This window comes from Molossus molossus, unplaced genomic scaffold (genome assembly GCF_014108415.1).
Source record: "Molossus molossus isolate mMolMol1 unplaced genomic scaffold, mMolMol1.p scaffold_m16_p_3, whole genome shotgun sequence".
In the NCBI taxonomy this organism is placed as follows: domain Eukaryota; kingdom Metazoa; phylum Chordata; class Mammalia; order Chiroptera; family Molossidae; genus Molossus; species Molossus molossus.
This window is the reverse complement of record NW_023425366.1, coordinates 129,176,030-129,301,460: the sequence shown is the minus strand read 5'-3', so window position 1 is coordinate 129,301,460 and position 125,431 is coordinate 129,176,030. Positions and strand designations below refer to the sequence as shown.

General features: G+C 48.3%; 1 protein-coding gene across 1 annotated transcript; it reads left to right on the top strand.

Annotated features, from left to right (window-relative positions):
* Positions 1 to 19,526: 19,526 nt before the first annotated feature.
* OTOA (otoancorin) lies at positions 19,527 to 99,842 on the top strand. Its single transcript, XM_036279772.1, has 28 exons — positions 19,527 to 19,617; positions 20,018 to 20,046; positions 20,136 to 20,166; positions 20,280 to 20,307; positions 21,793 to 21,880; positions 23,283 to 23,414; positions 32,837 to 33,072; positions 37,039 to 37,142; positions 40,738 to 40,838; positions 55,299 to 55,438; positions 57,440 to 57,563; positions 58,811 to 59,026; positions 61,358 to 61,525; positions 62,184 to 62,324; positions 63,305 to 63,363; positions 63,507 to 63,624; positions 65,793 to 65,866; positions 72,044 to 72,179; positions 74,571 to 74,761; positions 76,806 to 76,899; positions 77,424 to 77,553; positions 81,552 to 81,739; positions 83,281 to 83,436; positions 92,118 to 92,260; positions 92,474 to 92,610; positions 93,089 to 93,186; positions 96,314 to 96,509; positions 99,772 to 99,842. Exons 1-28 carry the CDS (start codon positions 19,527 to 19,529, stop codon positions 99,840 to 99,842), a joined length of 3,420 nt encoding a protein of 1,139 aa, XP_036135665.1.
* The last annotated feature ends 25,589 nt before the right edge of the window (positions 99,843 to 125,431 follow it).

Below are 125,431 nucleotides of genomic sequence, written 5' to 3'. Positions count from 1 at the left end.
GGGAAATTGGACAGATGTGTGCAAAAAAATGAAACTAGATCACCTTCTTTACACCAAACACAAGAATAAAATAAAAATGGATCAAAGACTTAAATGTTAGACTCAAAACCATAAAAATCCTAGAAGAAAACATAGGCAGTAAAACCTTGGACATTTCTCATAGTAATGTTTTTCTGTGGCTCTCCTTTAATCCCCCAGTTGTAGGACTTCCATTCAGCTCGATTTCAAGTGGTTCTGAGTGACAGCTGTTCTAGGGTTAGTTTTATTTTTTATTTTTTTATCCTCACCTGAGGACATTTTCTTTTTTCTTTTTTATTTCTTTCTTTCTTTTTTTTTTTTTTTTTTACCTTCGTGGTATGTATTTTATTTTATTTTATTTTATTTTATTTTATTTTATTTTATTTTATTTTTGTTACAGATGTTTCTCCTTTTTTACCACATTGACACCCTCCTCCCCATCCTCCCCACCACGTCCCCGGCTTTGTTGTCCATGTCCATCAGTTATGCACACCTGCATATAAGTTCTGTGGTTTATCTCTTCCCTCACCCCACCACCCTCTCTTCTGAGGGTTGTCAGTCTATACCCTACTTTCATGTTTCTGGTACTACCCTATTCCTCAGACTGTTATGTTCATTATATTCCACAAATAAGTGAGATCATGTGGTATTTGTCTTTTTCTGCTTGGCTTATTTCACTTAGGGTAATACTTTCCAGGTCCCTCCATGTCGTCTCAAAGGATAAGAGATCTTTCTTTTTTACCGCTGCATAGTACTCCACTGTGTATATGTACCACAGCTTTTTTATCCCCTCTACTACTGATGGATACTTGGGCTGTTTTCAGATCTTAGCTATTGTAAATAGTGCTGCTATGAACATGGGGGTACATATATTCTCTCTGATTGGTGTTTCAGGTTTCTTAGGGTATATTCCTAGAAGTGTGATCACTGGGTCAAATGGCAGTTCAATTTTTAATTTTTTGAGGTAACACCATATTGTCTTTCATAGTGGCGGCATCAGTCTGCATTCCCACCAGCAGTGTACTGAGTCCCCTTTTCTCCACACCCTTGCCAACACTTGTTTGATGATTTGTTGATGGTGACCATTCTGACAGGTGTGAGGTGATACCTCATTGTTGTTTTAATTTGCATCTCTCTGATGATTAGTGATGTTGAGCATTTCGTCATATGTCTCTTGGCCATTTGTATGTCCTGTTTGGAGAGGTGTCCATTCAGCTCCTCTGCCCATTTTTTAATTGGGTTCTTTGTCTTCCTTTTGTTGAGTTGTATGAGTACTCTATATATTTTGGAAATTAACCCCTTATCTGATACATCATTGACAATGATGTTCTCCCATACAGTGGGTTCCCTTTCCATTTTGATGATTGTTTCTTTTGCTGCGCAGAAGCTTTGAGTTTGATGTAGTCCCATGTGTTCATTTTTTCCTTTGTTTCTGTTGCCTTAGGTGATGTATCAGTGAACATTCTGCTGCGTATGATGTTCAAAATTTTGTTGCCTACATTTTCTTCTAGAATTGTTATGGATTCACGGGTCACATTTAAGTCTTTTATCCATTTTGAATTTATTTTTGTGTATGGTGTAAGTTGATGGTCTAGTTTCATTTTTTTTTTTTTGCATGTAGCTGCCTAATTTTTCCAACATCATTTATTAAAGAGGCTGTCTTTACTCCATTGTATGCTCTTGACTCCTTTGTCACATATTAATTGAGCATAGTGTCTTGGGTCCATTTCTGGGCTCTCTATTCTGTTCCACTGGTCTATATACCTGTTCTTGTGCCAGTACCAGGCTGTTTTGGTTACAGTCACTTTGTAGTATAACCTGCTATCTGGTATTGTGATCCCACCTACTTGGTCCTTCTTTTTCAAGTTTGCTGTGGCTATTCAGGGTCTTTTTTGGTTCCGTATGAATTTTTGAAGTATTTGTTCTAGTTCTGTGAAATATGTCGTTGGTATTTTGATGGGGATTGCCCCGAATCTGTAGATGGCTTTGGGTAATATGGACATTTTAATGATGTTAATTCTTCCTATCCATGAACAAGGTGTGTGCTTCCACTTTTTTATATCTTCCTCTATTTCTTTTTTCAACGTCCTGTAGTTTTCTGCAAATAGGTCCTTTACTTCTTTGGTTAAGCTTATTCCTAGGTATCTTAATTTTTTTTGCCGCAACAGTAAATGGGATTTTTTTTTAGTTTCTCTTTCGGTGAGTTCATCATTGGTGTATAAGAATGCCGTTGATTTCTTGACATTAATTTTGTATCCGCTACTTTGCCAAATTCATTTATTAAGTCTAGTAGATGGAGTCTTTAGGGTTTTCTATGTATAATATCATGTCATCTGCAAATAATGACAGTTTCACTTCCTCCTTTCCAACTTGAATCCCTTTTATTTTTTCCTCATGTCTGATTGCTGTGGCTAAGACTTCCAGTACTATGTTAAATAAGAGTGGTGAAAGTGGGCATCCTTGCCTTGTTCCTGTTCTTAAGGGAAATGCTTTTAGTTTCTGCCCATTGAGTATGATGTTGGCTGTAGGTCTTTCATATATGGCCTTTATTATGTCGAGATATGATCCCTCTATTCCCACATTGCTGAGCATTTTTATCAGAGATGGATGCTGGATTTTGTCGAATGCTTTTTCAGCATCTATTGATATGATCATATGGTTTTTATTCTTCATCTTCTTTATATGGTGTATCATATTTATTGATTTGCGAATATTGTACCAGCCTTGCATCCCTGGGATGAATCCCACTTGGTCATGGTGAATAATTTTTTTGATGTATTGCTGGATCCAATTTGCTGGTATTTTGTTAGGATTTTGGCATTTATGTTCATTAGGGATATTGGTCTGTATTTTTCTTTCTTTGTAGTGTCTTTTTCTGGTTTTGGAATTAGAATTATGCAGGCATCATAAAATGAGTTTGGAAGTTTTCCTTCTCCTTGAATTTTTTGAAGTACTAGTTTGAATAGAATGGGTGTTAGTTCTTTCTTGAATGTGCAGTAAAACTCCTCCGTGAGGCCATCCGGGCATGGGCTTTTGTTTGCTTGGAGAGTCTTGATTACATCTTTAATTTCCTTAGTTGTTATTGGTCTGTTCAAGTTTTCTATCTCTTCCAGGTCCAGTTTTGGGAGACTGTGTGTTTCTAGAAATTTGTCCATTTCGCTTAGATTGTCGAATTTGTTGCCATATAATTGTTCACAGTAGTTGTTAAGGATCTTTTGTATTTCTGTGGTGTCAGTTGTTACTTCTCCTTTTTCATTTCTGATTTTGTGCATTTGGGTTCTCTCTCTTTGTTTCTTGGCGAGTCTAGCTAAGGGTCCATCAATCTTGTTTATCATTTCGAAAAACCAACTCTTTGTTTCATTGATCTTTTGAATTGTTTTTTGGTCTCTGTGTCATTTATTTCTGCTTTGATCTTTACTATTTTCTTCCTTCTACTTGCTCTGGGGTTTTCTTTTTGTTTGCTTTCTAGTTCTTTAAGTTGTAAGGTTAGACAGTCAATTAGAAGTTTTTCTTGTTTCTTGAGGTAGGCCTGTAGTGCTATGAACTTCCCTCTCAGAACTGCTTTTGCTGCATCCCATAGATTTTGTGCTGTTGTGTGTTTGTTTTCATTGCTTTCCAGGAAGTTTTTAATTTCTTCCTTGATTTCCTTGGTAACCCATTCATTGTTTAATAACATGCTATTTAACCTCCACGTATTCAAATGTCTTTGCATGTTCTTGTTGCAATTGATTTCTAGTTTCACGCCATTGTGATCTGAGAAGATGTTTGATATGATTTCAATCTTCTTGAACTTGTAGAGATTTAGTTTGTGTCCTATCATGTGGTCTATTTTTGAGAATGTCCCATGTGCACTTGAGAAGAATGTGAATTCTGTAGTTTTGGGGTGTAATTCTCTGTATATATCTATTAAATCCATTTGGTCTAGTGCTTCATTTAGAGTCTCTGTTTTCTTGCTAATTTTTTGTCTAGAGGATCTATCCAGTGATGTCAGTGTGGTGTTGAAGTTTTCTGCTATGACTGTATTGCTGTTGATTTCTCCTTTGTAGTGCTCCAGAAGATTTTTAATATATGTTGGTGCTCCTATATTGGGTGCATATATGTTTATCAAGGTTATATCTTCCTGTTGGATAGATCCTTTCAATATTATGTAGTGGCCTTCTTTGTCTCTAGTTATGGCCTTCATTTTGAAATCTATTTTATCAGATATGAGTATTGCTACCCCAGCTTTTTTTTGCTTTCCATTTGCTTGGAAAAATTTTTTCCCATCCCTTCACTTTCAACCTGTGTGAGTCTTTTGTTGTGATGTGGATCTCTTGTAAACAACATATAGATGAGTCATGCTTTCTTATCCAATCAGCTACTCTGTGTCTTTTTATCAGAGCATTCAGTCCATTTACATTTAAAGTGATTATTGATATGTACTTGTTTATTGCCATTTATGTTTAGTGTGGTTATATTTTTCTTCCTATTTCCTCTACTAATTACAGCAGTCCTTTTAACATTTCTTGCAGTGATGGTTTGGTGCTAATGTATTCCCTTAGCCTTTTTTTTGTCTGGGAAGCTCTTTATTTGACCTTCTATGTTGAATGACAGCCTTGCTGGGTAGAGTAGTCTTGGATTCAGATCCTTGTTTTTCATGACCTTGATTACTTCATGCCATTCCCTTCTGGCTTGTAGTTTTTCTGTGGAGAAGTCAGCTGAGAGCCTTATGGGTGTTCCTTTGTAGGTAACCTGTTGCTTATCTTTTGCTTCTTTTAGGATTCTCTCTTTGTCTTTAATTTTTGGCAGTTTTATTACTATGTGTCTTGGTGTGGGCCTGTTTGGGTTCTTCTTACTGGGGTCTCTGTGCTTCTTGAACTTGAATGCCTTCTTCCTTCACCAAATTAGGGAAGTTTTCTGTCACTATTTCTTTGAATATATTCTCTAACCCTTGCTCATTTTCTTCTCCTTCGGGGACTCCTAAGATGTGAATATTATTACGTTTCCGGTTGTGCCACAGTTCTCTTACGCTGTCTTCCTGTTTTTTAATCGTTTTTTTTTTTTTCCTTTTGGTTTTCTGATTGGTTGGTTTTTTCTACCCTGTCTTCTAATTCACTGATCCAGTCCTCAGCTTCTTCTACTCTGCTGTTTAGACATTCCAATGTGTTTTTTATTTCTGATATGTCATTCTTAATTTCTCTTGGTGGTTTTTAATTTCTAATTTGTTGATTTTCAACATCTCTATGTCCTTACACATGCTGTTGAGCTTCCTCAATATCATGGCCTTGAATTCTAGCTCTGGTAACTTGCTTAACTGCTCCACATTTATTTTTGGTAGAGGTCTCTTTTTCTTTCATTTGGCTTTTGTTTCTGTGTTTCACCATTTTGGTTATCACAGTGGGCTTTGAAGCCTGCCAAATTTTCCCTGTGTGTGTTGGTGTTTTGCTGTTTGTGGCTCCCTCTCCTGGGTTTGGATGAGTGATGGAGGACCCACGTTAAACACCACTGTGAAGTCTTACTTTCCTGGTTAGAGTTGCTAGAGCAGGAATGGTACTGTTATCCTCTAACTTTTTGCCTGGAGGCTAACAGTCCAGGTTACTTGAAGAGTTTTGGGTTGTTAGTTGATTGAAAAACTCCCTGAGGTGCTCAGCATAAGGGGATTTCCCGAGGGTGGGGCAGATGCTGGTTGCTAGTGAACCTTGATTTGCATTTCAGTGGCCCATATGGTGGGGTTGAATCTCCGAGGGAGGGGCTGCTGCCTCTCCCCAGAGCCCTGGGAAGGAGCAATATGGCCATCATCCTGTGTGGCTGCAACTCAGCAAAAGCTCTGAGTGACCTCCAAATCCTGAGCGTCCCCACACAGTTCCAGTCCAGTCTGCCCTCCCTGTGCCGGAGCCCAATGTGAGTGGCTGTGGCTATTTTAGCATCTTTCTCGGCTCTGCGCTGTGGAGCCGCTTGGGATTTCAACCCAAGGGTGCTGCTCCCAACTAAGGTCACTGCTGTCTGTGGGCTCCCAGCCCCCCTCTTGTGCCTCTGCAATCCTACCAGGATCGAGTCAGTGACCCTGGTTATATGATCCTCACAAGCTACTTTTCGGTTGCTTTTTCCCATTGATTTGTCTTTATTTTAGTTGTAATTCTAGTTTGGTCCTGGGAGATGGTCTGTGTAGCTTCCATTCACTTCGCCGCCATTTAGGAATTCCCATTTTTCCATTTTTTGTTCAGATAGAGTGGGAGGGAGAGAGGGAGGGAGAGAGAGAGATGGGCGGGGGGAGAAACATCGATGTAAAAGGGACATATTGAGTGGCCGCGTCCTGCATGACCCCAACTAGAGGGCCAGGGACAAACTGCAACCGAGTTACGTGCCCTTAGCGGGAACCAAACCCAGGCCTCTGGTTTGCAGGCCGACGCTCCAACCACTGAGCCAAACTGGCCAGGGCTGTACTTTTTGACATGGTTATGGGAGGAGGCTAGTACTGTGTTTACCTATGCCGCCATCTTGACTGGAAGTTTTTTTTCCTTTTTATGGTTTAAAAATATTTCACTGTATGTAGAAACCACATTTTGTTTATCCATTCATTGGTCAATGGACACCTGGGTCATTTCCACTGTTCAGTTATTGTGAATAATGCTGCTATGAACAAGGCTGTACAAATATTTGTTTGAGTTGCTGCTTTCACTTCTTTGGGGTATTTTCCCAGAAGTGGAATGCTGGGTCACATGGTAATTCTATGTTTAATTTTCCGAGGACCCTCCATACTGTTTTCCATAGCGGCTGCACCATTCCATGTTCCCACCAGCTGTGCACGGGGTTCCAATTCTCCACATCCTCACCTACACTTGCTTTTTTTTTCTTTCTTTATAATAGCCATCCTAATAGGTATGAGGTGGTATCTTACTGTGGGTTTTTTTTTTTTTTTTCATTTTTTTCATTGCATTCCCTAATATTTGTTTTTATAGTACAACTTTACAGAATTGGGTTTCATTTACTAGTAATTTAGCTTGCTTTCTATATTGATAATCACTGAACTGGAGTCAGTGTTCACTGATACCAAATACATTTTTTTTTTTTAGCTATAAAACTTTATACTTTTGGAGAATTAGGAGAATAGTATTACATAACTAGAACTTAAGATTTCCCTCTGGATTTTAGAGTCATTATGCTGTATTCCTGTGGATTAAATACAAGGCCATTTAAAAATTACTTTTAATATATGTAAAATAAAAAATAAACATCCCCAATAAATGTTGAGTTGCTGCTTTCACTTCTTTGGGGTATTTTCCCAGAAGTGGAATGCTGGGTCACATGGTAATTCTATGTTTAATTTTCCGAGGACCCTCCAAACATCCCCAATAAATGAACATGTAAAATTGGCATGTCTTATACACCTGCATTTCTTAAGTTCTGGAAAATAATTAAAAACAGATAGAATGCCCAGATGCTGTTTTCTTATATCCTTTTCAGGAGTCAATACAGAATAGTGGCTTTAAATGCCTTGGACCCCACAGCACTTTTCAAGGGGCAGAGTTGAGGTGGTTAAGCACACGTCAGAGTCCTCTGTACTCAGCAGGACAGAACAGGCCTCCTGTCTTGGATTTACCACCTGTTTTCATTATTTATAATTGATAAGGTGGCTATGATTGATCATAAAGCCCTACTAGGTGATGCATTATATATAAGTACAGGTTTGTTATAGAAAAAGTAGAGAATACAAATGAAGAGAAGAAAATACTAATAAACTACCTATCCCATAGCCCTGACAGCACCACTATTAACATTTTGACATATGCCCATCTACTCTTTCTATTCATGTATGTACTCACACATACAAATCTGCAAACTTTTTTTTAAATCTTCACCTGAGGATATATATTTTTTTCCATTTATACCTTCAGAGAGAGTGGGAGGGAGAGAGAGAAGAGAAATAAACATCATGTGAGAGAGACACATGGATTGGTTGCCTCCCGCAGACCCCCACCAGTGCTGGGGACCAATGGCAACTGAAGTACATGCCCTTTACTGGAATCAAACCTGCGACTCTTTGGTTCTTGGGCCGATGCTCTAACTGCTGAGCCAAACTGGCCGGGGCTAAATTTGCAAACTTTTAAAATTAAAAAAGAAAAGATACTTTTATTCTTCCAAGATGAATCATGTGAAATTCATAGACAAATGTTTTCTAAATCAAAAATTGACAAAGGTTGGAAGACATTTCCCATCATTTAGGGCTTGAGAATAAACCTCTTGTTAAAAGGATTAAATCAACATCCCGGGGATAATTGGTGTTTTTTGAGGATGCTATTTATAAATAATACAAATAACCACCAGATGGGCAACAGGACAGTACAGTTGGCCATTTCTGAAGAGAATGTGTAATTTTGCCACTGATAAAATGTCAACGTTAGTAAATTCAGTGTTACTAAAAAATTTTCAGGTATTGAGAAGTGTCATTAAGTGTGAAGGATTGCAAAGGGACTGCCACAGTTCACAGTGCCATTTTCATTAGAAAAGGTGGAAAATAGTTATGCCTAATTCCACCATGCAAACCTAATATTTCTATGAATTTTCTTTTTTTTTATTTTTATTTTTTTTATAAAAGTGCATTCACATGTAGTAATATTTGGCTTTTTGCATATAAAATCATTCTCTGTGGTACTATTGCTTGGTCTTTGTTAGTGCCCATTTTAATAGGTGTATAACCCATAGGGTTGATGTGTTATAGTCTATGCATCCATTTCCTTATGGTGAACACTTAATTTGGGTCTCTTTCCACCACTACTTTTTTTTGGTTTTGTTTATATACTATGTAGCACTGCTGCAGTAAATATTTTGGTGCACAAAACATTTTTACTTCTGAGGAGTTTATTTTTTCTTTCAGATAATTCGGTCACATTTACTGACCAAGGGGTCTGAGCATCTTTATAGTTCTTATTACTAAAAAATCATTTTAGTATGAAAAATTCCAAGCACATAAAAAAGAAGAAAGGTCTTAACACCTTCCTCACACCCTGCAGCAATTAAACACTTGGCCAATCTTGTTTCACCCACACGCCTGCCATTCCTGGTCCCCATAATTTCCAAGCAAATCCCTGCATCATATTCCAATTTTGTGAACATAGATCTTTAAAAGATAAAGACTCTTTAAAAAGAGAGCCACATTGCACCTGTCACACCTAAAAAACCTGACCACGATGTAGCTAGCGACCACACTGTTCCGTTGTCGTGTAAGCTTTACCAGTAGTCTGAGTCCGGGTCCAAGCGGAGACCCAGCCGGCAGTGGGCGGCTGTCCGCAGAGCTGACGCTCCTTCCCCGCTGCCAGCGCGGAGAGCGGAGAGCCGGGCGCACGGCCGTCTGCGTCCCACCCGCTCCGGGCCTGGAGAGGGAGCCCCGGGCTAGGCCTGGGACCCCGCAGCGACCGGCGCCTGGGTTTCCACCTGCGCCGCTTCAGGAGGAGGTGGCTTTGGGCAGCCGTGCGCAGCCCCGCCCCGCCCCGCCCCTTGCCGCCCCGCCCCGCCCCTTGCCGCCCCGCCCCGCCCCGCACCTCTCCGCGCCTCTCCAGCAGGACTCAGAGCAGCGGAGCGGGCACCGCAGGTGAGGTGCGCGCAGCGGTCCTAGAGGAAGACACCGGGGCGGGGGGAGCACGGTTGGCAAGCTCAGGGAGCAGGGGACACGGGCTGGGGGTTCGCCGCAGGGCCTCTCCAGGGAAGGGGCACAAAACACGTGTGGGGCGGCAGATGACAGGGGGTGGGCAAAGGGCGGGCACAGCGACTTTAAGGGGTCCCGAGTAAGGGGCGTCCATGGGGGATGCGTGTGTGGGTGAGAGAGATGAAACTTCAGCAAAGGGATGCGAACTCATTAATCATAAGAACAACAATGACGACAGCTTTGGAATAGTAATGTAAGCAGCAAAACAGTAATAACAGTGGCCACTGGTCATTGGGTTGGTATGTGTGCCAGTGCTGGGCTTGGTTCTGACATATGTTACTATTTTACCTCAGAGCTCTGTGAGCAAGAAATGGGAAAATGCACGTAAAGCAAATGTGTTGGACACTTTTATGAACTTTAAACATGTTTGCATAGTCTTTGTGAGAGAGTTACTATTGCCATCACCATTGTGCAGAGGCAGGAACGAAAGCCCAGAGAGGTTAAGGAATTCGCCCAACAGCACACAGCTAGTAAAGGATGGCCCGAGTTACAGCCACCTGAAGCCTTAGGTTCAGGGCTGCTGAGCAGAGAGGCCTGAGAGCAAAGCTGGTAAATCCTTTAGCTCCGGGTTTTGGGTCTGGCCCTGACACTTTATAGCTGTGTGACCTGGGGCAGGCCCCTTGGCCTCTTAGAATCAGTTTCCTCATTTGTGAAATAGGTAATAGTTGCCTCAGATTCCGCAAGGATGAAGTGAGAAGGCAGTCGAGGACATGCGGTGCGTTCTGTCTCCAGTGGTTGCTGGGTTCTGATTACCAGGGAGTCAGGCAGCCTGCACCGGGACCCCCTCTGCCACTGGCATGCTGTGTGATCTCTGCATGTCTGAACTCTGCTCAGACTGACCCTCAGGACTGTAGAAAGTGTCGCGGGAGGCAGGGCCTGGCACAGGGAAGATGCTCAGTGAGACCGCTTCTCTCTCCTTTCGTTATGGAATCCCCAGCTCTCCAGTTTGTTCTCCGGAGACTAAGAGAGGAAGAGGAATGGCTGTCCTGAGTCTTACCTTCAGGGCCAGGGCTGGGACAGGAGCTCAGGCTCCATACCTCTAGTTCATTCCCTGGGGTTCTACACCCCTGTGAGCCTGGCCTTCCAACACCAAGGTTTGAAATGAAATCCAAATCCAGGTCGATCAGCCCGGTACCCTACAAGCCAGACAAGGTAGTGCATTTTGCATTATAGTAAGGAAAATGGTATCTTGGGGGGAGGGGGGGCTGGAAAAGCTCCAAGTTGGTATCTGCAGGCCCATATGTAAGTGTCCACGGAACAGACCTTAAATGGAGCTGCTTTGAAGACGGTCGAACTCCTTGTCATTGTGAATGTTGATTTGCATCTGGAATGGGATGCCCAGCAGTGGAGGAACCTCCCAGTATCTTTGCAAGTTTCATAGAAAATGAAATGTTCTCATCCAGAGGGTGAGCAACTTGTCCTTGTTCCCCTGTGACACTCCCCGGAAACTGGATGGTTGGTCTCCCTGCTCATCCAAATGAGCGTAGTTTCTCAGGAAACTGTTCATTTAAGGTTTGTGGTTATTTTTGTGCTTTCATTGTAGGTTCAAAGGTGGTCCTTGCTTGCCTGATTTCCACCTGCTATCTGCAGGGGTGGGGGGACTGTTTTGGTGGCGAAGGGGTGGGGCTGATAGAGAAAGCTATGGACTCCCTAGTCACCACTGCCCTGCTCAGGCCTTTCAGTCCTTTTGGCCAACCTCCTAAAAGAGAGTGACCCGAAGGACTTTTAATTCAAACCATTGGGTTGGGGTTCCGTTGGAATGGGCGTCTGTGTCAGTAATTACAAACTTCTCCGTGGGGTTAATGGGAGGCTGTAACCAGAAGCACAAGGCGCTTCATTGTCTGGGAAACTGGAGTACTGACTGAGGCCGGTGCCCCAGGGCAGCTGACCGAAGGACCAGGAGAAAACAGGGTCCAAGGCTCTCCAGAGCCAAAAAGACCTAAACCCAGTAAGAGTTTGTAAGAGATTGGAAAGACCGTCCTGGGGGCAGGGTTGGTGGGTCAAGATGCATCTGCAAAGTGCTTTGAAATCCAGTTTGGAAGGCGCAGCTTTTGGTGTCTGGAGATTTCAAAAATTTTATTTTGTTTTTGTCCTGGGCAGTAAAATGAGCATTACTGTTTCCAAAGCTGGTTGTGGAAGCCCCTTGGGGGATAAAAAATCTATTTGCATAACAGGCTAGACAATACCTCGGAAATCTGTAGGAAAGAATGCTTGGGCACCTCTGAAATAAGTTGGAAAGACATGGTCGTGCATTATGTTCCTGTTAAGAGGGAGTATCTAGCCCGGCCGGTGTGGCTCAGTGGCTGAGCGTCGTCCCATGCATAAAGAGGTCACCAGTTTGATTCACAGTCAGGGCACATGCCTGGTTGCTGGCTTGATCCCCAGTGGGGGACGTGCAGGAGGCAGCCGATCCATGTTTCTATCTGTCTCTCCCTCTCCCTTCCTCCCTCTCTAAGAAAATCAGTAAAACATATTTGTAAAAAGGAAAAGAGGGGGTATCTGTATTTGGGGTGTGGAGTTAGGAGCAGTTCTGGGGTGGTCCTCCCTCTCCAAACTTGACCAAAACAAAGCATCCCTGGTCGGTTTGGCTCAGAGGTTGGAGCGTCGACCTACGGACCAGAGAGTCCCAGGTTTGGTTCCTGTTAGGGGCACAAACCAAAAAACAAAGCAGTCTTTTTTTTGGTTAATCCTCACCCAGGGATATTTTTCCATTAATTTTTAGAGAGGAGGGAGGGAGGGGGAGAGACAAAGAGAGAGGGAAATCAATGTGGGAGAGACACATCGATTAGTTACTTCCTGCGTGACCCCCCTGACTGGGGCTGGGAATCAAAACTGCAACCCCAGGTACATACCCTTGATTGGAAATCGAACCCATGACCCTTCAGTCTGTGAGCCAATGTTCTAACCTCTGAGCAACACTGGCCAGGGCTGTTTTGCTTTTGCTTTTCAAAAATTGATGATGTAGCCCAGGTGTGGTTCAGTGGCTGGGCATCGACCCATGCACCAGGAGGTCACCAGTCCAGTTCCTGGTCAGGGCATGTGCCCATGTTGTGGGCCAGATCCCCAATGGGAGGCATGCAGGAGGTGGCCAGTCGATGTTCTCTCTCATTCGTGTTTCTATCTCTCTCTCCCTCTCCCTTCCTCTCTCTCTAAAATCAATAAAAAACCAAACAAAATCAACAATGTAGAAAATTTCAAACACATACAAAAGTGGACACAAGAATATAACGAACCTCATGTATCCATCACCCAGCTTCCATTGTCCATCCATAGCCAACATTTCCCACCTGACCAGTCTCCCACCTATCTCCTCCCTCTTGTATTATTTTGAAACCATCTCAAACATCACATTTCTTTTGTAAATATGTAAGTATGTAGCTCTAAAAGGGAGATGGCAAAGTTTTCAGTAAGCAAAGACTAAGTATTTTTAGCTCTGTGGACCGGCGGTCTCTGTCCCGACTTCTCAGCTCCGCTTATGTAGTGTGAAAACAGCCCTAGACAATATTGAAAAGAATGAGCATGGCTGTGTGCCAATAAAACTTTATTAATGGACATAAAATTACATAAAATTTTCGTGTCTCAAGAAATATTGTTCTTTAGATTTTTTTAAACCATTTTTAGCTTATGAGCCTCACAAAACCAGGGAGCTCATTGAATTTGCTCTTGAGTTATAGTTTGCTGACCCCTGTTGGAGAGGTCATCAAGAGCACAGGACCACAGGTTGACCCGGGAGCTGGCCGTGGGCCATCAGGGGCTCCTCACCCCTCCCCTGTCCTTGGAATGTAGTTCTGCCCACTGGTCCCTGTTTTCAGGGATGCAGCCTGGAGACAGCAATGTGCTGTTGGGACCGTCTGGACTGAACATGTCACTGAAACCTGTTAAGGCCACTGTATAAACGTTTCAGATTCTTGTGGGCAGAGACCGACTCATTCACAGCCGCCAAGACAAGCCTGGTAAGGAGGTTCTCTTGTTTATAAAACTGCCACCCACCAGCCTGGAGTGACCTGTCTGTCTCTCTTTGCCCTCTGAGGCGTGTGGGGCCAGCTTGCAAACCGACAAACTGGTTTGCCAAAAAGGCCAGCTCCTTTAACAGAGACGGACTCCTTTAAAAATAAAACCTCAATTCTGTTAACAAACTTAAAAATATTTACAATAATTCTTTAAAAATCTTTACACATTCAGTCAGGGCTCACATTCCTCAGCTGTCTCCTACTTTTTGTTTTTATGGTTTGCTTTAATCGGGTCCAAATAAAGTCTCTAAGAGCTGCTCTATCTGAGGTCTTTGTTTTAAAGTTCATAGCTCCTTCCTCTCTCTGGATCTCTCTCTCTCTCTGTAATATATTTGCGGGAGAAACTGGGTAGTTTGTTCTGGGGAATCGCCCACTCTTGGTTTTGCTGGTTGTACCTGGGTTACCCAACATCTTAGCAAAGGAAATGCTCTGGTCTCCGTCCTTGAAACTTACCTCGTTTCTCCTTAAGCACATTTTCTTGGCAATCTCATCAGCGTTGTGGGTTTAAATATACGCTGAATGCTTTGAATGGCTAGCTCCACGCCGTGGCTCTCCCCGACTGCAGGACCAGAGACCAGACGCCCACTGCTGTCTCCATTCGAATATGTAGGAGGCATCTCAGCTTCAGCGTGTCCACTTCCAGTGTGTTGGCTGTACCTTCAAAATACCTCCAGCGTCCACCCATTTCTCGCCACCCTCACACCATCTCTGACTAAATCATTCCATCTCTCACAGTTGTCCCTACTTCGACCATTGCTCCCTCCATGCTAGTCTCAATGCAGCATCAGTGTTATTGATACAGGTTTAAAAAGTCAGGCTGGCCCTAGCCAGTTTGGCTCAGCGGTTAGAGCATCGACCTGCGGTCCAGAGAGACCTGGGTTCGGTTCCCGCTAAGGGCACGTACCTTGGTTGCAGTTTGTCCCCGGCCCTGGTTGGGTTGTACGGGTGGCAGCCACTCGATGTGTCCCTTTCACGTCTACATTTCTCTTTCTCTCTCTTCACATCATTGGCAATGATGTTCTCCCATACAGTGGGTTGCCTTTCCATTTTGATGGTTGTTTCTTTTGCTGTGCAGAAGCTTTTTAGTTTGATTTAATCCCATGTGTTCATTTTGTCCTTTGTTTCTGTTGCCTTAGGTGATGTATCAGTGAAAATTCTACTGCGTATGATGTCCGAAATTTTGTTGCTTACATTTTCTTCTAGAATTTTTATGGATTCATGGGTCACATTTAAGTCTTTTATCCATTTTGAGTTTATTTTTGTGTATGGTGTAAGTTGATGGTCTAGTGTCATTTTTTTGCATTTAGCTGTACAATTTTCCCAACACCATTTATTAAAGAGGCTGTCTTTACTCCACTGTATGCTCTTGCCACCTTTGTGAAATTTTATTTGAGCATATTGCCTTGGGTCCATTTTTGGGTTCTCTATTCTGTTCCACTGGTCTATATGCCTGTTCTTGTGCCAGTACCAGGCTGTTTTGATTACAGTTGCTCTGTAGTATAACCTGATATCTGGTATTGTGATCCCACCTGCTTCGTCCTTGTTTTTCAAGATTGCTGTGGCTATTCGGTGTCTTTTTTGGTTCCATATGAACCAAAGTATGTTTTTTCTGCTTGGGATTTGTTTAGCTTCTTGGACTTGTGGATTTATAGTTTTATAAAACTTGAAAAGATTTTGGCCATTGTTTCTTTAAATATTTGTTCTGGTACCCTCTTCTTTCCTGGGACTCTAATTACATACATTTTAGATGTTTTATATTGTCCTAGAGCTCTCTTAAAAACTTTTTGGTCTTTTTTTCACCTGTGTTATAGTTTGGATATTCCTAGTGCTATGATTTCAAGTTCACCAATCTTTTCTTCTGCAGTGTCTAATCTGCTGTAAATCCCTCCCAGTGTATATTTTATTTCAGGTATTGTATTTTTTATTTCTAGAAATTCCATTTGAGTTTTTTTATATTCCATGTTTCTTTCTTTTTTTTTTTTTAAGAGAAGAAAATAGGCTGATATTTTATTTTTATTTTTTTTATTATTATTATTATTTTTTATCCTCACCCGAGGACATTTTTCCATTTTTTGTTCAGGTAGAGTGGGAGGGAGAGAGAGGAACAGAGAGAGAGAGAGAAACATCGATGTGAAGGGACACATCGAGTGGTTGCCACCCGCACAACCGACCAGGGCCGGGGACAAACTGCAACCAAGGTACATGCCCTTAGTGGAACCGAACCCGGGTCTCTCCGGACCACAGGCCGACACTCTAACCGCTGAGCCAAACCGGCCAGGGCTCCATGTTTCTTTTTAACATGTATATACTTTTCTCTACCTTATTGAACCTACAGAGTATATTTATTTTTATTATAAAAAAAAAAATTTTTTTTTTGCCTTTATTGATTTTAGAGAGAGAGGAAGTGAGAGGGAGAGAGAGATGGAACATCAATGAGAGAGAACATCGACCGAATGCCCCCCATTGGGGACCGGACCCACAACCTGGGCATGTGTCCTGACTGGGAATCGGACCGGTGACCTCTTGGTGCATGGGTTAATGCTCAACCACTGAGCCACACTGGTCAGACCAGAGTATATTTATAATAGCCATCCTTATCTGCTAATTTGATCTATCATTTCTGGATCTGTTTCTGTTGATTGGGTTTTTTCTGTGATAATGATCCATATTCTTCTGCTTCTTTGCCTGGTAATTTTTGATTGGATGCTGAACATTTTGGATACTTACATTGCTGGTTACTAGCTTTTCTAATATTTCTTTAAATATTGTTTGGATCTTTTTCTGACAGGTAATCCAGTCAATTGGAATCAGTTTGATCCTTTCAAGGCTTGCTTTCCTTAACACCCCACATATTTGGAGATTTTTTTTTTTTTCTTTTTTTTTTTTTTTATCCTCACCCGAGGATATTTTTCCATTTTTTGTACAGATAGAGTGGGAGGGAGAGAGAGGAAGGGAGAGAGAGAGAGAAACATCGACGTGAAGGGACACATCGAGTGGCTGCCACCCGCACGACCAACCAGGGCCGGGGACAAACTGCAACCGAAGTACGTGCCCTAAGCGGGAACCGAACCCGGGTCTCTCCAGACCGCAGGCCGACGCTCTAACCGCTGAGCCAAACCGGCCAGGGCTGGAGATTTTTTTTTTACTCTAGCTGGTAGGAATTATTCTCTACCCTGTGTGAGCTTGAAGGATTGTTCTGCTTACTAATTGTTTTTTTTTTTTTTCTCTTATATTCTCAGGTGGTTTCTTACATGTATAGGCATAGAAGACATATTCAGCCAAAGACTTGAGGGACCCTTCTGCAAATCTTCAGAACTTCCTCTCTCTGCAATTCTTTTCTCTCCAACTGTCTCCTCAGCTCAGTGAGACCCATAGGCTCTGTTGGGACTCTCCCTCCTTGTGCTGAGGTCAGGAGACCCCAAATAGTGAGCTCGAGAACTTACAGAGCTCAGATGGTTTATGCATAAAGACAAAACTGCTAAGTACAGAAAGACCCAGTTCCCCACCTCTTTCTTTGTTCTCTTTCCTGTAATCTTCACCTGTGTGTCTCCTTTACCACGTGCACAGAACACTTCACTTCTGGTCACCAAATGTGTGAAGGTTTTCCCCATACCAAGCAACTCTGTGATGGCAGCTGGGTGTCCCCCAGTTTAACTAAATCCTGACGCAGTCTATCTGGAGATTATGTCAGACCCCATAGGCTAAGGGCCGAGCTCCACAAAACCTCTTTTACCCATTTCAGATGCAAATTGCAAGTGGTAGGTCCCCAGATTACCCACAGCTTATGTCTGATTTGGTTGCAGATTGGAGGTTCCCACAACTCCCTCCTTATATTTGATTAATTTGCTAGAGCAGCTCTCAGAGCTCAGGGAAATACTTATGTTTACCAGTGTATTAAAGTATATGATAAAGGACACAGATGAACAGCTAGACAAGAAATGCACAGGGCGAGGCCTAGGGGTTCCTGAGTACAAGAACTCTTGCCATGTGGATTTAGGGTGTATCACCCTCCCAATGTGGATGTGTTTGCCAACTGGAAAGCTCTCTGAACCACCTCCTGCTGGGATCTTCCTCATTTGGGCATGGTCAGTTACTAACTTCCATCTCCAGCCCTTCTCTGGGGGGTTGGGGGTGGGGCTGAGCATTCCAAGCTTTTAATCAGGGCTTAGTTTTTCCGGTGATCGGTTTCCATCCGGGAGCCGTCTAGGGTCCCACCTGGAGTTGCCTCATTAGAACAGAAGATGCTCCCAGTGCTCTTGCTACCCAGGGCATTTCAAGGATTTTAGGAGCTCTGTGCAAAAACCAGAAACAGAGATCAATATATATATTTTCTATTATCTCATAGTTTCCCTTCCCGCAGGAATTTCAGTCTTGTGTTACCTGTTGTCCAATGTCTAGAAACTTTTGTTCATATATTTTGATTGGTTTTCTAATTATTATTATTATTATTATTATGTTTTATCCTCACTCGAGGACGTTTTCCTATTTTTTGTTCCGGTAGAGTGGGAGGGAGAGAGAGGAAGAGAGAGAGAGAGAGAGAAACATCGACGTGAAAGGGACACATTGAGTGGCTGCCATCCGCACAACCAACCAGGGCCGGGGACAAACTGCAACCGAGGTACGTGCCCTTAGCGGGAACCCGGTCTCCCTGGACAGCAGGCCAATGCTCTAACTGCTGAGCCAAACTGGCCAGGGCTGGTTTTCTAATTATTTAAAGTGGGAGGTTTTATCTACTGCTGATGACCCCATCATGTCTGGAAGTAAAAGTCCAACTTGTTACTTTTATTTAAAAAATTTTTTTTCTTAAATTGATTTTAGAGAGAGAGGAAGGGAGAGGGAGAGAGAAAGATGGAAATATTGATAAGAAAGAACATCGATTGGCCACCTCCCGCATGCCTCGCACTGGGGATCTGGCCCACAACCTGGGCATGTGCCCTGACTGAGAATCGAACTGGCGACCTCTCGGTGCAGGGTTGACGCTCAGCCACTGAGCCGCACTGGCTGGGCCAACTTGTTCTTTTATTGATGAGTGGAAATTCATTGAATGGGTATGCCACATTTGTTTAATCTTCCACCTGTTGTTGGACATTTGAGTTGTTTCTAGTTTTTGGCTCTTATAAATGAAACGGTGGAAGTCTTTGTTTGAACATATGTTTTAATTTCTTTTGAGTAAATACCTAGGGGTTGAATTCCTGGATCATAGATTATTGTATATTTAAGTTTTAAGACATTGGCAAACAGTTTTCCACAGTGGTGTACCAGTGATACATGTGTAAGAGTTCTTGCTCTATGTTATCGCCACTACTTGGTGTTATCATCTTTTAACCCTTCAGTCATCTAGTGGGTACATAGTGGTATCTCATTGTAGTTAAATCTGCATGTTCCAATAGCGAATGATGTTGATAATCTTTAATGTGCTTATTGGCCATTTGTATTTTTAAAATAAAGATTAAGTTTATATCTTTTCTCCATTTTCCTTCATTGGTTTATCTTGTTGTCACTGAATTGCAAGGTTTCTTTTCATGTTCTGGGTATAAATCCTTTGTCAGGTACACAGAGCCCATGACCCTGAGCACTCCTCTGCTGTGCCGAGGGGGACAGGGGTGAGGGTGACAATGTAAATAGGAGAGAGATGCTGTGTCTTAGACTGGGGTAGGGGTTTCGATGGAGAAAAATTGGTGGAATTTTAAAATTATTTTTTAAAAACTTCAAGGAATTCTGGGTCTATTTATCTTTCCCTTTGTCTTCTGAATCTTCTTAATATATTTAAGATATCAAATCTAAATTATTTCTATGCTTGAATTAATTACAGGAGGATGTCTCAGGAACCTAGGACATACGCTCTTTTCCTTTTCCTTTCTCTGAGCCATGGAGTGGCAAGTCTCCGAGTTCCAAACTCCAGGCAGGGTAAGTCCCAGGGAGGAACAATCTGTCCTGGTTCCCACAGCTTAGGGGGTGGAGTGGCGATGGGTCACTTTAGGTGCGTGATGCTGTAAAGTATCCTGGAGTGTGTGTGTGTGTGTGTGTGTGTGTGTGTGTGAGAGAGAGAGAGAGAGAGAGAGAGAGAGAGAGGGAGAGAGAGAACACATGTCCATGTGTGAGCACGTGTAGGATTTTCAGGGTTATTGTAAAAGGGATTTTTTAACTAAAGTTTTCTCACATGGGGCACATATAGGTGCAGGTATAATTAAACCCACTGTCATTTTCTTCATGACAGACTTTCAGGGGTTCTTTTCCTAACCCACACTCGTATCTCTGAAGGTCACACAACTCAATTCTAGTTATGCATTCATTGGCTTTCTTACAGATTTGCACCCGTTGTTGCAAAAAATGGCAGTGAGTATTCCTTTTTCTTTTAAACCCAAACCTCCTTACTAGAGCTGCCAGCTTTGGGATGTACTTGATGTTATCTCTTTGCCTTTTAGGAAGAAATAATAGATGGAAACTATCTGAATGGTAATGTCCCCACCCTGCCCCCACCTGCTGCTTCTAAGAATTTCACACCGAATGTGACTGATCCCTCTGGAATGATTGCTTTCTAAGCTCTTTTCATTTTATTCCCATTGTAGCATTACTGGATCTCATACAGTTTCAAAGGTAACCTGCCCCAGAGGGGAGGGGATGGGATGGAATCGCTTTTTAAAAATGTTCTTAACAAAAGTCTCTTAGTTATAAAAAGTAATACATACTTATTACCAAAAAAGTGTCAACCAAAGCACAAGCATTTTTTTTAAGTAGACACATTTGTTCCACAAACTTGTGCCCCCCTCTGCTCCAGCATAGGAGCTGACGTTGACTGAGTGCTCCCTACGTGCAGGTGCGGCTCTAAGTGCTCTGTGCGAGGAAACACCTCTAGTCCGCACAGGCATGCCGGAGGCCTGCTGTGAGCCCAGCCCAGCAGCCGGAGCGGTGGCACGGAGGCGGGGGTGGGGGGGTTGTGCACCGGGTCTCACGGCCGAGGTGGAGATGCCCTGTGTGCCCAGCAGCCTGGCTCCCGGCGCACCGTCCTTCCGCTGCGTTGTTACCTGTGCAGATGGCCGGCGTGATACCGACACGAGGCAGAGCTCTGGGAGCTCATGGAAAGACATATGTTAGCAGATAATTTGAATACGACAAGTACTCTGAGAAGAGAGGGAGGCCTTGGGGCCTCATGACAGGGGCACTCAGTTCTGCTAAAGCGAGAGATCCCCTCAGGATAGACCCTCTCCCTAAGATAACACCAACTGATAGTTTTGGATATATTCTTTCAGGCTAAAATATTCATCCATCCATCCATCCATCCATCCATCCATCCATCCATCCATCCATCCATCCATCCATTCATAACAAAAATGGGATTATAAAAGGCCTTCTAGCGGCCTACCGCAGGAGGGCTTCTCTGTCGCCAGTCTGCGGTGTCTGGAAGCAGCCGCCTGGCCCGTGCCGTCGGCGGCGAGTGTATTCCGCGGACCCGACGCGCCCTCCTTGCTGAGCCTGGCACTTGTTGCTGGATGTTTGCGTTGTTCCCGATGTTGGCTATTACGAATGGAACTGCATTTGCTCTGTGTTGAGCGCTGTTTTAAGCACTTTAATGGTGTAAGCAAATTGAATCCTCACCATGGTTAGTTGTATAACATAGAAAGGGAAACTGAGGCACAGGGTAATTCAACAACTTGCCCAAGGCCACACTTGGATGCACAGTGTTCGAGTCCAGGCTTCAAGCCCACGCTATCGTGGTGCTCTTCCAGACCACGCACGCACCTGCCTTCACACTTGGTCAGTGAGGACACCGTTCTGAGTCCATCTGTGTGCGCTGTAGCTGATTTAGGGGGATTGTTATGGGAACTGGAGTATTGCACACAGCTCAGAGATCAATACCTGTCCCTGGGAGAATGGGATCCGAGCGGGTTCCCAGACTTGGAAACTCCCCCTGAGCCCACGCACTGTGCCAGGTCAGCAGGTCTCCTACCTCCACACAGTCCCCAGCACCCGCCCCATCCCACCACCCTCTCGGACTCCCGTCCCCTGGGCACTCAGCTGGTAGGAGAATGCCTCATCATGGGAACTGTCATCATGTCCTTCTCCCATCTGTCCTGACCGAAGCTCCCACGTGTGGACGGCAGACCTGTCCCACAGAGTCCTGGCCTACCTGAATGCACGGAATGTCGCCTTCACCATGCCCAGCCTGCAGGTGTGTACCCGGCCCACCCGCATGTCCCCCTCTCTGCTCAGGGATTGCAAACACAGGCTGATGAGTGGAGAAGTGGGTTAGGGTAGAGCTAGCCCCCACTCACCCAAAGACACATGTTCTGTCCGGTTTTCCTTAAAGCACGATGCAAGTTCTTTGTCTGCCTTTTATTTTTCCACCTTTGAAGGAGACATGGCGTATTAGGGTATAATCTGAGCTGCTGTAGCAAAGAGACCCCAAATTAAAGCACTCAGATAATTTAGTTTATTTCTGTCTCATGTAATAGACCCAGAGAGGATCTACTTCAAAAGACCTTCCAGGGGCCCAGATTCCTTCTCTCATGTCGTCTTCTAGAGGGTTGTTGCCCACAGGCCTAAAACAACACATCTGCTCTCTAGCCCAAGGGGCGTGGGTGGGAAACAGGAAGCGAAGGGTGAGCATCTTCTCTCTCTCTTTTTTTTTTAAAAAAAAAAAAATGTTTTTATTGATTTTTTTGAGAGAGAGAGAGAGAGAGATAGAAACATCAATGTGAGAGAGAGACATCAGTTGGCTGCCTCCTACATGCCCCCATGGAGCCCAAAACCCAGGCATGTGCCCTGATTGGGAGTCAAACTGGGACCTCTCAGTCCTTGGGACGACGCTCAATCCACTGAGCCTCATCAGCCGGGCAATACATTTTTTTAGTATAAATATGTCCTGTGCAGTATTTGGGATATACCTATGCTAAAATATTATTTGTTGCTTATCTGCAATTAAGATTTTAATGGGCATCCTGTATTTTATCCAGCAAACTAGTTAAGTAACTTGTCCAAGGCCACACAGCTAGTAAGTGGCAAGGTGGGGGTTTGCACGTGGGTTGTCTGGTTCTAGAGCCCCCCTTTAACCACGATCTCACGCTGTGCTGCCTTTCTAGAGCAGCTCCATTTAAGGGAGATTTATAAAGTAATTCCCCATATCGCAGAGGAAATCTCTTTTAGGAGAGGCTGCCAGAGGGGATTTGATCGTGCTCCCTGAATTTTTGTCTTGCACTTGTAGCTCGGGGCATGGGAGAGTGCCCACCTGGGGCAAGCTTTCTGGACTAGGAACCTCCATTACCTCCAGGGTCCAGGCCGGCGTTGGAGAGGTCGGCCGGGTGGGTGGGTGGCGAGCTGATTGTCACCAGGTGGGGACGGTGTCCAGCATGGCCACATCTTTGTGTTTTCCAAGAGAAGTTGGAGATCTAAATTTTTGTGAGAAATACCCTCTTTTAAATGTTGGCAGCTAAAGGAAAAGTTCAGAGCCAGCCTGCCCTGGGCCGGCTGCTCGCTGGAGGGCTCTGCAGCGCAGGAGGTGGCCTGCTGGGCTGCTGGCCGTGGTGCTGACCGCTCTGCCCTGTCCTCACCGGCTCTCCCAACCCCTCACCCAGGCAGCTGTGGAAAACCACCTGGAGCAGCTTCTATACCAGCCCCAGAAGCTGCTGGAGGACCTGCGGGAGGCAGACGCTCAGCAGTTCCACACCGCCATGAGGTGCCTCTGGGAGGGCAAGAAGGACCACTTGGTGAGGCTCGAGCATGAGGAGCGGGCAAGTCCAGGGCCCCAGGGCCGGGTGTTGGTTAGAGAGCTGAGCCTGACTCAGGCTCCCTCCTCGCTCCCAGCCCCTCGGGAGCTTTGGACCTAGGTTTTCTCTGAAGTTCAAAGGAAGAGCCTTATGATTCATATTCTTTTTTAAAATATTTTGTTCAGATAGAGTGGGAGGGGGAGAGAGAGAGAAACATCGACGTGAAAGGGACACACCAAGTGGTTGCCACCCACACAACTCAACCAGGGCTGGGGACAAACTGCAACCGAGGTACATGCCCTTAGCGGGAACCGAACCCAGGTCTCTCCGGACCGCAGGACAACACTCTCACTGCTGAGCCAAACAGGCCAGGGCGTGATTCATATTCTTATGGCTACTAAGAAATGAGGGGCACCGAGGGACCCCAGCAGTCTGGCTAATAAACATGCGTGAATAATCGCTATGCACCTGGGACACTGGTTCAGAGATAAGACACTGCCCCTGACCTCAAGGAGGGGAGACAGAAAACAGAAACAGATCATTTCCACAAAACAAACTTGGTGATGGAAGAGCAAAGGAAGGCCTCAGACCCCGAAAGCCCGCGGGGTCTGGGGACAGGAGGTTTTGAGCGTCTTCCTCAGAGACAGGTCCATGTGGAGCAGTGTTCCCAAAAGGAGCCGAACATTTAAACATTTTCATAATCATAGATGTACTGTAATGTCTAAGACTGATAGAATAGACACTCAAACCTGTGAACTTGGTAGTAGAAGTGTAATGTTTCCTTTTGAAATGACGTTTTTAAAAACGTTTGTTAAAAAATATATGAAGCAAATAATGGAAAAGGAGGTGCCAGGCTATGGCAGAAGTGGGGATGGTGGCCCACGGGAGTGACAGTGATGGATGTGTGTTGTGGGTTTACGTTGTCAGATACTATTCTAAGGGAATGGCCGGCAGACGGTGTCTGTGAAGGACAGGCCCGCAGTGTGTCACCGGCCTCCCCTCTGCGTTGTGGCAGGAGCGCAGCCAGGCAGGCAGGTGAAGGAATGGGTGTGGCCCTGTTCCCACAGCACGGCCTCCACTGACCGGCAGGGGCCAGCTTGCTCGTGGGCATGGTCTGCCAATAGTGCCCTGAGGTGCAGCAGCATGGACGCACCGCTTTCTCTGAGGAACTTCTGTAATAAGATAGTAAAAATCTTACCCCTGAAATATTCGGATGAGGACATGGGCTTGGGGAGGTAGGGAGGTAATCTCGGGTCGCACAGCTTGAAAGTGCAAATCTGAGGTTGGAACCTGGCCTCCGGCTCCAGCTGTGAGCCCTTCCGGCATCTGGTGAAAGCCACGGGCTCCCTCTCAGAATATTGTGTTCAAATCTCTAAAATAAATGACATAAAACAATTACAAAGGAAGCCAATTCTATAGCAATACCTTAATCAAAATATATGAAGAAACAAAGTCAGAGTGGAGTGACCCACACACCCAGGACGCGGCGTCGCAGTGGCCCCATCGCTCCTGCAGGTCGGGGTGCTGACGGGTGAGACTTCGCGCGTCAGCAACTGGAAGGCGGTATGAAAGAGCCTGTGACGCCTGCTGATGACAAACCAAAGGTCCTGCTACCACCTTTGTGGCTTGTTGCCTAAGTCTGTCCCTGAACCAATGCTGGTGTCAGTCCTGTGGCCGCGAGGACGAGGGTGCAGTCCCCGGGTTTACAGATGTCCCGATTTCTACCTGCGCGCTCCTGCTGAAGAGCCCAGCGGTGCCCCGGCCACACTGCTGCGCCCGCAGTAAGAGGCAGAGTCCGCAGGAGTGCGGGCGGGCTCGGATGGTCTCAGGCCCCAGCTCCATGTAGGTCAGGTCAGAGCAGGTGGCTACTGCCTCTTATTTTCACCACCTGTGATACTGAGTTAATGACAGCATATAACATTTGTGGAATGTTTACCGAGAACCTTATTTATTATCTAGTTCAAGGTAGATTAGATGTAGGCACCATTAAGGAGGAGAAAACAGATAATAAAAAAATAATACAGCCCTGGCCGGTTTGGCTCAGCGGTTAGAGCGTCGGCCTGCGGTCTGGAGAGACCCGGGTTCTGTTCCCGCTAAGGGCACGTGCCTCGGTTGCAGTTTGTCCCCGGCCCTGGTTGGCAACCATTCGATGTGTCCCTTTCACGTCGATGTTTCTCTCTCTCTCCCTCCCCCGCACTCTGTCTGAACAAAATATCGAAAAATGTCCTTGGGTGAGGATAAAAAAATAAAAAAAAGATAATACAGAAACAATAAGTGGAGGGCCTGGGCTTTGAATCTCAGAATGTCTGACCCTGGACCTATGGTCTTCACCTAGAGGACCGGTGTGGGCATTTATGAGCAGACACACCTTTACTCTGTGCCTGGCACAGCGCCTGGTACGTCGTCAGTGCTCAGTAGTAAATGGTGGCTGACATTTTTGGAGGGTGTGTTGGGTGAAGGACAGAGGGTCCTGTCAGCATTACTGGACTCTGTGGTTCGTAGGATTCACTCACTCATGCAGTCATTCAACAGGTTCTTTCTTTTTATTTATTTTTATTTTAAATGTATTTTTGTTGTTGAAAGTATTACAGATATGCCTCCTTTCCCCCCCAATTGACACCCTCCTCCCTGCTCCCCTCCTTCACCACACTGTTGTTTGTGTCCATGGGTTATGTATACATGCATATAAGTTCTTTGATTTATCTCTTATTACCCCTAAACCCCTGTCCCTCTGAGGTTTGTCAATCTGTACCCTACCTCCCTGTCTTTAGATCGATTTTTTTCATTAGCTTATTTTGTTCATTATATTCCACAAATAAGTGAGATCATGTGATACTTGTCTTTCTCTGACTGGCTTATTTCACTCAGCATAATGCTCTCCAGGTCCCTCCATGTCCTCTCAAAGGGCAAGAGATCTTTCTTTCTTACAGCTGCATAGTACTCCATTGTATAAATGTACCACAGCTTTTTTATCCATTCATCTACTGATGGACACTTGGGCTGTTTCCAGATCTTAGCTATTGTAAATAATGCTGCTATGAACATGAGGGTGCATATATTCTTTCTGATTGATGTTTTAGGCTTCTTAGGATATATTCCTAAAAGTGGTATCACTGGGTCAAATGGCAGTTCCATTTTAAATTTTTCTGAGGAAAACACCATATTGTTTTCCATAGTGGCTGCACCAGTCTGCATTCCCACCAGCAGTGTACTAGAGTCCTCTTTTCTCCACACCCTTGCCATCACTTGTTGTTTGATGATTTGTTGATAGTAGCCATTCCAGCAGATGTAAGGCAAAACCTCATAGTTGTTTTAATTAGCATCTCTCTGATGATCAGTGACATTGAGCATTTTTTCATGTCTCTTGGTCATTTGTACGTCCTCTTTGGAGAATTGTATATTTAGGTCCTCTGTCCATTTTTTAATTGGATTGTTTGTCTCCCTTTTGTCAAGTTGTATGAGTTCTTTATATATTTTGGAAATTAACCTGTTATCTGATGTATCATTGGCAAATATATTCTCCCATATAGTGGTTTCCCTTTTCATTTTCACACTGGTTTCTTTTGCTGCATAGAAGCTTTTTAGTTTTATGTAGTTCCATTTCTTATTTTTCCCTTTGTTTCTCTTGCCCTAGGCAATATATTGATGAAAATTCTGCTACATGTGATGTCTGAGATTTTTTTGCCTACATTTCCTTTTAGGATTTTTATAGTTTCATGTCTAACATTTAAGTCTTTTATCCACTTTGAGTTTATTCTGTCTGTGGTGTAAGTTGGTGGTCTAGTTTCATTTTTTTTTTTGCATGTGCCTGTCCAATTCTTCCAACACCATTTATCAAAGAGACTGTCTTTACTCCATTGTATGCTCTTGGCTCCTTTGTCAAATATTAAAAGAGCATAATGGCTTGGGTTGATTTCTGGATTCTCTGTTCTGTTCCATCCATCTATATGCATGTTCTTGTGCCAGTACCAGGCTGTTTTTATTACAGTGGCTTTGCAGTATAAGCTGATATTCAGTATTATGATCTCTCCAACTTTGTTCTTCTTTCTCAAGATTGCTGTGGCTATTTGGAGGTCTCTTTTTGGTTCCATATAAACTTTTGGAGTATTTGTTCTAGATCTGTAAAATATACCATTGGTATTTTAATAAGAATTGCACTAAATCTATAGATTGTTTTGGGTAGTATGAACATTTTAATGGTCGTGATTCTTCCAATCCATGAACATGGTATATACTTCCACTTTTTTATATCTTCCTCTGTTTCTTTTTTCAATGTCCTGTAGTTTTCTGAGAACAGGTCATTTACCTCCTTAGTTAAGTTTATTCCTAGGTATCTTAATTTTTTTTGTTGTAATGGTAAATGGGATTGTTTTTTTAGTTTCTCTTTCTGAGTATTCATTATTGGTGTCTAAAAATGCCGTTGATTTCTGGATGTTAATTTGTATCCTGCTATTTTGCCAAATTCATTTATTTAGTCTAGAAGTTTTTTGGTGAAGTCTTTAGGGTTTTGTACAATATCATGCCATCTGCAAATATTGACAGTTTTACTTCCTCCTCTCCAATTTGGATGCCTTTTATTTCTTCTTCTTGTCTAATTGATGTGGCTAAGACTTTCTGTGTTGAATAAGAGTGGTGAAAGTGGACATCCCTGTCTTGTTCCTGTTTTTGCCCATTGAATATGATGTTGGCTGTAGGTTTTTCATATATGGCCTTTATTATGTTGAAGTGTGATCCTTCTATTCCCACTTCGCTGAGAGTTTTTTTTTTTTTTTAATCCTCACCTGAGGATATTTTTCCATTTTTTGTACAGATAGAGTGGGAGGGAGAGAGAGGAAGGGAGAGAGAGAGAGAGAAACATCGACGTGAAGGGACACATCGAGTGGCTGCCACCCGCACGACCAACCAGGGCCGGGGACAAACCGCATCCGAAGTACATGCCCTTAGCGGGAACCGAACCTGGGTCTCTCCGGACCGCAGGCTGACGCTCTAACCGCTGAGCCAAACTGGCCAGGGCGAGAGTTTTTTTTTTTTAATCAGAAATGGGTGCTGGATTTTGTCAAATGCTTTTCCAGCATCTATTGATATAATCACATGAATTTTATCTTTTATTTTGTTTATGTAGTGTATCACATTTATTGATTTGCAAATATTGTACCAGCCTTGCATCCCTGGGATAAATCCCATTTGATTGGGGTGAATAATTTTTAAAATATTTTTTTGGATCTCATTTTCTAATACTTTGTTGAGGATTTTGACATCAATGTTCATCAGAGATATTGGCCCATATATTTCTTTCTTTGTAGTGTCTTTATCTGTTTTTGGAATTAGTATTATGCTGGCCTCATAAAAAGAGCTTAGAAGTCTTTCTTCCTCTTGAATTTTTTGGAATAGTTTGAGGAGAACAGATGTTAGTTCTTCTTTGAATATTTGGTAGTACTCCTCTGTGAAGCTGTCCGGATCAGGCTTTTTGTTTGCTGGGGGATTATTATTATTATTATTATTATTATTTTGTTAATCTTCACCTGAGGCTACTTTTCCATTGATTTTCAGATAGATTAGAAGGGAGGGAAGGAGAAAGAGAGGGAGACAGAAAAATTAATGTGAGAGAGATACATAGATTAGTTGCCTCCTGCATGACCCTGACCATGGCTGGGCATCAAACTTGCAACCTAGGTACGTGGCTTTGACTGGGAATTAAACCTGTACACTTTGGTCAGGGGGTTGACTTTCTAACCATTGAGCCAAACTGGCCAGGTAAGCTGCTGGTAGTTTATTGATTACTGCTTCAATTTCCTTAGTTGTTTTGGTCTGTTTAGGTTTTATGACTCTTTCTGGTTGATTTTTGGAAGTCTGTATCATTCTAGGGATTTATTCATTTTGCCTAGGTTGTCCAATTTGTTGGCATATAATTGTTCATAGTATTTTCTTACAATCCTTCATATTTCTGTGATGTCAGTTGTTACTTCACTGCTTTTATTCTTTTATTTTATTTATTTGGGTCCTCTCTCTTTGTTTCTTGATGAGTTTGGCTAAAGGTTTATCAATCTGGTTTATCTTTTCAAAGAACCACCTCTTGGTTTCATTGGTCTTTTGTATTGTTTCTTTAGTCTCTATGTCATATTTTTCCACTCTGTCTTTATTATTTCCTTCCTTCTACTTACTCTGTGTTTTCATTTTTGTTCTCTTTCTAATTCTTCAAGTTGTAGTTTTAGATAGTTTATTAAAAAAATTTTTTTTTTGTTTCTTGAGGTAGGCCTGTAATGCAGTCCCTCCTAGGACTGCTTTCACTGTGTCCCTTAGATTTTGTGTTGGTGTGTATTCATTTTTATTCATTTCCAGGAATTTTTTGATTTCTTCCTTGACCTCTTTGGTAACCCATTCATTGTTTGGTAACATGCTATTTAGCCTCCATATCTTTGAATGTTTTTGACTATTTTTATTGCAATTGATTTCTAGTTTCATGCCACTGTGATCCAAGAAAGTACTTGATATGAATTCAATCTTCTTAAACTCGTAGAGGCTTAGTTTGTGTCCTAACAGGTAGTCTATCTTTGAGAATGTCCCATGTGCACTTGAGTAGAATGTATATTCTGCAGATTTTGGGTGAAATGTTCTGTAAATGTCAATTGAATCCATCTAATCTAGTGTATTGTTTAGGGTCTCAATATTCTTGCTAATTTTTTTGTCTAGAATATCTATCCAGTGATGTCAGCGGGGTGACATCACTGGATAGATAAAATCCCCTACTATGATTGTATTGTTGTCAATCTTTCCTTAAAGTCCTCCAGAAGTTTTAAAATATATCTTAGTGCTCCTATATTGAGTGTATATATGTTTACTAGGGTTATATCCTCTTGTTGGATTGATACCTTTAATATTATGTAGTGACTTTCTTGTTTCTTGTTATGGATTTCATTCTGAAGTCTATTTTATCAGATATCTGTATTGCTACCCCAGCTTTTTTTTTCATCTCCATTTGCATGGAAAACATTTTTTTTCATGCCTTCATTTTCATCCTGTATGATTCTTTTATTCTGAGGTGGTTCTCTTATAGACAGCATATATATGAGTCATTTTTTTTTTTTTTTTAATCCACTCAGCTACCCTATGTCTTTTGATTGGAACATTGAAGCCATTCACATTTAAGGTTATTATTGATAGGAACTTAGTTGTTGCCATTTATATTCTTTATGCCTATGTTCCTCTCTATCTACTTCTTCTTCTTACATCACTCCCTTTAGCATTTCTTGCTGTGCTGGTTTGGGGGTAGTTAACTCCTTTAGCCTTGTTTTTGGTCTGCAATCTCTTTATTTCACCTTCAATTTTGAACAATAGCCTTGCAGGATTGAGTAATCTTGGATTCAGTCCTTTGCATTTCATTACTTTGTATACTTCATGCCACTCTCTTCTGGTCTGCAGTGTTTCTATTGAGAATCAGGTGACAGTTTAATGAGAACTCCCTTGTAGGTAACTTTCTGTCTCTCTCTTGCTGACTTTTAAGATTCTTTCTTAGTCTTTAATGTTTGCCATTTTAATTATGAGGTGTCTAGGTATGGGTCTCTTTGGGTTCATCTTGAGTGGGACACTCTGTGTTTCCTAAACTTGAGTTACTTTTTCCTTCACCAGATTAGGGAAGTTTTCTGCCATTATTTATTCAAACAGGTTCTCTATTCCTTTTTCTGATTCTTCTCCTTCTAGTTCTTGTATGATGCAGATGTTATGTTTCATGTTGTCCCAAAGCTCCCTTAAACTCTCCTCCTGCTTTTTAATTTTTTTTTCTCTAATTGTTCTAGTTGGGTGTTTTGCTCTACTTTGTCTTCTAATTTGCTGATTCGGTCCTCAGTTTCTTTTTTTTTTTTTAATCCTCACCTGAGGACATTTTTCCATATTTTGTTCAGATAGAGTGGGAGGAAGGGAGAGAGAGACACACAGAGAGAGAGAAAGAGAGAGAGAGAGAGGGAGAGAGAGAGAGAGAAACATCGATGTGAAAAGGACACATCGAGTGGCTGCCACCCGCACAACCAACCAGGGCTGGGGACAAACCGCAACCAAGGTACATGCCCTTAGTGGAACCGAACCCGGGTCTCTCTGGACCACAGGCCGATGCTCCAACCGCTGAGCCAAACCAACCAGGGCGGTCCTCAATTTCTTTTAATCTACTGTGTAATCCTTCCAGGTATTCTCCCTGTTTCTTTTAAATTAAAATTTTTTTGTTAATCTTCACCTAAGGATATTTTTCCATTGATTTTATTTTTAGAAAGAATAGAAGGGAGGGAGGGAAGGAGAGAGAGAAACATTGATGTAAGAGAGATACATTGATTAGTTGCCTCCTGCACAACCCCGACCAGGGCTGGGGATCAAACCTGCAACCCAGGTATATGCCCTTGACTGGGAATCAAACCTGCAACCCTTTGGCTCGTTCAACAGCTGAGTCATACTGGCCAGGGTTCAGGGTATTCTTTATTTCAGTTATGTCATTCTTCATTTCAGATTTGTTCTTATTTATTGTTTCTATGTCTGTTTTCATGCTGATAAAATATTTACTAAGTTCATTGTAGTTCTCACTAAGTTGTTTGAGCATCCTTATAACCATTACTTTGAACTCTATCTCTGATTAATTACTTGCCTCCATTTATTTAGCTCTTTTTCTGGATATTCCTCCTGCTTTCATTTGGGGACTGTTTTTTTGTTTCCCCAAAACACATATACAACCACCACAACAAAACCTTTGGATCTGTTATTTGTGGAGCTCACTGGATTTTGTTCCAATGTTGTTGAATCTGGACCTTTGGGTGTTGGACCCTGCCCTCTTGGGCAGTTCTTTGGTGCAGGCCAATGTGAATCACTGTTCCTTCCTGGCCTTGGATATCCTGGCTGGAGCCCTGCAGGATGGGACTCCAAGTAGTCTGGTGGGCAGGGCTTCCCTGGCCCAGAGGCTGGGTCTGATTTGGGGCTTGCCCCTTGATTGTACTTATTCTGGGCTACTTTCCCTCTCCCCACGGATCTTGGTTCTGTGGGGTATTCGGTCTGGTCAGGATGGTTTAAACAGATTTGCATTTGGGGTGGTGCCTGTAGCATATGGGGGTTCAGGCAGTAGCTTCCTCTCCTTCTAATGCCTCAGCTCTGCCTGGGTTGCTGGCACCACCTGGTTGCCACCCTAAACAGGGGAAGATAGAATTTAGAAAAAGAAAAACAAAAACAAAAAAAGGAAACCAAACCCTGCCTGGCTCTTTAATCTTCAGCATGACTGGCTCTTTCTGGGTGGGGGTCTGTCCAGGCTCCCACAAGGCCAGATGTCTGATCCCCAGCGCTGCTGTGCCCAGCCACTGGGTGCTGATTTCCAGCCCAGAGCTGTTCCATGGGTACAGAGACTGCTCTCAAGACTGCTCTCAAGACAACCCTAGTTTCTTGTATTCCTTTAGAAGCTGGAAGACACCGTCATTGACTTGGGAGAGATTCGGAAACAAGCCCTGCAGAGCCCGGGCGTCAACCGCAGCCTGTTTCTCATCACCCTGGAGAGGTGCTTCCAGGTGCTGAGCTCCCTGGAGTGCGTGGAGATCCTGGGCAAGGTGCTGCGGGCGTCCCCTGGCAGCTTCCTCCAGCCCAGCATCGCAGAGAGCCTCCCCCAGGACCTGCGCCAGGACGCCTTCCGGAACCTGTGAGTGCTCCTCCCACCCCCTGGCTCCACCCACCACCCTGGGAGGCTATTGTGAGAATTCAAGGAGGTACCGCATGGCAGGGGGGGGGGGCAAGACATGGGGGTGGGGAGCAAGGCATGGCGGGGTGGGGGAGGCAAGGCATGGCGGGGGTGGGGTGGGAGGAGGTAAGTCATGGGGGGGAGGTAAGGCATGGGGAGGTAAGTCATGGGGGGGAGGTAAGGCATGGGGAGGTAAGTCATGGGGGGGAGGTAAGGCATGGGGGGGTAAGTCATGGGGGGAGGTAAGGCATGGGGAGGTAAGGCATGGGGAGGTAAGGCATGGGGGGGAGGTAAGGCATGGGGAGGTAAGTCATGGGGGGGAGGTAAGGCATGGGGGTGAGGTGAGGCATGGGGGGGTAAGGCATGGCGGGGGGGGAGGTAAGGCATGGGGGGGTAAGGCATGGCGGGGGGGTAAGGCATGGGGGGGAGGTAAGGCATGGGGGGAGGTAAGGCATGGGGGGGAGGTAAGGCATGGGGGGGAGGTAAGGCATGGGGAGGTAAGTCATGGGGGGGAGGTAAGGCATTGGGGGGAGGTAAGGCAAGCGGGGGGAAGTAAGGCATGGGGGGAGGTAAGGCATGGGGGTATAAAGCATGGCATGGGGGGAGGTGAGGCATGGGGGGGAGGTGAGGCATGGGGGGGAGGTGAGGCATGGGGTGAGGTGAGGCATGGGGGGGTAAGTCACGGGGGGGGAGGTAAGGCATGGGGGGGTAAGGCATGGCGGGGGGGGTAAGGCATGGGGGGGGAGGTAAGGCATGGGGGGGGAAGGCAGGTGGGGACAGGTTAATATGTTCGGTCTGGAACAGAAGCCAAAAACCTGTGGTGATCAGAGACGGTTTGATTACTGTCTCCCACATTGTCATTCTGGTGCTATCCTCCCATTTTTGCCACATTTGCACACACCTGTGCTATTATTTACTTCCTGTTTTTCTCGCTAGTGACTCAGTCTTTTTACTTAATATTTATTTAAAAAGCAAATTTGACATCATTACAGTAAATGGGAAATCAGTATTATTCATCTTAAGTAAAAGTGGTCGTAAGAATGAATACCATGATGTGGAAGACAGTGCTGCCGAGTCCCGGCTGGATGTGTGGCTCTCCACGCCGCGGCCTTTCCTCTGGGCGAACCAGCTGCGTGCTGGCGACCCCGGCCGACCACAGCCCCCTCGCCGGGCGGGCGCAGGACCTGCGCTGCAGGCCAGCCCGTGTGTGTGTGTGTGTGTGTGTGTGTGTGGCACCTCGCCCTACATGACACTGCACTGCGGGCTACAGGGCACCAACATTGTGACCACTGCCAGCTCCTCCTGTTACTAATTATGTCACTTTATGGCCCTAAAGATCCTTCTAAATCTAAAAATGATTTGAAGAAGAAAAGACCAATGGCAACCTGGGAGAGTCTATATATACATATGTATCTACATTTTATTTTTGCAGCCAAAGGACTGTCGGGGAAAAAGACAGTACACTGACAATATACTGACCTCATTCTGTCTCCAGGGTGTGCATTGTGTCTGCCAAGACATAACATCGTGTGAAGCCCTTAGCTCTGTAGGCCGGTACACAATCTGTCTTGGTCCAGCATCTCCTGCCCCGGGGGCCAGGCTCTGGGTGGGAGAGGACCTGGAGAGGACACGACGGGGAGAGGGACTTCGTTGGCCACTGCTCATGTTTCCCCTGTTGGAAAACCCACTCAGACTTTCTTTGAAATTCCTGTTTCCAAAAGGGGATTATTGGATCATGTAATTAATAGTTTTACTATAGGGCTAACTTCAGGCACAATTAAATTCAGAAGCTCAAATCTCACAGTCAGGAACATGCGTGGTCTTTTGTCTCAGCTCTGCATGCTCTGGGTCGGCCTGTGACAGGCGGGCTCTCCTGGCTCCCGGCCCAGCACCACGTGCTCGAACGCCTGGTCTGGGGGAGGCGGAGCCTCTTTCCAGCAGGTCCAAGCACAGCCGCAGACCTGATTTTCGTTGGTCCAAACTGGGTCACGTGCCTCCTTGATCCAATCACTGTTGTCAATGGACCTAATATGCCGAATGTCTTAGATGTGGGTGACTGTCCTGCTCATAAAACATGGATGGACCACGAACAGGAGAAATGTTTCTCCAAAAATAATTGAGGTGCTGCTCTGAAAAAGAGACACATGGATGGTTACTACAGACACTTCATGTGGACCCTGGAGAAGAGCGGGAGGTCACCCAGCTTGCAGGCAGAAAGACCTAACATTCCCTGACTCAGTTCTCAGTTCTGAGCGGGAGTCCTGTATATGCCCCCCTTCCACAGAAGGCATCCTAGTTGGCTCTCAACAACCCTTCTTCTACAGATAAAGAATCTGAGGTCTAAAGAGGAGATGGCACCCCAAGGCGGCCCCATGGGGCTTGCCTTCATCTGAGCTCAGCCCAGTTTTCTCCTCCTCCTGCTCTGCCCCACTCTTCCCGCTTCTCTTCGTGAGGGTGGTGTCATTAATCCCTTCCTGTTTTTCAGATGAGGAAACTGAGGCGGGGGGAGATTAAATAACCCGCCCACGGCCAGACGGCTAGGGAATGCCAGAGCCTCCCGAGAAGGAGGCTTACCGCTTCCCAAGAACTGGGTCTGTCCTGCCCTTTCAGCTACTTGGGTCTGGAGAAACAAAACAATAAACAAAAAGAAGTAAATGAAAAGAAAACATGGAAAACATGAAGAGGAATGTAAGGGGCGGTTTGCCTGTTCACCAGAGATGATGGGAGCGTGCAAGGGTAGAGTGTAGGCTGGAAGGGGCTGGCGACTCAGTCACCTGGCGAACGTATGTCCGTGGTGGCGGGCGGGGTGACGGAGGGCTCGCAGCAAGGAGCACAGCTGTTTGCAGGATGCATCGGGGTGATGATCGGCGTCGAGTGCTGTGAAAGGTCACCCTGTCTTTGGACCCGATGAGACCATTGCATATGGCACCGAGGAGGTCACTGGTGACTTCGGTCACAGGAGTGGTGTGGTGGTGAAGAAACCAGATTTCGGTGGCTTAAAAGTGGCCTAGACACTTCACCCTCAGCAGGATGTCTGTAAGCAAAACAGACAACCGCAGGTGTTGCAGAGGATGTGGGGAGATCAGGACCCTCACACCCCGTTGGTGAGAACGTAGGTTGGCGCAGCTACTTTGGACAACATCCAGCAGGTTCTCAGATGCCTAAGTGTAGAGTTGCCACTTAACCCAGCAAGTCCGCTCCTGGGTCTGTATCCAAGAGAAACGAGAGCGTGTGCACACTGAAACTTGTACGTGAATGTTCGCCGCAGCATCGTTCATCATAGGCAAAAGGTAGAAACGCTCAAGTGCCCATCCTCCGATGAATGGATAAACAAAGTGTGGTCCGCCCACACAGTGGAGGAGTATTTGGCCCTGAAAAGGAATGAAGTACTAACATGCTACAAGATGCCCGAACCTGGACATGCCAAATGAAAGAAGCCATTCACAAAGATGACACACGGTCTGATTCGTTGATCTGAAATGCCCAGAAGAGGCAAATGCACAGAGACAGAAAGTGGATGGTGGTTTCTAGGAGCGGGGGTGGCCAAAGGTTGAGGGTGACAGCTGCAGGGGATAGGGTTTCTTTGTGGGGTGCTTACAATCTTCTAAAATTGATTGTGGTAATGGTTGTACAACTCTGTGGATATACTGAAAATCACTGAAGTGTGCGCTGTAAGTGGGACAATTGTATGGTATGTGAATTATAATCTTAATCGAGCTGTTACCAAGGAATGTGACCTCAGGTGAGGAAGGGGACCGATCTCGGGAAGGTGTGTGACTGAGGGCGGAGGAGAGACCGAAGCTCCCTGTAGCAAGGGAGCAGAAGGGCTTCTAACATGAGAACCGGGGGCGTTAGCTCTTTGCACCCTCCTCAGGGCAGCCTGCACCTGCCTGTTCCTTAACTGACACCCGTGTGCGTGTCCTTCAGATCCGCGGTGTTCAAAGACCTGTACGACCAGACGTCGGCGCGCGCCCAGAGAGCCCTGTACGCCTGGATGGCGGGCGTCTTGCAGGAGTCCTCCAACGCCACCGGTGAGCCTGCTTGAGGCGCAGCGCGTCCTAGGGGGCGTCCAGCCCTGCAAACAGGTGCTTCATCTGAAGACGGGAGTCCGATTTCAGTGTCACTTGTGCTTTGTACCTGCCCCTCTCCCAACGTCCCGAAAGGGTGTGGCTTGGTATGAGTGAAGCACCTCCCCACTTCTGCAGTGCGTCCGGTGTCCCACGCGGGGCCTGGTCTCTTAGTGGATGTGATAGTGGTGGCATCCTGGAGTTGAGGACCTTTAGGATACAGTTCTAGGTTCTAAATCTGTGTTAAAATGGTAGAAGATAAGTTTTAAAAAGAAAATCTAGGAAATAAAGCACAGAAATAAAGCGCTTAACTTCCCAACAACCAAAGTAGAACTAGGTGAGGATTCATTTACTTGAGGGATGTTTATTAAAAACAATGTCCCTGGAGGGGAGAGAGTCGCATTCACAGACAGAAAGTACAGTGGTGGTTGTGAGGACTGAGGGGTGGGAGTTCGTGTCTAAGGAGTAGAGTTTCAGTTTTGCAAACAGAAAGTTCTGGAGCCAGTGTGACGATGCTCGCGCACTGTGGATGAGCTGAGCGCCACGCACACTGGGGCGGTTCAGGGGTGGGTGCCGGGGTGTCTGTTACCGCGGCTCAAAGAAGGGCTGTGTAGGTTAGAAATGCGAGCAGTGTTTAGATGGCTGTAGCGTGTTGATGCTTAATGTCACTGATATAAACAGAACGAACTTTTAAAACACTTTTTAGATGCCTACCCTCTGTCAGCCACTTGGGACCCAGGAACACGAGACAGTTTTTGCTCTCATGGAGCTATTGTTTTATTGCAGGAGGGTAGGTGGAGAAAATGCTTAAACAAGTAACAAGAGAGAGAGGCAGAGACAGAGATGGAGACAGAGAGACGGGGACAGAGACGGAGAGAGAAAGAAACGGCTTGGCACAGCTCTGTGCAGAGGCGAGTAAGCACTGTAGACGTTGAGGCCCTGTGGTCGCTGTCTCAGCTGCTCCCCTCTGGTGTCGCAGGAAAGCAGGCACACACAGTAGATGAATAGGCGTGGCCGTGTCCCCGACCAAACCTTGTTTTATGGACAGTGAAATTGGAATTTCATGTAATTTTCACACATCACAAAATATTCTTTTTCTTTAAATTTTTCTTTCAAATATCGGAAAGTGTGAAAACCAAGCTTGCAGGTGGTACAAGAACAGGTGGTGGGTGTAGTTTGCCGGGCCCTGGACTAAGGGGTCAGAGAAGGCCTGACGTTTCAGTCGAGACCAAAATGGGCAGTGGACTCAGGCAGGCCAGGCTCCGGGGGGACACCCGGGCAGAGCGCCCAGCAGGCGCAAAGGCCTGAGGTGGGCATGAGCTCAGCGTGCTGGGGAGGCGTGGAGGAGGTCAGGGAGGTTGGCGTGAGGGGAGGGCCAGTCAGTTCTTTTCCTGGAATTAAGCTCTGAGTTTGTATGTGCGGAGCAGTGACGACATACTGGTCAACGTCTCCAGTGCATACACTGTTCCCACCACCTGACGAGGAGTTACAGCCTCCAGAAACCTGACCTCACACAGTGTCACCCTGAGAAAGACACTGAACCTCCACACTTCCCTGAGTCCTCATGGCCATAATTTATTCAGAGACAGACTTTCCGTCTAAAATCCCTTCAGGGTGTTTTATTATCAAACTAAGGTGAATGAAAATGAATTCTACTTGTTTAAACTTTTTATTTTTCATGAAGTGCCTTGAGGTAACTGGAAATGCTTTGGGTGTTAAAAATATCCCCAGCTTCAGGGTCATTGGTCTGCAGAAATACAGTTTGTGGGTATTAATTCAAAATGAACAACTCCATGTGGTCCTTGGTGAATTTAGTTGTTTTCCCCTCCCAAATTCTCTAGCTTGTTGGGGTCACTCTTATCACCAAGTTCAATGTCCAGAGTCCCCATTTAGGGGCCCTGTGCTCACCCTAAAGCTCCTGTGTATTCCTGTGTGTGGGGGTCACCTGTTGTTCTCGGGACTCGACCCGTGCAGCAGTGACGTCATCATTGCCCATGGCTTCCTGCACAGCTCCTGGTGACTGACTTACTGCACCCTGTAAACGCTCCCCCACTTCCCTGTTTCTCCCCGAAACGCCAAGAGTGCAATGTTGTCGTGTAGAAAGTCTTTTACTGAACGACTGGGCAATGTGGCCAATTCTAGCTCAGGGAAATTTGAAGTTGGATCCTGGACATAGCTGCTCTTTTAAACTAAACAATTTTTTCAACTGCAGTTGACATACAATATTATATTAGTTTCAGGTGTACAGCGTAGTGGTTAGACATTTATATAACTTATTAAGTGATCCCTCTGATAAGTCTAGTATCCACCTGGCATAAATATTACAATATTATTGACGATATTCCTTAGGCTGTACTTTACATCTCTGTGACTACTTTGTAACTTCCCAGTTGTACTTCTTAATCCCTTCACCTTTCTTACCCACTTCCCCCCGACCCGGTCCCATCTGGACCCGTTAGTCAGTTCTCTGTGCCCATGAGTTTGTTTCTGCTTTGTTTGTTCATTTCTTTTGTTTTCTAGGTTCCAGTGTAAGTGAAATCATATGGTATTCATCTTTCTCTGACTAATTTCACTTAGCATAACGCCTTCTAGATCTGTCCATGTTGTTGCAAATGGCAAGATTTTATTCTTTATTATGGCAGAGTAATACTCCATTGTATACATGTACCACTTCTTTATCCATCATCAACTGATGGACACTCTGGCTGCTCCCAAATCTTGGCTATTGTAGATAATGCTGGGGTGCAGATATCTTTTTAAATTAGTGTTTTCATTTCCTTCAGATAAATACCCAGAAGAGGGATTGCTGGATCTTATGGCAGTTCTATTTTTATATTTTTGAAGACCCTCCATACTGTTTTCCATAGTGGCTGCACCAATTTGCATGCCCCTTAGTGCACGAGGGTTCCCTTTTCTACATGATGGTTCTTCAGGTTCCATTGACATCCCACAGACGACAGGGAGAGTCCTCTTGGAATGCAGAGGAGACAGACGCCACTGCTGGCTGGGGAGACGGCAGGCTTTGGAGGCAGAGGGTGGGGTGAAAGGTGTTCTAGCTCACGAGGAGGCCCAGGTGAGTGAAGACTTGGCAAACATTTGGGGTGCCTCCGAGTGGTTCAGTTTCGCTCAAGTATAATCACATGATGAAACCCAGCAAGGGTGATACTGATTGTTATAGCTGCCAATGAAAGAGTCAAATGTATTTGAAGTTGCAAGATTATTTAGTAACTGAGTGAGCTCAAAAGAACATTGTGTTTTGTGGTCTTAAGTCTTAACATATAATATGCATTTCTAAGCTCCCAGGTGATGGTGATGCTGCTGGTCCAGAGACCACACTGTGAGTAGCAGAGCGGCAGGTGGCGGGCGGGCGTCGTGACTCCCACGGCGTGTAGCGTGAATGGGTGGGAGGCGGACCAGGAGTGGCCATCGAGGAAATTAACGAGTTAATAAACGCAGGAAGGAGGTCCTGACATCAAAGATGCTTTTGATGATCACATTCCAGTGCAAAGGCTTTTGTTCATTTATTCGCTTATGTATCCATTTATTTATTTTCTTGCAGATAACTCTGTTTCATGGGTCAGCGCCGAAAACTTATGGATTTTGGGCAGATATATGGTTCACCTATCACTTGAAGAAATTATGAAAATCAGTCCTATGGAAGTAAGTTGGAAAGGTACACTTAAGGTCCCCCTTCTGATTCATCCAGGATAAGGCATATTCCAAGCTTCTCCTGTTCCGCCAGCCAGTCCAGGAAATTGGACTCCTACTTCAACTCAATATACCTGGGCCTCTAAACTCTCGGAATAAGGTCTCAAGCGGCCAGTCATCGGATTGTGTTCTAGTGCAGAAGTACTAAGAAAAGAAAAAGAATTGTGGACAGTGGAGATAGCTCTGATGTGAGCAGATGAGGGTAGAAGGAGAATGTTGGCGATGAACCAAAAATCACTTGAGTATTTTTGTCCTCAAGAAAGGCCCAGGACAATAGCTATGGAGTTCCCAGTCCTTGGAAGCTTGAACCCAAATCAAAAGCAACATGGATTAATAGTGAGGTCTATTTATAGCTACTTTTGTGGACAGCTACTTCAACAGGAATAACGATAGCGTTTTAACTCCCTTCTAAGGTTACTTAACTCATGGTCAACCTGTTTCCCTCCTCCTGATGTTGACCCAGCGACACTAAAGTAAGTCCCTTGGGCACCCTGACTCTGAATGGCAGCCTCCAAAGAACGTGGCCAACACAGAGGCATTCGGGGAGTCGCAGGCTTGTCTCCAGTTTTTATCCCGGTGCCCAGCTGTCACCCGGCCAGTGAGGGAAGTCTCTGCATCAAATGACAGGCTTGTCCAAGGGCTAGCTGACCCAACAGTGTCTAGTCGTTGTGAAATCAGAGGCAACCCTAGCTTCCTCTTCTGACCTCGAAGGCTGGGAATATGTGAATGTCTTTCAGTTGTATAGCCCTCAGTTGTAACATGGGTTAAACCTCCACTTGCCCTCCCGGCGCTGAACGAGTCTCAGGAAGCAGAGGAGGCGGGGCACGGGAGCTCTGAGCTCCAGGGCCTCCTGCAGCGTGTCTTGTTCACCTAGGAGTGTGGACAGGGAAGGGAAAGCAGAACACCAGCTCCCAGGGAGTTTACACGGACCGTGGGCGGGCCGAGAGGGGGAGGCGGCTGCATGAGTCTAAGTTCAGAAAGCAGTGCATCAGATATAGGATGTCAGGGGATACCCTGGGACACAGGCAACAACTGAACAAGAATAGAAAGATGTCAATACACTACTCAGATTCTTTCTTTCTTGTTCATTTTGGAAAAAAAAAAAAAAAATCCTCTCCTGAGGATATGTTTTTCATTAGAGAGAGAGAGACAGAAACATGGACAAAAACACTGATCGTTGCCTACCGTATGCCTCCCACCCAGGGGTCAAACCTGAAACCTGGTTATGTGCCCTGACTGGGAATCAAACCCAAGACCCCTCGGTGCACAGGACAGTGCTCCAACCCACTGAGCCACACCACCAGGGCATTGTTCACTTTTTTTAAGCTTTCTTTCTTTTTTTAAAAAAATTGATTTATTTTTGTTACAGATGTTCCCTCCCCCGAGAAACCCTCCTCCCGATTCCGCCTCCCTCCCCCAAGCATTGTTGTTTATGTCCATGGTTACACATACATGCATATACGTTCTTTGGTTTATCTCACCCCCCCCCCCCCGAGGTTTGTCAATCTGTACCCTACTTCTATGTCTCTGGGTCTATTTTGTTCATGTGCTTTTTTTGTTCATTATATTCCATAAATAAGTGAGATCATGTGGTATTTGTCTTTCTCAGATTGGCTTATTTTGCTTAGCATAATACTCCCAGGTCCCTCCATGTCATCTGAAAGGATGAGAGATCCTTCTTTCTTACAGCTGCATAGTATTCCACTGTATATATGTACCACTGCTTTTTTATCCATTCATCTACTGATGGACACTTGGGCTGTTTCCAGATCTTAGTGATTGTAAATAGTGCTGCTATGAACATAGGGGTATGTATATTCTTTCTGATTAGTGTTTCAGGCTTCTTAGTGTATATTCCTAGAAGTGGGATCACTGGGTCAAATGGCAGTTCAATTTTTAATTTTTTTCTTTATTGATTTTAGAGAGAGAGGAAGGCAGAGGGAGAGACAGAAACATTGATGGGAGAGAACACTGATTGGCCGCCTCCTGCATGCCCTCCAATGGGGATTGGGTCCACAACCTGGGCATGTGCCCCAACCAGGAATCGAACCAGTGACCTCCTGGTGCATGGGTTGACACTCAACCACTGAGCCACACTGGCCAGGCTCAATTTTTAACCTTTTGAGGAGAAACCATAGTATTTTTCATAGTGGCTGTACCAGTCTGCATTCCCACCAGCAGTGTATTAGAGTCCCCTTTTCTCCACACACTCGCCAGCACTTGATGTTTGATGATTTGTTGGTGGCGGCCATTCTGACAGGTGTGAGGTGATACCTCATAGTCGTCTTAATTCGCATCTCTCTGATGATTAGTGATGTTGAGCATATTTTCATATGTCTCTTGGTAATTTGTATGTCCTGTTTGGAGAGGTGTCTACTTAGGTCCTCTGCCCATTTTTAAATTGGGTTCTTTGTCTTTCTTTTGTTGAGTTGTATGAGTACTCTATATTTTTTGGAAATTAACCCCTTATCTGATGTATCGTTGGCAATTATGCTCTCCTATTTAGTGGGCTCCCTTTCCATTTTGATGGTTGTTTCTTTTGCTGTGCAGAAGCTTTGTAGTCCCATGTGTTCATTTTGCCTTTGTTTCTCTTGCCTTAGGTGATGTATCAGTGAAAATTCTGCTGCATATGATGTCTGAAATTTTGTTGCCTACATTTTCTTCTAGGATTTTTATGAATTCCCGAGTCACATTTAAGTCTTTTATCCATTTTGAGTTTATTCTTGTGTAGGGTGTAAGTTGGTGGTCTAGTTTCATTTATTTTTGCATGTAGCTGTCCAGTTTTCCCAGCACCATTTATTAAAGAGACTGTCTTTACTCCATTGTATGCTCTTGCCACCTTTGTCAAATATTAATTGAGTATAATGACTTGGGTCAATTGCTGGGTTCTCTGTTCTGTTCCATTGATCTATATGCCTGTTCTTGTGCCAGTACCAGGCTGTTTTGATTACTGTCGCTTTGTGGTATAACCTGATATCTGGTATTGTGATCCCTCCTACTTTGTCCTTCTTTTTCAAGATTGCTGTGGCTATTCGTGGTCTTTTTTTGGTTCCATATGAACTTTTGAAGTATTTGGTCTAGTTCCATGTAATATGTCGTTGGTATTTTAATGGGGATTGCATTGAATCTATAGATTGCTTTGGGTAGTATGGACATTTTAATGATGTTAATTCTTTCAATCCATGAACAAGGTATATCCTTCCACTTCTTTATATTTTCTTTTATTTCTTTTTTCAATGTCCCGTAGTTTCTGCAAATAAGTCCTTTAATACTTTGGTTAAGTTTATTTCTAGTTACCTTAATTTTTTTGACATGATGGTAAATGGGATTGCTTTTTTAGTTTCTCTTTCTGTGAGTTCATTATTGGTGTATAAGAATGCCATCAATTTCTTGATGTTAATTTTGTATCCTGCTACTTTGCCAAATACGTTTATTAAATCTAGTAGATTTTTGATGGAGTCTTTAGGGTTTTCTATGTACAATATCATGTCATCTGCAAATAGTGACAGTTTCACTTCCTTCTTTTCAATTTGGATCCCTTTTGTTTTTTCTACATGTCTGATTGCTGTGGCTAAGACTTCCAGTATTATGTTAAATAAGAGTGGCAAAAGTGGGCATCCATATCTTGTTCCTGTTCTTAAGGGAAATGCTTTTAGTTTTTGCCCATTGAGTATGATGTTGGCTGTAGGTCTTTCATATATGGCCTTTATTATGTCGAGATATGATCCCTCTATTCCCACATTGCTGAGCATTCTTATCAGAAATGGGTGCTGGATTTCGTAGAATGCTTTTTCAGTGTCTATTGATATGATCATATGGTTTTTATCTTTCATTTTATTTATGTGGTGTATCACATTTATTGATTTGGGAATATTGTATCAGCCTTGCATCCTTGGGATGAATCCCACTTGGTCACGGTAAATAATTTTTTTAAATGTATTGCTGGATCTGATTTGCTAATATTTTGTTAAGCATTTTGGCATCTATGTTCATCAGGGATATTGGCCTGTAGTTTCCTTTCTTTGTAGTGTCTTTATCTGGTTTTGGAATTAGAATTATGCTGGCCTCATAAAATGAGTTTGGAAGTCTTCCTTTTTCAATTTTTTGGAATAGTTTGAGGAGAATGGATGTTAGTTCTTCTTTGAATGTTTGGTAAAAGTCCCCATGAAGCTGCCTGGGCCCGGGCTTTTGTTTGCTGGGAGATTCTTGATTATATCTTCAATTTTCTTAGTTGCTATTGGTCTGTTCAAGTTTTCTATATCTTCCTGGTTCAGTTTTGGGAGACAATGTGTTTCTAGAAATTTGTCTATTTCTCCTAGATTGTCCAATTTGTTGTCTTATAATTGTTCATAGTATTTGTTAATGATCCTTTGTATTTCTGTGGTGGCAGTTGTTTGTTTCTGATTTTATTTGGGTCTGTCTCTCTGTTTCTTGGTGAGTCTAACTAAGGGTCCATCAATCATGTTCATCTTTTCAGACAATCAGCTCTTTGTTTCATTGATCTTTTGAATTGTTTTTTTTTTTTTTTAGTCTCTATGTCGTTTATTTCTGCTCTGATCTTTACCGGTTCTTTCCTTCTACTTGCTCTGGGTTTTTCTTTTTGTTTGCTTTCTAGGTCTTTAAGTTGTGAGGTTAGATAGGCAATTAGAAATTTTTCTTGTTTCTTAAGGTAGGCCTGTAGTACTATGAACTTCCCTCTCAGGACTGCTTTTGCTGTGTCCCATAGATTTTGTGTTGTTGTGTGTTCATTTTCATTGGTTTCCAGGAAGTTTTTAATTTCTTCCTTGATCTCCTTGGTTACCCATTCATTGTTTAATAACGTGCTATTTAGCCCCCCTGTGTTTGAATGTTTTAAAATGTTTTTGTTGTAACTGATTTCTAGTTTCATGCCATTGTGATCTGAAAAGATGCTTGATATGATTTCGATCTTCTTGAACTTGTAGAGACTCAGTTTGTGTCCTCACATGTGGTCTATCTTTGAGAATGTTTTATGTGCACTTGAGAAGAATGTGAATTCTTCAGTTTTGGGGTGTGATTCCCTGTAGATATCTAGTAAATCCATTTGATCTAGTGCATCATTTAGAGACTCTGTATCCTTGTTAATTTTTTGTCTAGAGGATTTATCCAGTGATGTCAGTGGAGTGTTGAAGTCCCCTGCTATTATTGTATTGTTGTCAATTTCTCTTTTGAAGTTCTCCAGAAGTTTTTAAATATATTTTGTTGCTCCTCTATTGGGTGCATATGTGTTTACCAAGGTTATATTATCCTATTGGATAGATCATTTCAATATTATGTAGTGGCCTTCTTTGTCTCTAGTTATGGCCTTCATTTTGAAGTCTATTTTATTGGATATGAGAATAACTACCTCAGCTCTTTTGTCATTTCCATTTGCTTGGACAATTTTTTACCATCCCTTTACTTTCAACCTATGTGAGTTTTTTGTTGTAAGGTGGGTCTCTGATAAACAACATATAGATGAGTCATGCTCTCTTATTCATTCAGCTATTCTGTGTCTTTTGATTGGAACATTTATTTCATTTACATTTAAAGTTATTATTGATATGTACTTATTTATTGCCATTTTTGTTTATTGTGGTTATAGTTTTCTTCCTATTTCTTCTACCAATTACAGCAGTCTTTTTAACATTTCTTGCAGTGCTGGTTTGGTGCTATTATATTCCCTTAGCCTTTCTTAGCCTTTTTTCCCCCCCTGTCTGGCAAGCTCTTTATATCACCTTCTAGTTTGAATGATAGCCTTGCTGGATAGAGTAATCTTGGATTCAGATCTTTGTTTTTCATGACCTTCATTACTTCATGCCATTCCCTTCTGGCTTGAAGTGTTTCTGTTGAGAAGTCAGCTGACAGCGTTATGGGGGTTCCTTTGTAGGTAACCTATTGCTTATCTCTTGCTGCCTTTAGGATTCTTTCTTTGTCTTTAATTTTTGGAATTTTAATTATTATGTGTCTTTTGTGAGCCTGTTTGGGTTCTTTTTACTGGGGCTCTCCATGCTTCTTGTAGTTGTATGCCTTTATTCTTCACTAAGTTAGGGAAGTTTTCTGTCACTATTTCTTGAAATATATTCTGTAATCCTTGCTCATTTTCTTCTTCTTCTGGAACTGCTATGATGCGGATACTGTTACGCTTCATATTGTCCCACAGTTCTCTTAAGCTGTCTTCCTGTTTTTTTTAATTTTTTTTTTTTTTTTTTGGTTCTCTGATTGGGCGATTTTTTCTGCCCTGTCTTCTAATTCACTGATTCGGTCCTCGCCCTCCTCTACTCTGCTGGTTATTCCTTCCAATGTGTTCTTTATTTCTGCTATGTCATTCTTCATTTACAATTGGTTGGTTTTCAATGCTTTCTATATCTTTACTCATGCTGTTGAGCTTCCTCATGATTATTTCTCTAAACTCTCCCTCTGATATCTTGCTCAATTCCCTTTCACTTATTTCATTTTCTGTAAAATTAGCTTGTTTTTTAATTTGGGACTTGTTCCTTTGTTTCACCATTTTGGCTGTCACAGTGGGTTTTGGAGCCTGCTTTATTTTCCCTGTGGGTGTTGGTGTTCCACTGTTTGTGGCTCCATCTACTGAGTTTGGATGAGTGTGGGAGGACCCACATTAAACACCACTGTCAAGTCTTACTTTCCTGGGTAGAATTGTAACCTCAGCAAGGATTCAGTTATTCTCAGGTTATTGCCTGGAGGCTGTTAGTCTCAGTTACTTGATGAACCTTGGATTGTAGCCCTCAACTAAATGGAAAAATCCCTCAGGTGTTCAGGGTAAGAGGATTTCTAGTGGATGGGGCAGATGCTTGCTGGCTGTTAATGAGCCTCAATTTGCGTTTCTCTGGTCCAGCCAGTGGAGTGGAATTCCTGAGGGACAGGCTGTTGCTTCCCCCTGTCTCTGGGAGAAGGGGCTCTTTGAGTAAATTGGCTACTGTCCTGTGAGGGAGTGATTCAATAGGGAACTCCCAGTGCCCATCCAGCTCTCCAAGCTCTTGAGTCTCTCCACACAGTTCTAGTCCAGTCTGTCCTCCCTCTGCCAGAGCCCAAGGTGACTGGCTGTAGCTGATTTAGTGCTCTGTCCCAGTCCTCTGTGCTGTGGAGCCGGCTTGGGATTTTAACCCCGAGGGAGCTGTTCACAGCTAAAGCAGCTGCTGTCCGTGGGCTCCAAGCTGCCCTCTCGTGCCTCCTCTGTTCCTACCAGGCTCAATTTAGTGTCCTCTTTCTGTCTGTGGTTATACAGGTCCTCTCTAGCTGCTTTTCTGTTGGTTTTACCTGATGATTTGTCTTTATTTTAGTTGTAATTCCAATTTGGTCTTGGGAGGTGGTCTGTGTAGCTTCCCTTCACTCCCCTGCCATTTTGGAATCTCCTCACTTTTTTAAATTTATTTTTTATCCTCACCTGAGGACATTATTGCATTTATTTTTAGATAGAGCAGGAAGGAGAGAGGGGGGAAGAGAGAGAGAGACATTGATGCAAGAGTGGTTGCCACCCACAAGACCCCAACCGGGGCCAGGGACAAACTGCACCCGAAGTGTGTGCCCTTAGTGGGAACTGAACGTGGGACTCTCTGGTCCACAGGCTGACACTCTAACCACTGAGCCAAACCAGCCAGGGCTTCACTTTTTAATCTTACAAAGAGAACACACACCTTTTCTTTCATTGCCTGAGGGCCATTTATAAAACTCACTCATCTATTAAAAGAAACTCTAATTTCCCAAAGCAGAAAATCTCTGACCTAAATAAAGCAAATCTAGAAGTAAGGGTACAAATATTAGCTTAAAAAAAGTTCAGATTGATGGATATTGAAAAAGAATACTTTCATAGATAACAACAGTTGGGTTGACAAAGAAGCCACAGCAGTGGTGATGGACCATAAAGAAATTGTGACAGGGTGATTCCAAAATGGCGGCGGAGTGAACGGAAGCTACACAGACCGTCTCCCAGAACCAAACTGGAATTACAACTATAACACAAACAAATTGACAGGAAAAAGCAACAGAAAAGCAGCTTGCAAGGACCATATAACCAGGGACACTGACTTGATCCTGGTAGGATTGTGAAGGCGCGAGAGGGGGGCTGGGAGCCCACATACAGCAGCAGCCTTAGCTGGGAACAGCATCCTCGGGCTAAACTCCCAAGTGGCTCCACAGCACAGAGCTGGGACAAAGGCTAAAAAAGCCACGGCCACTCACCTTGGGCTCGGGCAGAGGGAGGGCAGACTGGACTGGAACTGTGTGGGGACGCTCAGGATTTGGAGGGAACTCAGAGCTTTTGCTGAGTTGCTTCCACGCAGGACGGTGGCCATCTTGCTCCTTCCCAGGGCTCTGGGGAGAGGCAGCAGCCCCTCCCTCAGAGATCCAACCCCACTCGGTGGGCCATTGAAATGCTAATTGAGGCTCATTAACAACCAGCATCTGCCCCACCCTCGGGAAATCCCCTTATGCTGAGCACCTGAGGGAATTTCTCAATCAACTGACAACCCAAAACTCTTCAAGTAACCTCGACTGCTAGCCTCCAGGCAAAAAGCTAGAGGATAACAGTACCTTTCTGGGCTGGCAACTTTAACCAGGAAAGTGAGACTTGACAGTGGTGTTTAACGCGGGTTCTCCCTTGCTCATCTAAACCCAGGACAGGGACCCACAAACAGCAGAACACCAACACACACAGGGAAAACTTGACAGGCACCAAAGCCCACTGTGATAGCCAAAATGGTGAAAAACAGAAACAGAAGCCAAATTAAAGAACAAGAGACCTCCGCCCTGGCCAGTTTGGCTCAGCAGTTAGAGCGTCAGCCTGCGGTCCGGAGAGACCGGGGTATGGTTCCCGCTAAGGGCACGTACTTCGGTTGCAGTTTGTCCCCGGCCCTGGTTGGTCGTGCGGGTGGCAGCCACTCGATGTGTCCCTTCACATCGATGTTTCTCTCTCTCTCTCCCTCCCACTCTATCTGTACAAAAAATGAAAAAATATCCTCGGGTGAGGATAAAAAAAAAAAGAACAAGAGACCTCCACCGAAGATGAGATCAATGTGGAGCAGTTAGGCAAGTTAACAGAGCTAGAATTCAGAGCCATGATCTTGAGGAAGCTCAACAGCATGAGTAAGGACATAGAGATGCTGAAAATAAACCAACTGGAAATTAAAAACCACCAGGAAGAGATAAAAAATGACATATCAGAAATGAAAAACATATTGGAAGGTCTAAAAAGCAGAGTAGAGGAAGCTGAGGACCAGATCAGTGAATTAGAAGACAGGGTAGAAAAAATCAACCAATCAGAAAACCAAAAGGAAAAAATGATGAAAAAACAGGAAGACAGCTTAAGAGAACTGTGGGACAACTGGAAACGTAATAATATTCGCATCATAGGAGTCCCCGAAGGAGAAGAAAATGAGCAAGGTTTAGAGAATATATTCAAATAAACAGTGACAGAAAACTTCCCTAATTTGGTGAAGGAAGAAGGATTCAAGTTCAAGAAGCACAGAGACCCCAGTAAGAAGAACCCAAACAGGCCCACACCAAGACACATAGTAATCAAACTGCCAAAAATTAAAGACAAGAGATAAGCAACAGGTTACCTACAAAGGAACACCCATAAGGCTGTCAGCTGACTTCTCCACAGAAACACTACAAGCCAGAAGGGAATGGCATGAAGTAATCAAGGTCATGAAAAACAAGGATCCGAATCCAAGACTACTCTACCCAGCAAGGCTGTCATTCAACATAGAAGGTCAAATAAAGAGCTTCCCAGACAAAAAAAGGCTAAGGGAATACATTAGCACCAAACCAGCACTGTAAGAAATGTTAAAAGGACTGCTGTAATTAGTAGAAGAAATAGGAAGAAAAATATAACCACACTAAACAAAAATGGCAATAAACAAGTACATATCAATAATCACCTTAAATGTAAATGGATTGAATGCTCTGATAAAAAGACACAGAGTAGCTGATTGGATAAGAAAGCATGACTCATCTATATGTTGTTTACAAGAGACCCACCTCACCACAAAAGACTCACATAGGTTGAAAGTGAAGGGATGGAAAAAAATTTTCCAAGCAAATGGAAAGGAAAAAAAAGCTGGGGTAGCAATACTCATATCTGATAAAATAGATTTCAAAATGAAGGCCATAACTAGAGACAAAGAGGGCCACTACATAATATTGAAAGGATCTATCCAACAGGAAGATATAACCTTGATAAACATATATGCACCCAATATAGGAGCACCAAAATATATTAAAAATCTTCTGGAGGACTTCCAAGGAGAAATCAACAGCAATACAGTCATAGCAGAAAACTTCAACACCCCACTGACATCACTGGATAGATCCTCTAGACAAAAAAATTAGCAAGGAAACAGAGACTCTAAAGAAGCACTAGACCAAATGGATTTAATAGATATCTACAGAGAATTACACCCCAAAACTACAGAATTCACATTCTTCTCAAGTGCACATGGGACATTCTCAAAAATAGACCACATGATAGGACACAAACTAAATCTCTACAAATTCAAGAAGATTGAAATCATATCAAGCATCTTCTCAGATCACAATGGCATGAAACTAGAAATCAATTGCAACACAACATGCAAAGACATTTGAATATGTGGAGGTTAAATAGCATGTTATTAAACAATGAATGGGTTACCAAGGAAATCAAGGAAGAAATTAAAAACTTCCTGGAAAGCAATGAAAACAAACACACAACAGCACAAAATCTATGGGATGCAGCTAAAGCAGTTCTGAGAGGGAAGTTCATAGCACTACAGGCCTACCTCAAGAAACAAGAAAAACTTCTAATTGACTGTCTAACCTTACAACTTAAATAAATAGAAAGCAAACAAAAAGAAAACCCCAGAGCAAGTAGAAGGAAGAAAATAGTAAAGATCAAAGCAGAAATAAATGACATAGAGACCAAAAAAACAATTCAAAAGATCAATGAAACAAAGAGCTGGTTTTTCGAAAAGATAAACCAGATTGATGGACCCTTAGCTAGACTCACCAAGAAACAAAGAGAGAGAACCCAAATGCACAAAATCAGAAATGAAAGAGGAGAAGTAACACCCGACACCACAGAAATACAAAAGATCTTTAACAGCTACTGTGAACAACTATATGGCAACAAATTCGACAATCTAAGCGAAATGGACAAATTTCTAGAAACACACAGTCTCCCAAAACTGGACCTGGAAGAGATAGAAAACTTGATCAGACCAATAACAACTAAGGAAATTGAACAGGTAATCAAGACTCTCCTGGGAAACAAAAGCCCAGGCCCCGATGGCTTCACGGGGGAGTTTACCAAACATTTAAAAAAGAACTAACACCCATTCTCCTCAAACTATTTCAAAAAATTCAAGAAGAAGGAAGACTTCCAAACTTGTTCTATGAGGCCTGCATAATTCTAATTCCAAAACCAGAATAAGATACTACAAAGAAAGAAAACTGCAGGCCAATATCCCTGATGAACACAGAGGCCAAAATCCTGCACAAAATACTAGCAAATTGGATCCAGCAATACGTCAAAAAAATTATTCACCATGACCAAGTGGGAATTATTTCAGGGATGCAAGGCTGGTACAATATTAGCAAATCAATAAATGTGATACACCACATAAACAAAATGAAGAATAAAAACCACATGATCATATCAATAGATGCTGAAAAAGCATTTGACAAAATCCAGCATCCATTTCTGATAAAAATGCTCAGCAATGTGGGAATAGAGGGATCATATCTTGACATAATAAAGACCATATATGAAAGACCTACAGCCAACATCATATTTAATGGGCAGAAACTAAAAACATTTCCATTAAGAACAGGAACAAGACAGGAATGTCCACTTTCGCCACTCTTATTTAACATAGTACTGGAAGTCTTAGCCACAGCAATCAGACATGAAGAAAAAATAAAAGGGATCCAAATTGGAAAGGAGGAAGTGAAACTGTCATTATTTGCAGATGACATGATATTATACATAGAAAACCCTAAAGACTCCATCAAAAATCTGCAAGACTTAATAAATGAATTTGGCAAAGTAGCAGGATACAAAATTAACGTCAAGAAATCGACGGCATTCTTATACACCAATGATGAACTCACAGAAAGAGAAACTGAAAAAAAATCCCATTTACCATCGCGGCAAAAAAATTAAGATATCTAGGAATAATCTTAAAGAAGTAAAGGACCTATTTGCAGAAAACTATAGGACACTGAAAAAAGAAATACAGCCCTGGCCGGTTTGGCTCAGCGGTTAGAGTGTCGGCCTGCGGTCCTGAGAGACCCGGGTTCGGTTCCCGCTAAGGGCGCGTACCTCGGTTGCAGTTTGTCCCCGGCCCTGGTCGGTTGTGCGGGTGGCAGCCACTCGATGTGTTCCTTTCATGTCGATGTTTCTCTCTCTCTCTCTGTTCCTCTTTCTCCCTCCCCCTCTACCTGAACAAAAAATGGAAAAATGTCCTCGGGTGAGGTTAAAAAAAAAAAAAAGAAGAAAGAAGAAAAAAGAAATAGAGGAAGATATAAAAAAGTGGAAGCACATAACTTGTTCATGTATTGGAAGAATTAACATCATTAAAATGTCCATACTACCCAAAGCAATCTATAGATTCAGTGCAATCCCCATGAAAACACCAATGACATATTTCACAGAACTAGAACAAATACTTCAAAAGTTCATATGGAACCAAAAAAGTCCCCGAATAGCCACAGCAATTTTGAAAAAGAAGGACCAAGTAGGTGGGATCACAATACCAGATATCAGGTTATACTACAAATCGACTGTAATCAAAACAGCCTGGTACTGGCACAAGAACAGGCATATAGACCAGTGGAACAGAGCTGAGAACCCAGAAATGGACCCAAGGCAATATGCTCAATTAATATTTGACAAAGGTGGCAAGAGCATACAGTGGGGTAAAGACAGCCTCTTTAATAAATGGTGTTGGGAAAATTGGACAGCTACATGCAAAAAAATGAAACTAGACCATCAACTTACACCATACACAAAAATAAATTCAAAATGGATAAAAGACTTAAATGTGACCCGTGAATCCATAAAAATTCTAGAAGAAAATGTAGGCATCAAAATTTCGGACATCATACGCAGTAGAATTTTCACTGATACATCACCTAAGGCAACAGAAACAAAGGACAAAATGAACACATTGGATTACATTAAACTCAAAGCTTCTGCACAGCAAAAGAAACAATCATCAAAATGGAAAGGCTACCCACTGTATGGGAGAACATCATTGCCAATGATATATCAGATAAGGGGTTAATGTCCAATATATATAGAGTACTCATACAACTCAACAAAAGGAAGACAAAGAACCCAATTAAAAAATGGGCAGAGGAGCTGAATGGACACCTCTCCAAACAGGACATACAAATGGCCAAGAGACATATGACGAAATGCTCAACATCACTAATCATCAGAGAGATGCAAATTAAAACAACAATGAGGTATCACCTCACACCTGTCAGAATGGCCGCTATCAACAAATCATCAAACAACAAGTGCTGGCAAGGGTGTGGAGAAAAGGGGACTCTAATACACTGCTGGTGGGAATGCAGACTGGTGCAGCCACTATGGAAAACAATATGGTGTTACCTCAAAAAAATTAAAAATTGAACTTCCATTTGACCCAATGATCCCACTTCTAGGAATATACCCTAAGAAGCCTGAAACACCAATTAGGAAGAATATATGTACCCCCATGTTCAAAGCAGCATTATTTACAATAGCTAAGATCTGGAAACAGCCCAAATGTCCATCAGTAGACAAATGGATAAAAAAGCAGTGGTACATATACACAATGGAGTACTATGCAGCTGTAAGAAAAAAATATCTCTTATCCTTTGAAACAACATGGAGGGACCTGGAAAGTATTATCCTAAGAGAAAGAAGCCAAGCAGAAAAAGACAAATACCACATGATCTCACTTATATACAGAATATAATGAACATAACAGTCTGAGGAATACGGTAGACCCAGAAACATGGAAGTAGGGCACAGACTGACATCCCTCAGAAGAGGAGGTGGGGGGTGGGAAGAGATAAACCACAGAACTTATATGCATGTGTGCATAACCAATGGACATGGACAACTAAGCCGGGGATGGGGCGGGGGGGATGGGGAGGGGAGTGCCAATGGGGTAAAAAAGGAGAAACATCTGTAACAAAAAAAAATAAAAAATTAAAAAAAAAACTATACACATAAGAAATAAAATAAAAACTATACGTCAGTGATATATAAGAAATAAAACTTAAATTTCAATAAAAAAAAGAAATCGTGGCAATGAGAACTGGGCATATCTGAGAGTCCGGGTGGACGGGGCACAGACACCAGCGCGGCAGCACAGGGCCCCTGCAGTCCTCTGCACTGACCTTGCTCTCCTTGTCCCCCAGATTGGGCTCTTCATCAGCTATGACAATGCCACCAAGCAGCTGGACACAGTCTATGACATCACGCCTGAACAGGCCCAGGCATTTCTGGAGAGGATCGGCTCCTCCGACTTTGACATGAGGAATACCTCTACCATCCACAGGCAAGGGGCCCGGGCTCTGGGCCCCCCGAGTTGCTTCCCAACAAGCGATCTAGGCATCAGGTTCCCTGAGCATCCCGGGAGGGAAGGGAAATGACTGTCCATGAATAGTCTGTGCATTTGAGGGGAGGTGTTTCCCTAAAGAGACCCCTCTAAGGAGGTTCTGGGGTGGGGGAAGGGAACTGCTGCTTCTGAGCATCTCCTATGTGCCAGGCATTTTATACAACTTTATCAGGTGCTGAGGTTTAGATGCTCAGTGCTCTGTCCATTCCAAGGTAAGTGTATAATTCCCCTTAGGTCGGGTCGAGTGTTGGAAATAGTTCATGCATTCCCATATCAGTGGATCCCTTGGTATGTAGACTCTCAGGTGGGTTATCCAGACCCAGAAGTCAGCTCTAGACTGACTTATCGTTAAAATGATTCTCCAGGAACCGTTTCCAGCAGCAGAGGGCCAGGCGCTGTGACCCCAGAAAAGGTTTGAACGTTAGGGGGATGGAGTGTGTGGTGGGGAGCAGAGGGGGGCACTGTTCAGCCACCTCCTCATCTCCCAGGGCCTTACAGTGCTTCCTCTGACATCACTGTGCTACTGTAATTATTTTCAAACTCACTTGTAGAGAATGTTCTTTTTTTTTTTTTTTATCCTCACCCGAGGACATTTTTGCATTTATCCTCAGACAGAGCCGGAGGGAGAGAGGGAGGAAGAGAGAGAGAGAAACATCAATGTGAGAGAGACACATTGAGTGGTCACCACCCACACGACCCCAACAGATGCCGGGGACGAACTGCACCCGAGGTACATGCCCTTAGTGGGAACCGAACCTGGGACTCTCTGGTCCGCAGGCCGGCGCTCCAACTGCTGAGCCAAACCAGCCAGGGCGAGAATGTTCTTATATAAAAGGGTGACTCCTTTTTCCTCCATCCCTAGTGATTTTCACCCATTAGCCTGGGTCCTGCAGTTCTGTGGTTACACAAAAAATAGCTTAGTGGGACCTGGAGCCACACTTCCTGTGTTTGAGCCTGGCTCTGCAAATTATGAGTTGTGTGATGCTGGCCATGTTAACGCCTCTTGCTGTGCCTCTGTTTCTCCACCTGTGAAAAGGGAGACATGAGCTGCCTTCCTCGCTAAAGTCCTTGTAAGGACCGCACACACCTGACACACAGTTAAGTGCTCGAGAAACATTAGTTATTCTTAATGTGCTTCTTCATAGTCTTTCCTCCCCTGCCATCTTTCTCATTAGACAATTTCAGATCCTGTCCCTGATATGGTCGCTCTCCTGTGGACATGCTGGAGCATGTCAATATCTTCCTGAGAGGGCGGAGCCAGGTTGAGCATGGCCAACTGGGGGGTCCAGCCATGCTAAGGAGAGGAGATAGCATAATGCTGAGAGCATCCCTGGATGAGTGTGTGCTCAGCATCGGCCGGGAAGCATGTTGCTCATTCAGTATGCATATTCTGGTTCCACTCACTGTGCTCCTCACGCCTACATGTGTCATATGTATCATGATGTGCTCTCATGAACAATCAACCTCTCCTGTATTAAGGGCTCACGGCGGCCGGGCCACCCTGAACAGACTGCACGCCCGTGCGCAGCGGCCGTGCAGGGAAGTTAAGTAACTGGAGATCTCTCAGAGCTGGCCCCAAACCCCAGGTGGCCTGAAGCTGCGCTCTTAGCCACTGGGTATAGTGCTCCCAGGGTTCAAATCCCACTTCTGCCCAACACTGTTCTGTCTCCGTCTTTTTCTTTCCTTTTGAAGTTGTAATCAGGAGGTACAGGTTGCAAAGCATCCTGGAAATGAATCTGTGCCCAGAGACTCCCTTGGTGGACCACACCTTATATGCAGGTGGAAATGGGCATTTCTGTGGCCAGCTCAGCACCGTGCTTCTCTCGAGCCCCTGACCGCCCAGGAGAGATGACAGAGCTGGACGGCTTGAGCTCCGGGTCCAGCTCCGCTGCTTGTCTTGCCCAGGTCCCTGCGCTCTGCAAACACCGTCTCCTCCAACAGGCTGGGGCTGCTCGTCTGCTTCTATGAGGACCTGGAGCTGCTGGACGCCGCCCTGGCCCACGTGCTCCTTCACCAGATGATCAAGTGCAGCCGTCTCAGGGGCTTCCAGGCCGGCGTTCAGAAGGTGCAGAAGGGACGCACAGCCTGGGCCGCGGCCTCACTTTTACTACCCTGAGAAATGGGGAATCTTGTCTGGCCTTTGAGAGAAGCATGTAGGGTTAATCAGGGTCCAGGCCCGGCCAGAGTAGATGGTATCTCAAACACATGAGCGAAAAACGGGGAGAAGCAACACCAAACAGTGTCGGGAAAAGTTCGATGAGACCAAAGTTCTGTCAGAGCAGCCACCTCGAACTTACAGGGGCAGCAGCAGCTTCGAGTCCGTCCGCAGGTCCGATGGGGCCCGAGGCTGCGTCTCGAAGGCGCTCCCAGGTGGTGCGGAGGCTGCTGGCGGAAGACCGGCCGGAGGAGCAGCCTCCTGCCGCCCGCGGACGCGGAGGCTGAGCTGGGGAGGAAGCGCTGAATCCGGAGAACCGGGAGCTGGGACCCTGGTTTCTTCCGCTGCCCTCGGCTGCCCCCCAGTGCCCATTTCAGGACTGCCTGCAACGCTGGGTACACTCATCTGAAATGAGTACATGTCGTTCCTGTAAATTCAGGCGTTAAAACATGAACCCTGCTCGCTTTCATTCTTTTGTGCAGAGGTCATGTTACAAGATGGAAGGAATTGACTATAGCTAGACAGACATTTTAGAATAAAATAATTGTTAAGGTGATCACAGAAGCGTGAAAACTTGGAAGATATTTTAAGTAAAAAATTTAGAAAGCGCACTTTTGTTCATATTATGATTATGTAAAAATCATGTACTGTGGTTTATTGATAAAGGACATATTATAAAGGCATAAGCAGTCATAGAAGCCTATACACGCAATTACTGATCAATTATTTGTACGAGGGAGACTTACTTTTTGTTATCATTGGGAATTACTTTTATATAGACTGTATATTGTCATTAAAAACCCCTGGATATTTCATAAAAGGAGAACAGCCATATCTACAGCTGCAGAGTTCAAGGTCACAAAAGGAAAACAGATACTACGGGAGTGTGGCGGCGGTTATGGGTGAAGTTGACATGCTTCAAGGTTGATCTAGCAACAAATTAATATTTAAATGAAGCTCAGTCAGTTGTAGCGTATTCAGGTCAAGGCCAGAGAAGGCGGTGTTCTCAGGGGGAGACTCATTCTCAGGCAGAGACCCTCTCCCTTTGGCCAGGCAGGGTGGTGGAGGGTCATGGAGCCCTTGCACCCCAGGATGAAGGCAGGGGGAACCACCGTCCTACCTGCTGTCGACCCTCATCCCAGCTTCTCCCCCGCTAGCTCAAAGCCGACCTCCTGGACATCGCCACGGAGAACCAGACGCTCAACGAGACCCTGGGCTCTTTGTCGGACGCGGTTGTGGGCTTGACCCACAGGCAGCTGGGATCCCTCTCGCCCGAGGCTGTGCACGGCGCCATCTCCACCCTCAGCCAGGTGTCGGGCTGGACCAAGAGCCAGATCATCATCCTGTCTGCCAAGTGCTTGGCCCATGAGAAGGTCAGTGGAGCTCTGAGCGTTGGCGCCCTGCCCCCTCGGGCTCGCTCTGTGCACACAGCGGATAGTGCTGAGGGGGACTCCTGGGTTCACGTCCTCCTGCCATTTATTAGCTGGACATTTGTGACCTTGGACAATTGGCTTCATTTCTCTTGCCTCAGTTTCCCTATTTGTAAGATAAGAGGGGCAACGATAGCATCTGTTCCATAGGTGTCTGCAGGAGTTATGTCGTCAGCACACGGGAAGAGGTTGGGCACACATGACCCGGCGTGTGAGCGCGAGTGAGAGCCAAGCAGGGCAGTCACCCACACTGCACCTGAGACCAGGGACAGGGCTACTTTACCCAGTCTTGGGCTGCACAGAGGGAACTGTCCCCACGGAAGTCCTGTGAGAGGGCCCTGAGCAAGCAGGCTGTGAAGCCAGGCGCCCTGGCCGCCCCAGCTGTCTCCTGTGTGTGGCGATGCAGGGAGCACGTGTCTGGTTTAGGCTCCAGCTGCTCCGGGCGGGAAATGGGCCTTTTTCGCAGGGTATTAGTCTCTTCGCGCCGGGCCCGGTAGAAGGGGCTGCAGAGACACGAGCCCTAAACATGTTGGGTTCTGCTCCTCTAGTTCCCTCTCAAACCCATTCCCCAGAAGCCAGCTGGCCCATGAGGATTGGATTGGGACCAGACAGACATTTATTAAGCGCTCACTGTGCTAGGCTCGGCTCTAAGTGAGTTGATCACTGAGTCCTCCCGACAACCCTATGAGAGCAGCAGTTCTTTAACTCATTTTCCAGGTCGTTCGTGTCAGGCACAGAGCATAGAAGGGAGTTCGCGGTGTCACGTAAAAGGGCCGCAGTTGGGATTGAACCCAGGGCACCTGGCTTCAGAGCCTGCTTGCTGAACTCCCATGCTGACTGCAGCATCAGGGTGCCATGGCCGCTGCCCAGCCCACCCTCACTGACTCAGGCCAAGGCTCGCCCACTCGTCTGGCCTGTCCCCTCTAGCCTGGGGGTGACTTCAGTTGGAAGGCTTGGCAGCCCTTCCCTGCTTTGACTGGGCCACCTGAGTTCACCTGGCAACTTCTCTTCCAATTTGATTTTAGGGAGCTGAGGAGCCTGTCTCATTCCCCAGCCCTGCACAAAGTGGCTTATCTCTTCCCTAGCAGCCAACTCTTCCTACAAGGTGACTTTCACCAAGAAGCTAAGAGTTCGAAAGTCCTTGCTGCTTTCTTCTTCTTCTTCTCCTCCTCCTTCTCCTTCTCCTTCTCCTTCTCCTTCTCCTTCTCCTTCTCCTTCTCCTTCTCCTTTCTTCTTCTTCTTCTTGTTAATCTTCGCCTAAGGATATTTTTTTCATTGACTTTTAGAGAGAGTGCAAGGCAGGAAGGGAAGGACAGAGGGAGAGAGAGAAACATTGATGAGAGAGACACATCAATTGGTTGCCTCCCACACGTGCCCTGACTAGGGCCTGGGACTGAACCTGCAACCCAGGTACCTGCCCTTGACTGGGAATCAAACCAGCCACCCTTCAGTGAGCAGGCTGACGCTCTAACCACGGAGCCACACTGGCCAGGGTGGTCTTGCCTTCTCTGGGGACAGTAACTGACCACCCATTCTACAGAGTGGAACTGAAGGAAACCACTCCGCCATCTTTGTGTAGCACCAGCGGATGCCTCTGTGTCTGTGGAGAGCATCCAGACCCTCACACAGGGCGGAGGAGGGAACACACGTGATTCCTGATCGGGTGCCAGCTGCAATCGGAGTTGTGAGGACATATCAGACTCACATCCTGACACATCTTCACTTCAGCTCCGAGTTTCCACACGGGGCCAAGGAGCGTGGGCTTTGCTATGCCGGGGGCTTGGCAGGGGGCATGATGAGAAGGGAGGGCTCCGTAGGCACCGTGACGGGGTCGGGACTGGGTCAGCTGAGTGCCCAGGACCTGCCAAGGGGCAGCTGCTGGTCAGCTCTTACCTTGTTGCCAGTGTGGGCCCATGTTGCCTGGTGTTCAGATGAAAAAACAGGGACTCAGATCTGGATTTGTATGGGAGTTCCTCATATTTTGAATGTTGTCAGCTAGTTCAGATGAGACACAAAGCAGCCCTTTCCCCGGCTGAGGGTGGGTGGCCCCGGGTGGGTGCCCCCGGGTGGGTGTTGGTGCGGTGGTCGCAGCAGAGCCCTCCCCCGGGAGAGCTACCCCCTGTCATGTTTTGACGTTCAGCTCTCTTTCCTGAGGGCGGAAGGAAGGCCTGGGGGCAGCGTGCATCTGGCTCACGGGTGCCCCGGCGCCCACCCTGCTGCGGCCACGCAGGGGCCTGGGAAGTGCCGCGAGGTGACAGGCCTGTCCTCATGCAGGTGCTGTCCTTCCACAACATCAGCCAGATGGGTGTGCTGCTGGCTGGGGTCGGCACCCAGGCCTTCTACGGCATGGACCGCCGGGCCCTCACGCAGCTCCTGAGCGGCACCGGCTCCGCGCACGTGTCCGACCTGTCCCCGGCCCAGCAGCACGGCGTCCTCAGCAAGGTGAGGGGTGGCCGGCCCCGCCACGTGGCCACAGAGCGTGCGGTTGGGGGTTGGAGTGGGGACTAGCTCCGCCTTGGGTGAGGGTGTCGAGCCCGGGAACACCTTCCTTGGGTGCCCCCTCCCCTGCCTTCCACAAAGACCCTCGGCTCATGCCCTGGTTCTTCCCAGACCTGGCACCCTCCCCAGCAAATCTAATCTGGAACCCTTTTTCAGTCAGGTTTCTTGATGTAATAATATGTTAAAAGGTTTCTTTTCCCATCTGAAAATGAATTCCATGTTCCCGGGGCTTCCGAAAGCCCCGTCCATGGTTCAAAGGGACGCGGGGTCCTCCTCTTCACTGGGCAGTGGCCCTCTGTCCTGTTCTCTCAGACTCGCCCCTTCCAATCGCAACGTCTAAGAACCAAAGGACAGGTTTGGCCCAAAGTCAGCACCAGCAGGAGCACATGTGGTCACAGTGAAGAGCACAGGTTTTGAGAGGAGATGGACGTGAGCTTGAGTCTCACCCATCAAGCACAGTTTTCCCAGCTGTGAAAGAGGACCGTGGTGGTTGCCCCCTCAGGGGTTTGCGGACAGGTCTGCGGGACTCGGCCCGGGAAGCGCAGGGGCCCGGCCTTGTCACAGCTCCTGGCCGGCGGTGAGTCTCTCTCCCTCTCGGCAGATGATGGAGGCCGGACACGCCGCCGCAGGTGTTGTGGAAATACAAGGGGCGTTCTTCAAGGAAGTGTCCCTCTTCGACTTAAGGAGGGAACCCAGATTCAACTCCACCGTCCTAAAGGGGAAGGGGCTTCGGAGGAGTCAGGTATGACCACGCTGCTTCCCACACCAGCTCCGAGTGTGTGAGGGGTTCCCCACACCAGGGACGTGGCCAGTACTAACTGGGGGGTCCTACAGTTCAGCTCAGTCCTGACACACCTGCCTGGAGGAAGTGTCAGGTGGCACAGTTAAGAGCTCAGTCCCCCAGGACTGTCCCCCAGATGCCCACTGCCGGTGCCGGCTGTCCCCTGTGCATCTGACCGACTGGTCATAGATCGGAGGTTCCCGGCACACCCGGGGTTTGGTTAATTTGCTAGAACAGCTGCAGGGCTCAGAGAAACGTTTCACTCACCAGACCACTGGTTTATTAGGAAAGACTAGCTCGGGCGGGCCAGATGGGGACGACGCAGCGCAGGGTTGGGGAGCGAGTCCCCAGCTTCCCTGTCCTTCCAGGTCCCGGTCTCCCCGCTAGCCGTGCGCTCACCAGCCCGGTGGCTCTCAGAACCCTGTCCTCTGGGTTTATGGAGGCGTCATTGCCTGGGCATGATTGATGAACTCACTGGCCAAGGCGATTGATTGGACTTCCAGCCCCTCCCTCCTTGGAGGGCCGGGTTGGGCCTGCAAGTTCCCACCCTCTAATCACGTAGTTGGTTTCACTGGCCCATCCTGGCCTCCTCATCCGTCTCGTCACTCTTCCCTCCGGGGGTGTCATGTGTCCAGGATTGACCAGGTGGGCATGGAAATAGGGGCTTCGGAGGGTCCGCAACTGGGCAGCGGCTTCGGGAAGCACAGGAGGGAAACCTCCCGGCTTGCTCCTCGCTCACCTGGGCCCAGGGAGAGGCCGGGTGGGAGCCTGTGTGCTCTGCCCCGGCAGCCGTGTGGTCCTGGCCAGCGAGGGGCTGGCACGCCTGTTCTCCCATCTGTGGGATGGGATCGTGGTGTGCCTTCCCCACAGGGCTGCACAGTGCTGGGCACCACAGCTCTTCGTGGGGTGCTGCAGCCACGCTGGCCTCCGTTCTCCCACAGGCCTTGTTCCTGTACGAGCTCCTGTCTGCGACCACCAGAAGGCCGGCCGAGCTCCTGAGGTAGGACAGGCAGCTCGCTGGGGCGGCCGGCGCTCGGGCCTGATTTCCCAGCAGGGGGCGGGCAGTCCCTCTGTAGCCTGTGCCAGGTCAGCTCTGCCCTCTCTCTCCTCTCCTGGCTGACCGGCCCCGGTCCTGTTTTCTAGTGCCGGGCAGCTGGTCAAAGGTGTGACGTGTTCCCACATCAATGCCCTGAGCGCCGACTCCTTCCTGGCCCATTTCCAGTATTTCGAGAACAACCTCTCGCTGCTGTCACCTTATCAGGTACTTTCCTGCTTCCGTGCCCCTCCTCCGACCCTGGGAGCTGACCCTGCACTGCCTGTGCTTCAAATATGTATGCCAGGGTCGTTCTGACGCAAGCCGAGATGCGGGCTGGGTACGGGGCGGGCTGCCTCCGGTCCTCCCTCACACGCTCCCAGTACCCAGGCCCCACGGCCACTCCCACAGGCTGGTCATCCCAGGTCCCCACGGCCGCTGCCACGGGCTGGTCATCCCAGGCCCCCACGGCCGCTGCCACGGGCTGGTCATCCCAGGCCCCCACGGCCGCTGCCACGGGCTGGTCATCCCAGGTCCCCACGGCCGCTGCCACGGGCTGGTCATCCCAGGCCCCCACGGCCGCTGCCACGGGCTGGTCATCCCAGGTCCCCACGGCCGCTGCCACGGGCTGGTCATCCCAGGTCCCCACGGCCGCTGCCACGGGCTGGTCATCCCAGGTCCCCACGGCCGCTGCCACGGGCTGGTCATCCCAGGCCCCCACGGCCGCTGCCACGGGCTGGTCATCCCAGGTCCCCACGGCCGCTGCCACGGGCTGGTCATCCCAGGCCCCCACGGCCGCTGCCACGGGCTGGTCATCCCAGGCCCCCACGGCCGCTGCCACGGGCTGGTCATCCCAGGCCCCCACGGCCGCTGCCACAGGCTGGTCATTCCAGACTGATTTGAGCTTCAAGTGCAGAGGAAGGTACGCTGTTCTGCATGTTCCCAGTCCTGTCCCCGAGACTGAAGACCTTCCCGCCCTCTGGCACCCTCATCCTGGCGAGGGGTAGCCGGGCACAAAACGCTGCTCTAAGAGTGTTTTCTTTTTCACTGAAACTTCGTTTTCCCAGTGGTTGAGGACACCCCTGAGCACTGGGGGCCAGTGGGTGCCGAGTGTCTGTGGCTGGAGGAGCTGGTCCCAGAGCTCTGCTGTGTGACCCGCACCTGCGGCCAGTGACATGCTTTCGTGCCCTGCAGATCTGCGGGGGGAGCTCTCATGCTACATGCCCTTCTCACAAAAGCAAAAGGACACAAGGACACTTTGGGAGGTGCGGGGCCTGTCTATGACCTTGACTGAAGTCATGGTTTCATAGGTGTTTGCATACGTCCAGACTCATCAAATTGTACACATTAAACATAGTGTAGTTCTTTGCATACAATTATACCTCAATAAAAGTGTTAAAAATCCAGATTGCAGACTTTCTCTCAGAGTGGGTCTGGGTGACACCCCATGGTTCACATTTCTAACCAATTCCCTGGTGAGAACCGTTGATGGGATGGAAAGCCTGGCCGGGTGGAGGGGTGGGTGGGGTCAGAGCTGCCCCGAGGAACACCTGCACGTCCCAGCAGAGCTGGTGCCCCGACAAAGCTCCCTGCCTGGGCTCCACCAGCCCTTAGAACTGCCACATACTAGTTAATTGGAAAAGTTGCCCTTTTAAAAATACTTCTGCTGAAAACACATGGTTATTGTATAAAAAATAGAAAGTAAAATTTCCCCTAGAACAGTGGTTCTCAACAGGGGGCCCTTTGGCCATCTCTGAAGACACGTTTGGCTGTTACACTCGAGGGAGATGCTTCCGCATGTAGTGTGTGGAGTTGGGGCGCTGCTCCGCACCCCGGAACGCAGACAGCCCGCAGCAGGGCGTGCCCGCCCGAACGCCAGCAGTGCCCAGGCACCTGCTCCAGGGGCAGCCCCGGAGGCTCGGCCTCCACCTTGAGAGTGTCTGGGTATACGACATGTTTACGTGTAACTCAAACAGCACAGGTGAGCTCATGCTGTGTACACTGTTCTGTTTAGCTTTACATACAACACGTGTACACATGTGAACTAGGCATGGCCACCACTCCATAGTAAGTGTGTACATCTGCCACGTGGAGACAAGGTAGCTGCATAGTGACCACTGTTGTTCACTTAACCATCCCCTCTGACAGCGTCATGGTGACATCTGGGGTCATTGCCGTCACGAACCAGCTGTGGTGAGCGTTCTCACACTAACTTTGGGTTCGTCTTGTTGCCTCAGTTTCCTCACGCATAAACGGGGTGCCCTGGCGGCACCCCACCCGAGGGCGTTCTGTTCCGTGAGCAAGCGCGGGAGGTGCTTGGGAGGTGCTGGCCCCGAGAGAACCGGTTCACGCTGCGGCCTAGTTCACCGAGTGCTTAGACCTCTCTTCCTCTCCAGGTTAACTGTTTGGCGTGGAAGTACTGGGAGGTCTCCAGGTCCTTCATGCGGCCCTTCCTCTTGGCTGCCCTCCCGTAAGTAAGCGTGGGCCCCCTTCCTGGCTCAGCAGTAAGATTGGGGGGACTCACCCCAGGTCTTTGTGAGGAACCAGAGGCAGCGTGGACAGTGAACCCTGAGAACCGGGATTTAAGTGCTGAGCTCCACTTAGCTCTTTCAGACCCTGCTCTTTCTTGTTATTCAAAAGCCAAAGCCAAAGCCGCCCAGGCCTGTGAAGTGGGCCTTGCGGGCTGGCCTCCCTGCGGGCTGGCCTCCCTGCCGGGCTGGCCTCCCTGCGGGCCCACGCCCCGGGGGAACCAGGGCCGAGGTGAGCTCTGGGATTTTTCCTGGTATGTGTGGGCACTCAGGCCTGGGGGGCAGCCCTACTTTTAAAATATGGTCTGAACACGGTTTCCCTCTTCCTCCTCTTGCTGTTATTGTCTTCATTCATTCAAAAAATATTTATCAAGTGCTTACTATGTACCAGTCCTTTGAGATAACTAAGTTTTCCCCTTATAAGAGCTAATAAACTCTTAGGGGGAAGTAGACAAGCATAAAGCCAAGTATAATATCAAACTGATATTTAGTTGAAAGTGACAGAATCTTAATTCACACTGGCTTAGGCAATAAAAGGCAAATTTGGATTTAGGTAACTGGAAAGTCCAGGGATGAATTTCAGGCATGGCTGGATCCAGGGGCTAAAATGATGTCATCTGCCTCAGCCCAGCTTTCCCCTGGAGGCTTCTCTGTCGGGCAGATTCTTTCTCTGTGCTGGCCCCGACAGATCCAAGGTTACATCTTTGTAGTTTCATATTCGGAGAAAAGACTTTCTCTTCCCGTTCTTCTCAGTAAGTCTTGCGTTTGACTCCCGTTGGCCCACATTGAGCCAGTTTGCTCTCCTTGACCAATCCCTGGGGTTGGGCAGGGGGTAGCTTTGCCTGGCTGGCTGTGAACTGGGCTCCACCCGAAGCACAGTGACTTACAGTGAGGGGTAACAGAAAGCCGGGTCTGTTACCATGGGGATGAGTACTGGACCCTGGGAGCAGAGGAGGGATACCTTCTTCAGACTGGAGAGTCAGGCAAGACTAACTAAACTTGAAGAATGAGGTGGGTGAGAGAGTTCAAGGGGGTCCCTCCAGGCAGGGCCACAAGGGACGTCTGTCCAGCAGTGCTAAGTACAGTGAAGTGCTCGGGGACGCAGGGTGTGCCCCTGGGTGTAGTTGTCAGGCCAGCGAGGCCCGTGCTGGGCACAGCCCTCAGGTTCACCTTTCAGAAAGGTCATCGCCACTGCGTGACAGGGTGCAGGGGCCCGGGGAGGGAGGGTGCCGTGACCTCGGCATGGTGTCTCCTTCCCTTATCCATGTCTCAGCTCAAGTGGTGCTGCCTTAGAGGGGCTCTCCTGGCGGTCCCCACCGTCGCATTACAGCCATCTTATTTTCTTCCCTACGTGTCTCAGTAGCTGAAACGACTGTTTTATCCACTGGTTTCAGCGTCCCCCTGGAAGGGAGCCTCCTGAGAGCAGGGACTGCCCCTCGTGTCTGTTCACAGCTGTAGCTGGAGTCCAGCACGGTGCCTGGCACACAGTAGAGGCTCCGCAGGTGCCGCTGAGTGAGTGAAGGAATAAATGAAGAAACAAGGCAGTGGTCCTGGGAATGGAGAGACAAGAAGAGATTTAGTTGCATAAGGACACAGCAGTGATGTTGGGGCAAAGGGAGGAGGAGTCTGGTGTGGCAAAGAGGAAGAAGAGGATGTTCTGCTCGGTTTTGGAACAGTCACGGGTGATGAGGGAGGACAGGGTCTAGAGCAGTCTTTCTTTTCAATTTTTTTTTTTATCCTCACCCGAGGATATTTTTCCATCCTTTGTTCTGATAGAGCGGGAGGGAGAGAGAGGAAGAGAGAGAGAGAGAAACATCGATGTGAAAGGGACACATCGAGTGGCTGCCACCCGCACGACCAACCAGGGCCAGGGACAAACTGCAACCGAGGTAGGTGCCCTTAGCGGGAACCGAACCCGGGTCTCTCTGTACCGCAGGCCGACACTCTAACCGCTGAGCCAAACCGGCCAGGGCTAGAGCAGTCTTTCTTAATCTCGTTTCATGATCGCTTCCCTAGGAGAAGACTTTCATTTCTCCCTAGTGAGAGAAACGACAGGGAACAATTTTGTTGGTGGGTCACAAATAATTGTAATAACGTTATTTTCATTCCCTCCCTTCCTCCCCAAACCAGTTTCTTTCCCCTTGGGGGTGATGTTGCACCTGTTGAGAACACACAGCCAGGAGCTAGGGGGCAGTGCTGCACCAGAGATGAGGGGAGGGCGGCACTTCTGCTGCTCTCCTCACTCTCCTATGCTTCCGTCCTTCCCCTTTCTATTTCATTACCGCTCCTCTTTGTCCCGCCTTCTTCTCTGTGTCTTGGCCTTGTCTCCTTGTCTCTCCTCGACCGATCTATCAGTCAACTTATGTTTATGATGATACTATTCTGGGATAATTGCTGCTAAAGCATAGTGACAGGAAGTTCGCTTCCCATCCATAGGAGAGGAGCCTGATGGGAAGTTCGGTTCCCATCCATAGAGAGGAGCCCAATGGGAAGTTCAGTTCCCATCCATAGAGAGGAGCCCGATGGGAAGTTCGGTTCCCATCCATAGAGAGGAGCCCGATGGGAAGTTCGGTTCCCATCCATAGAGAGGAGCCCGATGGGAAGTTCGGTTCACATCCATAGAGAGGAGCGCGATGGGAAGTTCGGTTCCCATGACAGGAGAGGAGCCCGATGGGAAGTTCGGCTCCCATCCATAGAGAGGAGCCCGATGGGAAGTTCGGCTCCCATCCACAGGAGAGGAGCCCGATGGGAAGTTCGGTTCCCATCAATAGAGAGGAGCCCGATGGGAAGTTCGGTTCCCATGAACAGGAGAGGAGCCCGATGGGAAGTTCGGTTCCCATCCACAGGAGAGGAGCCCGAAGGGAAGTTCGGTTCCCATGAACAGGAGAGGAGCCCGATGGGAAGTTCGGTTCCCATCCACAGGAGAGGAGACCGATGGGAAGTTCGGTTCCCATCCATAGGAGAGGAGCCCGATGGGAAGTTCGGTTCCCGTCCATAGAGAGGAGCCCGATGGGAAGTTCGGTTCCCATGAACAGGAGAGGAGCCCGATGGGAAGTTCGGTTCCCATGAACAGGAGAGGAGCCCGATGGGAAGTTCGGTTCCCATCCATAGGAGAGGAGCCCGATGGGAAGTTCGGTTCCCGTCCATAGAGAGGAGCCCGATGGGAAGTTCGGTTCCCATCCACAGGAGAGGAGCCCGAAGGGAAGTTCGGTTCCCATGAACAGGAGAGGAGCCCGATGGGAAGTTCGGTTCCCATGAACAGGAGAGGAGCCCGATGGGAAGTTCGGTTCCCATCCATAGGAGAGGAGCATGATGAGAAGTTCGGATCCCATCCACAGGAGAGGAGCCCGATGGGAAGTTCGGTTCCCATCCACAGGAGAGGAGCCCGAAGGGAAGTTCGGTTCCCATGAACAGGAGAGGAGCCCGATGGGAAGTTCGGTTCCCGTCCACAGGAGAGGAGCCCGATGGGAAGTTCGGTTCCCATCAATAGAGAGGAGCCCGATGGGAAGTTCGGTTCCCATGAACAGGAGAGGAGCCCGATGGGAAGTTCGGTTCCCATCCACAGGAGAGGAGCCCGAAGGGAAGTTCGGTTCCCATGAACAGGAGAGGAGCCCGATGGGAAGTTCGGTTCCCATCCATAGGAGAGGAGCCCGATGGGAAGTTCGGTTCCCATCCATAGGAGAGGAGCATGATGAGAAGTTCGGATCCCATCCACAGGAGAGGGGACCGATGGGAAGTTCGGTTCCCATCCATAGGAGAGGAGCCCGATGGGAAGTTCGGTTCCCGTCCATAGAGAGGAGCCCGATGGGAAGTTCGGTTCCCATGAACAGGAGAGGAGCCCGATGGGAAGTTCGGTTCCCATGAACAGGAGAGGAGCCCGATGGGAAGTTCGGTTCCCATGAACAGGAGAGGAGCCCGATGGGAAGTTCGGTTCCCATCCATAGGAGAGGAGCCCGATGGGAAGTTCGGTTCCCATCCATAGAGAGGAGCCCTATGGGAAGTTCGGTTCCCATCCATACAGAGGAGCATGATGGGAAGTTCGGATCCCATCCACAGGAGAGGAGACCGATGGGAAGTTTGGTTCCCATCCATAGGAGAGGAGCCCGATGGGAAGTTCGGTTCCCATCCATAGGAGAGGAGCCCGATGGGAAGTTCGGTTCCCATCCATAGGAGAGGAGCCCGATGGGAAGTTCGGTTCCCATCCATAGGAGAGGAGCCCGATGGGAAATTCGGTTCCCATCCATACAGAGGAGCATGATGGGAAGTTCGGATCCCATCCACAGGAGAGGAGACCGATGGGAAGTTTGGTTCCCATCCATAGGAGAGGAGCCCTATGGGAAGTTCGGCTCCCGTCCATAGGAGAGGAGCCCGATGGGAAGTTCGGTTCCCATCCACAGGAGAGGAGCCTGATGGGAAGTTTGGTTCCCATCCATAGAGAGGACCCTATGGGAAGTTCGGCTCCCATCCATAGGAGAGGAGACCGATGGGAAGTTCGGTTCCCATCCATAGGAGAGGAGCCCGATGGGAAGATCGGTTCCCATCCATAGGAGAGGAGCCCGATGGGAAGTTCGGCTCCCATCCACAGGAGAGGAGCAGGTTGGGAAGTTCGGCCCCCATCCGTAGGAGAGGAGCCTGATGGGAAGTTCGGTTCCCATCCATAAGAGAGGAGCATGATGGGAAGTTCGGCTCCCATCCACAGGAGAGGAGCCCGATGGGAAGTTCGGTTCCCATCCATAGGAGAGGAGCCCGATGGGAAGTTCGGTTCCCATCCATAGGAGAGGAGCCCGATGGGAAATTCGGTTCCCATCCATAGAGAGGAGCATGATAGGAAGTTCGGCCCCTTCCGTAGGAGAGGAGCCTGATTGGAAGTTCGGTTCCCATCCACAGGAGAGGAGCCCTATGGGAAGTTCGGTTCCCATGAACAGGAGAGGAGCCCTATGGGAAGTTCGGCTCCCATCCATAGGAGAGTAGCCCGATGGGAAGTTCGGTTCCCGTCCATAGGAGAGGAGCCCGATGGGAAGTTCGGTTCCCATCCACAGGAGAGGAGCCTGATGGGAAGTTTGGTTCCCATCCATAGAGAGGACCCTATGGGAAGTTCGGCTCCCATCCATAGGAGAGGAGACCGATGGGAAGTTCGGTTCCCATCCATAGGAGAGGAGCCCGATGGGAAGATCGGTTCCCATCCATAGGAGAGGAGCCCGATGGGAAGTTCGGCTCCCATCCACAGGAGAGGAGCAGGTTGGGAAGTTCGGCCCCCATCCGTAGGAGAGGAGCCTGATGGGAAGTTCGGTTCCCATCCATAAGAGAGGAGCATGATGGGAAGTTCGGCTCCCATCCACAGGAGAGGAGCCCGATGGGAAGTTCGGTTCCCATCCATAGGAGAGGAGCCCGATGGGAAGTTCGGTTCCCATCCATAGGAGAGGAGCCCGATGGGAAATTCGGTTCCCATCCATAGAGAGGAGCATGATAGGAAGTTCGGCCCCTTCCGTAGGAGAGGAGCCTGATTGGAAGTTCGGTTCCCATCCACAGGAGAGGAGCCCTATGGGAAGTTCGGTTCCCATGAACAGGAGAGGAGCCCTATGGGAAGTTCGGCTCCCATCCATAGGAGAGTAGCCCGATGGGAAGTTCGGTTCCCGTCCATAGGAGAGGAGCCCGATGGGAAGTTCGGTTCCCATCCACAGGAGAGGAGCCTGATGGGAAGTTTGGTTCCCATCCATAGAGAGGACCCTATGGGAAGTTCGGCTCCCATCCATAGGAGAGGAGCCCGATGGGAAGTTCGGTTCCCATCCATAGGAGAGGAGCCCGATGGGAAGATCGGTTCCCATCCATAGGAGAGGAGCCCGATGGGAAGTTCGGCTCCCATCCACAGGAGAGGAGCAGGTTGGGAAGTTTGGTTCCCATCCATAGAGAGGAGCCCGATGGGGAGTTCGGCTCCCATCCATAGAGAGGAGCATGATGGATGAGAGGCTTACTACCTTCCCAGAGACTCACAACATCACTGGGAGCGCAGATTTTTAAAGAGAACCCCTGGGAAAGCTCTTGGGCATGCAGACCCTGATTTTGGGGGCAAGCCAGAGCAGCCATTGTCTTCCTTCCCTGGTCTCCCTATCTTTCTCCAGGGCTCGCTACCTGGCTGCGGTCCCAGCCTCCCGATGTGTGCCGGTTCTGATCAGCCTGGGGAAGACTCAGCTGGACTCCTTGGTCTTAGATCCCCACAAAAAGAGTCTGGTCCTCAGGAAGGTGCAGCAATGCCTGGTAAGGAGCCTTCCTGAGTGACCTCTCACTATGTCCCTTCCCCTCTGTGTTTCTGTGGTCTTCCGGGGAGGCCTCAGGGGACCTGGCTGGGATCTCAAGCCTGCTGTGGGTCTCAAAGCTGGTTTGGAAGCCACTGGGTGGGGCCATCTTGGCCACTGGTTCTGGAGACTGCCATTTGGGGCTCAAATGAGGGGAACCCCTCTGGGAGCCTGGGAAGAACACAGTACACAGAGTCTGGGTTCCAGACTTGCCTCTGCTGGTGACTGGTTATGTGACTGTGGGAACGTCACTTTCCTTCCCTGAGCTTCAGTCCCTCATCTGCAAGATGGGTACAAGAGCACTACCCTCAGAGTTATCGAGGGTGTGAAACAGGCAAGGGGTTGTTTAATGCCAAGGCCCAAAGGAAGACTGCCCTCGTGTGAACCTCGGCCTTGCCACCAGCTGCCATTTCCTTTATCTTTAAAAGGGATGACATTAGGACTTACCTCTTGCAGTTGCTTTGGAGATGGATGACAGATCAAGGCCTGCCAACACTTAGCACGGTGCCCGGCACACAGTACGCACTCAATAAATGCCAGCCCTTTTCGTCACGTTGAGAGAGAGCGCTGAAGACTTGCAAGGCCACACAAGCTTTCGGGGATGCTTTTGTTGTTTGTGTGCTATTGCTCTAATAGTTGTTGAACCAGGGGTCTCAGAGCAGTGACAACAATGACAGCCCTCATTCACCATGTGCTCATCTCGTGCCAGCCTCTGTCCACACTCGCTCCCGGGGGTCTCCCCAGAGGTCAGCTTAGGTCTTCCTGGGATAAGATCAGGCCCCATGCTCTCCTTACTAGGCCATGGGAGGGCAGGATATACAGATCGCAGAATTTTTATGAGGTTTAGGGATGGGAAGTATTTTTTTTCTTTAATCCTCACTTGAGGATATCTTGCCATTTATCTTCAGATAGAATGAGAGGGAGAGGGGGAAGAGAGAGAGAGACATTGATGTGAGAGAGACACATCAATTGGTTGCCTTCTGCATGACCCTGACCAAGGCTGGGGACCGAACTGCAACCAAGGTATGTGGCCTTGACCGGAATCAAACCCATGATTCTTTGGTCCATGGGCTGATGCTCTAACCACTGAGTCAAACCAGCCAGGGCAGTATTTTTTATTTTTTATTTTTTATCCTCACCCGAGGATATTTTTCCATTTTTTGTACAGATAGAGTGGGAGGGAGAGAAAGGAAGGGAGAGAGAGAGAGAAACATCGACGTGAAGGGACACATCGAGTGGCTGCCACCCGCACGACCAACCAGGGCCGGGGACAAACTGCAACCGAAGTACGTGCCCTTAGCGGGAACCGAACCCGGGTCTCTATGGACCACAGGCCGATGCTCTAACCGCTGAGCCAAACTGGCCAGGGCCAGGGCAGTATTTTTTAAAAAAATTTATTTTATCGCCCAGCTGGTGTTGCTCAGTGGTTCAGCACTGACCCATGCACCAAGAAGTCACCGGTTCCATTCCCGGCCAGGGCACATGCCCAGGTTGTGGGCCTGATTCCCAGTGGGGGGCATGCAGGGAGCAGCTGATCTATGTTCTCTCTTATCGATGTTTCTATCTCTTTCTCCCTCTCCCTTCCTCTCTCTAAAATCAATAAAGAAAAAAAATTATTTTATCATTGAGAGTATTAGAGATGTCCGTCATCTCCCCCTTTGACACCCTCCACCTGTCTCCCACCTTACCCCCGGCCTTCACCTGTCTGTTGTCTGTATCCATGGACTGTGCATATATGTATGTAAGTTCTTTGATTGATCTCTTCCCACCCTCCTTCCCACCTTCCCTCTGAGATCTGTCCGTCTGCTCCATGTTGCCATGTCTGCGGTCCTATCTTGTTTATCAGTTTGTTTTGCTCCTTAGATTCCACATATAAGTGAGATCATATGATGCTTGTCTTTCTCTGACTGACTTATTTCACTTAATATAATACTCTCCAGGTCCCTCCATGTTGTCTCAAAGGGTAAGAGATCCCCTTCTTTTTAAAAAAATTTTTTTTATTAATTAATGTATTTTTATTACAGATGTTTCTCCTTTCCCCCCATTGACACCCTCCTCCTGATCCCACCTCTGAGATCCTTCTTTTTTTACAGCTGCATAGTATTCCACTGTGTACATGTACCACAGCTTTTTTATCCACTCATCTACTGATGGGCTTTGGGCTGTTTCCAGATCTTAGTGATTGTAAATAGTGCTGCTGTGAACATAGGAGTACATATATTCTTTCTGATTGGTGTTTCAGGCTTCTTAGGGTATATTCCTAGAAGTGGAGTCACTAGGGTGGGAGATGTTTTTAAGGAATCACGATCTTGAGCCTGGCTGTCTTCACATCAGCTCCACTTGTCGGTTTCAGAACAACTCCATTGCCGATGAGTACACCGTCGACATTGTGGGGAAGCTGCTCTGCCACTTGCCGGCGGCTGTCATCCAGCATGGAGTGTCCCCCAGGGCCTGGGCTCCTGCCCTGCACGGCCTCAGAGACTGCCCAGGCCTTAGCCCCGAGCAGAAGGCCGCAGTGCGGCTCCGGCTCCTGGAGCAGCATGGGTGAGGGGCTGGCCCAGTGCCGGGGGTGGGGGTCTGTGCTGGCACGGGGCCCCTGGAGCAGCACAGGTGAGGGGCTGGCCCAGTTCCGGGGGAGGGGCCTGTGCTGGCACGGGGCCCCTGGAGCAGCACGGGTGAGGGGTTGGCCCAGTTCCGGGGGAGGGGGGCTGTGCTGGCACGGGGCCCCTGGAGCAGCCGGGTGAGGGGTTGGCCCAGTTCCGGGGGTGGGGGGCTGTGCTGGCACGGGGCTCCTGGAGCAGCACGGGTGAGGGGTTGGCCCAGTTCCGGGGGAGGGGCTGTGCTGGCACGGGGCCCCTGGAGCAGCACGGGTGAGGGGCTGGCCCAGTTCCGGGGGAGGGGCTGTGCTGGCACGGGGCTCCTGGAGCAGCACAGGTGAGGGGCTGGCCCAGTTCCGGGGGAGGGGCCTGTGCTGGCATCAGAGGAGGTTAGACGCTCCGGGGTCCCTGTGAAGTGAGACAGTGGTCGCTGCTCTCCGGGCCTCACCGTGGTCCTGCACACCTTGGAGTACGGAAAGGGAAAGTGCTTTGAAAAGATAGCGTTTTACATATGCAAGGAGGCGGCAGTATCGCTGTTATGAAATAATAGCAGTGACGATGACGTAAATAGTCAAGGCACTGTCAGCTCTGGGTGAATGAGAGCCCGGGGCAGACAGACTGTTCTTTCCCGAGGAGAATTTTCTGAAGTTGGTCAGAGAGCTGAGTAGGGCTGAGCCATCAGTCAGTGATTAGACAACAGGGTTTTTGGAGAAATCACTGTACCCCAGGCACCGTGTGATCATGTAGAGTTCAAGGGCGTGGGGTCGGGAGCCAAGGCTCCTTGGATTGAAATCTTGTTTCTATCGTTTACTCTCTGTGTGACCTGGGACATGTAACTTAATGTTTGCACTTTATTTTCACATCTGGGTGAGGGGACAGTAACAGTGTCCACAGGACTGTTGTGATGGTAACTGAGCTGATGCCTGAGAAGGACTCGGCAGTGCGGGCCCACAGTCCTGCTGCTCGAACCAACGACACAGCGGTTAGAGAGACAGGTGTGTTCTTGTCTGCACAGAGCTTATGGGCTACTGGGGTACTACTTAAAAAATTTTTTTTTTCTTAATTGATTTTAGAAAGAGAGGAACGAGCAGGGAGAGCTAGAATCATCAATGAGGGAGAACATTGATAGGCCGCCTCCTGCATGCCCCCCTCTGGGGATGCGGCCCACAACCTGGGCATGTGTTCTGACCGAGAATTGAACCAGCGATCTCTTGGTGCAGGGTCAGTGCTCACCACTGAGCCACACCAGCAGGGCTGGGATACTATTTTTAATTAAAGAGATAAGGAGATAGCTTTTTGGCCAGGAGTGGTTTGCTTGGGTCCTAAGAGGGGTTACGACTGCTATCTGGGCAGACCTCCTTCAGAAATGTCACCAGACACGGTGTGAGGCACTTCACTGTGGACATTGGTGGTCTCTGTAAGAACAACAGTGCATTCTGCGTTCTGCTGTTAGTACCTGTCAAGTTCAAGAGGAAAGTTTGTCTTATTGTAAGAGAGAAGACTTAAGTAATTTAAATAGGGAGGAAGAAAATGCTGTGATGTGATGACAGAAAATTAACAATTCAACTCAAGCTAGAAAAGGGGAATTTATTCAGTTTAGAAATAGAATGTAATGGAAAACTGCAGGAGTGGACTTCAGGCATGGTTGAATCTAGGAGCTCAAATAATGCCATCAGGAATTCTCCTCCTGTCCCTCAGCTCTGCATTCCTAGGTGTGGCTTTATGATCTCCATGGGTGATAGGAACAGCCTCCAATGTCCTTTTTACTACATCAGAAGAAAGAGAGCTTCTCTAGTGGTTTCACTGAGATTCCTACGGATGATTCTGATTGGTCACCCTGCATCTCATGCTCAATGGCTTGGCCAGGGACGCGGGACCACGTGATTGACAGTCTGTACCTCTGAACATAGTCTGTCTCAGAAAGAAAAGGATGCTGGGGACAAAGACAGTAGCACATTTTTTTCCATTCGTTGCTTCTGATCTCTCCTTAGCTTCCCTCAGAACTGGACAGCTGAGACGACGAAGGACTTGGGACCCTTTCTAGTGCTTTTCTCAGGAGACGAATTAAGCTCTGTTGCCACGAAGGTATCTCTGTGTTCTGCTGTCAGAGGCGGAGGAGCTTGAAGGGGCGAGAGCGTGGGGTCTGTCTTGCTGCTGGCTTGTTTTCTTCCTGCTCAGAGGGCTCAGATCTTGCAGCTGCACCCAGGGTGCCGAGGTCCAGGAGAAGGGGTGAGGCCGCAGCGGCTGAACTCTGGCCCTTCCCCTTGCTCTCTCGCAGGGGTGCGCAGCCAGCGGGCTGAGACTTCTACGTGCACGTTGGTCTGGGCCTTACATGCACCAGCACCGTGTGTGCACACATGACCAGCCTGTGTAAATGATGTATATTACTTATATTACTGAACATCTGTTGAATTATTACTGAGGCCGAGTATCGTTTTATATGGTTCTTTGTAGAAACCAGGTAAGTTGGGCTGGAATTAAGTATATAAGAAGCTGCTATGAAGGAAGAAAAACCTGCGGCAGTTATAGCTTAAACTCTGATTTCAGTTTATGTTCAACATGCTTTAATGATTATCTCCTTCTCCTCGTTCACCTTCTCCCCCCGACAGTTTCCTGATATCCTTCAACAAGCGGCTTCTAAGACGGCCGGCGGCCCACCCCCCAAAGCCTTCCTCTGGGCGGTCTTCAACTCCGTTTGGAACAGCAGTGAGAGGGGCCCCAGCACGGACCCCAGCCCTGGTGAGTGTCGGGGCCCCTGCCCGGGCCATGGCAGCAGGGTCTCGGCGGGGTCGCTGGCATCGAGGGGCCTCCTTGTCTAGGGGCTGGATGGAATGTTTGCAAAGTGACAGCAGCAAACGTCCCCAGGCCAGTGGGCCTCACTGTGTCAGGGACCTGGAAGCACGTCCCGGTGTCTGGCCCAGGCAGTTCACTGGTGGACACGCAGAACAACCAGAAAACAATTGGCTTCATGGGGCCAGAGTGGCTGGGGGGCTGTTTGCCGTGCTGGGGCCGGCTGGGTGTGCACCCTGGCTCTGCTGCTTACTGACTGGGACTGTGGGAGCTTCTTAGCCTCTCTGTGCCTCAGTGTCCATCTTTGGAAATGGGCACAATGACAGTTCCTACCTGGTTAGGGTATCGTGAGGACCAGTGGGTCAAGCCTCTGATGTGTTCCCAGTGGCACCTGGCATGTAGGACACGCTCAGTAAGTGTCATCGCGCACCTGCTCAGGGGAGGAGGAGACGACTTTCAGCAAGCCCGTCGACAACTGTGATCGTCACATTGACAGTCAGGGCTGCTTCCTGTCCTGCAACAAATGATTGTTGAGAGGGCCGCATGGCAAAGCATGGTCCTGCCCTCCGGAGCCTGCTTTCCCGTGGTCCTGTGTGTGTGTGTGTGTGTGTGTGTGTGTGACAATGAACTGCCCAGGTGCATGCTGTGTGGGGATAAGTGTCAAGAAGGAAAACAGAAGGGCAGGGGTCAGGGAGGATGTGCTGGGGATTACACTTTGAAAAGGCATGTTTCAGTAGGAACCCGACATTCGTGTAAAGACCAAGCCCTGGCCGGTTTGTTTGGCTCAGTGCTTGGAGCGGCAGCCCTCAGACCAGAGTTGCGGGTTCGATTCCGGTCAAGGGCACATATCTCGGTTGCAGTTTGTCCCTGGCCCTGGTTGGGGTTGTGCGGGAGGCAACCAGTCAATGTGTCTCTCTCACATCGATGTTTCTCTCTCTCCCTCTCTTCCTCCCTCCCACTCTACCTGAAGATAAATAGAAAAATATCCTTGGGTGAGGAATGACAACGAAAGACCCAAGGGATGGGGGAGAGCCCATGGATATTTGGAGTGCAGAGTCTTCCAGGCAGAAGGACGTGTGACAGGAGAGGAAGTAAGAGGCCAGTGTGGCTGGAGGGGGTGAGACACAGGCAGTCACGCGTGGCCTTCGGGAAACCCTGAGAACTTTGGCCTCCCCCCAGGTAGGGGCTCAGGGGGCCCCCAGCAGAGAGAGCGATGACCTGACTGTGCTTATTTTGGGTGATCATCACTCATCCTCACCCCTGTCCAGTGAGGTGGGCGCTATGATTTCTCCCGTTTTCTTGACGAACAAAATTGAGGTTTAGGGAGATAAAGAGACTTGGCTGAAGTCACAGCATCAATAAGTGGCAGCTCTTGGATTTGTCCCCAAATATGGGGGAGTTTGCCACTGTCCTCACAGCCCCGCAGCCCAGCAGTGATGTTGCAACATGCCCAGTCTTTCCACACTTCGGGTGGGCGCTGGTCCAGTGCGCAGTCTGCGTTGTCATTAGTGGGTCTGTTATTTTTTAAAAAATATTTTTTCTTTATTGATTCCAGAGAGAGAGGAAGGGAGAGGGAGAGAGAGATAGAAACATCAATGAGAGAGAACATCGATTGGCCGCCTCCTGCATGCCCCCCACTGGGGATCAGGCCCACACCTGGGCACATGCCCTGACTGGGAATCGAACTGGTGACGTCTTGGTGCAGGGGCCGATGCTCAACCACTGAGCCACACTGGCCGGGCAGTGGTTCTGCTATTAGTCACTGTGGTGCTTACAGTAACTATGGATTGGCAGAATCACTGTAGCCAGCCCTCGTTCATTGCGGTTAATCAGTTAACCAATTTCAGACTCTACTGCGATAAATGGATTTTTGTGAAGTAGATTATTTATACAGTCGTCCCTCGCCACTTTGTGCTTCGATGTTCGCGGCTTCACTCTATTGCGTTTTTTTTCAATATAGTACAGTACAGTACAGTATAGTACAGTGTAATACAGTACAGTACAGTGTAGTACAGTACAGTGTAGTATAGTGCAGTATTGTACAATGCAGTACAGTACGGTACAATACAGTATAGTGTAGTACAGTAAGTACAGTATAGTGCTGTGTAGTGCAGTACAATACAGTACAGTGTAGTGCAGTACAGTAAGTACAGTATGGTATAATATAGTGCAGTGCAGTATAGTACAGTACAATACAGTACAGTGTAGCACAGTACAGTGTAGTACAGTATAGTGTGGTATAGCACAGTACAGTGTAGTACAGTGTAGTGCCGTGTAGTACAGTACAGTATAGTGTAGTGTAGAACAGTGTAGTGCAGTATAATACAGTATAGTGTAGTACAGTAAGTTCAGTACAGCATAGTGCAGTGTAGTGCAGTGTAGTACAGTAAGTACAGTATAGTGCAGTGTGTGCAGTGCAGTACAGTGTAGTGTAGTGCAGTACGGTACAGTGTAGTACAGTACAGTACAGTGTAGTACAGTACAGTATAGTATAGTACAGTACAGTATTTGAAAAAACCACGATAGAGCGACGTCGCGAAAGTCGAAGCGCGAAGTGGCGAGGGAAGACTAGTTGTACTTGGTTTCATTATGGTTAATCTGTGTGTGTTGACTCATTCAACAGTCATTTGCTGAGCACTGCTCTGTGCTGGGCCTGGGGACAGCAGTGCAGAGGCCGAGCGCCTGTGCACTGTGGACCCATCTGTCCCTCCGGTTCAGTGTTTTCATAGGAAAATGGGGAGGGGGCGTCGAGGAGGGATGGGTCTTCTGTCCCCTCCCAGTGTGTTGTGATAATGGTGTTTGAGGACATCTCACAGTGCCCTGGGCCTGGTCCAGCCTCACTTGTCGGAGCCAGTGGATTTGCAGTGGAGATGCAGTGGATCTGCGTGCGGAGATGCAGTGAATTTGCAGGGGAGATGCAGTGGATTTGCAGTGGAGACGCAGTGGACTTGCAAGGGGAGATGCAGTGAATTTGCAGTGGAGATGCAGTGAATTTGCAGTGGAGATGCAGTGGAGATGCAGTGGATCTGCGTGTGGAGATGCAGTGGATTTGCAGTGGGGATGCAGTGAATTTGCAGTGGGGATGCAGTGAATTTGCAGTGAGAAGGGATTGACCGCGGGGAATGCCCTGGGCAGGGAGGGCTGACCTCTTGTCAGCATCAGCCAGATTCGGGATTGCTCTTAGGACAGGAGCCTTGGGTCTTCTCCCTGGCTGGGCATGTCTGGGCCAGCAAGACAATATCCCATTTCTGTTTTGACGGTGGGTAGCTGGTTGGTGAGTTTCATGTTATTCAGAGACCAAAAAGGGGGGGTTTCTCCTCTTTCCTGGGATGGAAGGCCACAGCACCTCCGTGGTCTTTCTGGAGGGCAAATGGTCCTCCCTACCACTCTCAGGAGTGGTTCTTCCTCATTGTTCTGAAACCCTTTGCACACTCAAATGCATGGGGTGGTGGTGGCAGGTGGCATAAGTAATAAACAGGATGTACCGGGTGTTTACTGTCTCCCTGCACTAAGCACTTTATATCTGATAACACATTTAGTCCTCACAAACATTTGACAAAGTAGCTTTCTCCTCATTTTGTAGTTGAGGAAACTGAGGTGCAGGGGGTGAACCAGCTTTGGATGGAATTCACAGCCAGAGCTCTTCACCCCCAGAGTCTGCTGCCCTCTGGGACAGGTGTAGTCCAGCTACAATGTTGCCAAGCTCCTACTGGGTGCACAGGCTGTGTGCTGTGCAAAACACCGGCACTGCCATGGTTCTGGTACCAGGTAACTAGCAAGGACTGGCAACAGCTGGTCCCAGAGCCCTGCGGCCAGTTTTCACTCTGCACTGCCTCTCGTGGGAAGCCTGCAGGAGAAGAATAGTCCTCATTTCAGTAAAGAAACAGACTTAACGTTTTCTCAACTTTTCTTTCCTCTGTTCCTTCCCTGTGTCTCCCCATTTTCAGGCTGCCACGGAGTCAAGACTCCCTCTTCTGATGACATCATCAAACTGGCCGAAGCCAATGCCTGCTGGGCCCCCCAGGACCTGCTCTGCATGGAGGAAGACACGTTCATCAGGAGTGTGGAGCTCCTGGGGGCCCTCAGGGGGTTGGACCGGCCTCAGCTGATGGCCCTGAAGGAGAAGGCCATACAGGTAAAAATACCACCCGAGGGAGGAAGCATCTAACAGGGAAACCCAACACGAGGCACCTGGTGCATGTGTCACAGAGTGCTCCCCGAGGACCTGTCACCGCCTTTCCTTATTGAAATTTCACTGTGTGGAACTTTGGGGTCCTTTCTCAGGCTGCAGCAGTGAAGGTCTGAGTGTATGTCTTGGCATCTAATGGACACTCAGCAGATCAGATTCTGTGGGTGTTGGTGCCTTGACCGACACAGTTCCAAGGAAGTGAGCCTTTTCCTCTACCGGGGAACCCCTCCCACAGCTGTTCTCAGAGTCTGCTGCAAATCCCCCTGAAAACGCAGCAGAAAGGAGTAACAGGAACCGAGAGGTTTGCCATTTTTATGAAGGTCCCTTTGAGGGGCTTGTTCTAGCTGTTAGGATAGTTGTGGAATGTGGGTTAAGATGTTAAATGCCTTAAAATTATAACTATTTAAAAATATTTTTTGTTTATTGATTTTAGAGAGAGAGGAAGGGAGAGTTAGAGAGATAGAAACATGGATGAGAGAGAACATCGACTGGCTGCCTCCTGCATGCCCCCCACTGGGGATCGGGCTCACAACCTGGGCATGTGACCTGACCTGGAATCGAACCAGCAACCTTTTGGTGCATGGATCAATGCTCAATCACTGAGCCACACCGGCCGGGCTATATCTATTTTTTTATAAGTAATCCAAATTTATTATAGAAAAGTCAGAAAATAGTAAAGAAGAGAGCAGTCATAATCTTTTACCCAGAGATAAGCACTGTTGATATTTTGGTATATTCAGCTGAAGCTTACTAGATTTCTGTGTATATGTGTAAAATATATTTATATATTTCATACCAAAAAATAGTATCACACTCACCTACTATTCAATAACTTTGACTCATACCCAGCAATATACAATGCATATTATGTATACCAGAAATATAAATCTATGTCAGTATTGTAAATAGTTATATAACATTTTATTTTATGACTGGTTCTTATTTATTTAGCTAATTGGTAGACTTTTAGGTTGTTTATATTTTTTAATGCCTCAAGGTCCATATGTGCACATATTTCTTTGGGTGCCTGTCTCATTTATTTACTTAGGTTACATTCCCAGAGGTGGAATTTCTGGGTCAAAGAATACAAATATTTTTAAAGCTTTCACTATGTACAGCCAAATCCCCCTCTAAAAAGCCTGTACCAATTTATATTAACATCAACAAATGAGGGCATCCTTTACCCTGTATCTTTCCAGCACCACAAATGGTCCTTCTTTTTACTCCTCATCAGTATCATCAGCCAATATGATTGCTGTTAATGTACGTATCTAAAAATTATGACCGAGACTGAATGTTTCCCCTTATGTTTATTTCTTTTTTTGTGAAGTTTCTGTTCGTGTCTTTTCTCTATTTTTAAAACAACTATAATGAACCTTTTCTTATTTATTTACAAAAGAACTTTATATAGGCAAGAGATTCACCCAATGTCTGTTTTCAATACTGTCAGCAATGGTCAGTCTAATCTGGCTTTTGTCCATTGGAAGGTCTGGGACACGCCTTCTCAATGGCGAGAACACCACATCGTCTCCCTGGGCCGCATCGCTCTGGCTCTGAATGAGAGTGAGTTACAGCAGCTGGATCTCAGTTCCATTGACACTGTGGCTGCCCTAAGCCAGCATTCAGAATGGACCCCAGGACAGGTAGGTAGATGTTGCTGGATCTTTTAAAGATTTTTAAAAATTGATTTTTAGAGAGAGAGGAAAGGAGAGGAAGAGAGAGAAACATTGATGTGAGAGTGAGACATCAATCAGCTGCCTTCTGCACGCCCTCTATTGGGGTTCAAGCCTATAACTTGGGCATGTGCCCTGACTGGGAACTGAACCAGCGACCTTTCGGTGCATGGAAAAATGCCCCACCAACTGAGCCACACCAGTTATGGCTGAATCTTTTTGTTGTTATTGTTAGTCCTCGCCTGAGGATAATTTTTCCATTGACTTTTTTGAGAGAGTGGGAGGGAGGGGGGAGGGGCAGAGAGCGAGAGAAACATTGATGTGAGAGAGACACATCGATTAGTTGCCTCCCTCATGCACCCCTATTGGGCCTGGGATCAAACATGTCACCCAGGTACATGCCCTTGACCAGGAATCAAATCCGTAAGCCTTCCGTATGCAGGCTGATGCTCTACCAGGGGTGGGGTACATCCAGCCCAAGGGCCATATAAGGCCCATGAAATCAATACCAGCTAACATCACACACCTCACCAAATTAGCCTGACCAAATAAGCAGGCTAATTTTTTAAATCCTCACCCAAGGATATTTTTCTATTGATTTTTAGATAGACTGGAAGGGAAGAGGGGGAGAGAGAGAAACATCGATGTGAGAGAGACACATTGATTGGTCACCTCCCACATGACCCCAACCAGGGCTGAGATTCGAACCTGCAACTGAGGTATGTGCCCTTGACTGGGAATTAAACCTGAGACTCTTTGGTCCATGGGCCGATGCTCTAACCACTGAGCAAAACCAGCTGGGCTATTGTTCATATTTTTTATCTTCTTCTTCTAGAAGACCCTTCAACATTTTATATAATACTGGGAAGATCTTTATAAGTCTATTGATTCTAAATGATAGCTTTGCAGGATAGAGTAATCTTGGTTGTAGGTTCTTGCTTTTCATCACTTTGAATATTTCTTGTCACTCCCTTCTGGCCTGCACAGTTTCTTTCTTTCTTTTTTTTTTTTTAAATCCTCACCCGAGGATATTTTTCCATTTTTTGTACAGATAGAGTGGGAGGGAGAGAGAGGAAAGGAGAGAGAGTGAGAAACATCGACGTGAAGGGACACATCGAGTGGCTGCCACCCGCACGACCAACCAGGGCCGGGGACAAACTGCAACCGAAGTACGTGCCCTTAGCGGAAACCGAACCCGGGTCTCTCCGGACCGCAGGCTGACGCTCTAACCGCTGAGCCAAACTGGCCAGGGCATGCACAGTTTCTTTTGAGAAATCAGCTGACAGTCTTATGGGAGCTCCCTTGTAGGTAACTAACTGCTTTTCTCTTGCTGTTTTTAAGATTCTCTCTTTGTCTTGAACCTTTTGCATTTTGATGATGATGTGTCTTGGTGTTGGCCTCTTGGGGTTCATCTTGTTTGGGATTCTCTGTGCTTCCTGTACTTGTATGTCTGTTTTCTTCACCAAGTTAGGGAAGTTTTCTGTCATTATTTTTTTCAAATAGGTTTTCAATTTCTTGTTCTTTCTCTTCTCCTTCTGGCATCCCCATGATGCAAATATTGGTACACTTGAAGTTGTCTCAGAGGCTCCTTACACTTCCTCATTTTTATTTTTTTTCTGTACTGATTGGGTATTTTTTCCCCCCCCTTATATTCCAAATCAATGGTTTGCTTCTCAGCTTCACCTACTCTACTATTGATTCCCTGTAAATTATTCTTTATTTCAGTTAGTGCATCCTTCATTTCTGACTGGTCTTTTATTATGTTCTGGGTCCTCACTAAGTTTCTTGAGTATCCTTTTAACCAGTGTTTTGAACTCTGCATATGTTAGCATGCTTATCTCCATTTTGTTTAGTTCTTTTCCTGGAGTTTTATTCTTTTCTTTCATTTAGGAAATGTTACTGTGTCTCCTCATTTTGGCTGCTTTCCTGTGTTTGTTCCTATGTAGTATATAGAGTTGCTACATCTCCTAGGTTTGGGAGGGTGGCCTATTGTAGTAGGTGTCCTTTAGGGTCCAGTGGCACAGCCTCCCTGATCACCCAGCTGGGCACTTAAGGTGCACCCCTAGTGTGGACTGTACACCCTTCTGTTGTAATCGAGTCTTTATTGCTGTTGGCACATCAATGGGAAGGATTTACTCAGACTGATAGTCTGCAAGGACTGGCTGTGCCCACTGACCACTCACCTCTGACTCCCTTGGAGGATCAGCTGTGCAGGGGCTCACCACACAGAGCAAGACTTACTTCAGGGGGGCTCTAGTACCCACTGAGCCCACCCTTTGAGTGTGTTGCTCATGAAGGTGGTTGGGTGGTGGTGCTTCGATGTGGTTTGAAGCTGTCCATTGGGTGTGCTGGCTCTGGGCCTACTGGGAGGTGCAGGCCAAGGTCAGCCACTGCCTGTGTTCCACCCGGGGCCACCAGGCGTAATCTACAAAGCAACCTGCTGATGGCTGCTTCTTGTTCTGGGCTTGGAGGTGCCCAGGCAAAGCCAAGTTGTGAACCAAGGCTGGCTGCTCCTAGTGCCAGTCCTGGGGCCACTTAGTGAGAGGTATGGGGATTCTGAGACTAGATGCTGCTTGTTTGAGAGAATTTAGGAAAACCTGAAGTAGGAGCCAAGACAGGCCAATCCTATGGTAAAGCTACTGGAAACAGCTTGGGCAGGCCTGAAAGTTGGGTGGGGCCTCAGGGAATCACCAGGGCGGGGCAAACAGTGTGAGCCAGGTTGCTGGAGCCCCAGATATGGCGGGTGTCTGCCGCCCCAGGGAAGGGCTCACCAAAGGAACAACCACCTCTGTCAGCACATCTGTCCAGGAGAAAGCTGCCCCTCTAGCTCTCACCCTGATGCCAAACAACGCAGTTCTTCCCCATATGTCTCTGGTGCCTTTTAAGCTGCCTCCCCTATTCTGGAGCCTGGAGGGAGCGAGTCTGAGTAGGTCCATGCGTGGGCCCTTTAAAAGGAGCTGCCTGGGGCCCCAGTAGCCTCAGCCTCCCTCAGCCCCAGTTCCTGCTGGTTTTCCAGCCAGAAGTGATGGGGATTCTCTTCCTGGCGCTGGAACCCTGAGCTGGGCGCCTGGTGTGGGAGGGGCATCTCACTCCTCAGGAGGACCTTCCCAGCTGAGGTGTCCCCCTGATTTTTATCCACCACACGTGGGTGTGGGACCAGCCCATCTGCCTCCACCCTCCTACCAGTCTCCATGTGGCTACTTTAATCTCGTGGTTGTAGGACTTCCATTCAGCTCGATGTCAGGCGGTTCTGAATGATGGTTGTGCTGTATTTTAGTTGTAATTTTGATGTGGTTGTGGGAGGAGGTGATAGTGCATTTGCCTATGCCAACATCTTGATTGGCAGTCTCTGTTTTGGCATACATTTAAATTACCTTCAGATCAGTTTGATTTGGGGAGCTTCCTTTTGAGCTTGATTAGGGTGAGTGTAGAGAGACCTTTATTCTGTGGGTAATTCATCCAGGACTGAGACATGGTTCTTCTGAGAATACTACCTAAGAAAATGTATTCCACGCCGCCGCCTCAGGCTGGCAGGAATGGGGACTCTCCAGCGCCAGTGAGTCCCGGGATTGCTCAGCCCACTGCCTTCTGGTGTGCCGTTAGGGTATTTACGTGGAGTTGTCCTTCCTCCTGGAGTCAGCTCTCAGCCAGACTCCAGAACACTCCCCTACCCTCTGCAGGAGCTGGCTGTGCAGCGTTGCCTTTCCACGGTTACAGGCGCCCTGACCTCTGACCTCTGACCTCTCCGGCACTCCCCGCCGGTTACAGGCGCCCTGACCTCTCTACACTTGGGTCTTTGTATCCTCAGCTCAGCTGGACCACTGGGCTTGTTTGGGTTCCCTTCCCTGCTCCGTGGTCTGGACACTGCCTCTGGGCAGTGGAACAAGGGCAGTTTTCAGGTTCATTTTACTTGCTCTCATTTATTCAGGATTATAATCCTGTGCTCCTTCTTGTCCAACATCTGAATACTGTCGTTTTATATGTTTTATATATTGTTCCGTTTTCTTGTTGTGTTTTGTTGGAGGGCGAGTCCCGTGTCTGTTAACCCTTCATGTGCTGGAGAAGTTCTCTGCGGAATTTCTCAGCTGGGGGACGTCACCCACGGCACTGCTGGGGGCCTAGCTGCTGCGCGACACCTGCCTTCTCGGGCCGCCCTCCCGCAGCGGCATCTTTGCACGAGGCTTTCGTATCTAATCAGCAACCTGACAAAAACTACCCCTTTCTCACTGATCTCTGAAGAAGTCCAGCATTGACTGCAGTCGTGTGATAGCCTCCCCGAGCAGTCACGGTGGTCGGGGGGATGCTGGTTGGTGGGGGAGTGGAGTCCGTCTTCCAAGTCCTGTGATCTGAGAGTGAGGAATGGGTGTGTGGTCGGCTGGCAGGTCCCCAAGGTGTCTGCGTCCTAACCCCTAGAACCTGTGGATGTTACCTGATGTGGCACAAGGGACATTGCAGATGTGCTTAAGGTGAGGACCTTGCCGGGCGGAGTTATCCTGGATTATCCAGTGAGTGCAGTGGGGTCATAGGGTTCTTACGAAAGGAGGCAGGAGGGCCACAGGCCGTGGGGTGCCGATGGAAGCAGAGGACAGAGCTCGGCGGTGCTGCGCTGCAGTCTTTGAGGTGGGCTCTGGGTCAAGGAGCGTAGACAGCCTGCAGACGCCGATGAGGCAAGGGCACAGACTCTCCTGCGCCTCCCACTTTAGCCCATTTTAAGGACATAAGACCTCAGGAACTGTAAGAGAATAATGTTTGTTGTGTGAACCCACTAAATGTGTGGTAATTGGTTAGAGCAGTCAGAGGAAATAAATACAGAATGGTTTGCAAAGGTATGGTGTCAGCAAAGAATGGGGGATGGATGCTGGGCAGGCAAACCAGTGCATGTCCCCCACTCTCATGAACTTTGTGATCAGATGGCCACATCACATAAGTCTGAATGGCACCATTCAAATAGGACACAGAGTGAACTGTGTCCCCTGGAGCTGGGCAGTGTGGCCATGAGGACTAAATGAGTTAATATAGGTGAAACACGCTGAACAACACCTGTACGTAGCATTCAATAAAAATTAGTTGTTTTTGCCTGGCCAGTGTGGCTCAGTGGTTGAGAGTCAACCCACGCAGCAAGAGGTCGCCAGTTCCATTCCCGGTCAGGGCACATGCCTAGGTTGTGGGCCGATCCCCAGTGGGGGGCATGCAGGAGGCGGTCAATTGACGTTCTCTCTCATCGATGTCTCTATCTCTCTCTCTTCCTACCTCTCTCTCTAAAATCAATAAAGGAAAAAAAATTAGTTGTTTTCACTGTCATCATCGTCAGCATCAGCATCATTATCCCATTTCTTTTTGCTGGCAGTTGAATAGTTTCCTCCTTTGCAAGGAGAGAAGGTCAGACCCAGCGACTGAGGGCCCTTCCGCTCTGACATTCTGTAGCCCTGAGGTTCTGTCGCTCAAGCTGGTTTTGACAGTCTGAGAGACTTCGACTTGGAAGCCATAGCATCTCTTTCCTTCTGGACCAGTTTTAATTCCCATGGGTGGCAGTGGGATTTGCCAGTATGTTTGGAGAAAATGTGAAAACCTAACACTTGCACTTCGTTCCTCCCTTTAGCTCCCAATCAAACGCTTACATGCGTGCTTCGAGGTTAATAGAGCTGGTGGAACTACTTTAACAGAGAGTTCAGCTTAAAAACCAATATACAGGCCCTGGCCGGCTTTGCTCAGTGGTTAGCGCATCAGACCATGGACCAGTGAGTCATGGGTTCTATTCCAGTCAAGGACATGCACCTGGATTCCAGTCAAGGGCACCTACCTTGATTTCGTCAAGGGCACATACCTTGGCTGTGGTTCATCCTCAGCCCTGGTCAGGGTCATGCGGGAGGCAACCAGTTGATGTGTCTCTCTCACTTGATGATGTTTCTCTCTCTCCTTCCCTCCCTCCCACTCTATCTGAAGATAAATAGAAAAATATCCTTAGGTGAGGATTAAAAAACAAACAACAACCAAAAAAACCCAATATACAGAAAAAGAACCTAGACTAGTAGCCGACAGGATGAGCAGAGAGAGCGATACTCATGGCTATTCACCTTTCTGTGGGTGTTGTTAACTAAAAGCATTAGTATTAATTGTCTTGGAATCATTATAGATACACTGGTCCAGTCTTTCAAGCAGCTGCGTTTTGGCTCATCACCTGGCAGGCTGAGCTTGCGTTTTCCAGGTTTCAGTGGCAAAGGACAATTTAATACTGCATCTTCAAAGTTTTATTTGAATTGTAGTTTTGCACTTTCATTTTAAAATGGGCCTGCCGGGCAAAACTAAAAGCATTTCCCTTAAGAACAGGAACAAGACAGGGATGCCCACTTTTGTCACTCTTATTTAATGTAGTACTGGACGTCTTAGCCACAGCAATCAGACAGGAAGAAAAAATAAAAGGGATCCAAATTGGAAAGGAGGAAGTGAAACTGTCATTGTTCGCAGAGGAATGGCTCTGGAGTCAGGCTGCCTGGGTTTTAGTCCCAGGACTAGGATTTGCTCGCTGGGAAACCTTGGCTCAGGTACGTCATCTCTCTGTGCCTCAGTCTCCTTGTCTGGGAATCAGGGCTGACACTCATGCTTCACGGGTGGCTGTGGTGGTTAGGGAGGTGGTATGTGTGAAGTGCAGGCACACAGTAAGCATTCAGTATTACTAGCTATTATTTTGGATGTATAGAAATGCCAGTCAAAGCCACTGAAGTCTGAGTGTGGTTACTGAAGTTCTCCTATAGAACCCGTGAGTTCGGTCATCACGGAGGGCAACTTCCTGCAGGAACTTGGGAAATCTCCCTGAAGCTAACCCACCATGTGAGGGCTTCGAAGGGTACATATTGTCCACAACTTCTGTAGATGACTTGCTCAGCCGTCCATTCATTCTTCACGTATGAAGGACTTGTTGATGCGCCTGTGTGTCAGGCATCCTGCTGGGTGCTGGGGATACAGTAGCGAACTAGCTGGATACGATGTGTGTCTTTGGGCATCCTACTTGGTGATACAGACAAAAAAAGTGAGCAGTCAAGGTGAAAATTTAAAAAGTTGTTATAAGTGAGAAGCATGACATGGACAAGGTGCTCATGGAGATAGTAGGGAGGGAGGCTACTTGAGAGAGGGGGATCCAGGCGGTCTTCTCTGAAGAAGTAGCATTTAAACAGACCAGAGAGATGGGAAAAAACAGCCATATGAAAACGAATTCCACTGCTACATACCACAATTTTTAAAAAATATATCACAGTCACTGCCAACTCTGTCTCTCAGCACTGTAATGTCCTCGTCGAGTGTTGGGGATGGACCGATGTTCAAGGAGGGTGGAAAGTTCACTGTGTCCCTGTGATCCTCACTCCCATTCAAGAGATGTTCACCCTTGGCTGTCTCCTCATCTTTGCCTTGTGAGCCCGAGCACCGAGGGAGCCAGCCTTTGGTATACAGCTCATCTCCAATGGAATGACTTGGTTCTTGCCTCAGGTCCAGCGTAGGTCAATCAGAAATATCAGGGCCCATCTAGTTACAAGTGGCAGAAAACTCAAAGTGGCTGAGCAAGAAAAGGAATTAATTGATTATCATAACTGAAAAGTTCAAGTGTAGATTTCAGGTATGGCTGGATCCAGGAGCTTTAACACTACTGTCAGGATTCTGTCTCCCACCAATTTTGACCTAGCTTTTTTTTTGGTTGGCTTCATTTGGAGGCAGGCTCTATCCACGTGGTGAGTTCTAGTAGATACAGGTGTTTCTCCTTCCCAGGTCCAGTCCACAGTAAAGAAAGTTCTTCTCTCCTAATTAATTATCCCAGCTAAAGTCCTGGTAGGTTTTGCCTGGATCACATGGCCAATCTAGAACCAATTACTGCAGCCAAGCTAAGAGATAACTTGACTGGTCAGGACCAGGCCACAGAATCGCCCCTGGAACTCAGACTGCTCTCTGGGAAGGTCATGAATGATGGATGGCCACTGCTAGAATTTCAGGGGCCCTACACACCCGCCTCTTCATATGAAAGTTCATTGAAGAGACCCTGTGTAGTTTTCAACACCAAAGCATTTGACGTACTGCTCTTTGGAGCTGAAGAGTGAGGGGCAAACACATTTCTGTAGGACCTTAGGGAAAGAAAGCTTCATTCTGGCCGAGACAGGAAAGACTTCATGAAGAAGGTGACATTGGACTTGAATCCCCCAAATAACAGGATGGTTGCATTTTAACAGTGGGGATGAAGGAATGGCATTTTAGATGGAAGAACTGATTTGGGCCAAGGCACCAAGGCAGAGGATCACAAGGTTTTGTCAGGAAGTTGTGGAAACAGATGTTGGAAAAGTTTGGATCCTGATGCAGAAGAACCTAAACGTCCAAGTTGTCTGAAGGTGACGAGTGACTGAAGGCGATAAGCTAGCAGACACAGACACAGACACAGGACACAGCTCCTGTAACGTGGGTGAAGGCTACACACCTTCGCTGCCTAAAGACACCGCCTAGGTCAGAGCAGACTCAGGGCGGTTAGCCTGGATGCAGGGTGTGATGGTTTCCAGTGGGGACTGTGTCCGGAGGACTGGGGTGGGGGATCCATCAGGAGGCTGCTGAGTTATCGCCTCAGGCCTCTGGATCATCCTGGGTAGTTCACCTAATGTCCTTCCTCATCTTTACAGGCTGGGTCCATCCTGCGAGGGTTCCTGGAGGACTCAGGCCATCGCATCCAGGACCTGAAGAGCTTCCACTTAGTGGGACTTGGTGCAACACTGTGTGCCATGAACGTCACCAAAATCTCACTTATAAAAATCTCAGAATTCAGGTACCCAAAACACTAGTGTGCAATATGGCAAGTGATCGATGGGTCATTCCTTTAGCAAGAGGCCCTCTGCTTCTGATGCTTGGTCACCATCTGGGCTCGAACAGGGAGCGGGTTCGCTGGGTCCTTTTTAATGCTGAGCTGACCTCCCTTCTGCACACATCTCTTGGCTGGAGAGTCTTCCAGACTCACACTCCGTCCCTCCCTCTTACCCAGGGTGGTGGTGGCCAGAATCGGGGCCCTGCTCTGCAGCACCCAGGTCTTGGCCGAATTCAAGAGGAAGGCAGAAGCTGTGTTTGGGGATCCCGCCGAGTGGTCCAGCTCTGTCTTACAGGAACTTGGAACAATTGCAGGTAAGAGGCACCTTGAACACGCCTTTCTCTCTTTTCCCAACCTTAGATCTGGGGACAGAAGAAAGAATCCTTGGCTTGTGTAGCAAACATCTGCATAGTTACTGTAAACCTAGAGGTCAGCACATGAAGTGGCAGAGGGTGGGGTCGCAAATCTGCCTTTAGAACCAGCGACCGTGGTCGTGTGCGCACAGAAGTGGCTTAGGATGGGACTGAACTGGCTCCTAGAGGGGTTTATACTCAGTCTAGCACTACACCTTCTGGGCCTGCGTTTCAGTGCAGGAGGCCAATCAGGGCCCATGTGGCCCACTTTTTTCTGAGTTGATTTTTGATTTCTGAGTGCACTCTGGGCACTCAGTTCCCAGAGTGGTGTTCGGGGCCTTCTGTACGGAGCGACGCCCCTCGAACATGCTGAAGCATCATTAATAAAATGAGTTCCACTGTCTTGAAGCAAACCCTGGTGATTCCTTTCTCTCCCCAGCTGGACTAACCAAGGAAGAGCTTCGAGTGCTGCGCAAGGATCTGATGCCGTATTTCCAACCGTCAGCAATCAGATGCCTTCCTGATGAGACGTTCAGAGTAGGTCCTCACTCCCTAAGAGAACGGGAGCTTGACCCCATTTCAGACGCACCAGGAAGCAGATGGCGGGCCTTGCACTGTGGGGGCACCACGGGGCTTCTGCTCACAGGGCCAGAGGCCAGCTGTGTGCCAACGATGGCTGTGCCATAGATAATTTCAGGGTATTTTTTTTCTTAAAATTTTAACTCATGTTTTAATTGTATTTATTTATTTATTTAGATTGATTTTAGAGAGAGAGGAGGGAGAGGGAAAGAGAGATAGAAACATCCATGAGAGAGAACATCGATTGGCCGCCTCCTGCACACCCCTCACTAGAGATTGGGCCCACAACCTGGGCATGTGCCCTGACTGGGAATCGATCTGGTGACCTCTTGGTGCATGGGTCAACGCTCAACCAGCGAGCCACACCGGCTGGGCTAATTGTATTTATTTTTAAAGTTGCATCCTCTTCATAGCGAGTGGCACCGCTGTGTGTGCCAGCCCAGCGGGCTCACTCCCTTCCCCCAGACCCAGGGCAGGTCTGGTTCAGAATTCTCTAGGTTATAGAAGGTCACATTCTGAGTGCAGCCTAAGGCCCGGCAGTGTCTGGCAGCCCCAGTGAGCAGCCCCTTCAGCCCTTCTGCTATGAAACTACTGAGATGAATAGAGACCCCAGGTGGTCTCACATCAATTCAGGTTCAGCTGGCAAATAGGTTTGTCTTAAACTTTAGAAAAAACTTTCCATTTGCAGACTATTTTTGGACTTCAGAATTGCAGATGGGGGTTGTGGACCTGGATAATACTTCCATATAAATACATTTAAGTATGCCCTGGCCAGTTTGGCTCAGCCATTAGAGTGTTGCCTGCAGATCAAAGGGTCTGGGGTTCGATTCCTGGTCAAGGGCACATACCTGGGTTGCAGGTTTGATCCCCGGCCCAAGCTGGGGTTGTGCAGGAGGCAACCAATCAACGTCTCACATCAATTTTTTTTTTCTCTTTCTCTCTTCCTCTCCCACCCCCCTTCTATTCTATCTAAAAAAATTGATGGAAAAATATCCTCTAGTGAGGATTAAAAACATTTTTTTCCCAGTAAACATATTTGAATTGGTTTAAAGAAAAGTATTTAAAAAGCTGCAGTAGACAGGTGACAAGCTGAGAGGGTGGAATTGGGGAAACGGGGGTCCAGTGAGGGGTCCTTGCTTCCTGTCCACGCACAAGACGAGGGAGTGTTGGACAGTCTGATGGGGACTGACCCTGGGGCTGTTGCTTGCTGGGTGAGTGGGGAACACATTCTGCCCCCCTCCACTCGATCACACACACAAACAGCGTGGATGGACTCCCAGGATGCTGCATCGGTTCATTTCAAGTCACACAGCAGAGCCCGAACCACTTCAATAGCCAGGACGGCTCCCAGCACAGAGCAGGCACACTGGCTGCTTTGCGGAAGAAACAGTCCTAAAGGCCATTGAGCTTCCCTGGGAGGCTCGCCTGGGCTGGGCAGCTGGGCCGAGCGCTTTCTCGTGGTCTTGTTTGGAGTGCAGTTTGTGGCTGTTCTTTGCTCCGGTATTTACTCCAGGAATTCCTGTTGCCCACCTACAGGGCAGTAGGCTGCAGGTTGGTGTGCCTGGGCACGCACTGGGGGACGGATGAGTGTCCTCAGGGCCTGGAAGATAACCTGGAAGGGACGCAGTGGGCTGGTGGGTGGGAGCGGACGGAGCCCTGCCTGCCTGGGAGGCCGCTTCTCCTCCCCGCAGGCCAGTGCAGGGTGGCAACTGGGCCTGGGGTCGCTGGATCTTTTTTTACAATTTTTTTAGAAGAAGTGAGGATTTCACTGTGAAATCTCCTGATAATTAAATGTTGGCAACCACTTTGCATTTGTTTTTTGAAACACAGTGCGGCAGGCCTAGAGATTCAATCTGGCTGTGGGTGGGGAGTCGGCAACATTAGTAAAACACAATTTTTATAATACAGACTCTGGTAGATCTGAGGTGGAAGCCAGAACACCTACGCTGTGTGTGTGTGTGTGTGTGTGTGTGTGTGTGTGGGGGGGTGCTGAGTCTGGCAGCACAGGTGGAGAGGGGAACCGTGTTCCAGGCAGAAGGAGGGCACTCGAGGAGCTGAGCTGGGCTGCACACACCTGGCCCCTCTGGAGTGAGGAGAGCTGGGGGAGTCGGAGGCCTTCTCGTCACATTCAGGGGCTTGAGCGGTGCCCTGGAGGGGCAGGGAAGGGTCTGCACGCGCCCAGGAACACGCTGCCTAGATAGGAAGGAGGGTGACGAACAGGAAGGGGTGAGAGCAGGCCCCCCTTTCTCAGGATCTCCAGGGCCCTGAGAAAACAGCCGGATGAGTGAGAGGCCTCTCTGCACGCGCAGAGCCGGCGCCCATCTCGTTCACCCCCACTGGAAGGAGCCACTCCAGAAGGCACCTTGTTTAGTTCCCACCTGCGGTGTTTATGCGGACATCCCGGAGGGACCCGCACTGGCTCTCTGAGCGCTCGCAGGACTGCGGTGGTCTGGTGGCCACACCAAAGCCTGGGGATCCGCACAGAGCGGGGTCCTCGCCTTCCCACAACCGGCCCCAAACCCGAGAGGGCAGGCACCTCGCCCGGTACCGCCTGGCTGGGCGGCAGGGCTGGGACCAGCCGCCCGGCGCGGGCCTCTCCGCGCGGGCCTCTCCGCGCGGGCCTCTCCGCGCGGGCCTCTCCGCGCGGGCCTCTCCGCGCGGGCCTCTCCGCGCGGGCTCTCATCGGAAGCACCGGGGGCGCCTTGAGTGCCCTGAACACGCTCACCCCCACGGGGAGAAATCACGACTCCCCTCAGCTCGCCGCCAGCCCTGATTACTTCGGGGGTCCTCAGTCTGGAGCTGGAGCGTCTGGGGTACTCCCTGACACCTTTCCGCCGCTCAGCTTTTAGGCCTCGGGCTCAGCCCTGGTTGGCCCAGAAATCTCGCTAGAATTCCACAATGTTGCTTTATTTCTTTTGGCTTATTTTGAATGGTTACTGATGGCAAGTCATTCTGGTTTTCTATTTTTGGAAATTTCCATTTAGAAAATAAATTTATTTCGGTAGCGAAAGAGTGATCTGATTTTAGGGAGAAACCGTAAAGGGGCACAGTATGGAACCTGGGCGCTGCGCCCCTTCTCCTGCAGGAGCTCTCCGCCGAGCAGATCGCCGCCCTGGGCCCCGAGAACGCGGCGGCCGTGACCCCGGCCCAGCGCCGGCTGCTCCGCGCGCCGCAGCTGCAGAGCCTCCAGCGGGCGCTAGACGGCGCTAAGACGCACTCCTGGCTGGACGCGCCCCCGAGCGCCAGCCCCACGCGGACCCCCTCCTCCCACTCTCCTCCAGGTGAGCAGGCAGCCCCGTCCCCCAGCCCCCCCCCCCATTCCTGTCCTCCTCCGAGCTGCTGGGCCTGGGGCAGGAAGGGTCCTAAGATTCAACATGGGGCCTCTGACAGTCTCTGGAGATTCTGCCTTCAGAGGAAAATCCTGTCTTTACCAAACACATATACATGACTCTCAACTCCGGCTGCACTTGAAAGTCACCCGGGGCAGCTTTTAAAAGCTGCCAATGTCGCGGCTTTGAAGAAAGTCACCCAGAACCCACCGGATCCAAACCTCTCAGGACTAAATCCCATTTCACCGGTTCCTTTGCTTCCTCCTCCTCACTGTGCAGTATTAGCGATGAGATCTAGCCAGTGTATACGGGCACCCCCTGTGCCTGGCCTGCGGTCCCGGCTGGGGACACAGGCAGCAGGCAGGCCCGCTGTGGCAAAGGCCCGGGACCAGGTCATAGCTGACGGGAGCAGGGAAGGAAGGAAGCTGGAAGTGAGGGGACTGAGGGCGGAGCTAAGAGGGGACCGGCTGTGTGGCTTTCCTCCGCTTCTCCTCCTTGCCTTTCCTACTCCCCTCCTCCTCCCTGGCAGCTCCCACTTTGTGGCTCCTCCTGTCTTTAGTGAACACCATCTTTGGGCTAAGATGTGGGGAAACAGTTGTGGACAAACCATGTGCCTCCATCCCCACAGAGTGGGGGCAAGGGGAGACATAGTAGCCAGGTGACCCTGGGCAGTATGACAGGTACTATGATGGGAACACAGGCACCAAGGGAACACACACAAGATGCAGCTGACTTAGGCCAGGGGACATCAGGCAAATAATTGTCCCAAAGACAGTGATGTCTAAGCCCAGACCCAAGATGGGGAGAAGATGGACCCAGCCAGGTGGAGGGTGTCCCAGGTGGAGGGAATAGCATGAGCAAATACCCAAAGAGCGAAGAGAACTTGGTCCTCAATCTCCTGTCCACCATTTCCAGCCTCCTCTTGGGGATGGTGAATTAAGGGGTTCCCAACTGCTGCTGCTGCAAGTGGCCAGAGATAGCCCTTATAAACAGGAGCTGTACCCTTTGATTCACTCTTATTTTAATTAAAATATCATGTGCATACATTTAGAAATTACTTTGAAATGTTGTAGTGTTTAGTGTATATAATACACACAATAGATAATACACATGTGTCAACTGTAAGAAACATTCAAACCTATGAAGAATTTTGTGAGCTTATTTGAGCCAAACTGTCGACAAATGCCGGGAAGCAAAACCTCACCGGACTGAGATAATGCTCCGAGAACGGCGGTTTTACACCTTATTTTATACATAACAATAAAAGAAAATGTAAGTGGGTTACATGAAATCCACTGGTGATAGGTTAGGGAGGAGGGAAAAAGCAAAGTGGGGAAACTTCTGGGATTGGATGAAAAGTACAATGATAGACACACGGATCTTTTTTTTTTATCCTCACCCGAGGACATTTTTTCCATTTTTTGTTCAGATAGAACGGGAGAGGGAGAGAGAGAGAGAGAGAGAGAGAGAGAGAGAGAGAGAGAGAGAGAGAAACATCGACGTGAAAGGACACGTCAAGTGGTTGCCACCAGCACGACCCATCCAGGGCTGGGGACAAACTGCAACCGAGGTACATGCCCTTAGCGGGAACCGAACCCAGGTCTCGTCGGACTGCAGGCTGATCCTCTAACCACTGAGCCAAACCAGCCAGGGCGACAAACACATCTTTTACATAGGTAGGTACAGGATAGTTAATGAGGGGATTTGTGGTTTCCACTCAGGTGCATAGGTTGTGCCCTGAGGGGTCTGGAAAAAAGGAAGTTACCCCACACTCCAAAGGTCTGTGATCTTAGTTGCAAAAAGACAACAGGCTCCTTTAAGGTGAAAGTTGACCTTTGTCAGGGAAGAGGCCAGCCTAGTACATGACTACCTGCCAAAAAATGCTTTTAGTTAAAAAGTTTACATTTCAGACCATCCTTTGTGGTTACTTTAGGTCTGAGTTTGCAAGGCTGCCACACAGTCCAGCCTGAGCTTGTCAGGGTAGCATGTGGCCCCTTTCCGTCCCCACATGGTTCAAAACGAGTAAGGTCTGAGAAGGGAAGTGGTGACATCTCCCTCCGACCCCTCTCCCCTGGTCACCTAGCTCCCTTCCCCAGAGGCACCAATGTTCCCAGCCTCCTGTGCATGTGTGCAGAGATACTGTCACATTCCTGGGTCACCTCTGTGTCTTGCATTTTTCACCTAACTATATGCTCGGAGACAGTTCTGTGTCTGCACACAGCTGTGCAACCGCTGGCTTTCTGGCTGCCATGGCTGTTTAACTGGAGCTCTGTCACAGACAATTCACTTGTTTCTGTCTTGGTTTTTGTTTTTCACTGTTACAAAGAACGCGGCAGCCAATGGCCTGTGTACTTTGCATCTGCTCACATTGCAGGATAAACTGTGAGTGTGAGAGCCAGGGCAGAGGGTCTGTGCGTCCGTCATTCTGAGGGATGTGCCACACTCCTGGCAGAGAGGCAGTGCCAGTCTGCCCCAGACCAGCAGTGTCAGCAAGTGGCTAGGACCCTTTAAAAAGGTGTCCCTGTGGTCCTCGGCCAGGCATGATCCTAGATGCCTTTCTCCCTCCACTCATCCCCCAGGCCTGGGCTGACGGTGGGCGAACCCTTCCCGTGGGCCAGGCCTTTAATCTCCTGTTTCCTGAACTCGCTTCATCATCTGAAGCACCTTGGAGTGATGCTTAAAATTCACATTCCTGGGCCTGTCCCACACCTGCTGAATCCCAGTCTGCAGGGGAGGACCCTGGAATTTGCATCTTTAAAAAAAAATCCTCACCCATGGATACTTTTCCATTTATCTTCATATGGAGTGGGAGGGAGGGAGGGAGGAGGAGGAGGAGAAGGAGGGGAGAGAGAGGGAGATATCAACATGAGAAGGACCCATCAACTGGTTGCCTCTGGCAGGGCCCCAACCAGGGCCGGTGAGGAACTGCAACCGAGGTACATGCCCTTGATGGGAATCGAACCCACGACTTTTTGGTCCGCCGGCCGATGCTCTAACCGCTGAGCCAAACCCGCCAGGGATAGAATGCGCATCTGTAACCAGCCCCCTCTGTTGAAGGCAGGTCTGGTGCAGGATCTCAGTTAACTCTCTCCACTCAACCCCCACTGCGGGTCATTGTTCCCATTTAAGGAACAGCTGGTCCTGTGAGTGGTTCCAGAGGGGGGGCACCCAGGGAGGTGCGGTGACCCCTGTACTTTCTCCTGTTTCCTTGCAGGAGCCACGGTCTCCCGGGGCCTGTGGCTCGGCTGCCCCCTGCTGGTTGTGGCGCCCAAACTCGCGCGGTGAGCGACCTGCGCGCATCACCTCCAGTGCCCAGGTCGGAGGCCCGGACCCAGAGCCTCCGCGGGGGCTGGGAGACCAGGGCCTGACCCCTACAAAGGCTCGAAAGGCAGAATAATGACTGATGGAGATCCTGCAGGTGCTTCCGCTGACCTGTGTGCGCGGCTGGGCCGCTTGCTTTCCCGCCGGGACAGAACTGTTCAGGAAGGGGGCGCTGTCAAGGGCAGGGGGACCTTACCTACTAGTTACTGCCTTTCTCCGGAGAGAGGCCAGCACCATGGGCGCAGCCAGGCACCGTGTCGTTCTACTCGGCCTCGGCTTCCCGCCCTCAGCGCTGCAGGCTACACCGGCTCCCCCTCCGACATTTAGCAGAGCCGAAATAAATGAACCCTCACCAGAAGCCAATATTCCTGCCTGATCGCTGGGGCTAATTGATGTTTCGGTGGGCATTTCATTGCTTGGGAATTAAAACATTTAACATGGCTCAACGTTAAATCAATTTTTAAATACATTTTCCAGACGCCTCCATTTCATAGGAATTCAGCTGAATAGATGGTTGTGGAATTACCGCTGAAGCGGCCCCCACATTCCTTTTCTGGGGGATGCGAGGCTCTTCCGGTCTTAAAGTGCTCCGGGCTCCAGGCACAGGTGGAAATAAAGGGAAACGCATTGGGGTTTCTGCGGCCATCATTGGGGTGACTGGCCAGCAGAGCCGACTGGCCGGTCCTTCCGAGGCTGGGACAGAGCTGCTCCTGGGGATTCGCCGGAAGGGGAACAGTGGCGCCCGCCAGCTCCACACCAGGTGTGCCTACTCGGAGACAGTGTGCAGGTGACAAGTCGGGTGCCCTGGGCACTTCTGCCGCCAGCCCATCAGTCCTGCTGCTCACACCTGAGCCAAGAAAGCCCGAGTGCCCCAACTCTCAGGGTTCCCGAAGAGGTGGGCAGGCTTTGAAAAGCAGCGTGGGTAGGTGTGGGAGAGACAAGCATACTCTTAGGTGTCACAGGTGGGCATGACAGGAAGGTACGGTATTGACTATGGTTTGGCTTCCTCCCTTCGGTGGGAGGTGGCGCCAATGCCGCTTCTCCAGCCAGGCCACTTCTGTTGGCACAGACCACACCAGCCCGGCTCAGTGGGCAGGGCCCCGCTCGGGGAGGGAGCTGGGGGATGTGTGCACGTGGCGAGCGGAAGGCCCTGGTCTCCCTCTGTTCTGCTCCCTGGGCGACCCCGGCAGCTGCCAACGCCATCCCTTCCCGTCGTGTGTGCAGTGAGTGCCTGGCTGGTGGCTCCTGTTTCGGAGGCCCGCCCTGCCTTGACACTTCTGAGGGTTCCCCTGTGTCCTCGCGCGCCTCCTCCTCCATCAACCCCGCCAGGTGGGTGCTGCTACGGTCCCCACTTTTCAGGTGAGGGGACTGAGTCTGAGGGTAAGGACAGCTTGTCACAGGCTCTCAGAGGGTGGGATTTCAGTGCTGGTTTTTTTAAATCTCGCACTGAGCAGCCTCCTTTAACTTCTCTAATGAGTTAGATCAGAGAGAGATTCTGTAAATCCCTTTCCCTCTCCTTCTGGAGGGAGGCCAGGTGCCTCACAGCACTTATAATTGGCGATGGCCTCGGGCAGGAAGACAAATCGAGCTTATGCCCCGCAGGCCCCCCGGGGTCTCAGGGTGGCATGTGCGGTCCTGTGCGCGCAGGAAGCAGCGGTGGCACGAGTGGGCGCTGCTTCGGCCTTTGTGCCAGCCTGCTGCTGGATGCCCAGGCTCCGTCTTCTGCAGCCTCTCAGGAGGAGGTGTCACGGTCACTGGCGTGCAGGCTCCAGGGTGCTGGCTGGGTTCTGGCGGAATATCACCCGAGCTAGATCCTTTCATTGACACTGGTCCTGGTGTGAGGGGCTGGGTCTCCCAGAAGGATTCCCAGGTTAAGTAGGCACACATGGGATAGGCACATTGGCCCGTCCTCAGGAGAGAGCACCCCAAAGAAGCCCCAGCTCTCCCCCAGGTGTGTGTCATCTCGTCTGCTTACCTGGAAGCTGGAAGCTCCTTTGCAGTGACTGTACCACCCTCCCTTAGGGTCTCCTGGTCCTTCCTCTGCTCCCTGCCATGTCAGGCCCCCTGAAACCCCACTCTCCGCACTGCTTCTCTATGACCCGCCCTGAGAGCTTGGGATAGGACACCGGAGGCTCTGATGGGCAGTCTGGTGGATTCCCACTGTGTCCAGTCCAGCTCCAGGACCCATGTCCCCAGGAAGGATCTGGGGTTGGAGGAATGGACATGGCACCTCACCAGCATGCACCCCATCAGAATACAAGCTGCCGCGGGCAGGAGCCCCATCTGCCATGCTCACTGCGTGGTCCGTGGCCCGGCAGTCCCCAGGAGGCTGGGTCATGCTTGGTGTCCTATATCTGTTGAATATATGAGTGAAACCACTTCCCTCCTTGCACCAAACTGAACTCAGTAGGACCTTTGCTCAGGCAAACATTGGGGAGCTTCAGCTCCAGGGGAGCTGGGGACACAGGACTGGAATAGACTCATTTAACAAAAACGTACTAAGAACCTTTACCAGCCCTTGTGCTGGGCACTATGGATACAGAGTACACCCTCCGGGGGGCTCCGCTCTGCTGGGCGCCGGGGGAGGCAGATACACCAGCTGGTGTTAATACTGGAGGGCGATACACCTGGAGGGACAATCGGCAGCTTCAGGTGGCGGCGGTGAAGCGGACAGCAAGGAGGAGTGGAAAGCAGGCGGCAGGGGAAGCCTGGGAAAGAGGATGGAAGCAAAGATTTGGGGGAGGCAAGGGGATTCATGTCTGTCTGTCTGTCTATCTATCTATCTATCTATCTATCATCTATCTACTTACCTACCTACCTACCTGTCTAATCACCTATGTATCTATAGCTATATGTATATCTATAGCTATCTATCACCATCTCGGGCAGAAGGACAAACAAGTGGGAAATCCCAAAGGCAGGATGAAAGGTCAGGGTGTCTGAGGGCTGGGGAGTGACAGGTGCTCGGGAGGAGAGGGTGGGAGCGGGGCCGGAGAGGTGGTGACGGCCGCTCACAGGGCCTCCGGGGCACCACAGGGCTGTGTCTCGTCGTTCCGAGTACACTGAAAGTGGTAGGAGGCAGAACTCACACAGGATCTCTTTCCTTTTTCTTCTTCTCCAAATTGGGAACTAAAAGAAACGTGTTTGTGGAGGCCGAGGGGGTGCCAGCAGTATGAAACTCAAACGCTTATCTGACTTTGCCTGGCTTTTCTTTCTCTGGTGGAAGGGGAGTGGGATTTTATGTGCACATTGCTCGGGGTCGCCGGCTGTTCATGAAATCCCTCCATAGGGCAGGCTGAGGAGCAGAGTCCTGGCCACCCACTGGGAGACCACTTGTCAGGGCGAACTGCTGGGCGGGGACACTGCTGGGCGGGACACTGCTGGGCGGGGACACTGCTGGGCGGGGACACTGCTGGGCGGGGCACTGCTGGGCGGGACACTGCTGGGTGGGGGGGGCACTGCTGGGCGGGGGGGCACTGCTGGGCGGGGCACTGCTGGGCGGGACACTGCTGGGCGGGGACACTGCTGGGCGGGGCACTGCTGGGTGGGACACTGCTGGGCGGGGCACTGCTGGGAGGGACACTGCTGGGCGGGGGGGCACTGCTGGGCGGGACACTGCTGGGCGAGGGGGCACTGCTCAGCGGGGCACTGCTGGGCGGGACACTGCTGGGCGGGACACTGCTGGGCGGGGACACTGCTGGGCGGGGACACTGCTGGGCGGGGCACTGCTGGGCGGGACACTGCTGGGTGGGGGGGCACTGCTGGGCGGGGGGGCACTGCTGGGCGGGGCACTGCGGGGCGGGACACTGCTGGGCGGGGACACTGCTGGGCGGGGCACTGCTGGGTGGGACACTGCTGGGCGGGGCACTGCTGGGAGGGACACTGCTGGGCGGGGGGGCACTGCTGGGCGGGACACTGCTGGGCGGGACACTGCTGGGCGGGGCACTGCTGGGCGGGGCACTGCTGAGCGGGGGGGACTGCTGGGCGGGACACTGCTGGGCGGGACACTGCTGGGCGGGGGCACTGCTGGGCGGGGCACTGCTGGGCGGGACACTGCTGGGCGGGGGGACTGCTGGGCGGGACACTGCTGGGCGGGGCACTGCTGGGCGGGGCGGACTGCTGGGCGGGACACTGCTGGGCGGGGGCACTGCTGGGCGGGGGCACTGCTGGGCGGGACACTGCTGGGCGGGGGCACTGCTGGGCGGGGACACTGCTGGGCGGGGCACTGCTGGGCGGAGTACTGCTGGGCGGGACACTGCTGGGCGGGGACACTGCTGGGCGGGACACTGCTGGGCGGGGGGGACTGCTGGGCGGGACACTGCTGGGCGGGGACACTGCTGGGTGGGACACTGCTTTCCCTCTGCTTAGCGTGCGTTACACACACTCCGCCCACCCCGGCCCCCTCCGCCGCGGCGCTGCCCCAGGCCCGTATCCCAGCAAACCTGTGCACCGAGCATCGCGGTTCCCACGGGCGTTCGGTTCCCGCGGCATGTTGGTGCGGCCTGGCCCGAGGCACGGCGGATCCCTGTGACCTCGGCGCTCACAGCTCTTTCCCAGACACCAAGGCCTCGCAGGGGAAGGGGCTGTGGCTCCGGAGCTCTGCTGGGCTGATGTGCATTCTTTTTTTTTTTTTTTTTTTTTTAATCCTCACCCGAGGACATTTTTCGATATGTTGTTCAGATAGAGTGAGAGGGAGAGAGAGAGAGAAACATCGACGTGAAAGCGACACATCGAGTGGTTGCCACCCACACCACCCAACCAGGGCTGGGGACAAACTGCAACCAAGGTACGTGCCCTTAGCGGGAACCGAACCCGGATCTCTCCAGACCGCAGGCCAACGCTCTAACCGCTGAGCCAAACCGGCCAGGGCTGACGTGCATTCTTTACATATTGTCTGGCTTCCCTTAGTTGATTCCTTGAAAAGGGGTCCTGTGTCAATTCAGTTTGATGAACAGTATGGTAGGAGATTTAACTTGGGATTTTGTTTTCTGGTCCTTTCCTGTATCCTGGACATGGACAGAGGCGTTGTCCTCACTCCACGCCGCTCCCCACACCAGCCGGTAAAGAGGAGCCGGCGGCAGTCCCTCTGCGTAACCTGCGTGTGGTCTACCGACTTACATTCCTCTTGACTTACATTCCTTCCAAGAGCCGGACAGTTTCTGGACTCAGGCCTGGCGGATTTAAGGGCTCCAGCAGAGGCCCAGGGGTCGGTTTCCTGTTCGCTGTGTCTCCATCTGCCCCTCTAGGTCTGGTTTTCAGGTGGGCTCTCCTTTGACGGTGGCCACCGTAGCTTTAGGTGTTTAGCCTACTATTTTACAATCCTGAGAGAGAGAAATCGTCTTTCCTGGTTGTCCTAAGGTACCTGGATTTGCTTGATTGGGCCAACTGGAGGGAGGTGCCCATCTCTGAACTGATCACGGTAGCCAGGGTGATGGATCATGCCAAGTGGCCAATCCAGGTCAGGAGGTTACCCTGAATTGTGCCCCAGATCACACGAACTGAACAGGAAAGGCTGATTGCATTAGAGTTCAGTTACCAAACTGGTGGGCAGAATTCCAAGACGGCCCCAAACCCTGGTGTGCACGCCCTGTGAGATCTCTTCCTCCGGAAGCGCGGGCAGAATCTGTGGGTGATGGAATGTCACTCCCATGTACAGGATGCTAATCTGTTAATTTAGATATCTGGGTGGGCCTGACCTAATCAGGTGCATCCTTTATTTTTTTTTATCCTCACCCGAGGACATTTTTTTTCCAATTTTTGTACAGATAGAGTGGGAGGGAGAGAGAGAGAGAGAGAGAAACATCGAGGTGAAAGGGACACATCGAGTGGCTGCCACCCGCACGACCAACCAGGGCCGGGGACAAACTGCAACCGAAGTACGTGCCCTTAGCGGGAACCGAACCCGGGTCTCTCTGGACCGCAGGCCGACGCTCTAACCGCTGAGCCAAACCGGCCAGGGCTTTTTTTTTTTTTTTTTATCCTCACCCGAGGTGGTGCATCCTTTAAAGGAACTAGGCTCTTCCTGAAGTCAGATATTCAGGGTGTTAGACCGTGGAGAGGCCACACGGCAAGGACTAGGGTGGACTCTAGGAGGTGAGAGAGGACCCTGGCTGACAGCCAGCAAGAAAACAGAGACTTCAGTTATACAACCATAGAAACCGAAGTCGGAAAACAACCAGCAATCTTGGAAGAGGACCCAAGCCCCACCTGAAACCCTAGCCCCAGCTGACACCATGACTTCTGCCCGGTGAGACCCTGGCAGAGCAGCCAGTGGAGCCGTGCTCAGACTTCTGACCGCAGAACTGTGCACTAATAAGTGTGTCACTTCTGCTGCTATGGTTCTGTGGATTTGCTTTGTAGCAACAGAAAACCAAGGGGAAGGAGGAGCCCAGACACAGGCAGCCATCTCTGCATGAAATATACCAGCTTCAGAATGAAGCTGGGCTTGGGAAATGTCCATGTTCAGGAGCCCCACCCAGAAGATGAGTCCTCGGGAAGGCATTCTACTTGTTTTCAGTCTCTCCCTTTAGAACCTCTTGCTTCCTGTAAGAAGGGAGCCCTGGTGTGTTTATCTGTCTTTTGCATTTGTCATTCACAGTGACTTACCATCGATTCACCCTCCTACACAATGTCGTGAGTGTCTGTAACGGAAACATCCCTGAGACTGTTATTCATGTGAATTAATTAGGTGGATGAATCCTACCTTTGGCTCCAGGTGTAGGCTACTGATTCACTTAAACCAATCAGCACATTCCATTCCTCAGGCCATAGTGATTGATTCAGGGATGGGCCAATGAGAGCCAGGCCCTGGATTTTTGTTGTTAATCCTCACCAGAGGATATTTTTCCATTGATTTTTAGAGCGAGTGGGAGGGAGAGAGAACAAAACATTGATGTGAGAGATACACACCGATTCCACATGACCCCAGCTGCGGCTGGGTATCAAACCTGCAACCCAGGAACGTGCCCTTGACCAGGAATTGAACCCTTGACCCTTAGGTCCGAGGGCCGACACTCTAGCTGCTGAGCCAAACTGGCCACAGCCAGGGCCTAGATTTGTATTAAACCATTAGAGTCGGGGCAGCACTGACTCCTTCCTCCTGGACACGACTGGACAGTGATCAGTTGAAACTGTGAGAGGAGAAGCTGCACAAAGGAATGGAATTAAGACACTGACAGAGGGATGGCGGCGTTAAGAAACGGCGTGAGATTCAGAGCCGCCTGAAATCCAGCTGAATGGCAGTCCTACAACTACGGAATTAAAGCAGCAGCCACATCGAGACTGGTAGGAGGGGCGGAGGCAGATGAGCTGGTCCCACACCCCCGTGTGGCGGATAAAAATCAGGAGGACACCTCGGCTGGGAAGGTCCTCTCCGAGGACTGAGGGGTCCCCGTCCCACACCAGATGCCCCATTCAGGGTTCCAGTGCCAGGAAGAGAAGTTCCCATCACTTCTGGCTGGAAAAACCAGCGGGAACTGAGGCTCAGGGAGGCTGAGGCGGCTGGAGCCCCAGGCGGCTCCTTAAAGGGCCCTCGCACAGACTTATCGGACTCTCCCTCTAAGCTCGGAGGGGAGGCAGCTTGAGGGGCGCCAGAGACACACAGGGAAGAACTGAGCTGTTTGGCACTGGAGTGAGGGCTGGAGAGGGGGCTTTATCTGGGACAAACGTGCTGTAAGAGGCCTTTGTTCCTTTGGTGAGCCCTTCCCTGGGGCGGCAGACAGAAACCATATCTGGGACTCCAGCAACCTGGCTCACACTGGTAGCCCCGCCCTGCTGACTCCCTGAGGCCCCGCCCACCCAACTTTCAGGCTCACCCAAGCTGTTGCTTAACCATAGAATTGGCCTGTTTTGGATCCTGCTTCAGGTTTTTCCTAAATTCTTTCAAACAAGCAGCATCTGGTCTCAGATAGCCCCATACCTCTCATTAAGTAATACATAGAAACAAACACAGGGAGGCAGCCAAAATGAGGAGACAAAGAAACGGGTCCCAAATGAAAGAACAGAACAAAACCCCAAGAAAAGAACTAAGTGAAATGGAGATAAGCAATCTAACAGATGCTGAGTTCAAAATACTGCTTATAAGGATGCTCAATGAACTTAGTGAGGGCCTCAAGAGCATCAAAAAGGACCAGTCAGAAATGATGGATGCACAGTCAGAAATGAAGGAGGCATTAACTGAAATAAAGAATAATTTATAAAGATTCAATAGTAGAGTATGTAAATCCAAGAAGCAGTCCATTGATTTGGAATATAAGGAAGCAAAAAAGGCTCAATCAGAACAGCAAAAATAAAAAAGAATCCAAAAAAATGAGGATAGAGTAAAGAGCCTCTGGGACAACTTCAAGCGTGCCAACATTCGCATCTTAGGGGTGCCAGAAGGAGAAGAAAGAGAACAAGAAGTTGAAAACCTGTTTGAAACAATAATGGCAGAAAACTTTCCTAACTTGGTGAAGGAAACAGACATACAAGTCCAGGAAGCACAGAGAGTCCCAAACAAGATGAACCCCAAGAGGCCCGCAGCAAGACACATCATCATCAAAATGCAAAAGATTCAAGACAGTCCTGGCCGGTTTGGCTCAGCGGTTAGAGCGTTGGCCTGCGGTCAAGAGAGACCCGGGTTCAGTTCCCGCTAAGGGCACGTACTTCGGTTGCAGTTTGTCCCCGGCCCTGGTTGGTTGTGCGGGTGGCAGCCACTCGATGTGTCCCTTCACGTCGATGTTTCGCTCTCTGTCTCTCTTCCTCTCTCTCCCTCCCACTCTATCTGTACAAAAAATGGAAAAATGTCCTCGGATGAGGATAAAAAAAAAAAGATTCAAGACAAAGAGAGAATCTTAAAAGCAGCACGAGAAAAGCAGTTAGTTACCTACAAGGGAGTTCCCATAAGACTGTCAGCTGATTTCTCAAAAGAAACTTTGCAGGCCAGAAGAGAGTGGCAAGAAATATTCAAAGTGATGAAAAGCAAGAACCTACAACCAAGATTACTCTATCCTGCAAAGCTGTCATTTAGAATCGATGGCCATATAAAGAGTTTCCCAGACAAGAAAGAGTTAAAGGAGTTCATCGCCACCAAACCGTTATTATATGAAATGATGAGGGGTCTTTTTGAAGAAAAACATAAAAATATATGAACAAACAAAATGGCAATGAATACATATCTATCGACAATGGAATATACAGACAAAATGAACAGGCAGAACAGAAACATTCTCATAGATACAGAGAACATTTTGTTGGTTGCCAGATGGGAGGGGGGTTGGGGGAATGGGTGAAAAAGGTGAAGGGATTAAGAAGTACAAATTCATTGCTAGACTGACAAACCTCCAAGGGAAAGGGGTTGAGGGGTGGGAAGAAATAAACCAAAGAACTTATATGCATAACCAATGGACACGGACAATAGTGTGGGAAAAGGCGGGAGGGGGGCAGGAGTGGGGAGGAGGGGGTCAATGGGGGAAAAATGAGGAACATCTGTAATACATTCAACAATAAAGATTTAAGAAAGAAAGAAAGAAAGAAAGAAAGAAAGAAAGAAAGAAAGAGAGAAAGAAAGAGAGAAAGAGAGAAGCGGTGTGAGAAAAACCAGGTCTGGCAGACATTTTTGGAGCCTGGATCCAATCACAGGCTCCTGTGCAACTGCACCCTGGACCGTTTATATGTAAAGAACACATTTCTGGTACCTGCAGCTGGATGGAATGGCCCTCTTCCCTGCTTGTTCTTTTTTAAAAAAATTTTCTTTATTGATTTTAGAGGGAGAGGGAGAAAGAGATAGAAACATCGATGAGAGAGAACACTGATTGGCCGCCTCCTGCATGCCCCCCACTGGGGATCGGGCCCACAACCTGGGCATGTGCCCTGACCGGGAATCAAACTGGCGACCTCTTGGTGCATGGGTTGACGCCCAACCACTGAGCCACACTGGCCAGACTCCCTGCTTATTATAATGTTTGGCGTCTGCAGATTGTTTTCATTGTGGGTGCAGCTGACCAGGAAGTGCCGTTTGCTGTCTAACCAGCAGGTCTGCACGTGTCTGCACAGAGCCCCACACAGCCCGAGCATCGCCTGAATCTGGCTCAGATGGACCTGAGTGCCGGGTTACAAAGGCCCTGTTGTTAAGAACTGTCTTTCCACAGATGATAAAATGGGAAAATAGTGTTCGGGTTTTTGTTTTTTGCGTTGAACCCTGGGCTTGTTCTAGAGATGACTCTGATCAGAGATTCGCACCCCCACTCCAGGGCCTCTTGCAGGGGATGTGGCCTCAGGGGCTGATCATACCTGAGTGAGTCCACATACCCAACTCCGCTTTCCCCAGGACACGTGTCTCCTGCTTTTCTCCCCGCTGCCAGCATCACACAGGGCGGAGCTCGTGCAGGGAGGCCCTTTCATTCTCTTGGGTGGTCTGGGTTTGCTCTCACCAAGCCTGATGTTCCAGGGGCACCCAGCAGTGCCTCGTCATGTGACTTCTCGTAAGGGAGGCTCTGTTCTTGGCTCCGATGCTGGGCTTTCCCCCTCCTCGGTGTGCAGTGTGGCTTCCCTGGATCAGACCCCACACTGGTCTTGTCAAGCACTTGGCTGTAGAAATGAAAGAACGGTTTGCAGTGGCTGATCCCTGTAAACATGCACCATTTCCCTCCCTCCCCCACACAGCCCGGCCTTGCAGCAGTGTCCCTGTGGCCTGCTCAGGGACCTCTCCAGGGTGGCACTGCTGCCCAGTAACGCCTCTCGGTTTGAGCAGTTGAGCTTCTTCCAGTGGCTCCAGTGTCTGCCGGTTCAGGCTCTGGGTCGATGCAGCAGGGCAGGGCGAGGGTGGGATGTGCCAGGCACGCTTACTTTGTCCCTTCCAGAGAAGACCTTCATTTAAAAAGCGATGTGGGGTTTTCCCACGCTGGTTTGTAAGACCAGCTTCTGAGAGCCTACGGTGTCTGTTCATTCCCAGGAGAATTTAATGACGGCTGTACTTTTTCAAAGCTCAGATCCAGCCACCTGGCCTTTTGCTTGTTTTAGGTTCCCTCCACTCTCCTCCACTCCGCTCTTCTGCCTTCGACTTCCGGTGGGAATGGCGAAGGGGGTCCAGCAGGAGATCGGGGTGGGGTGTCTGACTGTCCTCCTGCAGCCTGAGAGTTTCTGTTTGTCCTGAGCACCGGTTTCTGGGGGGCTTTTTCTCTGGGTCCAGAAGCCTCTCTCCCTTCTCGACCTGGTGGCACGGGCTCCTCACTGTTGGCGCTCCCTGGAACTCCCCACTCGTGTTTCCTCTTAACCCTGCCCACACCTCTGTAATAAACCCTTCATTAAACTGTCCCGTGACCCCATTTGAGTGTGCCATCCATTCCCTGCCAGGACCTGACCTGTTCGTTTTGCAGAAAATTCTAGTTCTTTCTGATGGCTGCTCCCTTGAGGTGTGCAGCAGCAAATAGCCCTCTGTTCAGCCAGCCAACTTTCCCAGGGAGTGGTGCAGGCTAGAGATCGATCAAGTATCTGCTACAGAGGTCTGCTGGCTGCTTCTTGGGTATACTGTTTCTCAACAGCTAAAGCTATTAGAAAATGCATGCAAACAATATTTTACTATAACAAAGAACATGCCCTGATGACCTTGTTTTGATGCTGCTGTATATTAATAACCAGAAAGGAGCAAAGGGAAGGCCACTTAGCAGCTTGGCCAGGGCTGCACTTTAACACTCCCCAGGGATTGCACGGGGGCGGGGGGGCATAGATGTATGCCCCTTCAAGTCTGGGAGACACAGGAAGGGACTTGTCTGTCAATCACACCTGGGAACAGGTCATTGGCCAGAGTAGGCGTGGCCACTGCAAGTGCAGCACAATTAGAAATACTTAAGCTCCCATTCTTAAGAAATTATATTCTTAAGAAAGTATATTCTTAAGAAATACTTAAGAATTTGTGTTCTTGCCTCTTGGTTCACGCTCCTGGTTTGTGGACTCATGCTCCTGCATTTGCCCACACGGCTCATGGCCATGCAGACCCCCCCGCCCCCACCCCCAAACACACACACACAATGGACTGATGGACTACAACTAGCCCATGCTGTACCGGACCCAGCTCCACTATGGAACGGAAACTCTGGACACTGGCTTTGCTTCTAGCTCTGCTGAATCCCCAGCTGCAAGTCTTCCAGGACTGCATGAAGGGAAATGGGACTTCAGAAACCCAGGGATGTAATTCCACACAAATAAAGACCACTCGCCTCCTGTGTGAGTCTCAGGAAATTATTTTTCTCCAGATATTGTGAGAGCCCCACTCCTACCAGCAATGGAGAAAGACCATCCGTGCATTTCTCTGACCACCGTGTAAGGGGAAGCTGCTGTGTCACTAGCAGGTGAGAAGGACATTCCACTGAGGAGAGCTTTTTAAGCCCTGTGCCTATGACATTTCAGTTAGTATCTTAGACAAGAAGGCAACTACAGAAATAGTTAGCAACATTCTTGGAAAAATATGGACCAGAACGGAATTGAAGACCACGTCTCCACTGAACTCGATAAGATAGTTTTAGAGGCCAAGGCTGTGAAATCTTTGCACGAAGCTGTAGGAACACAGGAGACTTCTGAATTTGCAGATTTTCTTTGGTTGGTTCATACAGGTTTACATCAAGGTCTCAAACACATTACCTGTCAGCAGAAATGCAGTGAAGGGAGCGCAGTGATGGTTAAAAAAGAAAAGGAAGCAAAGGGAAAGAACTTTCAGGAGCAAATTACATGAAAACGCGCCTGGATGTGGCCGTTCCTGCTCTCCTCACCTGTGTGTGAGCCGCCAGCACCTCCCGCCGGGGGCCTTGCAGGGCCTCCTCGCTCGTCCCCGGTCCCACTGCTCTTTCGGGTGCCACTTGCAGACACCAGCATGAGCCCTAAAGAAAGGTAAGCCAGAGAACTCTTTATAAAAGTCAAAGGTGGAAACAACCCAAATGTCCATGAACTGATGAGTGGATAAACGAAACGCGGCCTAGCCACGTGAGGGATGAGACATACTGCAGTGTGGATTAGCCTTGAAACCGTCCCGTTACACGGAAAGTCAGTCACAACAGGCCACCTACTTCATTTACACAAAATGTCCAGAATCCAGAGACAGAAAGTAGATTAGTGATGGCCAGGACTACCAATGGGCAGGGGGAGGGGCACGGAGGAAGGAGGGGGAGAAGGGTCCCTTTCCCAGGCTAGGCTCCGCCCCTGTGGTCTCGCTCCCACTGCTCTGCCTCAGGGTGGAAGCACCTCCCCCTGGGCCATCCTGGCCTCTACTGCCCTGTGCCCAGCGGGGACTCTCCCCTCCATTGTGTATTCTTCCACCACAGTCTGGGTGAGTGGACTCCTTGTACCCTGGGGGGGGGGGGGTCTGTTAAATCCCTCTATGGGCAAGGCAGCCACGCTCTGGGGAGCCTATGGATGCTGCAACTTCCTCCTGGAACAGGCTTGTTATCCAATTCAGCTCCCTAGTTTGTGATGCCTAATATGTCCGATCCCTTTGCTCCCTTCCTGCATTAGCATCTAGCCACTCACGCTGCCAAGGGCACATTCCTGATATCGTCAGCTTTTCTTTCCTGCTTTGTTTTCTCTGCAGCACATCTGACTTAACGACATAGTTTACTTACCTTTTTGGTTGATTATCTGTCTCCATCCCCAGCCAGAATGTAAGCACTATGAGACAGGGATTTTTGTCTGTTCTTTTTGTTTTGGTTTTAACTGCTGTGTCCACAGTACTTAGGACAGTGTCTGGTACATCGTAGACATTCAATAAATGTGTGTTGAATGAATGAATGAAAAGCTACCACGTGTTCAAGAAATCATTGCATGCAGCATAGGAAAACAGTAGCTATGAAGAAAACACCAGCACCCTGCAAAGATGCAGGGAAACGCCATGGAATCGCCAAATAGATGAAAATGTTCCTTTTAAATTGCAGATCCTTGAGGGTAACTTATACAAATAAGGGCAAACCTTCCCTTATCGGTACAATTTCCCCCCATTGTTCTACTCCACCTCTCCGGCGACTGCCTAGAGAATCCTGAACATCATCTACTCGGTGAACTTGGCTGCTCCTGTTCCAGGATATACAGAGTTGTCCACACAAGATGCAGCTGAATCCCCAGCTGGCAGTAAGGAGTGGCCATCCCTAGGACCTGAATAGACATTTCTCAAAGGACGGCATACAGATGAGCACAGGTACATGAAAAGATGCTCAACATCACTAATCATCGGGGAAATGCAAATCAAAACCACAATGAGACGTCACTCCACACCTGTCAGAATAGCTGTCATCAATAAATCAACAAACAACAAGTGCTGGTGAGGATGTGGAGAGAATGGATCCCTGGTGCACTGCTGGTGGGAATACAGACTGGTGCAGCCACTGTGAAAAGCAGTATTGAGTTACCTTGAAAAATTAAAAATGGAACTGCCTAATGACCTAGCAATCCCTCCTCTGGGAATACAGCCAAGGGAAAAGAGTCAGCATCTCAAAGAGATACTTGTACCCCATGTTCTTTGCAGTATGATTCACAGTAGCCAAGACATGGAAACAAGGTAAGCATCCATGAGCGAATGAATAAATAAAGAAACTGGTTTACATTGTGGGGGCTAACAAATATTAATACTTTTCCTCTCACCGTCTAAGTTCTTCTGGCTGACCATAACCAAATTAACAGAGACAGACGGGCAGGAGAAAATCAAAGTTTAATATGTGCACATGAGGAATTCACGAAGACATGATCAATCCATAAAAATTCCAAAGACGGCGAGACAGCAGTGGGGATATGAGACACTTTTGGACAAAGGCGAGAGGAGGTGGAAGGGGATACTAGAGTTCAGAAGAGAGAATGGGTGATTTGCAGGCAGTTGAGGAGCCGAACACGCCTGGCAGGAAACTCCTTCCTGGTGACCAGGAAACCATGGGGTGGGGGTCTAGCTGCAGACACCCGCCCAGAGCCCTCCGTTATCCACACTGAACCCGAACAACACGAAGGCAGCCTCCTAGATCTTCCCGAGGCAGGTTGCTCCGTCTGAATCTCTTGGGCAGGAAAGGGTGTGTGTGTGTCAAAGGTTCATTCTGAATCTTTTGTTTCTTAATAAGCAACTTAAAATCAATATCCCTGAAAGCAGAGCAAGGGTGGCAGAATTTTGGTCTCTTCGATACATACGCAACGGAATATTATTTAATATTTAGAAAGAAGGAAATCCTGCCATTTGTAAATACATGGATGAACCTGGAGCACATTGTGCTAAGTGAAATAAGCCAGATACAGAGACACATGCTGTATGGTTTCACTTATATGTGGAATCTAAAAAAGTTGAGCCTGTAGAAGCAGAAAGAACTGTGACTGCCTGGGGCTCAGGGTGGGGACGCGGAGAAGCTGGTCGAACAGCACGGTTGCAGCTCTGCAGGATGAGTCTGGGAGACCTGGTGGTCAGCGGGCGACTCCAGCTCACAAGACCGTACAGAACGCACGAAACTTGCTAAGAGTAGATCCTAGGTGCTTCCACCACACACAAGGCACCTCTGTGAGGGTGGGCGTGTCCGCTAGCTCGATGGTGGTGACGGTGTCACAGCGCAGACGCACATCAAATCATCACCTTGCACACCTTAAATATATATAATTTTATTTATCATTTATACCTGAATATAGCTAGAAAGGGTATTTTATAACAGAGGAAACAGGACGGGCTGCCCTGTCCACACAGTGGACGGCTTCTGTGTGCGACACTGGCGGCTTCTCGTGTCGCCGGAAGGAATGTCCAAACTGCAAGCATTTTCCTGAGTTTATTTCAGCCAAACTGACGACAGTTGCTAGGGAGCGAAACCTCAGCGGATTGAGAAGATGCTCCTGAGAACACAGTCGCGCAGCTTCTTTCGTACATTACACTCAAAGCAGGAGGTGTAGGGGTGACGGGGCAGGGAGGCTGGCGAAGGCAAAGCGAGAAACCTCTGGGACGGAATAAAAAGTACAATGATAGGCACACGCATCTTGTACATTTGTGGGTACAGGATAGTTAGCAGCCAACAATGAACAAGGAAGGGATCTGTGGCCTTGCTCTCCCGTGGAGCCTGTGCCCCAAGGGGTCTGGAAAAGGGGTTCCTCCGACATTCTGAAGGCATGTCGTCTTAGATGCAAAAAGACAAGAGATAGGCTCAGTTAGGGTAAAGACGGACCTTTGTCAGGGAAGATACCAGCCTAGGACAGGACTGCCTGCCACAACTTGCTTTTAGTTAGGAAGTCTCCATTTCAGACCGTCCTATGAAGTCGCTTTAGGTCTGAGTTGGTAGGGCTGCTCTGCAGGGGCTCCCTGAGCTCATCAGGTTCGCATATGGCCCCTTATCCACACTGCTGTTGGCATATTGAATATATGATATGTGCCTCTGGATCACAGAGGCCTCTCATAAAACCCCAGAGCCTAACGACCTCTCTCTGAGATTCTCCAGCAGACCCCAGGTAAATCCTCGTGTGCCAGGTACCCTATATTTAAAGTCAAACCCATCACAAACATACCATTCAGCTCTGGTGAAAATCTGTCCACTGTTTCATACGATACGTAAGACAGAAACTCACTTTTAAGTTTACTGGTACGGGGTTCTCTGGTGTTCATCTGGCCACCAAACTGGTGTGTGTATCTGCAATGCCACACTTTCTTCATCTCTGGAAATGTATTGTTGTTTACAAAGCAGTCTGTGTGTTTCAAGGGTTGAAGATTCTGGGAAACACCTGGACTTTCATTTGTAGTTAAAATGAGAATGAGAAAGAATAGGTCTTGTACTTGGAATATATGGAAACTGTGAATCCAAAGTCTAAACCAAGGTGAAGGCGGAGAGACAGCAGCAGGGGAGGGTTGGCCTCAGGGCTGCACAGGGAGGCAGGCACCCCTGGGCGGTGCCCGGAGCCAGAGTGGACACCTGCCGGTCCTTAGGTGAGTTACAGGGGAACTGCAGCTCCCTTAGGGGAATCACAGGGGAACTGCGGCTCCCTTAGGGGAATCACAGGGGAACTGCAGCTCCCTTAGCTGAAATACAGGGGAACTGCAGCTCCCTTAGGGGAATCACAGGGGAACTGCGGCTCCCTTAGGGGAATCACAGGGGAACTGCGGCTCCCTTAGGGGAATCACAGGGGAACTGCGGCTCCCTTAGGGGAATCACAGGGGAACTGCGGCTCCCTTAGGGGAATCACAGGGGAACTGCGGCTCCCTTAGGGGAATCACAGGGGAACTGCAGCCCCCTTAGGGGAATCACAGGGGAACTTCGGCTCCCTTAGCTGAAATACAGGGGAACTGCAGCTCCCTTAGGGGAATCACAGGGGAACTGCGGCTCCCTTAGGGGAATCACAGGGGAACTGCGGCTCCCTTAGGGGAATCACAGGGGAACTGCAGCTCCCTTAGGGGAATCACAGGGGAACTGCAGCTCCCTTAGCTGAAATACAGGGGAACTGCAGCTCCCTTAGGGGAATCACAGGGGAACTGCGGCTCCCTTAGGGGAATCACAGGGGAACTGCGGCTCCCTTAGGGGAATCACAGGGGAACTGCGGCTCCCTTAGGGGAATCACAGGGGAACTGCGGCTCCCTTAGGGGAATCACAGGGGAACTGCGGCTCCCTTAGGGGAATCACAGGGGAACTGCGGCTCCCTTAGGGGAATCACAGGGGGAACTGCAGCTCCCTTAGCTGAAATACAGGGGAACTGCAGCTCCCTTAGGGGAATCACAGGGGAACTGCGGCTCCCTTAGGGGAATCACAGGGGAACTGCGGCTCCCTTAGGGGAATCACAGGGGAACTGCGGCTCCCTTAGGGGAATCACAGGGGAACTGCAGCTTCCTTAGGGGAATCACAGGGGAACTGCTGCTCCCTTAGGGGAATCACAGGGGAACTGCGGCTCCCTTAGCTGAAATACAGGGGAACTGCGGCTCCCTTAGGGGAATCACAGGGGAACTGCGGCTCCCTTAGGGGAATCACAGGGGAACTGCAGCCCCCTTAGGGGAATCACAGGGGAACTGCGGCTCCCTTAGGGGAATCACAGGGGAACTGCAGCTCCCTTAGGGGAATCACAGGGGAACTGCGGCTCCCTTAGGGGAATCACAGGGGAACTGCGGCTCCCTTAGGGGAATCACAGGGGAACTGCAGCTCCCTTAGGGGAATCACAGGGGAACTGCTGCTCCCTTAGGGGAATCACAGGGGAACTGCAGCCCCCTTAGGGGAATCACAGGGGAACTGCTGCTCCCTTAGGGGAATCACAGGGGAACTGCGGCTCCCTTAGCTGAAATACAGGGGAACTGCGGCTCCCTTAGGGGAATCACAGGGGAACTGCGGCTCCCTTAGGGGAATCACAGGGGAACTGCGGCTCCCTTAGGGGAATCACAGGGGAACTGCAGCCCCCTTAGGTGAATCACAGGGGAACTGCAGCCCCCTTAGGGGAATCACAGGGGAACTGCAGCTCCCTGAGGTGAATTTCAGGGGAACTACAGCTCTTTTGGGTGAATTACTTCAGCCCAGGTGAATTAAAATGTGCCTCCTCTGCATAGGGTGGGCTATACCAAGAGGCTGAAGCCCTCTGGACCAGGCCAATGGCTTACCTGGTGGTCAGAGTGAAGCCTGGGTTTGTCCCCACCTGCCAGCTCAGCAGGTGCTTTGTGCAGAGCACAGGGCCCCAGGACACCGCCTTCCTCCTGACGGCTGGAAGAAGCATCTGAGACGCCAGTGAAGGTCAGGGAAGCTGCGCGGACAAGGAGCGACGTCCTGGTGGAAGAGCTGCCTGGGTTCTCTAATGCTTCACTTGAGGGTTGCTTTTCTGCCAACCTGCCTTCTTCCGTAGAGAAACATCGAAATGATTTAATGGGTTGGGCCTTTTAGACATTTTTGCAGAATTTGAATGTATTTGGTATATTCTAGGTGGATTTGGAAACGAACACTGGAGTATATGTAAGCAGGACCTGCTTGTTTGAAATGGTCTCTCCTACGCCTTTTGGTGTATTGGTAACTGTGCGTGATTCTGTCCCAAATAGTTCAAAACCTTTTCTGTTTTAGCTCTGGGAATAATGTTTTTCTTCTTTGCAAAGATGTAGTATTTCTGCTAACAGCACGGGAAGATAACAAAGATAAGAACCTTGAATCGGACGTTCAGAGAGCGAAGGGTACATCTCTAAATTCGGGTTTCTGATTTTAGGTTTGTCTGTCTAATGGGTTTATTTGCATAAACTTCAGGTGCATGCATGATAATTTTGAAGAGCAGAGAGATGAACAAATGCTATTTGATTTATAAATCTTTTCAGAGTCATTTAGACATTTGCCTCAGGTTCGGGGAAGTTTATTCCTCACACTTAGTCGAGGCCGGAGCGATCCTTGCCCTCCGCGCCTCGGAAGCACGAGCGTGTCTTCATTGAGGGACCCTTCGCCCTCCGAGGAGGGGGTTCCCGAAGGGTGAGAAGTGAAGGTGGAGAGAGACCCCACTGCCAGAGCAGGAAGCCCGTGGCTTGGGGCTGCTGACTTAGCAGTGGATTGTTTATCTGATTCTGGAGCTGTGAGGAGAGTTACATAAGGCCATGGGTACAGAGAGCTTAGACCTTTCAGCCAATGTTGGCTGCTGTGATTTGTTCTCAGGACTGCGGGGAGCTCTCCAGGATACTGGAGGACACGGTGCCAAAGGTTATGGGAGAATAAATGTGTGGTTGGCCATTTGGCCCCGTGAACCTTTTAGGATGTAGGCTGAGGAAGGCGTGGAGGGCCCTGGAGAACCCAGGATAGGAAATAACTTTGTCACAAGAGCTGGGGACCAGCCACCACTCTGGTCGCTTCTGGGACAATTGACTCACAACCCAGACTCTGGCAACGAAGGCCTTTTTATGGGCTGTGACTGCCTGGCCTTCATCTGACCGGCACTCTACTCTGCAGCGTTGACCAGTAGACCAGCGTTTTGTCCTCCTCGAAGTATGTAAGTACAATCACAGAGTGTTTCCGAACTGAATGCCATAGTTAATCTTTTTTTTTAATTTTATTTTTTAATACTCACCTGAGGACATTTTTCCATTTTTGTTCAGATAGAGTGGGAGGGAGAGAGAGGAAGAGAGAGAGAGAGAGAAACATCGACGTGAAATGGCTACATGGAATGGCTGCCACCCACACAACCAACCAGGGCCGGGGACGAACTGCAACCGAAGTACATGCCCTTAGCGGGAACCGAACCCGGGTCTCTCTGGACCGCGGGCCGATGCTCTAATCGCTGAGCCAAACCGGCCAAGGCCATAGTTAATCTTTTAAGTTGCATCTGACTCTTCAAATTATAACCCCTTATTTGAAACAGTGTAAGATACACAAGAGTTACACCTTTTCTGCATACCCATCACCCAACTCCCCCTAACAACGTAACCCCAGTTAGTCAAAGCCAGGAAATCGATGTTGGGAGAACACTGTCTTAATTTACTTATTAACTGGTTAACTGGTTTAACCCAGGCATTATCCAGAAGCAGCTATCTCAAACCCTGGAACTCCTGGCCCAAGAAGTTGTAATTAGGTTCTATGAGAATAGCTGGCAACTTATACTTTAGAAATTTTCATGGTGACACCCCGTCTTGAGGGGTCAGTGTGAATTTCCTTGTCATGGCCACTCTTCCTTGAAACCACGAGCGTGGTTCGAGAAAAGCTTGTTGGAGGGGATGTGTTTGAGCAAATGCCATAGCAATCATGATAGGAAGCAGGAAAATCATGCCTAGCTGACCCCATTGTCATGAAAAAGAATGGAAGGTGAGGGACTATTGAACGGACAATAATACTTAAAGGAGCTAGAACCCAGCTTTTTGCTCAGCTTTGTAGAAGAAATTGTTTGGACATGCCAGTTGCTGACTGGGGACTCGACCGAGGAGGGCCAACCTCAGTACTGCATTCAAGGCTGGGAGAGCCGTTTGGGCAGAAGTGAGTGGGCAGGCGAAGGGAGGCCAAAGGCCAGCCACTTGAAGAATAGCAACGTCACAAAGGGCCAAGGTAAAGATGCAGGCAAAAGGGGGTGCGTAGCCGGTAGTGTTCTTGCTTCAGAGGAAGCTGAGCTTGGGTGTGAGGCTGGAGGCGGTCAGAGGAGAATGGGTCTCAGAGGGGAGTGGCTCTTCTGCCAACATTCTCACCCCCTGCTCTGGCCGTCACTCTCTCCAGTGCTCAGTCTACCTTCCAAACGTGCCTCTGATTTGCCCGCGTCTCTGGGTCTCCTCTGTCACCGCGCTGATCACCGCCGTGTCTTCATTGCACAGGGCAGCAGCTGTTCCCTCACTTCCTCTTGTGCCTCCTGCCTCCTCTGTCGTTCCGACAAATGCCAGAGGACCTTGGATGAATGCGTATCTGCTAACGCGATTCCCCACACGGGCTCCCCTCACAAAACATCCGAACAGATGCCAGCATGGACCCGCCTTCTTCGCCACCCTCAGCTGCTGTGCTCCAGTCCGGGGCGTCCTCCACCACATCCTCTCCTTCCTTCCCCGCGGTTTTCGCGTGTTGTTCCCTCTACTCAAAACACTTTTCCTTCCATTTTGCACCAAGGAAATCAGATCTGTGAACTGAATGTTATGCTAAAACCCTACCCTGCAAGGTGACAGGATCAGGAGGCGGGCCGTCGGCAGGCAATTAGAATAAGATGGGGTCATGAGGGTGGGGACCTCATGAATGGTATTAGGGTCCTCATGAGAGTCATGAGAGAGCCTGGATCTCTGTCTGCTCTGGACCATGCGAGGACACCCGGAGAGATGGCAGTGTGTAGCCCGGAGAAGGACCCTCACCACAGCCGACTGCGCTGCCACCCTGGCCGTGGACTGCAGCCTCCAGAACTGGGAGAAACAAATTTCTGTTGTGTACAAGGCCCCAGTCTCTGGTGTCTGTTACCGCAGCCCGAACAGACTAAGACAAGGACTCACCTAAAATATCAGTTCTCTAACTCTCCAAGTTAAAGTAGGCCTCCTGTGCTCATTTAGAGTAGTATATTTTTCTTCAGAATGCATTTAAAATATAAAATTATAAGTTTGTTCAATGATCTATTTACCATCTATATCTGCCTATTACATCATAAGATCCAAGTGGCCAGGTGTACTTATTGGTCACCACTGTATTTCCAGGGCCCATGCAGTGCCAGGTGTGCAAATAGGCACTCAATCAATATTTGATGAATGAATGAATGAATGAATATGTATAGGATTGCTGACAATTTTGTCTTTTGGGATTTTTTTTATTAATTAATTTATTTTTGTTACAGATGTTTCTTTTTTCCCCATTGACACCCTCCTTCCGATCCCCTCCGCTCAGCATTGTTGTCTGTGTCCATCGGTTATGCATACATGCATGTTAAGTTCTTTGGTTTATCTCATCTCTCCCCTTGGCTCCCTCCTCTGAGGTTTGTCCGTCTGAATTGTACTCCTTTCTATGTCTCTGGGTCTATTTTGTTCATCAGCTTATTTTGTTTGTTATATTTCACAAATAAGTGAGATCATGTGGTATTTGTCTTTCTCTGACTGGCTTGTTTCACTTAGGATAATACTCTCTAGGTCCCTCCATGTTGTCTGAAAGAATGAGAGATCTTTCTTTCTTACAGCTGCATAGTACTCCATTGTGTATATGTACCACAGCTTTTTTATCCACTCATCTATTGACAGACACTTGGGCTGTTTCCAGATCTTAGCGACTGTAAATAGTGCTGCTATGAACATAGGGGTACATATATTCTTTTTGATTGGTGTTTCAGGTTTAGGGTATATTCCTAGAGGTGGGATCACTGGGTCAAATGTCAGTTTCATTTTAAATTTTTTTGTGGAAACAACATATTGTTTTCCATAGTGGCTGCACCAGTCTGCATTCCCACCAGCAGTGTACTAGAGTCCCCTTTTCTCCACACCCTCGCCAACACTTGTTGTTTGATGATTTGTTGATGGCGGCCATTCTGGCAGGTGTGAGGTGATACCTCATAGTTGTTTTAATTTGCATCTCTCTGATGATTAGTGATGTTGAGCATTTTTTCATATGTTTCTTGGTCATTTGTATGTCCTTTTTGGAGAGGTGTCTATTTAGGTCCTCTGCCCATTTTTTAATTGGGTTCTTTGTCTTCATTTTGTTCAGTTGTCTGAATACTCTATATATTTTGGAAATTAACCCCTTATCTGATGCATCATTGGCAATTATGCTCTCCCATACAGTGGGTTCCCTTTCCATTTTGATGATTGTTTCTTTTGCTGTGCAGAAACATTTTTTAGTTTGATGTAGTCCCATGTATTATTTTTTTCCTTTGTTTCTCTTGCCTTAGGCATCGTATCAGTGGAAAATCTGCTGCGTATGATGTCTGAAATTTTTTTTTGTTTGTTTTAATCCTCACCGGAGGACATTTTTCCATTTTTTGTTCAGGTAGAGAGGGAGGGAGAGAGAGGAACAGAGAGAGAGAGAGAGAGAGAGAGAGAAACATCGATGTGAAAGGAACACATCGAGTGGCTGCCACCCGCACGACCAACCAGGGCCGGGGACAAACTGCAACCTGATGTCTGAAATTTTGTTGCCTACGTTTTCTTCTAGGATTTTTATGGATTCACGAATCACATTTATGTCTTTCATCCATTTTAAGTTTGTTCTTGTGTATGGTGTAAGTTGGTGGTCTAGTTTCATTTTTTTTTTGCATGTAGCTGTCCAATTTTCCCAGCACCATTTATTGAAGAGGCTGTTTTTACTCCATGGTATGCTCTTGCCACCTTTGTCAAATATTAGTTGAGCTTAATGTCTTGGGTCAATTTCTGGGTTCTCTGTTCTGTTCCATTGATCTATATGCCAGTACCAGGCTTTTTTGATTACAATGGCTTTGTGGTATAACCTGATATCCAGTATTGTTATCCCACCTACTTTGTTCTTCTTCTTAATAATTGCTGTGGCTATTCGGGGTCTTATTTGGTTCCATATGCACTTTTGAAGTATTTGTTCTAGTTCTGTGAAATATGTCATCAGTATTTTGGTGGGGATTGCACTGAATCTGTAGATGGCTTTGGGTAGTATGGACATTTTAATGATGTCAATTCTTCCAATCCATGAACAATGTATATGCTTCTACTTTTTAATATTTTTTTCTATTTCTTTTTTCATTATCCTGCCAATAGGTCCTTTCCTTCTTTGGTTAAGTTTATTCCTAGCTATCTTAATTTTTTTTTGCTGCAATAGTAAAAAGGATTGTTTTTATAGTTTCTCTTTCTGTGAGTTCATTATTGGTGTATAAGAATGTCATCGATTTCTTGACGTTAATTTTGTATCCTGCTACTTTGCCAAATTCGTTGATTAAATCTAGTAGATTTCTGATAGAGTCTTTAGGATTTTTAATGTACAATATCATGTCATCTGGGAATAATGACAGTTTCACTTCCTTCTTTCCAATTTGGATTCGTTTTAGTTTTTCTTCATGTCTGATTGCTGTGGCTAAGAGTTCCAGTACTATGTTAAATAAGAGTGGTAAAAGTGGGCATCCCTGTCTTGTTCCTGTTCTTAACAAAAATGCTTTTAGTTTTTACCCATTGAGTATGATATTGGCTGTAAGTTTCTCATATATGGCCTTTATTATGTTGAGATATGATCCCTCTATTTCCACATTGCTGAGTGTTTTTATCAGAAATGGGTGCTGGATTTGGTCAAATGCTTTTTCAGCATCTATTGATAAGATCATATGGTTTTATCTTTCATTTCATTTATGTGGAGTATCATATTTATTGATTTGTGAATATTGTACCATCCTTGCATCCCTGGGATCAATCCCACTTGGTCATGATGAATAATTTTTTTACTGTATTGCTGGATCTGATTTGTTAATATTTTGTTAAGAATTTTGGCATCTATTTTTATCTGGGATATTGACCTGTAGTTTCCTTTCTTTGTAGTGCCTTTATCTGATTTTGCAATTAGAATTAGGCTGGCCCCATAAAACAACATTGAAAGTCTTCCTTCTTGAATTTTTTGGAATAGTTTGAGGAGAACGGGTGTTAGTTCTTTGAATGTTCGGTAATACGCCCCCTGTGAAGCCATCTGGGCCCGGGGTTTTGTTTGTTGGGAGATTCTTGATTAGTTGTTACTGGTCTGTTTAAGTTTTCTATCTCTTCCTGGTTCAGTTTTGGGTGACTATGTGTTCCGAGAAATTTGTCCATTTTACCTAGATTGTTCAATTTGTTGGTGTATAATTGTTCATAGTAGTTGTAAATGATCTTTTGTATTTTTATGGTATCAGTTCTCTCTCTCTGTTTCTTGGTGAGTCTAGCTAAGGGTCCATCAATCTGTTCAAAGAACCAGCTCTTTGTTTCACTGATTTTTAAAAATTTTTTTTCTATGTCGTTTATTTCTGCTCTGATTTTTACTATTTTCTTTCTTCTACTTGCTCTGGGGTTTTCTTTTTGTTTACTTTGTAGTTCGTTAAGTTGTGAGGTTAGATAGTCAATTAGAAATTTTTCTTGTTTCCTGAGGTAGGCCTGTAGTGCTATGAATTTCCCTCTCAGATCTTCTTTTGCTGTGTCCCATAGATTTTGTGTTGTTGTGTGTTCATTTTCATTGGTTTCCAGAAAGTTTTTAATTTCTTCCTGATCTCCTTGGTAACCCATT

Coding starts and splice junctions, on each gene's coding strand:
- OTOA (XM_036279772.1), top strand. CDS start 19,527: ATGTCTCAGGAACCTAGGACATACGCTCTTTTCCTTTTCCTTTCTCTG. Junction 63,625..65,792: donor CGCTGCTGTCACCTTATCAG/GTACTTTCCTGC, acceptor CTTCCTCTCCAG/GTTAACTGTTTGGCGTGGAA. Junction 74,762..76,805: donor CGGCTCCTGGAGCAGCATGG/GTGAGGGGCTGG, acceptor ATCTCTCCTTAG/CTTCCCTCAGAACTGGACAG.